We start from the raw sequence: 144,179 nt of genomic DNA, 5'->3' as shown, positions 1-144,179 counted from the left end.
AACTGAATATCTCGGTATAAAACCCGATTGTACATTTGTTCAATTCTGAGATGAGAGAAAAACTGCCCTATGGTAGGAGGCAAGACATGTTTGCAGCAATGCTGCCTTGTTATTCTTTACTCCACTGAGATGTTTGGGTGGAAAGAAACATAAATCTGGCTTACGAGCACGTCCAGTCATAGTACATTCGCTTGAACTTAAGTATGACGTAGATTCTATTGCTCACATGTTTGTTGCTGACCTTCTCCTTATTATCACCCTGCCCTCCTACTACATTCCTTTTTGCTGAAATAATGAAAATAATAATCAATAAAAACTGAGGGAACTTAGAGACCGGTCCCGGTGCAGGTCCTTGGTATGCTAAGCGCTGGTCCCCTGGGCCCACTGTTGTTTCTCTATACTTTGTCTCTGTGTCTTATTTCTTTTCTCAGTATCTCATCCCACCTGACTAGAAATACCCACAGGTGTGGAGGGGCAGGCCACCCCTTCACCTTCGTCCCTCTCTCCCTCCCTCCCTTTCTCTCTCTCTCTCTCACACAGACACACACACACACACACATGGTCTCACTCTGTTGCCCAGGCTGGAGTGATCATAGCTCACTTCAGCCTTGACCTCCTGGACCTAACAATCCACCTCAGCCTCCTGAGTAACTGGGACTAAGGCACATGCTGCTGAGCCAGGCTGAGTGTGTGTGTGTGTGTGTGTGTGTGCACATAGATGGGGTTTCTCCATGTTGCCCAGGCTGGTCTCAAACTCCTGGGCTCAAAAGATTCGCCCACCTGGGCCTCCCAGTGTTCTGGGATTACAGGTGTGAGTCACCACACCAAGCTATTTTGTGTGTGTGTGTGTGTGTGTGTGTGTGTGTGTGTGTGTGTGTGTAGATGGGGTTTCTCCATGTTGCCCAGGCTTCTTGTCTCAAACTCATAGGCTCAAAAGATTCACCCACCTGGGCCTCCCAGTGTTCTGGGATTACAGGTGTGAGTCACCACACCCAGCTATTTTGTGTGTGTGTGTGTGTGTGTCTGGTGTGTGTGTGTGTGTGTGTGTGTGTGTGTGTGTGTGTGTGTGTGTGTAGAGATGGGGTTTCTCCATGTTGCCCAGGCTGGTCTCAAACTCCTGGGCTCAAAAGATTCACCCACCTGGGCCTCCCAATATTCTGGGATTACAGGTGTGAGTCACCACACCAACCTATTTTGTGTGTGTGTGTGTTGTAAAGATGGGGTTTTGCCATGTTGCCCAGGCTGTCTGATACACATTCAACACTGTATGTTTACTTCTAGGTTTGTGTTTATCTGCTTAGTGTTCCTTTTTCAATCTGAGGATTCTCCCTTCTTTTTTTGTTCTGGAAAATTCTCTAACAAATAGCATTGAAAATCACCACTTTCCTATTCTATTTTGTCCCTCTGGGCTCCTGTTAGCTTTATGTTGAAGCTTCATTCTGTGTTACTTGTCTCTTACCTTCTTTCATATTTTTGATCTCTGCCTCCTTAGATGTGTTTGTCAAATTACTAATTTTTTTCACTTTCTCCATGGAGTTTTTATTATATTAATGTTTATATTTTTCATTTCAAAACTTTATTTATATCTTCTTCAAATCCATATGCTCTTTCTTTCTGTATGCCTTTTGTGGAGTACTACTTAGGGAAAAGTGGGAGCAGGGAAAAGCAAAAAGAGAAAGCAGTAAGCTACAAGTTTGTCTTTCTTCACGGTCCAAGACACATAATACTCCTGTGCAAATAACTCACAATCTTCCCGTGCCCAACTATCACCAGACATCTGCAAGTTAGCTCACTTCAATCACGGTGTTATCAGTACTGCACAAAGTCCCCTTTTGCAGACAGCATAGACACTATCTATAAAATCTCCAGCAAGCCTTTGTTTCTCTGCAGTCAGCTTCTCTTCTGCAGATCCTGCCCATTGCCTCCTCACAACATAGTTTCCTACTTTCTTGAACAAATCTGCCTTTCTTTACAACTATCTTGGTAAATTCTTTTACCCCCGTGCCACCAGCCCAGATGGTTGTTACTCACCTACAACACCTTTTTATCATCTCTTTGAACATTTGAAAACATTTTTAACCCTTTACAGAATCAACTCTTATTTTTGGCTCTGTGGTTCAAAATTCTCCTTTTTCATCAGTCTGTTACCTCTGTCTCATAGATGACTTTGGGTTTCCTTATATGCTGTGTAATTTTTAGCTGTGAGTTTGTCTTTAGCAGGAGTCCTATTTCATTTATTTGATATAGCCCATCAAGTGTTTATACTATAGAATTCACTGATTCTGGCGATTTTTCCCCATCCACACTAACATTTATTTTTATTCTTGCATATATTACGAGAAGACACATAGCACTTGAATTTACCTTTGTTCCTTATTTATCAAGTAAACCCATATTTAATGCATCTGGTGCATAAAGATGCACCTGAGAGATTTCTAAATATTCACTCTTCACTGGATAGTGAAAAATTAGCTTTCTATGTGGCTCTGGTTTGGACTTGTGGGATCACATTGGTCACTTGTTTCTACTGGTGGTATAGACAGCAGGTTTAAGCTAGTTGTAACTTTTGTGTCTCTCTACACTGGTGGATACAATTTTACTTAGCCACCTCCAGGTTTATAACAGGAGCCCAATACTAGCATTTCACCACCCAAAAGGACTCGATAATCACTGGCAAAACTTTCCCCCCAAAAATTGTGCCAGTTTACAGCATGTGTTAGAGTGTTGGTTTCATCCTATTCTTACCAGCACTGGAGATTTGTTGTTGTTGCTGTTGTTAGGATTCTTTATTAAATTTAATCAGTACAAAGGCTTCATGCTCTTGTTAAGTATTTAGCCATGCAAAATGGTTTTTACTCTCATTTGATATTCTTTATTATTTTTCTTTCTGTAGATTTTGAAAGACCATGGAGAGGATTTTCTTGTTGGCAACAAATTCAGCTGGGCAGACATACAGCGGTTAAAAGCTATTTTAATGGTGGAAGAACTCAATGCTTCTGTTCTTTCTGACTTCCCTCTGCTAAAGATGGTGTATTAACATCCACACAAAGCCCAGAAAAAAATGAACAAAGACTGAAGCAAAATGTGCCTTTAGGCCAATCTCAAAAGAAACTTAAGAACATTGGGGTGTGTGTGTGTGTGTGTGTGTGTGTGTGCATGTGGTGGGGTTTTGTTGTTGTTGTTTGGTTTTTTGAGACAAGGTTTCACTCTGTTGCCTAGGTTCGAGTGCAGTGGCATGATCATGGCTCACTGCAGACTTGACCTCTTGGCCTCAAGCGATCCTCCCACCTCATCCTCCAGAGTAGCTGGGACCACAGGTGAGTGCCACCACGCCTGGCTATTTTTTAAATCGCGGAACCTGCCCATGTCTGGCTATTTTTTTAATCGGGGAACCTGCCCCGATAGTCACTTAGGTTCTTTTCTATTTTCCTTAAGCATTGGCCAGCTTGAGAAATAAAGGGACAGAGTACAAAAGAGAGAAATTTTAAAGCTGGGCATCCGGGAGAGACATCACATGTCGGTATGTTCCGTGATGCCCCACAAACCACAAAAACCAGCAAGTTTTTATTAGGGATTTTCAAAAGGGGAAGGAGTGTGCGAATAGGTGTGGGTCACAGACATCAAGTACTTTACAAGGTAATAGAATATCACAAGGCAAGTGGAGGCAGGGAGAGATCACAGGACCACAGGACCGAGGCGAAATTAAAATTGCTAATGAAGTTTTGGGCACCATTGTCATTGATAACATCTTATCAGAAGACAGGGTTTCGAGATCAGCTGGTCTGACCAAAATTTATTAGGCGGGAATTTCCTCTTCGTAATAAGCCTGGGAGCGCTATGGGAGACTGGGGTCTATTTCACCCCTGCAGTCTCGACCATAAAAGACAGGCACACCTGGGGGGGCCATTTATAGGCCTATACCCACAGGCACGTATTCTCTTTCCCAGGGATGTTCCTTGCTGAGAAAAAGAATTCAGCGATATTTCTCCCATTTGCTTTTGAAAGAAGAGAAATATGGCTCTGTTCTGCCTGGCTCACCGGCGGTCAGAGTTTAAGGTTCTCTCTCTTATTCCCTGAACAATTGCTGTTATCTTGTTCTTTTTTCAAGGTGCCCTGATTTCATATTGCTCAAACACACATGCTGTACAATTTGTGCAGTTAAGGCAATTATCACATGGCCTGAGGCGACATACATCCTCCTCAGCTGACAGGATTAAGAGATTAAAGTAAAGACAGGCATAGGAAATCACAAGGGTATTGATTGGGGAAGTGATAAGTGTCCATGAAATCTTCACAATTTATGTTTAGAGATTGCAGTAAAGACAGGCATAAGAAATTATAAAAGTATTAATTTGGGGAACTAATAAATGTCCATGAAATCTTCACAATCCATGTTCTTCTGCCATGGCTTCAGCTGATCCCTCCATTTGGGGTCCCTGACTTCCGCAACTCTGCAAAAGGTAGTGTATTAACATCCACACGAAGCCCAGAAAAAAATGAACAAAGACTGAAGCAAAATGTGCCTTTAGGCCAATCTCAAAAGAAACTTAAGAACGTGTGTGTGTGTGTGTGTGTGTGTGTGTGTGTGTGTGTGTGCATGTGGTGGGGTTTTGTTGTTGTTGTTTGTTTTTTTGAGACAAGGTTTCACTCTGTTGCCTAGGTTGGAGTGCAGTGGCATGATCATGGCTCACTGCAGACTTGACCTCTTGGCCTCAAGCAATCCTCCCACCTCATCCTCCAGAGCAGCTGGGACCACAGGTGTGTGCCACCACACCTGGCTATTTTTTTTTTTTTTTTTTTTGTAGAGATGGGGGTTTCTCTATGTTACCCAGGAAGGCCTCAAATACCTGGCCTCAAGCAGTCCCCTGGCCTTGGCCCACCAAAGTGTTGGGATTACAGGCATAAGCCACCATGCCTGGCCCAAGAACACTGTTTTAAAAATCATTCTGGCTGGGCACGGTGGCTCACACCTGTAATCCCAGCACTTGGGGAGGCTGAGGTGGGTGGATCACGAGGTCAGGAGATCAAGACCATCCTGGCCAACATGGTGAAAACCCGTCTCTACTAACAATACAAAAATTAGCTGGGCATGGTGGCGCATGCCTGTAATTCCAGCTACTCGGGAGGCTGAGGTGGGAGAATCACTTGAACCCAGGAGGCGGAGGTTGCAGTGCGCCGGGATAGCACTACTGCACTCCAGCCTGGTGACATAATGACTCCGTCTCAAAAAACAAAAAAAAAATCATTCTTGGCCTGGTGCAGTGGCTCACACCTCACGCTGTAACCCTGTCTCTACTAAAAATACAAAAATTAGCTAAGCGTGGCAGCGTGCACCTGTAATCCCAGGTACTCGGGAAGCTGAGGCAGGAGAATCACTTGAACCTGGGAGGTGGAGGTTGCAGTGAGCTGAGATTCTGCCACTGCACTCCAGCCTGGCAACAGAGTGAGACTCTTCTCAAGAAAAAAAAACTAAATAAAAAATCATTCTTTTCTTCATTTTGGTTATTTTTCTCTTGCTTATCTACAGGATCTGTTAGGAAGTAAAACTTTATGAAGGGGGAAAGAATTGATTATTTTGATGTCTAGCATGAACATTTAGTACTTTCCTGTTTTTAGTGCTTTTAAAGCTTTTCTTCCTGACAAAACAAAGCTGACAAGTCTGTCTTCGTTGCTTCTCCCTCTAGGTCCTACCAGACAACCCTGCCTGCTTTTAGTCCCCCTGATTTTGGGGCCCCACATAGTTCCTGCATTGTTCAGAGCATCTGCTTAGGGGACACTGCCAGCATCCTGTTGCACTGCCCCAGCCCTCAGACAGAATTCCACTCCTGCCAGACCTTACCTGGCCTCTGTTCCAGTTCCTGAGAAACATTTTATCTAAGGTCTTGTGGTTTAAGAATTAGCAATTTTTCTTATTACAAAAGAAATGCAAGTTCATGTAGTTACATTAGACATTTGTGTAAACCAAAAGACGAAAAGAAAAAAGACTGGCTGGGTGCGGTGGCTCATGCCTGTAATCCCAGCATTTTAGGAGGGTGAGACAGGCAGATCACCTCAGGTCAGGAGTCCAAGACCAGTCTGGCCAACATAGTGAAACCCTATCTCTACTAAAAATACAAAAATTAGCTGGGCACGGTGGGGCATGCCTGTAATCCCAGCTACTTGGGAGGCTGAGGCAGGAGAATTGCTTGAACCCAGGAGGTGGAGGTTTCACTGAGCCAAGATCACACCACTGCACTCCAGCTTGGGCTACAGAGCAAGACTCTGTCTCAAAAAAGAAAAGAAAAAAGACCTATAATCTCACCAGCCAAATGTTATCTGCATGAGATTTTCTGACCTATTATTTTGCATTTTCCCTCCAAGTAGGGTCATACTAAAGACTGTTTTGTGGCCTGCATTTAACAGTCTTTTCAATTATCATGAGTATATTTACAGGTCAACACATATTCTTTTGAAATAGTATGCTATTTTATTTTCATTAATCAATAGAATCACATCTTCTTTAAAAAATCAGAGCTATGGCCCAGTGTGATGGTGCACGCCTATAATCCCAGCACTTTGGGAGGCTGAAGCAGGCAGATCACTAGAGGTCAGGAGTTTGAGACCAGCCTGGCCAACATACTGAGACCCTGTCTCTACTAAAAATATAAAAAATTAGCCAGGTGTAGTGGTGTTCACCTGTAATCCCAGCTACTCAGGAGGCTGAGGCAGGAGAATCACTTGCACCCGGGAGGTGGAGATTGTAGTGAGCCAAGATCACGCCATTGTACTCCAGCCTAGGCGACAGAGTGAGACTTCATCTAAAAAAAAAAATTCAGAGCTATATTAAAAGAGCATAAATTCAGAATTCTCATTCCCACCCCTTCCCCGCCACCTTCCTGCTCCCATAATCACTTTATTGGCATCCTATGTATACTTCCAGTGTTCCTATTTATGCTGATAAAAGCAAATCAGAATATATAGTTGTATTCTTTGCCACTCCCAAGTTTCTTGCACAAAATAGAAAATAGTGTATATTCTGTTCTGCCCCGGGCTTTTTATTATTATTATTATTAATGCATTTTAGAGATCTTTCCTTGTCAATACAAGGACCTTCCTCTTTCCTGTTACATAAGAGCATTTTAAATTACTAGTTTATACTCCTTGTAGAGAAGTACCATAATTTACATAACCAGTCTCCTTTTCCTAGAAACATAGGTTCTTTCCAATTTTTACCTTGTTAACATCCTTTTTTTTTATTTTTTGGTGGGGGACAGAGTCTTGCTCTGTCACCCAGGCTAGAGTGCAGTGGCTCAATCTCAGCTCACTGCAACCTCTGCGTCCTGGGTTCAAGTGATTCTCCTGCCTCAGCTTGCTGAGTAGCTGGGATTAGAGGCTCATGCCACGATGCCCGGCTAATTTTTGTATTTTTAGTAGAGACAGGGTTTCACCATATTGGCCAGGCTGGTCTCGAACTCATGACCTCATGATCCGTCTATCTTAGCCTCCCAAAGTGCTGGGATTACAGGTGAGAGCCACCGCGCCTGGCCCCTGTTAACATTCTTATAGCTATTTCTTTCTTAAAAAAAGTTTTGTAGAGATGGGGGTCTCACTCTGTTGTCTGGGCTGGTCTTGAACTACTGAGCTCAAACAATTCTCCCACCTCAGCCTCCCAAGGTACCAGGATTACAGGTGTGAGCCACCACACTTGGCCTCTTATAGCTATTTCTTTGCTCACACCCTTACTTATTCCTTTATAATAATTCCTAAAACAAGAATTGATAGGTCAAGAATATGAATGTGACCAGACGTGGCGGCTCATGCCTGTAATCCTAGCAATTTGGGATCCACATCACTAGAGGTCAGGAGTTCAAGACTAGCTTGGCTAACATGGTGAGACCCTGTCTCTATTAAAAATACAAAAATTAGCCAGGTGTGGTGATGCATGCCTGTAATCCCAGCTACTTGGGAGGCTGAGGTGGGAGAATTGCTTGAACTCAGGAGGTGGAAGTTGCAGTGGGCCGAGATTGTGCCACTGCATGCCAGCCTGGGCAACAGAGTGAGACTCCATCTCAAAAAAAAAAAATATGTGTATTTTAGGGGTATGCACTGCCTGATTGTGACTTTTTAATAGATAATATAACTCATGCTAAACATATCAGCAGTTGTATTATTATCCATCCCAGAAATACCCAGCAAACACTTGTTGAGGGATTAAGCAGATTCAGTACACTGGACTCCATAAACTGAGGTCTAAGCACCCTTCATTCATGACAAAGTTGAGATTTTTCTTAAAGGTTGTGACTGCTATTGAGGCCTTGATTTTACTGTTTCTTATTTCAGGCATTTAAAACAAGAATCAGCAACATCCCTACAATTAAGAAGTTCCTGCAGCCTGGGAGTCAGAGGAAGCCACCCCCGATACCCACTATGTTGACCTTGCCAGGAAGATAGTGCTGCTCTAATGGCAGCAGGTTGCGTGATGGCAAACATGATGATCCAGTCACAGCACCAGCATGTGCTGTCTGCAGAGGATAATAGAAGCAAACTGTAGATCCCAGGAGTAAAGTGTCTGAAAAGAACAAAACCATGACGCCATTAACAGCAAAGCTGATTAAATGTAGTATAAAATCATTCGGATGTGTGTGGCTTTTTAAAGTTTGCCAGTTGTGGATGATAGTCTACAACTTTTATGAAATAAATGTTCTGTATAAATAAATAGGAGCCAGATATATGTAGGGCAGGGGCCCACATATAACCCTGTTCTTCTGTCTGCATCAAGATTGGGACCATTGAGGGAACAGGGACCAGCAATTTGCAGGGAAGGATCTCTCCAACACCCACCCTAATTGCTGAGTACTTGTGGTAAGAAAAAAAGTGGCAAATGACAAATTAAGAATTAGACATTGGCTGATGCTAGTAAATCTTACAGGGATGTGTGGGGAACAGAGAATGTTCATTCTGAAACCCTGAAAAAAAGTTGGATATTTAGACAACACTCTTCCACCTAACAGAGCCACCCAAGACTGAGTTTTGCTATGATGAAACAATTCCAAGTAGCACTGAGATTAAGATATAATCATATAACTGACAAATACTACTTATACAAGCTGAACAAAAGACTCCCCAGCCTAGATACATTTTTTTTTTTTAAAGATACAGGGTCCTCTGTCACCCAGGCTGGAGTGCAGTGGTGCAATCATAGCTCTCTGCAACCTTGAACTCTGATACACTTTCTTTAAGGGTACCTATTATGTTCTAAACTGTAAAATTTGAAGCTCAGCCTCATGTTGGGGCTTGTTTGATGGGAGACGGAAGAGCTGACTTTGTCACGGAGCATCTATTCAGGATGATGTTGTAGGCATAATTGTAGTTCCTGGTGGTCTCTGGTCTGAAGGAAGGTCTCTGATCTGCCAATGGTTTGGGGCACACAACTCTACCAGCTTCCAACTCCTGCTGGGACATTCCATCCCGGGTTGCACACTTTATTAACAGCTGAGTGTGTATCCAGGTATATGTCCTTCCTTGTGAAATGACTTAATGACCACCAGACTTCATGCCATTTCCTCAGGGCCACTACACGGCATAACCATTCCCTACATTACCTTCTGCCCCATTCATTCTTCTTCTTCTCTTCAGATGATGGACTGAGCAACAGGGTTTTTTCTGATAACCCAGGCCATTCAGCATCCCCTCAACCCAGTCCATGTAGACCTGAGCTCCAGCTCCCAGAGTGGTCAAATCCCAACCTGGAGATTAGTATTCAACTTGTCGTCCCACCTCATTCCCCACCCTGAGCAAGCCATTGCCAGCCAGCTACCAGATGATGAAAAAGACAGAGTAACATGGATTGGGAGAAGAGGCTTTTCACTGGAAACCCTGTGCCTGCTTCCTGTGTGGGATGACATTTCCCCCTGACCTCCAGCAAAGCCAAGGATCTGAACTTGTAGGAATTGAGTGGAAAAGAAAAATTCATTTTTAATAATTCAAAACTGTAAACCAATTTCTTTTTGTTATAATTACTTGGCCTTGGTTAATAATTCAGACAGTATAAAAGGCTATACAGTGAAAAAGGAAATCCTCCTTTCTCTGAATTGCTTTCAAAACAACCACTTCTGGGCCTTTGCTCCTTACTCTAATGCCTCCCTTGGATCTCCAAGTGCTGTGTGATTGAGTTCCTAGTACTCCAAGCCACTTTTCCTTCGGTTCTACTTCATAGGTTTTGAAAACAAGCCCTTAGGCCTGACCTCTGCCTGGCATGCTGGCATGCTCTCACAGAATTCCCCAAAGTCACCACAGACACAGCCAGCCAGCCAGTCAATGCCAGAAGCATGTTTCATTGTCTAGTCATCTCGTAAGTACAAGTTGATGTCTTTCTTGTAATAGTCTTCATCTCTTCATTCTTCCCTGTGTGGTTTTATTTGGGCCTGTTCCCTAGCTTCTTGGTTGGGGTCTCACCCAAACTAGTAGAGGTAACCATGGGTGCCCAAGGAAAAGTGAGGCTCAGAGACCCCAATAGCACACAGCAAACATTCAAGGCCCCACTATGATGCCCCCCATCACCAGAGAGCCTTACTTTTGGACAGAGAGAGAAAGGCAAGTGAAAGCATCTAGCTCAACATACTCATCAAAATGGAGGGCTGGGGGCTTAAAAGGGCCTTGATCCTTTATTCCAGAAGATACTGGGATAGAAACACTACTACTAGTCTTAGTCCTCCATTTAGCACTCTGGCAAGTGAAAATTTATTTTCTTTTCTTGGTGGCTATAAATCTCTCCTGTTTCAATGAAAGCCTATTTTTGTCATTGTTTGGACATCAGTGTACAAATAATTCAAACCTAAGCAGTGGCCCCCATAATGACCCCTTGATGTTGGTAATTACTCCTCCTTTTAGACTCCTCTGTAAGCTTTAAATGTGTGATTGCTGCATGAGTTTCTTGGCACAGGGCTAGAGGGAGGGGTTAAGACCAAGCCAGAGACGGTTTGCTTCCATTGACTGCCGGCCCTGAGCAAAATTGAGAGAAAGAAGTTTGGCTTTGATTTTGGTCTTTGATTTTCTTTATCAGGAGTGCAGAGGTCAGATGGGAGTTGTAGTTATTACTTTCAAGCAAAGAAGGGGGTTTATTAATACACATATTTGAAAAGATGAGTGTGAATTCAGGGGCATTCAGACAGTCAGGATGGCCCATAACTCATTCTGACATCTGTGTTGGCCTCACATCCTTTTGTGGTTCGGTTGTTGGCTCACCTCTTCCTTGGTGCCCCTGCTGCTGCCATGGAGGTCCTGTGGCAGCCAAAAGTAACCATGTGGAGGAGGCAGGAGAAGTTCCTCAAAAGAGTGGGGCTGGTATTACCAGAGGAAGAAGAGGAGAGAGGAGGGGTCAACAGAACCACAAAGGTCTACTGTCTCCTCAGTTTCCAGTTAGGAAAGTGAGGCTCAGCGAGTGCCTTACCATATGAGCCATGATCCTACTGTATGGTGTCGTCAGCAGGGATCACATTCTTAGGGAAGGGAAAATTTAGACCAAAAGGAAGAAGGCAAATTTGCCTAAGATCATAAGTTAATGAGTGGCTGAGCCAGAGCCTGGATCTAGAAGTCAGGACTCAAGGTTTTAAAATATATATGGCAGCAACCTGTTGTTTAGCTTGGGAGACTTGAAATAGCTAGGAAATAGGTCTCTCCTGTTTCTAAGGGGTAGCAAATATGAAAATGGTGTTTCCACTCAGAGTCCTTGCAGCCATTTTTGTTTGTTTGTTTGTTTTGTTTTGTTTTGAGATGGAGTCTCTCTCTGTTGCCCAGGCTAGAGCACAGTGGCACAGTGGCACATTCTCAGCTCACTGCAACCTCCGCCTCCTGGGTTCAAGCAATTCTCCTGCCTCAGCTTCCTGAGTAGCTGGGATTACAGGCGCAAACCACCATGCCTGGCTAATTTTTGTATTTTTAGTAGAGACGGGGTTTCACTATGCTGCCCAGGCTGGTCACAAAGTCCTGACCTCAAGTGATCTGCCCGCCTCGGCCTCCCAAAGTGCTGGGATTACAGGGGTGAGCCACTGCACCTGGCTATTGCAGCCATTTTAATGCTGTGATTTATTATATATCTATTTTTCCCCTAAGCCCATTTCCTGTAATCCCAGCACTTTGGGAGGCCGAGGCAGGAGGATTGCTTGAGCTCAGGAGTCTGAGACCAGCCTGGGCAACCTGGTGAAACCCCATCTCTACCAAAAAATACAAAAATTAACCAGGCATGGTGACACGTGCCTGTAATCCCAGCTACTTGGGAGGCTAAGGTGGGGAGATTGCTTGAGCCTGGGGCATGGTGTGATTGCGCTACTGCTCTCCAGCCTGGACAACAGAGCAAGACCCTGTCTCAAAACAAAACAAAACAAAACAAAACAAAACAAAACAAAAAACCTTGCAAGGAATAGAATTTTTTTCTTTCAAATTATAACACCTTTGGAACTTATGCATTTTTTTGACAAATTTTTCGTCAAAGTAAAATAAACATACAGTAAAGGGGACACATCTTAAGTTTATAGCTCAATGTTGTTTTTGTTTTTACAAATGTCTTCTTTCTTTCTTTCTTTCTTTTTTTTTTCAGGATCTTGCTCTGTTGCCCAGGCTGTAGTACAATGTCTCGATCGTGGCTCACTGCAACCTTAACTTTCCCAGCTCATGTGCTCCTCCCACCTCAACCTCCCAAGTAGCTGGGACCACAAGCATGTGCCACCATGCCTGGCTAATTTTCTTTTTTATTTGTAGAGAGAGGGCCTCCCTAGGTTGCCCAGGCTGGTCTCAACCTCCTAGGCTCAAGGGATCCTTCCACCTTAGCCTCCCAAAGTGCTAGGACTACAGGCATGAGCCACCACACCCGAGCACATGTCTATTTTTTAAACAGCATTTTTGAGGTACAATTTATTTATTTATTATAGTGTTTCATGATTTTTAGTAAATGTATATATTTGTGCAACCGTCCCTTCACTCCAGTTTTGGAACAGTCTCCTCACCCCCACCAAAGTGTCCTTGTTCTTGCCAACTGCTGCTCCCACCCCTGGCCCCAGGCAGTCACTGATCTTCTGGTCCCGGTCTATTTTACTTCTGCACAGTAGCACTGGCTTGAGCCCACAATGCCAAGACAGTGCTCCTGGGCCTTCTTCTTGTGGCTCTTTCTTCCTGAATCAGGAAGGTCCAGCAGAATTTCCCCTCTAACCCTGTAGCTCCATCTCTCACCAGCAAATGAAATAAGGCATCACAGACATCACCAGCCAAACAGAGTTCACCAAGTGTATTAGTCCATTCTCACATCGCTATAAAGAAATACCTGATACTGGGTAATCTATAAAGAAAAAATGGTTTAATTGGCTCACATTCCTACCTGCAGGCTGTATGGGAAGCATGATGGCATCTGCTTGGCTTCTGGGGAGGCCTTAGGAAACTTACGATCATGGTAGAAGATGAAGGGGGTCCACCTCATATGGCCAAAGCAGGACCAAGAAAGGGAGCGGGGAGGTGCCACACACCGTTAAATGACCAGATCTCTTGAGAACTCCCTCACCATAGTGAGGACAGAACCAAGGGAATGGTGCTAATCCATTCATGAGGAATCCATCCCCATGATCCATTCACCTCCCACCAGACCCCACCTCCAATAATGGAGGTTATGATTCAACATGAGATTTGGTGGGGACACAGCTCTAAACCATATCACCAAGGTGCTGTGGAAAAGATTTCAGAGACTCCTAGATCAGTTAAGTACTCTGAAGTATGATCTCAAGAAAACAGGATTTAATGCAAAAGTAAGCTATACTTCAATTAACAGTTTTGTACAGCAGTGTGCCATGAAAAGGGAATAAAGGGCAGGAATTTGCAGACTGTTCTAGCACTTGCACTTAATGAATATTCTGGGCTCCTACCACAGAACTCGTGTGTCCTGGAAGGGTTGTAGAGGGCCAAGGTATCAATCATCTCAGCCCTTGGGGAAGCTGAAGCATCCTCCGGGTTTATACCCAGGACTTAACACATATTACCATTTCTTGTCTCTGCCAGTTTGTGAAAGACTGGGAATTTGCTCTTGCAGGGCTGATGGTGGGCCCCGAGTTTATCATTTCATGAGTCAAGCCAGCTCTCAACATCCTGCCACTTTCCTAGTTTGGATTCTGTACTTATCACAGCCTCACTTGTAGAGTTTTCTCCACGGTTGAGAGTGTGTTATCTGGTCCTCAGGTGCTTATTTTCTGGGCAATTATGCTCTTCTTGTTAAACAACTGATATTGCTATTTGTATATACCTAGTGTGTATGTATGTATGTGATTGTGAGAAAATGCACATACCATAAAATTTACCATTTTAACCATTTTCAAGTGTACAGTAAGTGGTATTAAGTACATTGACATTATTGTGCAATTATCACCACCATTCCCATCCATCTCCAGAACTATTTCATCACATCAGATTAAAACTCTATACCCATTAAACAACGGCTCCCCATTTTCTCCTCCCCACAGCCCCTGGTGGGGACCAGGGACTAGTTGTGATCTCTGTGAATTTGCCTATTGTAGGTAGCTCGTGTAAGTGGAATCATACAATATTTGTCCTTTTGTGTCTGGCTTATTTCACTCGGCATGTTTTCAAGGTTCATCCTTGTTGTGGCATGTAATAGAATTGTATTCCTCTTTAAGGCTGTTTTGGGTGTTTTTAATGGAGGTAAGTTTCCTCCTGTTGTGTTACCCCCAGAAGCACTTTGTCCCATTGTGTTTCAGGACCTGCAGAGCTGACACACAGTCCCTGAACTCGACGGCCCAAAGGATGTGGCCGTCTTTGCCTGAGATGCTATTTGGGAGTCTGTTCTTTCTGGCTTCTTTAACTGCAATGCTCTTCCCCTTCATGATTAGTTCTCAGATTTATGGAACCTCTCTGAACAATTTGTTCTTTGTACCTCATATTTACTTGTAAAAAAAAAAAAAACAAAAAAACAAAAAACAACTTTTTCTTTTCTAAAAGGAATTTCAGGTACCATGAAATAGGTATGGTTGTATCAGGAATAAAGGGTCCTTCATGCTTTAATTACACCACATACAGATTGCTTTAGACAAATGTCATGGAGAAAAGTAATATTTATTGGGCACTTTCTATAGTCCAGGCTCTCTTCTAGGTACTCTATATCCATTTTATAATTTAATCCTTTCAATAACCCTCCAAGAGACATGTGATCATTATAGTTTGTACAGGTGAGGAAATTGAGGCCCTGAGAAGCTGGGGACCTAGGTTCCCACAGACGTGACCACGACTAGGGTGAGAAGCCAGGCCTACTCATGCCAGGCCCCAGGCAGCTTTCTCTTCAAGGGGTGAGAGCAAATATTTGTAAAGCACAAGGCTTTGTCTACAGCCATACCACCCTGAACATGCCCAATCTCATCTGTAAAGCACAAGACTTTAGAAAGATCCAGATGCCAGCTGAGGAGACAGAGTATTTCACCTTGTTTCCCAGCATGGCCTCCAATAACATTCAAGAATCCAGTTCTGCAAAGACCTCCCTGCTTGGCTCAGCCCAGGTGAGAGCATTCTAACCAGCCAGAGCCACCAGGCCAGCAGCCCAGAAAGGGGCCAGAGGAGCAGTTTGCTTTCCAGGTAGTGGTGGTTGATAACTTCAAGAGTCCTCAGGTGGTAGATCTGCGTGTGTGGTCCCATTCTCCCTCACAGCATCCCCAGGACCTGCCAGGTGCACTCAGGCTGGCTTCCTGGCCAGACTTCTAAACTTCTGAGACAGTAGCCATTCCAGGGTCTGTGGAGGCAACCCACGCACCTCTCTCATCCATACTTTCTATTTTCTTTTTCTTTAAGTATAAAAATCTTTATTATATTTCATTTTTAAAACTTAGATTACCTTGTTTTTTAATTTATTTTAAAAATATTTATTAACCAAATTAATACATTAGTTGTCTCTTTCTTTTTTTCATTCCACAAAATTTATTCTAACTTCAGCAAATATAATTAATTACCTTATTTTCAAATAATTTGGGTCCTATTTATAGTGATCATCTAAAGGATTAAAAATCTAATTGAGGCCGGGCGTGGTGGCTCAAGCCTATAATGCCAGCACTTTGGGAGGCCGAGGCGGGTGGATCACCTGAGGTCAGGAGTTCGAGACCAGCGTGGCAAACATGGTGAAATCCCATCTTTACTAAAAATACAAAAATTAGCTGGGTGTGGTGGTGGGTGCCTGTAATCCCAGCTACTTGGGAGGCTGAGGCAGGAGAATCACTTGAACCCAGGAGGCGGAGGTTTCAGTGAGCCGAGATCGTGCCTTTGCACTCCAGCCTGGGTGACAAGAGCGAAACTCTGTCTCATTAAAAAAAAAAAATTAATTGTATTCCAAACACACAAAAGCTGAATGTATTTTCATGCAAAGAATTTAAATAAATAAATAAAAATTTAAAAATATAGTAAGGTTTAGTTAACTTTTCAAAAATTAAAATTTGAGATGTTAGCTATATTTAAGTGATCTCATTTAAATTTTTTGAAAATACATATAAAAAGAATTCTAATTTAAAATTTTTACTTTCATGTTTATCTTTTTCACACTTTCCATTTCCACTCTTCCACTCAGTGTGTACTCTTAAATTCTCTTTCCACAGCCTCTTCCATTGTTAATGAAACAATAAGCCTCATGGCTACGGTTTTTGAGGGCCTGATCTGTGCCTAGGTTTGCACTAAGCAGCTTTTACCTCTTACTTAATCTTCACAAGTACCTTATAAAGTAGGTCCCAAAGATGTTAAGTAACTTTCCACAATCATAGATCCAGTATGTGCTTGAAAGAAGGTTTGAGCACAGGTCGGCCTGACTCCAGGTGCCTTTTGTCAATTACTCTAGCAGAGGAAGGTCAGGGAAGGATCTGCATTGTTACTAGACTGTGCATAACAAAGATGCCAGTACAAATGGGAGAGGGGATGTGGAGAATTCTCAAGTGTTACTTAAGCCATGTTACCTGTTCATAGAGCTGTAATGTACACTTAAAAGTAGTTGCTATTTCCCAGAATTCTAAATGTCCCCATTTCCCTTTACTATTGCAAAAGAATCCAATAATCTAGTTAATTCCGTTTTCTTTTCAGGTCTTTGTGGGTGAATTTAAAACTATAATTTAGTTACATTTCTTCTTCTCAGAAGGCATCATAGAGAGTAGCTCTGTGTAGTGATAAAATGCCCTATGAAGTATCAAACATAGACAGGGGAGCCCCAGGACTGGAAGGGAAGTCAGAGCTCATCGAATCAGGTGATACCTTGGAGACACAGTGGAGATACCTCTGGTGAAGGGGGGTGCAGCCCTCAGCATCTTCTGGGAATGAAATTGCAAAGCCTCTTCAAGTAAATTTTCATGAGCAATTTCCAAAATCATCTCCAGTTCAATCAGGGCATCCACATCAAAAAAAACAAAAAGATGTCCTTGAAGGGTCTGGTTTATTTGTAGACTCTAAGGACAGATGTTGATGCCCACAAATGAAATGAGTTCAACCAAAATGAAAAACCAGAGGCTGCTTTCTGACTCTTTCTTCGACATGTGCATGTGTGCGTGTGTGTGTGTGTGTCTGTGTGTGTGTCTGTTAATCAAGTGATGGATTAGACACAATGCCTGGCACACAGCAGACCTTCAATAAATTGCAGTTCTTCCCCTTTCCTTCCAAACCTAGAAAGGAGGAGCAGAGACTTTCACTGGAACCACAGTTGAACTATATCAGCAATGAAAAATCACAGGCATTCTGCAGGCCTTTGTGTCTGAAGCACTGATGGCTGTGATTTCTCAGCTGCTGTCCATAAGCGCCTTCTGTCCCCCACCTGGTGTGGAGGGCTTCACCTGCAGAGAGCACTTGTGTCTGAACTGCCCATTTGGCTTACATTGTTTACACTCATTGCTCACAGTGTGGCCCTGGACCAGCAGCATGGGCAGCACCTGGGAACTTGTTAGAAATGCAGTTTCAGGTCCCACCCCAGCCCTACTGAATCAGCATCTGCATTTTGGCAAGATCCCCAGGTGACTTGTGTACCCATTAAAGTTTGCAACACTGCCTTGTGTTATCATTCATCTTTCCAAACACAGTCTTGGGTTCTCTCCAGGTGTGAGAATGTTCTATGATCTTGCATCCCGTTTGCTCTCTGTACCATAGGATCCTTACCCCCCATCTCTTTCTGCTTCATATTTGAGACCCTCTCTCACTTCCTCGAATGGTGTCTTTTGTTCATGTTCTCTTCAAGCCCCAGATCACAATTTGCTTCTTCCCTTTTACTCTGGGGGAGAGGCATATGATATAGCAAAAAAAGCATGGACTTTGACATTGGAAAGATGTGGGATCTGGCTCTGTCACTTATCAGATGGATGACTAAGCAAGTTTTTATCTGTGTGACCCTCATTTCTAAAATGAAGACATTAGTACTCTCCACATTATATAGATATTGCCTGGCACATGACTCATCTGCTTGCTCAGCCTTCCTGGCTACATGGCTGGCCCTTGGGCATCTCTTGATAATCAGATCTTGAGCAGCCCTGGCAGGGATGGCCTTGTTATCCTTGGGCCCATACCCCTCTCCATTAGTGGCTCCAGAGAGCTGGATGTGAACAGCACTTCTTCCTGGTCTGCCATGAATTCAGCTCTGATTTGGGCAGCTCCCAGTTTGCAAATTTAGGATGAGATCTTTTACTCAAGTTGTTTCCAAACAAAATGTGGTTATTATTTTTGCAATTATAGCAACCTTTTGTTTGAGAGGATATGGTACATTTTTATCACCATTCAAAAAGTTACAGTTTTGGTGGTATAAAAATTCATTTTTAATTAAAACATGTTTGGGGTACTATGAATTATATTCATTCTACAAAGAGTAGGTACTTTTGTTTTTTCCTTCTTGCATTTCACTTGTTTTATTTGCTTCTTTTAAAGACACTGTTCCTGGCTAGGCACGATGGCTCACACCTATAATCCCAGAATTTTGAGAGGCCGAGGTTGGAGGATCAATCAAGATCAGGAGTTTAGGACCAGCCTCGCCAACATAGTGAAATCTCAGCTCTACTAAAAATACAAAAATTAGCCAAGTGTGGTGGTGGGCATCTGTAATCCCAGCAACTTGGGAGGCTGAGGCAGGAGAATCGCTTGAACTCGGGAGGTAGAGGTTGCAGTGAGCCGAGATCACACCAACCTTGGTGACAGAGTGAGGCTCTATCTCAAAATAAATAAATTTTAAAAAATAATAAAAAAATTAAAAACACTGTTTCTGATGCCATTAGAGGTCAGCAGAAGCAAGAAGACACATTCTAATCAATTTTTCCCCCCTTTGGTAACTCAGTGGGAGGGAAAGTTGAATTTTTCTGGAGTATCTTATTTTTTCCAAATGGTGAAAAAAAAGCTGAAACTGATTTATACATCAAATCTTCATTCTAACTAGGTATATTATACAAGCTACATATTTGATAATAGTTGAATAGTAAAAAAGTTAAAGAAGTGAAGTGTCCATTTTGAGGTATGGTTTTTTAAAGGTTTCATTTGATTTTTTTTTTTTTTTTTGAGGTGAAGTTTTTGCTCTTGTCACCCAGGATGGAGTGCAGTGATGCAATCTCGGCTCACTGCAACCTCCGCTTCCTGGGTTCAAGTGATTCTCCTGCCTCAGCCTCCCAAGTAGCTGGGACTACATGTGCCCACCACCATGCCCAGATAATTTTTGTATTTTTAGTAGAGACAGGGGTTTCACCACGTTGGGTAGGATGGTCTTGATCTCCTGACCTCATGATCTGCACACCTTGGCCTCCCAAAGTGCTGGGATTACAGGCATAAGCCACTGCACCTGGCCTTCATCTGATTTTAAAATTGAATTATCAGCAAGTCCCAGTACCAACCGCTAATGCTGCACATACAGTTTAGGGGTCAAGTTTCCAGTTAAAGAAATAATATTTTAAAATAATAAGAATGAACAGCTTGGATTAAAAATTACATCTGCTTTTATTTTCTCAGCCAAGATGTTTTGCTTTTCAGCTTGCTTTTTTTGATTATCAACATAGATATTTTTTATCCAGGGGTGTGTATTCCTAATCTTCACTAATTCATTCCTTTAGGGTTGATAGGTCTCTTTCACCCTGTGTAATTCTAAACATTTTGTTCTAAGGAGAGAGAGTTTCTCTCTGATGTTTCAGATCTGGTGTGGGAGAGCTCAGACAGTTAGTCTCAACATAAAGCCATCTGGGAGTTGGCCTTAATAGAGATACTAACTTAATCATTAAAGACTTTAATATGGTGCATTTTCAAAGTAGAACTGTAGCAGGACGAGCTGCAGACAAAACTCCTCAGACACTGGATTAAAGAAGGAAGAGGTTTATTCAGCCGGGAGCATCAGCAGACTTGTGTCTTAAGAGCCGAGCTCTCTGAAAAAGAAATTCTTGGCCTTTTTAAAGGCTTGCAACTCTAAGGGGTCCATGTGAAAAGGTCGTGATAAATCGAGCAAGCGTGGGGAATGCGACTGGGGGCTACATGCATCAGCTAACAGAACAGAAAGTTTGCAATGCTTTTTCATACCATGTCTGGAATTTACAGGCAACACAAGTAGTTTAGGTGAGGGGTTGATGTTATTATTATTATTATTATTATTATTATTATTATTATTATTAGTTTTTTAACTCCTAGGGCCAGGTGGTGGTGCCAAGATTGTCTGGCTATTTATCTTACTTTTGTTTTTTTCCAACTTTTTGCTTTCTCTCTTTCCTCCTGTCTTGTGAACTAGGCAAGGTTGGGGGAGGAGGGCAGCAGGAGTAGTAGTGGTCTCCTTCCTTATCTCTGCCTTTGAGAATTTCACTAATTAGTGGGAGTTCTCACTTTTATTTTTACTTTCTGAGTCTCTTTTTGAGACAGAGTGATAGTGTTTTATGTAATACACTTATGCTGAAGTTTTCTGACAAATGATGGTAGCTACAAAACCTTTTATCATTTGAAGGAGCAAGCGTAATACACAGGGGAGCAGCAAGCAAGTGTCTATTACTAGTAATATACTTACAATGAGGGTTTTAAATTATCTTATAGATGGAAACTATTTTCTAAATAAAGACCTAGGATTAAACCTGTGCTAAACCTGTACAGGCACATGTGCCAACTTTGTCATGTCCTAAGCAGGTTAGTTCTTTTACTGGGTCTTAAAAGCTTTTTTCCTAGTGAGCAACACAGTATTTTTTAATAATAGAAGTTTGTAAGAGCCAGATGCTTGAACTTGTGGGTGTCTGTTTAGGGAAAGAGTCTGTTTAATCAAAGTTATCTTGAGGCATTAACCCTTTTGCTTCTCAAGACCATTGGTTTCTCATGTTAGCCTTTTAATAAACATAACATGAGGAAATGACTAGGCTGCCAGCAATGTTTTCAGCCAGATGAGCAAATAGGTTTTTTGTTTGTTTGTTTGTTTGTTTTTTGCTAAAGGAGGAGGCTCTGGTAACTTCTGGTTTATATGTTTAAAGAATGACTTAAAGACTCGAAATTGTTACTGGGCCGGACGGGTCTGGGTTTCCTGACTAAGTAGTATGTGTACGGTGGGGAAACTTTATATAGGTCTTTCTTCTAGCATGGTTATGGGGGGTAACAACAACAAAACAATATACAGTATATTCATATCCAGCAAGGAAAAAAGAGGTCCTTGCCCAGGAAAAAGGTTGAATACAGCAACAGGACAATAGGAAAACAGTCAGTATTACAGGAAAACTATTAATCTTAAGATTTTTAACTATATTTACTTGCTTGACGAGTCTTCAAGCTTTAGCCGTGCGTAGACTAGTCAGCTGCCGGTGTGTGACTAGAGCAGGGCTTGTTGTTTCTTCAAGTTTCAGCCGTGCATAGACTGGTCAGCCTCCAGAGTGACCAGAGCAGGGCTGTCGTCCTCAGCAGCAGCTTGGTCTCATCTCAGGATCAGCTGGGTTGGATGATCTGTGTCCTGCTGGCTGGTCTACTTGTCCTGAGCTGCCAGTGTTAGCTGACTGTGATGGATCTAAGACACAACACCTGCAACTTTAACAGCAGTGGGAGTGGACAAGATTACAGTAAATGGCCCATCCTATATGGGTCCTAGAAAAATTAGATTTTACTTTTTAACTTAAACAGAGTCACTAGATTTAAAGGGGTGTCAGGCTTATAGGCATTTTTATTTATTTAATTATGAACACTTTGTATGGCTATTTCTATAGCCTGCATTTGCTTTCTTAAGGTTAATTCCTTTAGTTCCTGGAGGTCACCTTTAATTTGACCTATGATTTGGGGGTGGCCGACTGAACAAAATCGTATAGGGCAAATACCTAATTTGTTTGGTGGAGGTGCACCTGACTCGGAGGAGGACCATAGGCTAAAACCTGATTTTATCTTAAGTGAATTTCCTGGCAATATTTCTTCAGTAGCTGCTTGAGTGTCTGGTTCATGCTTTCCACGTTTTCTTGAACTTTGTGGCCGATAGGCTGTGTGTAACTTCTATGTTATTTTTAACAGTCTTGTTAAATCTCGCACTGTTTTAGCTACAAATGCTGGCCTATTGTCTGACTTTAAAGTTAGAGGCAGTCTAAACCTGGGGATAATGTCTTTTGAAAGTACTTTAATTACTTCTTGTACTTTTTCTGTCCTGGTGGAGAAAGCTTTAACTGACCCTGAAAAGGTGCAAACAAGCACTAGCATGTACCAATAGCCTCCGGCATGGGGCAGTTTTGTAATATCTATAAGCAAGTTTTCACAAGGTATGGCTCTTTCTCCTGTTTAAGTTTCTTACAGGAGGGGTTCTTTTTCTTCCCCCGCTTTCCCGCTTTGTAACTCTATCTAGTGGCTTAGCCATCATTGAGAAATTGGAATCTAGATATGGTAGAATCTTGCTGCTTTTAACTTTTAACATGACCATGGACTCCTGGGAGCCTAATGAGAAGGTGTCTGGTCCGCCTGGTCTGATCTAGTCTTTTTTTTTTTTTTTTTTTTGAGACAGAGTCTCGCTCTGTCGCCCAGGCTGGAGTGCAGTGGCACGATCTTGGCTCACTTCAAGCTCTGCTTTCCCAGGTCCACACCATTCTCCTGCCTCAGCCTCCCGAGTAGCTGGGACTACAGGCGCCCGCCACCACGCCCGGCTAATTTTTTGTATTTTTGTAGAGATGGGGTTTCACCGTGTTAGCCAGGATGGTCTCGATCTCCTGACCTCGTGATCCGCCCACCTCGGCCTCCCAAAGTGCTGGGATTACAAGTGTGAGCCACCGTGCCTGGCCTGATCTAGTCTTTACATTCTTCAGCTCCTGCCAGCCTGATCAGATCAGTATTTGGTACCTCCAAGGTGCGGCAGTCCTTGGCCGATTGCCTCTTTGTCTTGCAGCCTTGGCCACTTTCCTCATTGTCTTCTGAACATTTATCTTTCTAGCGTCCTTTCTTTTTGCATCTCACACATTAATCTCTCTCTAGCCTTGTCTGGCTCTTGAATCCTTGCCTAACTTGACTTCTTCCACATCTACATCCGCGTCCACTTCCCTCACATTGCTAATCTCTCTTTTTGTAAGAGCTGTTGCCAACAGATTGGCTTTTTTTTTTCTTAAACTTTAATTAATTTTTTTTCCTTCCTGATCCTACAGCTAGCTGGCGGGGCCGGGCAATGGTACGGGCCCTGCCCCCGCGTACTGCTGTCTGTCTCTCCTGTTTTCTGCTGATTCTCTTTTTCACACTTACTCTTAGTCTTTCTTTTTCTTTTGCTGTTTTCCCGGCTCCAGTCCCTGGCTCCTTTTTTAGAGCCAGGCTGGGGAAAGGGACTTAATCCTTGGTGTGCCTAGCTGCCATGCTTGTTGCTTTTGCTCTTTCCAGTTTTGTTCCTTGGTCACAGTTAACATACACCTTGGTGGCCACTTTTAAAGACTAGGTGGTATTCATGCCTGCAGCTTCTGCTTGACGTTACCCTGGGCTTGCTTTACAAATGAAGTATTCACTGTATACTGATTTTCAGCAGCCTCAGGGTTAAATGGGGTGTAAAGTCAGAATGCTTTATAGAGTCTCTTATAAAACTGACTTAGGCTCTTGTCAGCTCCTTGAAGCACTTCTGAAATCTTTTTTATATTAATTGCTTTTTTTCTACTAACTCTTAGCCTCTGCAGAAGTGCCTCTTGGTACCTCTGAAAACGCTGAAGCTGAGTTGCATTCTCTGGGTCTTTTTCCTAAAGTTTAACAGGCCCTTTTCTTTATATAATTCTCCATGCACTTGGAGGGTTAAACAGGCCTACCGAGAGTCAGTGTAAATGTTTACAGTCTTACCTTCACTGAGTTCTAAGGCCTAAATTAAAGCAATGAGCTCAGCTTAACAACAGAGTCCAGGGTTATCACCGCATATCCTGCACATGTCTCTCCTTGTGGGTTGATGAAGCTGCTTCCGTTCAAGTATAGCTCCCAGTCTACTGATGCTCAAGGCTGGTCCCGGAGGTCAGGTCTGCTAGAGTAAACTGAGTCCAACACCTCTACACAGTTATGCTCAACAGGGCTCTAGCTGCCGGGAGCAAGGTGGCAGGTTCAGGGTGTTTCCAGTTTAGTAGATCGATGGTTGAAAAGGGCTGATAGATGAAAGTCTGTTGCCCCCACCCCGGATGTGGGCCTGGTCATTATAATAGACAGGTCCTCACATCTCCCTGAGAGGCATTTGCATAGCTCCAGCAAGACCAGATCTGAGAGGGCCCACTTGACTATATTGACTTCCTTCCTTGGCCTCTTGAGGCTCCGATCCTCCCCTTCGAGGTGAGACCTGGGGCGTATTAGCTCCTGAATCTGGTTTCTGAGGGGGCTGTTGGCCTCGGTAAAGCGGCGTAGGCTGGGACATAAAAGAATTTCTATTATTTCTGTTGGGTCCTGCAAAACTGGCTTCTCTTGCTGTTTCTTGGACCCCTTTTTAACTCTATGTCTGCTGGCGAAGCTGCTCGTACTTTTACTTCGGGCTTTTTTGCAATAAGCTGTTAAACAGGCCTAAATTTATGCTGGCTTTGTCTATATTATATTTAACCATGAGTCAATATAAAGGAATTTGATCCAGGTACACTGGCTGTCCTCCGACCCGTGTCACTGAGAGACAGGACTAGCTGGATTTCCTAGGCTGACTAAGAATCCCTAAGCCTAGCTGGAAAGGTGACTGCATCCACCTTTAAACATGGGGCTTGCAACTTAGCTCATGCTCTGTTATGCCCAGACCATTAGTTCCCCAAAGAAGACCACCAGAGTCCAGAGTCAAAGCCAATCGGCAAGAATCTTTACTACAAGTTCGAACCTGGTCCCTCCATTCCACAGCATACAAGAGGGCCCTGAACAATGCGAGTGTTTGCTTTTTATAGCCTGAGAGTTACAGGGGAACAAAGGAATTATTTTGGTTCCTGCTTTTTCAGTAAAACTTTGAACGGCTGTCTCCTTATCGGAGACTTTCCTGGTGGTGTTTGTACTGGGCTCAGGAAGTTTGAGAGATATATGGCGATATGTGGTGAGATGGGAGGATGGGATGTGTTTGTACTGGGCTCAGGAAGTTTGAGAGATATATGGCGATATGTGGTGAGATGGGAGGATGGGATGTGTTTGTACTGGGCTTGTTTGTTTTGAGCCCGGGGCTGAGGAATGTGCCCGGCTCCTTTCATTCCCCCCTTTTCTTTTCAGGTATTTTTAGAGCCAATCTTGGGTCTTATAAGTCTGATTCTGCTTCAGCATTTACAGGTTGTTATTGGGCTCTGAGGACCATGAGTTGTACAGTGTCAAACCTTTCTCTAACGAACCGCAAAATTCTGTTAACAACACAAGGTCCTATGGTAAGCAGAAATAGTAGACTCAACAGGGGTCCAAGGAAGGGGGCTAACAGAGAAAACATAGATGAGTTCCACCATTGGTCTGCAGCTGAAGCAAACTGCCGTGTTCTTACTTCTGTGCTTAACTTGCGTAACTGTTGGACCCGGTCTTCCACGAGCCCTGATTCATTTATGTAGAAACAACAGTCTTCCTTTAGAAACATACACGTTCCCCCTTTTTCAGCAGTGAGTAGGTCTAAGGCCCTCCGGTTCTGCAAGGTTACCTGTGCTAGGGACGTGAGCTGCCACTGGAGGGAGGCAAGGGACTCAGCTGACTCCTCCATAGCAACGGCAAATTGTTGGTACAGCTTGTTACTTTCTATGAGGGTGTGACCTAGGGCTCCCCCAGCCAGTCCGGCCACCATGAAGGATGCAGTGAGGGAGATTCCTGCAATGAGGGGGAGAAATATGGCTCGTGCAGGTCTCAGTCTAGGGTTTGGGTGAATAACAGCACTAGTCCAGTTACCGGTATACCCTAGGAACTCGCCGGCAGTAAGCAGAGTTAACCGGGGAACTAATGTGACAGGAAGACACAGTAGGTTGGTAACAGAGGGGCTTGATAGGTTTTTAGATAATGTTCCATTACACCAGAAGAATATGCCAGACGGAGCCCTTAAGGTGATGTTAGGGGGCGTTGCAGTGATGTTGCAGAGGCTGGAATTAGTTCTTGAGAAACAGTAGGGAAACTTTTCTTGACTGGGGTTTAGGTATAGTGGCACGTTAGGGATAGGGGCATATGAGAGGTTTCGGTGGTTGTTAGCTTGGGCTGAGGTGGAGGATCCCCATGGCAGGAGGACAGCGGTTAGCGGTGGATGCCCTAGAGTGGCACACAGAAAGCAGCCAGACAGGCTGTGAAGTCCTGTAAGGTTGGCAAGTTCTAATCCTTCTTGCAATAATTTTAACCAGGAAAAAGGACATAAGTCTTGTGTCAGGTGGTTTTCTTGTCGCTGGATATTTCCATGGACCAGGGGCCATACCTGCACTAGACCCCGCCACAGATAGAGGTGACTGCTAGGCCATGTGGAGGCGGAGGAGTAGTATACAGCCCCGTGTTGAGGCGTGGTCCAGCGGGAGTTCCAGGGGTCTCTAACTATCCATGTATATGAAAGGTCTCTATCTCGTCTGCGATGGAAGGGCCATCTGGGATCTATCTGTTCTTTTCCACCCCACCATTGGTATTTATGGATGTTACAATAGTTATAAGGGCAGCCGGCACTTTGGTACCACCAATAGTGCTTACAATTGTATTCAGTCTGATCATACTCGAAGCATATTATTGGTGCCACTGGTTTGGCTACTGGGAAATCGGTAAAATTTAGTAAAATTGGGCTATTGCACCTTGAGGAGGGGCAATCTGCACTGGCCACTAATTTCCCAGGCTTATGAGGTTGCCCAGGGTGGGTTTGGTTTTCATAAAGCCAGAATCTCCAGACAAAGGGATTAGGAGCTGGCTTTATGTTTTCCTCAGCAGCCACTAGGGCGACTAATGTTAGAGTTAGACTACCTAACTGCATGTTTGCAGTGAGCTATGCTGCCGGCGCAGGGTGAGTTTTAAGGGGTTGTTCTTAGCTCTGTCCACAGTCCACGTGTCCGGTGCTTCAGCCGCCGCCGTGATTGGCCCCAGAAGGTCGGAGGTTGGGTCCATTGGCTTGACGTGGGTGTAGTGGATCCACAACGCAATGCCTTTTACCTTTAGGGCGGTGGGTGTGGTCAGGAGTACTTGGAGTGGTCCTTTCCACCTGGGCTCTAGGGTCTCTTGTCGGTGTCACTTAACCAGGACCCAGTCTCCCGGCTGGTACGGATGGGGTGTCAGTGGGGGACTGGTCTCATATAGCTCTTTCAGCTTGGGCCAGATTTCTTGGTGAATTTTCTGTAAGGCTTGTAAGGAAAATAAGAATTCAGAGACATTTTCTGTTTCAGACTTAAGCAGGTCATCTTTTAAGCTAGGAACTAGGGGTGGAGGTCTGCCATACATGATTTCATAAGGGGTAAGGCCCAGTTTGTAAGGGGTATTACGGGCCCGGAACAGAGCATAGGGGAGAAGGACTACCTAATTAGCACCAGTCTCTATAGTCAATTTAGTTAAGGTCTCTTTTAAGGTCCGATTTATCCTTTCTACCTGTCCTGAACTCTGGGGCCTGTAAGCGCAATGTAGTTTCTAATTTGCCCCAAGGATGGAAACCAAGTCCTGACTTACCTTAGCGACGAAAGCGGGCCCATTATCTGACCCTATCTGGATGGGGAAGCCATACCTGGGAAGGATATCTTCCAGAATTTTCTTTGCTACGACCTGAGCAGTTTCTCTTTTGGTTGGGAATGCTTCAGTCCACCCTGAAAAAGTATCTACAAAGACAAGTAAGTACCGGTACCTGTACTTTCTTGGCTTTATTTCGGTAAAATCTACTTCCCAGTAGATACCGGGCCTGGTTCCCCTGAGCCTTGTTCCTGCTGCAGCTTGAGATTGCGGGTATGCGTTGTGAAGCTGGCAGACTTTGCAACTTGTCACGATACTGCTGGCCGTCTTAGCTATATGTCTGATTTTGAGCTTGGAGCGTCTGATCAGGTCTATCATCCGCCGGGCCCCCAGGTGGGTGGTTCGGTGGATGTGTTCTAATACCTGTTGTCCTAATTTTTCTGGTAGGATGGTTTGGTCATTAGTATCAGTCCACCACCCATTCTGGATTTGTTTCAGGGGAAGTTTGTCAATCCACTGGAGATCTTGTTCTGAATATTCAGGGAAATATGGCAAGTTCTGGGGGCCCGGGTCAGGGAGCTGGAGTGCAAGGAGTTGGCTGGGAGCCTTCGCCACATTCCTTGCAGTTTGGTCTGCCAGAAAGTTGCCTTGAGCAGTTGGAGTAGTTAGTTTCTGATGCCCTGGGCAATGTACAATGGCTAACTTTTCTGGCCTCCATAGGGCTGTTAGCAGGGCTAGGATCTCTTGCTTGTTTTTTATCTCTTTTCCTTCAGCCGTCAGTAACCCTCGCTCCCTGTAAATGGCCCCATGTATATGCACTGTTGCAAAAGCATATCGGCTGTCTGTATATACTGTCAGCTTTTTCCCCGCCCCTAAGGTAACAGCTTGGGTGAGCGCTATCAGTTCGGCCTTCTGGGCCGATGTCCCCGGGGGCAGGGGTTCCGCCCAGATTACCTCAGTCTCTGAAGTTACTGCCGCTCCAGCGTACCTCTGGCCTTGATGCATGAAGCTGCTCCCATCAGTGAACCAGACGAGGTCGGCGTCAGGAAGTGAGCGGTCCTGCAGGTCTTCTCGAACTCTGTGCACCTGAGCTAGTATCTTGGTGCAGTCATGGAGTGGGGCATCCAGGTCCGGGTTGGGCAGCAGTGAGGCAGGGTTTAAGGTCATTGGGGGCAGGAAAATTATCCTGAGAGGATTTAGTAGTAGTCCTTGGTAGTGGGTGAGCCGGGCGTTACTCATCCATCGATTAGGTGGCTGTTTGAGTACACCTTCGATGACATGTGGAGTAACAACCCACAATTCTTGCCCCATGACAAGTTTATCAGCATCTTGCACCATCAGAGCCGTGGCCGCAATCATTCGGAGACAAGGGGGCCATCCGGCAGCTACTGGGTCTAACTTCTTTCACAGGTAGGCAACTGGCCTCCGCCAGGGGCCTAAGTTCTGAGTTATTACCACCTTGGCGACACCCTTATTCTCATCCACGTATAAGTGGAAGGGCTTGGTAACATCAGGTAGTCCTAGTGCAGGCGTGGAGAGTAGGGCGGTTTTAATCTGTTGGAAGGCCAACTCGGCTTTGTCTGTCCAATTAAATGGCTGTTGCCCCCGTGTTGCCTGATACAAGGGTTTAGACAGTTCTGCGAACCCAGGTATCCATAGTCTGCAAAATCCTGCTGACCCCAGGAATTCTCTCACTTGTCGGGTGGATTATGGCCTGGGGATCTGCAGAACAGTTTGTTTCCGGGTGTCTGTTAGCCAGCGCAGCCCTCCCTTAAGCAGGTACCCTAGATATGTTACCTCTGGCTTACAGATTTGAGCTTTCTTTGCCGAGGCTTGGTAGCCTAGATTCCCCAGAGCTTGTAAGAGACCCTTGGTCCCTTGGATGCAAGCTTCTTGGGTCTCAGCAGCAATTAGGAGGTCATCAACATACTGTAGTAAAATTATTTCAGGGTGTTTACGTCGGTACTCACCCAGGTCTTCATGGAGGGCCTCATCGAACAGGGTAGGAGAGTTTTTGAATCCCTGCGGCAGCCTGGTCCATGTCAGTTGGCCACTTATGCCCCTATCAGGGTCATTCCACTCGAAGGCGAAGAGCTCTTGGCTCTGATGGGCTAAAGGCAAACTGAAGAAAGCATCTTTCAAGTCTAAAACAGTGTACCATTGATGTTTAGGGTTTAAGGTACTTAGGAGTGTATACGGGTTAGGTACAGTTGGATGTATGTCCACAACCCTCTTGTTGATTTCTCTTAAGTCTTGTACAGGTCTGTATTCTCCACTATTAGGTTTTCGTACCAGCAACAATGGAGTATTCCAGGATGAGTGACATGGGCGAAGGACCCCTTGGTCAAGGAGCCGGCGGATATGTGGGGCAATCCTTTTCTTGGCCTCTAGGGGCATCGGGCATTGGCGTACCCACACGGGGTCTGTCCCAGGCTTTAGTTCAATAAATAAGGCAGGACGGTGTTTTGCTAGACCTAAGCCCCCCCGTCTCCGCCCACGCTTCTGGATATTGCTGGAGCCAGGTTGCTATGTCCTGGTCAGGGGCCGCTTTCTCCTGGTGGAGCCGGTACTCATCTTCTAGGTTTATAGTCAGGACGGACACGGGTCGATTGTGGGAGTTGGTCACGACGGGCCCCTCAGGGAGGAAATGGATCTGTGCTCCTATTTTAGTTAGCAGGTCTCTCCCCAATAGGGGACAGGGGCTCTCAGGGATGACCAGGAAAGAATGGGTTACATTCTTGGCTCCGAGGTTTACTGTTCTTTGTGTTGTCCATGGGTATTTCTTAACTCCTGTGGCCTCTTGTACCTACGAGGATTTGGAGGATAATTTCCTATTAGTTTTAACTAAGACCGAGTGCTGTGCTCCTGTATCGACTAAGAACTGGACTGGGGACCCTTCCACTTGCAAAGTTACCTTAGGTTCGGGGAGGGGGTCCGAACCCCGTCTTCCTTAGTCTTCGTCTTGAGTGACTAGTATGGGTGTAGACCTAGGGGGTCCGGGTCCTTGTCCTCGTGGTTTCTTTTTGGGGCAGTCTCTTACCTAGTGGCCAGCCTCTTTACAATAGGCACATTGGTCTTTGCTCAGATTATCATGCCGGGGGGGGGCCGCCTAGGTTGGGTGTACTCTGGCTGTAGATGCTCTTTCTGTACCACTGCTGCCAGAACCTTGGTCATTTTTTCAGTGGCCTTAAATTGCATTTCCTCTGGAGTATCTCTGTTATTGTAAACCCACTGGGCTATCTGAAGGAGGTCCTGAATCCGCTTCCCCTCCAAGTCTTCTAATTTCTGGAGTTTTCTCTTAATATCTGGGGCTGCCTGATTTACGAAAGACATTACAACAGCTGCCTGACTTCCTGGAGCCTCTGGATCTATGGGGGTGTACTGTCTAAAAGCTCCCATTAATCTTTCTAAGTAGGTAGCTGGGCTCTCTGTCTTCCCCTGCAGAATAGAATATACTTTAGCCAAATTAGTGGGCTTGCGAGCAGCTGCCCAGAGACCTGCCATTAGAGTCTGGCGATAAAGGTGTAGCCGTCCCCTACCTTCTGCTGTATTGTAGTCCCACGCCGGCCTGGTCAGAGGAAAGGTTGTGTTTATGAGGTCGGGGTTGGCAGTCGGTTGACTGTCGTCCCCCGGGACCAGCTTTCTAGCTTCTATCTGTATTCTCTCTCGCTCCTCCGTGGTGAACAAGATTCGGAGGAGCTGCTGACAATCATCCCAAGTGGGCTGGTGGGTGAACATGACACTATCCAGTAAAGCCAGTAAATCTTTGGGGTTGTCTGAAAACCGAGCACTCTGAGTCTTCTAGTTACACAGATCACTGGTAGAGAATGGCCAGTACTGGAGCCTGGGGATTCCTGTGTCATCTGGGGGTCCTATTTCCCAAAGGGGTAAAGCCACCGTGGAGTCAGGCGGCTGAGGGGGGCTAGTCCGTGAAGTGCACCCTCGCGTCCGCCCCGCCGGCCCTTCAAAGTTACTTTCCCTTTCAGCGGGCCCGTGTGTGCCGGCCGTCTCCCATCCGCCTGCTCCCTCCCGCAGCTCAGCCAGGGGGGCTGGGGCCTGGGGCCCGGAGGGGTACTGTTCTGTGAACAGTGGGTCCCCACTGTCAGGTAGAACAGGATGGGGGGGGCAGTTGGCTGCTTGGATTTTAGTGGTCGAGCAACCAGTGCCTTACAGAGTTCAGAGGCTAATTGGAAAGGGGACAGCCAAGGAGGCGGGTTCTCAACAAGGTCTTGCCATATGAGGATATATGGAATTTGATCTAAGTGGCCCGCACCCCCAGGTAGGAAAATCTTGGACTTTACTCTAGTGATGACGGCAAGTCGGAAGGTCCCTTCGGGTGGCGACCCCACATCAAAGGCAGGCCATTCAGAGCGACACAGAGTAATTAGCTTTCCTTTCCTGATTTCTATACCAAGATCATGGCCCCTTGCTCTAACTTCTTTGAAATTACTCGTAAGGAGAGATAGGGGAGTGTTCTGGGTATTACCCATCCTGTAATAATTTGTAGTCTCTTCCTATAAAGGAATGTGGGTTTGAATGCCTGTAAAGGAAATCTGATTTGACTTATTAATGATATCTAATCGTGGGCACACTTTGGCAGCCTTGGTCAGAGTTAGCTGCCTAGATCGTAGTCACGCTGGGGCAGCCCAGATCAGCGACAGCCGCTGCCCGCCAAACCGGGGCAGTTCAGATCGCAAGCGCGCACCAGAAGCTTGGGTCAGAGTTAGCTACCTGGGTCGCAGTCGTGCTGAGGCAGCCCAGATCAGAGACAGCTGCTGCCCGCCAAACCGGGGCAGTTCAGATCACAAGCGCGCACCGGAAGCCTGGGTCAGAGTTAGCTGCCTGGGTTGCAGTCGCGCTGAGGCAGCCCAGATCGGAGACAGCTGCTGCCCGCCAAACCGGGGCCGTTCAGATCGCAAGTGTGCACCGGAAGCCCGGGTCAGAGTTAGCTGCCTGGGCCGCGGTCGCGCTGAGGCAGCCCAGATCAGAGACAGCTGCTGCCCGCCAAACCAGGGCAGCTCAGATCACAAGCACGCACCGGAAGCCCGGGTCAGTTAGCTGCCTGGGTCGTGGTCGCGCTGAGGCAGCCTAGATCAGAGGCAGCTGCTGCCCGCCAAACCGGGGTAGTTCAGATCGCAAGCGCGCACCGGAAGCCCGGGTCAAAGTTAGCTGCCTGGGTCGCGGTCACGCTGAGGCAGCCTAGATCAGAGGCAGCTGCTGCCCACCAAACCGGGGCAGTTCAGATCGCAAGCGTGCACCGGAAGCCCGGATCAGAGTTAGCTGCCTGGGTCGCGGTCACGCTGAGGCAGCCTAGATGAGAGGCAGCTGCTGCCCGCCAAACCGGGGCAGTTCAGATCGCAAGCGCGCACCGGAAGCCCGGGTCAGAGTTAGCTGCCTGGGTCGCGGTCGCGCTGAGGCAGCCTAGATCAGAGGCAGCTGCTGCCCGCCAAACCGGGGCAGCTCAGATCAGAGACAGCTGCTGCCCGCCAAACCCGGGCAGCTCAGATCAGAGACAGCTGCTGCCCGCCAAGCCGGGGCAGCTCAGATCAGAGACAGCTGCTGCCTGCCAAGCCGGGGCAGCTCAGACCGCAATATAGATCAGATGAGAGCCAGGGGACATCTCCCACCGGTCTCCGCTGGCCGTCCTATAGCGCGTCCGCCAGGACTGTGCCAGCTCCAGTTTCAGACCTCGCGAGTCACAGATTCGGATTCAGAACAGACACAGACAGACAAACGGAGATGAGCCAGCTCACCTATCAGTAGATCGATCCTAGCAGATCCGTTGACCAGGGGTCTGGTGGGCTTGGGGAATCCCGGACGAGCCCCCAGATGTTATGCCCAGACCATTAGTTCCCCAAAGAAGACCACCAGAGTCCAGAGTCAAAGCCAAGCGGCAAGAATCTTTACTACAAGTTCGAACCTGGTCCCTCCATTCCACAGCATACAAGAGGGCCCTGAACAATGCGAGTGTTTGCTTTTTATAGCCTGAGAGTTACAGGGGAACAAAGGAATTCTTTTGGTTCCCGCTTTTTCAGTAAAACTTTGAACGGCTGTCCTTTTATCGGAGACTTTCTTGGTGGTGTTTGTACTGGGCTCAGGAAGTTTGAGAGATATATGGCAATATGTGGTGAGATGGGAAGATGGGATGTGTTTGTACTGGGCTGAGGAAGTTTGAGAGATATATGGCGATATGTGGTGAGATGGGAAGATGGGATGTGTTTGTACTGGGCTTGTTTGTTTTGAGCCTGGGGCTGAGGAATGTGCCTGGCTCCTTTCACATAGATGTCTTCCTTTATTTGCTACAGCTGCAAAATACTCCACCGTATGAATGCATCATAGTTTATGCAAGCACTCTTTATTTATTTATTCATTTTTTTGAGACAGAGTCTCACTCTGTCACCCAGGCTGGAGTCCAGTGGCATGATCTCGGCTGTCGGCAACCTCTGCCTCCCAGATTCAAGCGATTCTTCTGCCTCAGCCTCCCAAGTAGCTGGGACTATGGACTACAGGTGCGCAGCACCACGTCTGGCTAATTTTTGTATTTTTATTAGAGACAGGGTTTCACCATATTTGGCCAGGCTGGCCTTGAACTCCTGACCTCATGATCGGCCCACCTCGGCCCCCCAAAGTGCTGGGATTACAGATGTGAGCCACCATGCCTGGCCTGCAAGCCCTCTTATATGTGTGGACATTTAGGTTGTTTCTAATGTTTTGGAATTACAAACAATGCTGCAATGAATAACACTGCATATGCATTTTAGTATTGCTGGAGGTATACTTTAGTATGTTTCTTTAAAATGTAAGTGCTTTTTTTCTGGACATCACCATTCTATTCTAACACGAAAAATTTATGTTTCTTAATTTTGTCAAATAACTGCATGCACACTTCCTCAACTGTCTCATAAACATTTCTTTGCCATTGGTTTATTTTTGTCAGGACCCACGAAGTCCATACATAGAATTTGAGGGACATTTGTCAGTATGTTTTGCAGAAATGGATGAGATGCAGAGTAGGGCAGAGGGTGTGGGGATTTGTGAGATCTCAAAGCCCAGCCTCATATCCTCAGTTCCTCAAAATATGCATGCAGCTGTGTAGGTGTTGTTGTTCATTGGTGGTGCAGGAATGGGGACCCAGCAGGCCATGCCCCACACCAGGAGGTCACAGGACTATTGTGCAGACACAGTGTCCCTCACCCAGAAAGCAATGAGATAGGAGTTAGATGTGGCCAGTGGGAAGGAGCTTGCCAGGTAGGGCTAGCAAATGCACCCAGGCAGGGAGAAAGGAGGCCTTGCTGTTCCCAAGGGGCTTACTGAGCTGGAGATGAGAGAGTGAGGACTGTGGTGAGGATGCATCCTGCATGACATGGAGACTCACTGAAGAATTTAAAGAAAGATAGTGATATTCAGATTTGTGTTAGAGCAAACCTACTCTGGTTGTAAGTGAAGAAGAGACTAGAGTGAAGTGAAGCTGCCTGCAGGGAGACCCACTGGGAGGACCCTGGGTTGGTGGAGATGAGAAACCATGAGGATCTGACCCACACAGTGGAAGGAGATGGGACAAGGAAAGAGATATGTGAGGTAGTTAGGAGGTAGAGTTGACACGGCTTGTGTCCCATTCTGTGGGGGGTGCGAGGAGAGAGAGTGGAGAGTGTGTCCTGGTCACTGGTTAGGACTCCTATAACACAGGCACATCCCACTCATGGAGTGAGACAGGTTGGTGTCAACTTCCATACCTGGAGCCAGCCCTGGGAAAAGCCACTCTGATCCATTTTCCCCTGGGACAGCAATCCTTCCCACGTCTCTCTGAGATAGAGAAAGGTCTGGGCAACTCTAGTTGGGCACATTAACTCCGTTAGGTGTGGCCAGAAGAGTTTAGTGAAATCAGCAACTGAACTGCAGGGCAGGTTTCTGGGAAGATACTCTGCACAGACCTATTTCCTGGGCATCAGACCCCCAATCCTGTACATCTGCCTTCTGGCATGTTCACCTACCCACCCCTCAGGCAACTCTAACTGACCCTGTCCCAAACTGAAATCAGGTTTCAAATCTCAGAGATTAAAGCTCCACACTGTTGGTCCACACAGTTGCCCAGGCTGGAAATCTGCCATCAACCCTTACTCCCCCATCTCCCTGTGTATCCTGCCATTTCCTTCTCAATCTCTGTCCAGTCAGCAGGTTGCCCTCTCTTCTGGCCCCAGTGCTGCAGTGTCCTGCACACTGGACTTGGTGTTCTTGGGCCTTCTGCATGATTTTCTGGCTCAAAACCTTCAGTGAGCCATTAATGCCCTCAGGGTGAAATCCAAACTCAACAGAGTTTACAAAGCCCTGCATAACCCACCTTCTTTATTTGTCCAGCCTCATGTTGGCCACTCTTCCTCCCTCACCTAGCCATGCTCACTTTTAGACTTTCTAGCCCTCTTGCCCTCACTGCCTTTACTTTACTACCTGATTGGTTGGGTGTGAGCTAAGTTGCAAGCCCCGTGTTTAAAGGTGCATACACTCAACTTCCCAGCTAGGCTTAGGGATTCTTAGTCGGCCTAGGAAATCCAGCCAGTCCTGTCTCTCAGTACCCCCTCTCAACAGGAAAACCCAAGTGCTGTTGGGGAGGTTGGCTGATGACCGCTCTAACTGCTTCCTGCTGAATTGGGGCATACTAGGGGTTGTGCAGTTGAGATTTCTTCAAGAGGGGTGCCTTCGATGTCATTAACATCGAAACATGGGCTAGCAGGCCAGTCCAGAGGTCTGCGGTAGATCTTAGCCATGGATTGCATCTGGGGCTCCATTTGAAGAACAATTTGTAGTTTTACAGCTTCGATTCTGGAAGAGACAAACTTAAAAAGGTGGTTAAAGATATAGGGATTGAAATGTATGGCCTGCAGTGCAGGGGATTATTTCTTTGGCACACTTCACAGGCCCTGACTATCTGCTTGATAGTTTTGAAAAGTCCTGGTCCAGTAAATAATAATTTGGCCATCTGATGGGTGCTATCAATGCCTAAGTGAAAGGTTTGGTGAAGGGTTTTAAGTAATTTCCGTTGGTTAGCTGCAGGCAAAAGTATTTTTCCTTCTTCGGTGGCTAGCCATCCTGAGGGGAGGAAACTATGTCCTTGTGAGGTTCCCTATTCTATTTCTTCTTCTGAGTACTGGGGCTTGGTTTCCCAGAAGGGATTACCCCATACTAGCAGTCTTTCTATAAGCATTTCTAACGGAGGGTCCTGCCTTGCAGCTCTTTTGGCTTCAATATCTGCTTGGCGGTTCCCTTCTATTTCGCTTTCCTTTCCTTTCTGATGACCCTAGCAGTGTAAGACTGCCACCTGTTTAGGTTTCTGTACAGCCAATAATAATCTCCTAATGGCTTCCTGATGTTTGATAGGTGTTCCCTCGGAAGTTAGGAATTCCCTTTCTCTCCATATTGCTGCGTGGGCATGGAGGACTAGGTAAGCATACTTAGATCCTGTATATATGTTTACCCTTTCTCCTTCTTCTAATGCTAGTGCCCAAGTGAGGGCTATTAGTTCTGCCAGCTGAGCACTAGTTCCTGGAGTGAGGGGATTACTTTCAAGTATTCCATTATCACTGACCACTGCATACCCTGCTTTTCGAAGTCCTTTTTTCTACAAAGGAACTTCCATCAGTATACAAGTTGAGGTCAGGATCAGTCAAGGGAACCTCTAAAAGGTCTCCTCAAGTGGCGTATATTTGAGCAATTACTTGTTGACAGTTATGTTCTATCTTTTCTTCATTGTCTGGAAGAAATGTGGCTGGGTTAAGAGTTGCACAAGTGCACAGTCACAGCACTGGCCCTACAAGTAATAGAGCCTGATATTTAAGTAAATGGTTGTCTGACAGCCACAAGTCTCCTTTAGCAGTGAGTATGCCATTCACATCATGAGATGTCCACACAGTAAGATCTCTTCCCTGTATTATTTTAACTTCTTCAGGTACTAAGACTGCTACTGCTGCCACTACCCATAAACAGTGAGGCCAACCCTTTGCCACTACATCAATTTCCTTACTCAGGTATGCCACAGGTTGCAAGCTCATCCCTCAGACCGATGTAAGGCCTCCTAGAGCTATTCCTGTTTTTTCTGTGACATATAAAGAAAAGTCTTGCCCCGTTGGCAAGCTTAACTGGGGCTTGGTTTAGGGCCTTCTTTAGGGCCTGGAAAGCCACTTCTGCTTCAGGTGTCCATCTTACTAAATGGTTATTGGCTGTCTGAGTTTTCCTAATTAGTGTATATAATGACCTGGCTATTTCACTGTACCTGGGAATCCCTATTCGGCAGAAGCCTGTTATGCCAAGGAACCCTCTTAGTTGCTTTAGTGTTTTGGGATAAGGATAAGCCAGTATAGGCTGGATACATTTCTCAATGAGGGCCCTGGTGCCTTTGGACAATTTTAGCCCTAAGTATTTAACCTGCTGTGAGCAGAGCTGAGCCTTTGGTTTGGAAACCTTATAGCCACAGGTGGCAAGGAAATTTAAGAGCACTTGGGTGGGGCTGGGCATGGTGGCTCATGCCTGTAATCCCAGCACTTTGGGAGGCCAAGGCAGGCAGATCACAAGGTCAGGAGATCAAGACCCTCCTGGCTAACATGGTTAAAACCCGTCTCTACTAAAAATACAAAAAATTAGCCAGATGTGGTGGTGGATGCCTGCAGTCCCAGCTAATTGGGAGGCTGAGGCAGGACAATGGCATGAACCCAGGAGGTGGAGGTTGCAGTGAGACGAGATCACACCACTGCACTCCAGCCTGGGTGACAGAGCGAGACTCTGTCTCAAAAAAAAAAAAAAAAGAGCACTTGGGTGGCTTGATGGCACAAGGTTTCTGAATGGGCGGCTAAAAGTAAATCATTCATGTACTGAAGGGAAAGAGTGTCCAGGTATGAGAACTGGCTCAAGTCTTGGGCTAATGCCTGGCCAAATAGATGGGGGCTACCCCTGAACCCTTGGGGTAAAACAGTCCAGGTGAGTTGAGATGTTGGGTTCAAAGGATCTTCAAAGGCAAACAAGAATTGAGAGTCAGGATGTACAGGGATGCAGAAAAAGTCATCCTTAAGGTCCAGGACTGTAAACCACTCTGCTTCCTCTGGTATTTGGGAAAGCAGAGAGTATAAGGGTTAGGTACAGCTGGTTATAGAGGGACAACAGCCTCATTGATAATCCTGAGATCTTGCACTAACCTTCACCGTCCATTGGGTTTCGGTACTCCTAAAATTGGAGTACTGCAGGGGATATTGCATGGTTTTACTAGGCCTTGGGCTTTTACGTCCTTAACAATCTTTCGGAGTCCTTGTTGGGCCTTGGGTCTAAGGGGGTACTGCCTTTGGTAGGGAAAGGAGGCGGAATCCTTCAGTTTAACTTGAACAGGACGGGCATTCTTTGCTCATCCATAGTGTCCTTCTGTTGCCCAGACTTCAGGATTAATTCCTTCCTCAAGCAGGGGACAACAAACAGGTGTTCCTTCTCCTATGTTCAGGTGTATAATGGCCCCTGCTTTTGCTAGAATGTCTCTCCCTAACAAGGGAGTGGGGCTTTCAGGCATAATTAGAAAAGCATGTGAAAAGAGTGAAGTTCCCCAATCACAACTTAGTGGCTGGGAGAAGTATCTAGTGACTGCCTGTCCTAGGACCCCTCGGATAGTGACAGATCTGGAGGACAGTTGTCCGGAACAGGAAAGTAAGACTGAGAAGGCCGCACCAGTGTCCAAAAGACAGTTAACCTCCTGGCCCTCAATGGTCATGCATACCCGGGGCTCTGTGAGGGTGATGGCATGGGCTGGCACTTGCCCCAGGCACCCTCAGTCTTGCTGCTGGATCTTCTGGTTAGTGACTTCTGACTCAGACTTCTGACCTTCATCCCCTGGGGCAGTAGGCCTTCCAGTGATTCCCTTGACATAAGGGGCATGGACAAGGGGGCAGCTTATTTCTACTTGGACAGTCTTCTTTAAAGTGCCCTTGTAGATCACACTGGAAGCAAGCCCTATTAGGCATTTGATTTGCCCTTTCCAGAGCCTCCAAAGTCCACTTGCCTGAGGGCTATGACTAAAGAAGTGGCCTTTTGTTTATCCCGTTTGTCCCAATCCGCCTGCTCCTCCTGATCTCTATTATAAACAACTGAGGTTGCCAAGTTCAATAGTGTTTCTAAATTTTGCTCCAGGCCTAAGGCGGACTTTTGAAGTTTTTTTTCTAATGTCTGCAGCTGACTTAAAGGATAAACTTATCCTTTAAGATTAGTTGGCCTTCAATAGAGTCAGGTGACAGAGGTATGCTTCCTCAATGTCTCCCTTAGTCTCTCCAGAAAGGCAGTAGGATTTTCTTCGTTTCCCTGTGTTATAGTGGACATCATTGAATAATTCATAGGCTTCTTCCTAGTTTTCCTTAGTCCTTCTAGCACGCAAGGTAGCAAATGTCTGCGGCACCAATCTCCATGTTCTGATTCTGTGTCCCAGTGTGGGTCTACACTGGGAACTGCCTGCTGGCCTGTGGGGAATTGTTCTCTTTCCTCTGTTGTCATCCTGTCATTGACCTGACTGAGATACCAGAGATCACCACACTCTTGGGCTGCAGTTTTGGTGGCACTTCTCTCATTTGGGGTTAGTGTTTGATCTAGCAGTAACATTATATGTCTCCATGTCAGATCAAAGGATTGTCCTAACCCTTGTAAAATATTAATATAGCCATCAGGGTTATCTGAGAATTTGCCTAGGTCTATTTTAATTTGTTTCAAGTGTGAGAGGGAAAAAGGTGCATACACTCTGACTGGGCTGAATTCTCCACAATACATCTTAGGGGTGTTTTTGCCTTGGGGGAAATGTTTCCCATTTGAAAAAAGAACATAGGGATGCCAGCACCCCAGTAATTTTCCAATGAGCATTAGTCATAGAGCATCCTCTATGGTCCTAATGCTTATTACTTTCCAGGGTGAGTAACCACCCATGGACCTCTGCTTATTGGATTTGTTAAGCTCACTGATGTGGCAGTCCTGCCCCTGTTTTCCCACCTTTCTTGACCACAAAGAAAGGGGTCTGGGCTGCTGGATTCTAGTGGTCCTTTACCAGTGTGCCCAACATTGCCCTTGTGCTAACTTTTTGAGTCAGGATTGAGTAAGTACTTGATTCTGTAAGTACTTTAAGGCTTGGCTGAGTGCAAACAGCTTGCATGTTTGAGCAGAGCATTTATTAGGCAATTTTTCTAACTCTGCTTCCACAAGAGTCTCCCTGTCAGTTACTGAATACCCATTGTATCCTCAATCACCTGGGAGGAACCATCTATCTTCCTGTCCTGAAGGGAGTTCCTCCTAAGTCTGGTTGGACCTTTGTATGGTAATTAAGATTTAAATCCCCTGTTAGGAAATCTGCTGGGTTAAGGGAATTATCAGTGGTTGGAGTTACATTACCTTTTTCTAACAGAATAGCCCCATACTTTAAGATTTTTGAGTTAGTAACCTTTTTGCTTTTTTGACTTAGAATAATTCTGAACTGGTGAGGTGTGCTCACAATGAGGTTTCCTCTAAAGGTTACTTTTCTACTTTCTTCTGTTAGCAAAGCAGTTGCCGCTACAGATTGAATGCATCCACGGGTTACTGGGTTAAGGATTTTTGATAGGAAAGCTACTGGTTTTCTGTGGTCTCAGTGTTTTCAGGCTATGCCCTTGTTTACACTGACAACAAGGTAGTATTGGAGTGTTATAGGGTCATGGAGAGGACCTTCAATTATCAATTATAGGTTTTAAACTTACGCTGGCTTTTAAAGGAGTACAGCGTACTTTTTTTTTTTTTACTATTTCTTTATTTTGACTCCGTCTCTCTCTCTCTCCTCTGTGTCTCTCTCTCTCCTCCATCTCTCTGTCTCTCCCCTCCATCTCTATCTCCTCCATCTCTCTCTCTCTCTCCTTCTCTTAGCCATTACAAACTTGGGGACCTGGCAAGAGTGGGGGGAACAGGTCCCTCATAACTGCCCATGTTGAAAGCTGTATACCTAAATCGGGAGGGACACCAGGGATAAGACTCCCTGGGTTTATAGCCTAGATGCCTAAGGATGCAGCATAGAGCTTTCTTAGACCCCTTTGGAGATACAACTTGCTAGAGGAAATGAAAGTCTGAGCCTTTGTACCTAGGAGGCAGGGATCAGAGGAAGTAGATTCAGAGGTAAGGAGAATTTTGGGGCTACTCTTTCAAGAAAGTCTTGGTCAGGACCCAGGAGGTATGGGTCAGAAGGAAAGGTAGGGGTGCACACATGGGTGACTGTTGAATAGAGACTTCTGGCTGCACCATGATCTCAACCAGCTAAAGCCAGGAGTTCAGGACGTCAGCTTTCTGCCTCTAGTCAGCCCTTGGCTTCCCCAAGAAAATTGAAAGCGGAAGCTGGTTCTAGGCAAGTGAATGTTCCCAACCCAGAAGGGTTGGGGTTTGTTAGAAAGACCTTCCTTCCCGAGACGGCCTCACACCTGAGTCTTAAATCTGGTGGCCACACTAATCATTTTTAACTGGCCGACAGGTGCCCGGTATTTTCCTCCAACTCTAAGGAAGGATAGGACAGAATAGCAAGGGAAAGTGTTCCAATATTGCCACTTTGGAGATCCCATCTGGGTCACCAAATGTTACCGGGGGGTCCTTGCTCCCAGAGCTCCCAAGATGGTGGCAGGCTGCTTCCAAGATGGTGGCAAGCCTTGTGTTCTCTGACCTGGGGTTCTTGGCCTCATGGAATCCAAGGAATGGAATCTTGGGCCATGCGGTGAGTGTTATAGCTCTATTAGAAGCCGTGGGTCATGGAAGAGAACCGTGGAACCCAGTGACTAGTGTTCAGCTCGATTAGGACGAAGCCAGGCACTTGGCTGTGCAGGAACAATGGCAAGCCTTTAGCCAAATTGAGAGCGGCAATGGACCCCTCACTGGATCAGGAGCACAGCGGACACCCTGCTGGATCCAGAGGGATGGAAATCTGTGGCGGGTCTGCGACAGCAGCAAACAGCAGTGGTGGATGGTGAGCGAAAGCTCAGTTCGAGCCGTAACAAACACGGAACGGAAGAGTGTGCAGGTGCAAGATTTAATAGAGTGAAAACAGAGCTCCCGTAAAATGGGAGGGAAACTAAAGGGGGTTACCGGTTGGGGCTCGAATGCCTGGGTTTATATGCCGATCATTGTCCCTCCCACTGCGCTTTCAGGCAATAGATGATTGGCTATTTCTTTACCTCCCATTTTTGCCTAATTAGCATTTTAGTGAGCTCTCTTTACTACCTGATTGGTAGAGCTGAAAGGAGCCGGGCACATTCCTCAGCCCCGGGCTCAAAACAAACAAGCCCAGTACAAACACATCCCATCCTCCTATCTCACCACATATCGCCATATATCTCTCAAACTTCCTGAGCCCAGTACAAACACCACCAGGAAAGTCTCCAATAAGGAGACAGCCATTCAAAGTTTTACTGAAAAAGCGGGAACCAAAAGAATTCCTTTGTTCCCCTGTAACTCTCAGGCTATAAAAAGCAAACACTCGCATTGTTCAGGGCCCTCTTGTATGCTGTGGAATGGAGGGACCAGGTTCGAACTTGTAGTAAAGATCCTTCCCACTTGGCTTTGACTCTGGACTCTGGTGGTCTTCTTTGGGGAACTAATGGTCTGGGCATAACATCTGGGGGCTCGTCCGGGATTCCCCAAGCCCACCAGACCCCTGGTCAACGGATCTGCTAGGATCGATCTACTGATAGGTGAGCTGGCTCATCTCCGTTTGTCTGTCTGTGTCTGTTCTGAATCCGAATCTGTGACTCGCGAGGTCTGAAACTGGAGCTGGCACAGTCCTGGCGGATGCGCTATAGGACGGCCAGCGGAGACCGGTGGGAGATGTCCCCTGGCTCTCATCTGATCTATATTGCGGTCTGAGCTGCCCCGGCTTGGCAGGCAGCAGCTGTCTCTGATCTGAGCTGCCCCGGCTTGGCGGGCAGCAGCTGTCTCTGATCTGAGCTGCCCGGGTTTGGCGGGCAGCAGCTGTCTCTGATCTGAGCTGCCCCGGTTTGGCGGGCAGCAGCTGCCTCTGATCTAGGCTGCCTCAGCGCGACCGCGACCCAGGCAGCTAACTCTGACCCGGGCTTCCGGTGCGCGCTTGCGATCTGAACTGCCCCGGTTTGGCGGGCAGCAGCTGCCTCTCATCTAGGCTGCCTCAGCGTGACCGCGACCCAGGCAGCTAACTCTGATCCGGGCTTCCGGTGCACGCTTGCGATCTGAACTGCCCCGGTTTGGTGGGCAGCAGCTGCCTCTGATCTAGGCTGCCTCAGCGTGACCGCGACCCAGGCAGCTAACTTTGACCCGGGCTTCCGGTGCGCGCTTGCGATCTGAACTACCCCGGTTTGGCGGGCAGCAGCTGCCTCTGATCTAGGCTGCCTCAGCGCGACCACGACCCAGGCAGCTAACTGACCCGGGCTTCCGGTGCGTGCTTGTGATCTGAGCTGCCCTGGTTTGGCGGGCAGCAGCTGTCTCTGATCTGGGCTGCCTCAGCGCGACCGCGGCCCAGGCAGCTAACTCTGACCCGGGCTTCCGGTGCACACTTGCGATCTGAACGGCCCCGGTTTGGCGGGCAGCAGCTGTCTCCGATCTGGGCTGCCTCAGCGCGACTGCAACCCAGGCAGCTAACTCTGACCCAGGCTTCCGGTGCGCGCTTGTGATCTGAACTGCCCCGGTTTGGCGGGCAGCAGCTGTCTCTGATCTGGGCTGCCTCAGCACGACTGCGACCCAGGTAGCTAACTCTGACCCAAGCTTCTGGTGCGCGCTTGCGATCTGAACTGCCCCGGTTTGGCGGGCAGCGGCTGTCGCTGATCTGGGCTGCCCCAGCGTGACTACGATCTAGGCAGCTAACTCTGACCAAGGCTGCCAAAGTGTGCCCACGATTAGATATCATTAATAAGTCAAATCAGATTTCCTTTACAGGCATTCAAACCCACATTCCTTTATAGGAAGAGACTACAAATTATTACAGGATGGGTAATACCCAGAACACTCCCCTATCTCTCCTTACGAGTAATTTCAAAGAAGTTAGAGCAAGGGGCCATGATCTTGGTATAGAAATCAGGAAAGGAAAGCTAATTACTCTGTGTCGCTCTGAATGGCCTGCCTTTGATGTGGGGTCGCCACCCGAAGGGACCTTCCGACTTGCCGTCATCACTAGAGTAAAGTCCAAGATTTTCCTACCTGGGGGTGCGGGCCACTTAGATCAAATTCCATATATCCTCATATGGCAAGACCTTGTTGAGAACCCGCCTCCTTGGCTGTCCCCTTTCCAATTAGCCTCTGAACTCTGTAAGGCACTGGTTGCTCGACCACTAAAATCCAAGCAGCCAACTGCCCCCCCCATCCTGTTCTACCTGACAGTGGGGACCCACTGTTCACAGAACAGTACCCCTCCGGGCCCCAGGCCCCAGCCCCCCTGGCTGAGCTGCGGGAGGGAGCAGGCGGATGGGAGACGGCCGGCACACACGGGCCCGCTGAAAGGGAAAGTAACTTTGAAGGGCCGGCGGGGCGGACGCGAGGGTGCACTTCACGGACTAGCCCCCCTCAGCCGCCTGACTCCACGGTGGCTTTACCCCTTTGGGAAATAGGACCCCCAGATGACACAGGAATCCCCAGGCTCCAGTACTGGCCATTCTCTACCAGTGATCTGTGTAACTAGAAGACTCAGAGTGCTCGGTTTTCAGACAACCCCAAAGATTTACTGGCTTTACTGGATAGTGTCATGTTCACCCACCAGCCCACTTGGGATGATTGTCAGCAGCTCCTCCGAATCTTGTTCACCACGGAGGAGCGAGAGAGAATACAGATAGAAGCTAGAAAGCTGGTCCCGGGGGACGACAGTCAACCGACTGCCAACCCCGACCTCATAAACACAACCTTTCCTCTGACCAGGCCGGCGTGGGACTACAATACAGCAGAAGGTAGGGGACGGCTACACCTTTATCGCCAGACTCTAATGGCAGGTCTCTGGGCAGCTGCTCGCAAGCCCACTAATTTGGCTAAAGTATATTCTATTCTGCAGGGGAAGACAGAGAGCCCAGCTACCTACTTAGAAAGATTAATGGGAGCTTTTAGACAGTACACCCCCATAGATCCAGAGGCTCCAGGAAGTCAGGCAGCTGTTGTAATGTCTTTCGTAAATCAGGCAGCCCCAGATATTAAGAGAAAACTCCAGAAATTAGAAGACTTGGAGGGGAAGCGGATTCAGGACCTCCTTCAGATAGCCCAGTGGGTTTACAATAACAGAGATACTCCAGAGGAAATGCAATTTAAGGCCACTGAAAAAATGACCAAGGTTCTGGCAGCAGTGGTACAGAAAGAGCATCTACAGCCAGAGTACACCCAACCTAGGCGGCCCCCCCCCGGCATGATAATCTGAGCAAAGACCAATGTGCCTATTGTAAAGAGGCTGGCCACTAGGTAAGAGACTGCCCCAAAAAGAAACCACGAGGACAAGGACCCGGACCCCCTAGGTCTACACCCATACTAGTCACTCAAGACGAAGACTAAGGAAGACGGGGTTCGGACCCCCTCCCCGAACCTAAGGTAACTTTGCAAGTGGAAGGGTCCCCAGTCCAGTTCTTAGTCGATACAGGAGCACAGCACTCGGTCTTAGTTAAAACTAATAGGAAATTATCCTCCAAATCCTCGTAGGTACAAGAGGCCACAGGAGTTAAGAAATACCCATGGACAACACAAAGAACAGTAAACCTCGGAGCCAAGAATGTAACCCATTCTTTCCTGGTCATCCCTGAGAGCCCCTGTCCCCTATTGGGGAGAGACCTGCTAACTAAAATAGGAGCACAGATCCATTTCCTCCCTGAGGGGCCCGTCGTGACCAACTCCCACAATCGACCCGTGTCCGTCCTGACTATAAACCTAGAAGATGAGTACCGGCTCCACCAGGAGAAAGCGGCCCCTGACCAGGACATAGCAACCTGGCTCCAGCAATATCCAGAAGCGTGGGCGGAGACGGGGGGGCTTAGGTCTAGCAAAACACCGTCCTGCCTTATTTATTGAACTAAAGCCTGGGACAGACCCCGTGTGGGTACGCCAATGCCCGATGCCCCTAGAGGCCAAGAAAAGGATTGCCCCACATATCCGCCGGCTCCTTGACCAAGGGGTCCTTCGCCCATGTCACTCATCCTGGAATACTCCATTGTTGCTGGTACGAAAACCTAATAGTGGAGAATACAGACCTGTACAAGACTTAAGAGAAATCAACAAGAGGGTTGTGGACATACATCCAACTGTACCTAACCCGTATACACTCCTAAGTACCTTAAACCCTAAACATCAATGGTACACTGTTTTAGACTTGAAAGATGCTTTCTTCAGTTTGCCTTTAGCCCATCAGAGCCAAGAGCTCTTCGCCTTCGAGTGGAATGACCCTGATAGGGGCATAAGTGGCCAACTGACATGGACCAGGCTGCCGCAGGGATTCAAAAACTCTCCTACCCTGTTCGATGAGGCCCTCCATGAAGACCTGGGTGAGTACCGACGTAAACACCCTGAAATAATTTTACTACAGTATGTTGATGACCTCCTAATTGCTGCTGAGACCCAAGAAGCTTGCATCCAAGGGACCAAGGGTCTCTTACAAGCTCTGGGGAATCTAGGCTACCAAGCCTCGGCAAAGAAAGCTCAAATCTGTAAGCCAGAGGTAACATATCTAAGGTACCTGCTTAAAGGAGGGCAGCGCTGGCTAACAGACGCCCGGAAACAAACTGTTCTGCAGATCCCCAGGCCACAATCCACCCGACAAGTGAGAGAATTCCTGGGGTCGGCAGGATTTTGCAGACTATGGATACCTAGGTTCGCAGAACTGGCTAAACCCTTGTATCAGGCAACACGGGGGCAACAGCCTTTTAATTGGACAGACGAAGCCGAGTTGGCCTTCCAACAGATTAAAACCGCCCTACTCTCCACACCTGCACTAGGACTACCTGATGTTACCAAGCCCTTCCACTTATACGTGGATGAGAATAAAGGTGTTGCCAAGGCGGTAATAACTCAGAACTTAGGCCCCTGGCAGAGGCCAGTTGCCTACCTGTCAAAGAAGTTAGACCCAGTAGCTGCCAGGTGGCCCCCTTGTCTCTGAATGATTGCCGCCACAGCTCTGATAGTGCAAGATGCTGATAAACTTGTCATAGGGCAAGAATTGTGGGTCGTTACTCCACATGCCATCGAAGGTGTACTCAAACAGCCACCTAATCGATGGATGAGTAACGCCCGGCTCACCCACTACCAAGGACTACTACTAAATCCTCTCAGGATAATTTTCCTGCCCCCAACGACCTTAAACCCTGCCTCACTGCTGCCCAACCCGGACCTGGATGCCCCACTCCATGACTGCACCAAGATACTAGCTCAGGTGCACGGAGTTCAAGAAGACCTGCAGGACCGCCAACTTCCTGACGCCGACCTCGTCTGGTTCACTGATAAGAGCAGCTTCATGCATCAAGGCCAGAGGTATGCTAGAGTGGCAGTAACTTCAGAGACTGAGGTAATCTGGGCAGAACCCCTGCCCCCGAGGACATCGGCCCAGAAGGCCGAACTGATAGCGCTCACCCAAGCTGTTACCTTAGGGGCGGGGAAAAAGCTGACAGTATATACAGACAGCCGATATGCTTTTGCAACGGTGCATATACATGAGGCCATTTACAAGGAGCGAGGGTTACTGACGGCTGAAGGAAAAGAGATAAAAAACAAGCAAGAGATCCTAGCCCTGCTAACAGCCCTATGGAGGCCAGAAAAGTTAGCCATTGTACATTGCCCAGGGCATCAGAAACTAACTACTCCAACTGCTCAAGGCAACTTTCTGGCAGACCAAACTGCAAGGAATGTGGCGAAGGCTCCCAGCCAACTCCTTGCACTCCAGCTCCCTGACCCGGGCCCCCAGGACTTGCCATATTTCCCTGAATATTCAGAACAAGATCTCCAGTGGATTGACAAACTTCCCCTGAAACAAATCCAGAATAGGTGGTAGACTGATACTAATGACCAAACCATCCTACCAGAAAAACTAGGACAACAGGTGTTAGAACACATCCACCGAACCACCCACCTGGGGGCCCGGCGGATGATAGACCTGATCAGACGCTCCAAGCTCAAAATCAGACATATAGCTAAGACGGCCAGCAGTATCGTGACAAGTTGCAAAGTCTGCCAGCTTCACAACGCATACCCCCAATCTCAAGCTGCAGCAAGAACAAGGCTCAGGAGAACCAGGCCCGGTATCTACCAGGAAGTAGATTTTACCGAAATAAAGCCAAGAAAGTACAGGTACCGGTACTTACTTGTCTTTGTAGATACTTTTTCAAGGTGGACTGAAGCATTCCCAACCAAAAGAGAAACTGTTCAAGTCGTAGCAAAGAAAATTCTGGAAGATATCCTTCCCAGGTATAGCTTCCCCATCCAGATAAGGTCAGATAATAGGCCCGCTTTCATCGCTAAGGTAAGTCAGGACTTGGCTTCCATCCTTAGGGCAAATTAGAAACTACATTGCGCTTACAGGCCCCAGAGTTCAGAACAAGTAGAAAGGATGAATCGGACCTTAAAAGAGACCTTAACTAAATTGACTATAAAGACTGGTGTTAATTAGGTAGTCCTTCTCCCCTATGCTCTGTTCCAGGCCCGTAATACCCCTTACAAACTAGGCCTTACCCCTTACGAAATCATGTATGGCAGACCTCCACCCCTGGTTCCTAGCTTAAAAGATGACCTGCTTAAGTCTGAAACAGAAAATGTCTCTGAATTCTTATTTTCCTTACAAGCCTTACAGAAAATTCACCAAGAAATCTGGCCCAAGCTGAAAGAGCTATATGAGACCAGTCCCCCACCGACACCCCATCCATACCAGCCGGGAGACTGGGTCCTGGTTAAGCGACACCGACAAGAGACCCTAAAGCCCAGGTGGAAAAGACCACTCCAAGTACTCCTGACCACACCCACCGCCCTAAAGGTAGAAGGCATTGCATCGTGGATCCACTACACCCACGTCAAGCCAGTGGACCCAACCTCCGACCTTCTAAGGCCAATCACGGCGGCGGCTGAAGCACCGGACACATGGACTGTAGACAGAGCTAAGAACAACCCCTTAAAACTCACCCTGCGCTGGCAGCATAGCTCACTGCAAACATGCAGTTAGGTAGTCTAACTCTAACATTAGTCACCCTAGTGGCCGCTGAGGAAAACATAAAGCCAGCTCCTAATCCCTTTGTCTGGAGATTCTGGCTTTATGAAAACCAAACCCACCCTAGGCAACCTCATAAGCCCGGGAAATTAGTGGCCAGTGCAGATTGCCCCTCCTCAAGGTGCAATAGCCCAATTTTACTAAATTTTACCGATTTCCCAGTAGCCAAACCAGTGGCACCAATAATATGCTTCGAGTATGATCAGACTGAATACAATTGTAAGCACTATTGGTGGTACCAAAGTGCCGGCTGCCCTTATAACTATTGTAACATCCATAAATACCAATAGTGAGGTGGAAAAGAACAGATAGATCCCAGATGGCCCTTCCATCGCAGACGAGATAGAGACCTTTCATATACATGGATAGTTAGAGACCCCTGGAACTCCCGCTGGACCACGCCTCAACACGGGGCTGTATACTACTCCTCCACCTCCACATGGCCTAGCAGTCACCTCTATCTGTGGCGAGGTCTAGTGCAGGTAAGGTCCCTGGTCCATAGATATATCCAGCGACAAGAAAACCGCCTGACACAAGACTTACATCCTTTTTCCTGGTTAAAATTATTGCAAGAAGGATTAGAAGTTGCCAACCTTACAGGACTTCACAGCCTGTCTGGCTGCTTTCTGTGTGCCACTCTAAGGCGTCCACTGCTAACCGCTGTCCCCCTGCCATAAGGATCCTCCACCTCAGCCCAAGCTAACAACCACCGAAACCTCTCATATGCCCCTATCCCTAACGTGCCACTATACCTTAACCCCAGTCAAGAAAAGTTTCCCTACTGTTTCTCAAGAACTAATTCCAGCCTCTGCAACATCACTGCAACGCCCCCTAACATCACCTTAAAGGCTCCATCAGGCATATTCTTCTGGTGTAATGGAACATTATCTAAAAACCTATCAAGCCCCTCTGTTACCAACCTACTGTGTCTTCCTGTCACATTAGTTCCCCGGTTAACTCTGCTTACTGCCAGCGAGTTCCTAAAGTATACCGGTAACTGGACTAGTGCTGCTATTCACCCAGACCCTAGACCGAGACCTGCACGAGCCATATTTCTCCCCCTCATTGCAGGAATCTCCCTCACTGCATCCTTCATGGTGGCCGGACTGGCTGGGGGAGCCCTAGGTCACACCCTCATAGAAAGTAACAAGCTGTACCAACAATTTGCCGTTGCTATAGAAGAGTCAGCTGAGTCCCTTGCCTCCCTCCAGCGGCAGCTCACGTCCCTAGCACAGGTAACCTTGCAGAACCGGAGGGCCTTAGACCTACTCACTGCTGAAAAAAGAGGAACATGTATGTTTCTAAAGGAAGACTGTTGTTTCTACATAAATGAATCAAGGCTCGTGGAAGACCAAGTCCAACAGTTACGCAAGTTAAGCACAGAAGTAAGAATGCGGCAGTTTGCTTCAGCTGCAGACCAATGGTAGAACTCATCTATGTTTTCTCTGTTAGCCCCCTTCCTTGGACCCCTACTGAGTCTACTATTTCTGCTTACCATAGGACCTTGTGTTGTTAACAGAATTTTGCGGTTCGTTAGAGAAAGGTTTGACACTGTACAACTCATGGTCCTCAGAGCCCAATAACAACCTGTAAACGCTGAAGCAGAATCAGACTTATAAGACCCAAGATTGGCTCTAAAAATACCTGAAAAGAAAAGGGGGGAATGAAAGGAGCCGGGCACATTCCTCAGCCCCAGGCTCAAAACAAACAAGCCCAGTACAAACACATCCCATCTTCCCATCTCACCACATATCGCCATATATCTCTCAAACTTCCTGAGCCCAGTACAAACACCACCAAGAAAGTCTCCGATAAAAGGACAGCCGTTCAAAGTTTTACTGAAAAAGCAGGAACCAAAATAATTCCTTTGTTCCCCTGTAACTCTCAGGCTATAAAAAGCAAACACTCGCATTGTTCAGGGCCCTCTTGTATGCTGTGGAGTGGAAGAACCAGGTTCGAACTTGTAGTAAAGATCCTTGCCACTTGGCTTTGACTCTGGACTCTGGTAGTCTTCTTTGAGGAACTAATGGTCTAGGCATAACATATGAACTTAGATGTAGGTGATTTCTAGGACCTATCATTAAGTGAAGGGTGGGGGAACCAACAACCACACAAAACAAAGAGCAAAAAAGTATTATGGTATGCTGCCCTTTATGTAAGAAAGAAGGGGTTGTAAGAAAATATGTACTTGAGCAAAAGAAAAACAAAAGGGGAAAGTTAGAAATTAGTGAGATTTGTTGTCTACAGGGGGATGAGTGAGAAATGGGTGGGAAAAAGAGGGACTAGGAATGGGGAATTAGGGACAGAGAGAGACAGTGTCTCCAAAGACACTTTTTCATATAACTCTGGCTCTTAGAATCATGGTAAAGTTTTGCATACCAGAAAACTAAGTAATTAATTAAAACCAACCAGGATGTAAGGAAACCGCAAAGTGGAATATACAAACACTAACAACCTAACAGCATTTCAAATAAATAGATTACGAAACTGAAGGAGGTGGGGGGGAAAAGAACTGACCTAAATAACCATAGAAAACCACATTTTGACTGGATATTGTAAGGCTTAAGACCAAAAAAAAAAAAAAGAAGGAAAGAAAAATACTGTACTCTTGTTAGTAGATTTGTTTTTCACAGAGGTATGCAGTGGCAATTCTGCAACTATTTTACATGTACTAGGATTAAACAAATATGCAAATATTGTATATTTTAGATAATCATAGCCAGGTTTCTCACTTGTCAGAGAGGTTAGAAATGAAAGGACATGGCTAAATGAATCTATTGAATTGAAATAGTAGGTATCTGTATGAACTCATGGTTTTTTATCATATTTATACAGATAGCTACATAAATACATACAGAAGTGTATGTATGTGTGGGTTAATATACATACATATATTTCCCACTGGGGAGAGCCTAGAAGCATTGAAAACCCAGAAGCAATGAGTACACATAGTTCCGAGATCCTAGTTTTCAAATACCTTCCCCAATAAAAGGAAACAAGGATCTTTGGAGAAATGGTTGACTTCAAGTCTGGGGCACAGACAAGACAAGATAAGCCTGGAACATCTTTGGCAAAGAAAGTATCTGGAAATGCTCACAATAAGAGAGGAGGTTTGCCATAAAAGACACAGAAGCCATCTGAAGGAGCTCCCACAGGCTAAAGGTGGATCAATTTGAGCAATAAAATAGATATCGATGGTATTAGATTATAACTTTTAGAATAAAATATCTATAAATCTGTACTAAGAAAATAATTGAATGAATGGAAGGATAAATAAAGGAGAAGAGACAGCTTTTCTTTACAGAAGAATTCGAATTATTAAATGTAGATGGAATGAGGGAAATAGAAAGTCACTATTAGACAAACACTATAGTAATATTTGCTGCAGGCAAGATCCATAATGGGTGCTAAAGTTAGTGAGCAGAAGCTTATTTTGAAACTGAATATTTTTATAGTCACAAAGTATCTTCCACAAGATATTTATGAATTCCAAAGGGATAAATAGTAATATTACAGTTGATGAACCTGGCAGACGCTACTTTAAGCAAGGGATTAAGGTTAAGATCAAAATTAATAAGACATACCATGTCTCGGATATGAAATTATGGGTGGAAATAATAAGCTGAGACTGGAACAACTGCTGTGACATTTTGCAAAAAATGTATGTTGTCAATCGAGTCATGAGAAAACATCAGATAGACCCAAATTGAGGTACATTCCACAAAATAATTGGCCATTACTCTTCAAAAATGCCACCATCATGAAAGACAAGAAAAGACTGAGGAACTGCCATAGTCTGGAGGTAACTAAGGAGATTTGACAACGAAATGCAGTGCTGGGGTCCTGGATGGGATCCTGGGTTAGAAAAAAGATACTGATTGAAAAACTGGTGAAATTCAAGTAAGGCCTGGAGTTTAGTCAATAGTGTATCAACGTTAAATTCCTGGATTCGATCATTGTACTACGGTTACATAAGATGTTAATATTAGAGGATGCTAGGTGAGGGGTATTTGGGAAACTTGTACTAGTTTTGCAATTTTTCTGTTACATAAATAACTGCCCCCCCCCCCCACAAGTCTAAAAGATACACATTAGATTATAGAGGAAAAAAACTAAGTCTGAGATTTGCTTCAAATATTGTCAATAATTTTTGAAGCAAGGTGATGGGTACATCAAGGCTTTGTAGTGTTCTTTCTGGATTTATGTATATCAGACAATTTCCTTTAGAAAAGTAGAAATTACATATACATGTATTAAGCCCTTTCTATGTGCCAGGCACTGTGGTTAGCCGTGGGGACTTGGTTAACCACCAGGACTTGAGGCCCTGCCTCAAGGAGCTCACACTCAACAGGGGGAAAGCAGACATGATGCACGGAATGTAGAAAGAGTGATGTGATAGAGGAAGCACAGGATGCCTGGGAGCAGGGGAGAAAAGAGTGCTCCAAATAGAAGAAACAGCATGCAGAGCCTTGGGCTAGGGAGAAAGGCTAACTGGTAAGTCACAGAGAAAAATCTGCAAATGACCTCAGGGAATGCAGCTGAGGTCCTTTGTCTGCCCAGGGCAAGGACAACTCAGCCAGATTCTTTGGGTCTATAAAACTTTGTGACATTATTTGTAATTTAGTCTTTTTAAACAAATTTAGAAGGCAATCTCCCTATGCTCTTTATCAAGTCCCCTTTCCTGACATCTCCTATGACTCTCCTATGACACTTTCCTCCTCTCCCCACAATGTTTTCTCATCTGTCATAAATCTGCAGCCTATTTAACAAGATCCTCCTTAAGCAGTGTTCACAGGATACTGGTCCCCAGTGACCTTCTGAGGCAGCCAAATAGATATGAAATCTTTTTGTGCATTTATGGATAGCCTTGAAATTAATTGCCGTCATTTTCTTCCTAGCAGATCATGGAACTCTGGAGACTAAAGTGGTGTGGGAGTGGCCGCTCCCAACTAGACTCCACCCCCTTCAGAAGGCAGGAGTTGTCATAGTATTAAAACAGCTAACATACACATCAGGAGGTGGCCTTGAGAAGCTGAGCGGAGACCAGCTAGACTTTAATCAGGTTAGTATTGACCTTAAACATCTTCATAAATGTTCTCATGTCTACTTCACTAAGAAAAACAAATTTAAATGTGTTAGTTTGTGTGAGTACTTTATGTTCTTGCTGTTTTTCTGTGTGCTTAGGAGACAATTTAAGTATTGTTTGTTAGTTCCTGAAGGACAGGTCGGTAAAGAAAAATAATATTCAACAATTTAGAAAACAAGGGCAAAGAATTTGATGATATGAGAAAAGTAAGAGTGGTATCATTGTGGGCAATCTGAAAATACAACCACATCGGTGCCAGGCCACATGCCGAAGCTTGCTTATGGTAAAGCTGTTTATTAAAAACGTATTCGTGTGATTCATTCCTGTGATTCACAGGAGTCAACACACAATTATACTAGATTTAAAGTTGGCAGGGTCACACATTTGGGAGCACCACTTGATCAATGAAAAGAAAATACATCTGGATGGTTGTATTCCTCTAGAGCTGGCACTTCCAAATGGGAAACCAATCATCAATGCTTGACAATCAGGATCTAAATTTACACTTCCATCATTGATTTTACACAGATTAGTTTATTGCTCATATAAGTGACTTTCTGATTGAGCACCAAGCAGCATGCTATTTTTCCTTCTTCTTCTCCTCCTTCTTCCCTCCTTCTCTTTGTTCTCTTTGCCCTCTTTCTTCTTCCTCCTCCTCTTTTTCCTCTTCCGCCTCTTCTTCCTCCTCCTCCTTCTTGTTCAAAGTATCTGAGACCAAAGGGTGAGCAGGGTTTAAAGCCTCAAAATTGCAAGTGAATCTAAATATATAGGACTTTTAGGGTAGTAGGCAAGTAGATCTAAGAATAATAATAACCCCCTCTTAAGCTGTTATATTCCCTGTCCAACAGAACATGCACATTCCTTCTATATGCAAGTTCTTTCTATTTGCCAAATGAAATATTACCCTGGGCTACCCTGCCAAAGCACTTATCCAATTAAAAAAAATATTTTGTTTGTAGTCATGATGTTTCTACTATGTGGGAGAGTTTGGTTGCTTTGATAATTCTTTTTAAAGAGCAGACTGGTGGGTTTCATAATTAGGATTGGTTATTTTATTGCCATAATCCTAGCTTGGTTTTTTTCATGCTTTTTGTTTGTTTTGAGACAGTCTCATTCTGTCACCCAGGCTGGAATGCAGTGATGTGGCCATGTTTCACTGCAGCCTTAACATCTTGGGCTCAAGTGATTTTCCTGCCTCAGCCTCCCGGGTATCTGGGACTACAGGTGTGGAACACCAATCCTGGCTAAATTTTTTTTTAATAGAGACTTTATTTAATTGCCCAGGCCAGTCCCGAACTCCTGAGCTCAAGCAATCTTCCCTCCTCAGCCTTCCGAAGTGCTGGGATTATAAGTATGAGCCACCATGCCCAGCCCTAGTTTGTTTTTTAATTATTCTGTACTACTGTAGTCTAAAACAGTAAGCACTATGAGGCAAATGGCAAAAAAAAAAAAAAAAGAAGATTGCTCTTGAGATATCTAGCCATGTTATATCCTATGAAGCATGGACTGAACTTTGAGCAATGCACTACACTGTGCTTAAAGACTATGATAACTTCTCTGCTTCCCGGGAGCTCACAGTTTGAGGGGTGGGGGACATAAAAATGGTAACTTCATTTTTTTAAATTAATTTATTTATTATTATTATACTTTAAGTTGTAGGGTACATGTGCACAATGTGCAGGTTAGTTACATATGTATACATGTGCCATGCTGGTGTGCTGCACCCACCAACTCGTCATCCAGCACTAGGTATATCTCCCAATGCTATCCCTCCCCTCTCCCCCCACCCCACAATAGTCCCCAGAGTGTGATGTTCCCCTTCCTGTGTCCAAGTGTTCTCATTTTTCAACTCCCACCTATGAGCGAGAATATGTGGTGCTTGGTTTTTTTGTTCTTGCGATAGTCTGCTGAGAATGATGGTTTCCAGCTTCATCCATGTCCCTACAAAGGACATGAACTCATCATTTTTTATGTCTGCATAGTATTCCATGGTGTATATGTGCCACATTTTCTTAATCCAGTCTATCATTGTTGGACATTTGGGTTGGTTCCAAGTCTTTGCTATTGTGAATAGTGCCGCAATAAACATACATGTGCATGTGTCTTTATAGCAGCACGATTTATAGTCCTTTGGGTATATACCCAGTAATGGGATGGCTGGGTCAAATGGTATTTCTAGTTCTAGATCCCTGAGGAATCGCCACACTGACTTCCACAATGGATGAACTAGTTTACAGTCCCACCAACAGTGTAAAAGTCTTCCTATTTCTCCACATCCTCTCCAGCACCTGTTGTTTCCTGACTTTTTAATGATTGCCATTCTAACTGGTGTGAGATGGTATCTCATTGTGGTTTTGATTTGCATTTCTCTGATGGCCAGTGATGTTGAGCATTTTTTCATGTGTTTTTTGGCTGCATAAATGTCTTCTTTTGAGAAGTGTCGGTTCATGTCCTTCACCCACTTTTTGATGGGGTTGTTTGTTTTTTTCTTGTAAATTTGTTTGAGTTCATTGTAGATTCTGGATATTAGCCTTTTGTCAGATGAGTAGGTTGTGAAAATTTTCTCCCATTTTGTAGGTTGCCTGTTGACTCTGATGGTAGTTTCTTTTGCTGTGCAGAAGCTCTTTAGTTTAATTAGATCCCATTTGTCAATTTTGGCTTTTGTTGCCATTGCTTTTGGTGTTTTAGACATGAAGTCCTTGCCCATGCCTATGTCCTGAATCGTATTGCCTAGGTTTTCTTCTAGGGTTTTTATGGTTTTCGGTCTAACGTTTAAGTCTTTAATCCATCTTGAATTGATTTTTGTATAAGGTGTAAGGAAGGGATCCAGTTTCAGCTTTCTACATATGGCTAGCCAGTTTTCCCAGCACCATTTATTAAATAGAGAATCCTTTCCCCATTGCTTGTTTTTCTCAGGTTTGTCAAAGATCAGATAGTTGGAGATATGCGGCATTATTTCTGAGGGTTCTGTTCTGTTCCATTGATCTATATCTCTGTTTTGGTACCAGTACCATGCTGTTTTGGTTACTGTAGCCTTGTAGTATAGTTTGAAGTCAGGTAGTGTGATGCCTCCAGCTTTGTTCTTTTGGCTTAGGATTGAGTTGGTGATGTGGGCTCTTTTTTGGTTCCATATGAACTTTAAAGTAGTTTTTTCCAATTCTGTGAAGGAAGTCATTGGTAGCTAAAAATGGTAACTTCTGCAGGCTGTAAATAGTCAATAATGAGGCATAACAGGAAGAAACTAGTCTGAATGTCAGAAGACCTAGGTTCTAATCCAGACTTTGACACTAACTAGCTAGTTGGCAAATTGCACATACTTTCTTTGGAGTTCAACATATTCATTACAAACCTGGAGGAAGGGCTAGCTAGATCCCTTCTAGCTCAATAATTTGGGAACTCTTGAGGGGAGAACTAGATATATCAATAGAACATATAGTTTTTATAAGGCACATGAAGTCACCAAATAGGTTGGAACATAATGCAAGTCAGTAGCGCCTGGAATAATTACCAACATAAAAATAAATAAATGAAAACAAAGGTCTTACACAGGAAAGCCTCAGAATCTCAGAGGGACCCTGTGAAGTCACATTGGTGTTGGACCTGTCTAGTGCAAACAGAATTCACAGGTGGAAACAATCCTGCTATGAAGAAGGAAGACACTCCTGTTGTTCAACCATTCATATACTAGCGTGCATTTTGCTTCTCTAGACTCATTCATTCATCCGTTCATGCATTCATTCATTCATTTTAGAGAAACCAAGAGACTGTTACCATGGCAGGGAAGCCCAAGCTTCACTACTTCAATGGACGGGGCAGAATGGAGCCCATCCGGTGGCTCTTGGCTGCAGCTGGAGTGGAGGTATGTTCTAAGTTAGGTCATCTTAAGTTGGACCTAATTGATTGTATCAAAATATTTTAGTAAGCCAAGAGACTACCATACTAGATGATGACCTGTGAATATTTTGGCCTCAAATAAAAACATCCCCAGTTATTTTTTTAAAAATAGACAAATTTTACCAAATAAAAATTTAAAAATCTGTCCATTAAAGAGCACATGAAAAAGAACACATGAACAATTAAAACATATTTTGAAAAGAATTAACTAATCACAATGAGTGGACCTTATTTGCATTAGGATTTAAACAAACTATAAAATATAACTTATGACACATAACAATTAGGAAACTGAATATTGATTGAATGTTAGATAATATTAAAGAATTACTGTTAAATTTTTTAGTGTCATTTTGTGATGTTAGGTGTGATGTTTCTGTTATGTTTCAGAAATACACACTGAAGTATTTAGGATGAGATAATATGATACCTCAGATTTGTTTCATATTATGACAGAGGAGGAGAGAAGCTGGGCATACAAATGAAAGACTGGCTTGGGTTGGTGATTATTGCAGCTAGATGATTGAAACAAAGAGGACCATTGTATTTTATGTGTATTTTTTATATATATGAGGAATTTATACAATAAAATGCTAAGTACATGGAAACTAAATGTCATTAAACATAAACTATAAACCACAATGAGGTCAGGGAGGGAGTGGATTGTAACAAACTGCCTGTTAAAGACTGAGTATATTCAGTCAGTGGTTATTTTGTTGTGCACCTATTAAGTGCCGGGTTCTGTCCTGAGGATTGTTAGTGAACAAGGTAGACACAATTCCTGCCCTAAGGCAGACTACATACATGTCTACGAGGACTCAGATAAGAAAACACGTGGTTAAAATCAGGGGTGGGGGCTTCTAGAACACCCAGGCATTCCCCAGTGTTACCAGGCCATCCTCCCAGTGTTTGAGCAGGAGATGCTGGGAGGTGTCTGTGGGACTCCGCTAAGTGCTGCCGTCTAGAGGTGTCACTGAGAAAAACACTTCCCAGTCCAGACCAGAGTCCCTCAGTAACTGCCTGAGGGTTTTCCTCCAGAGTAAGTAATGGAAAAACTCAGAAGATCTTGTCCCTCGGTGTCAGCAGAAAAGGAGAGTTTCAGGTGAGGTGGCGTCCTGTGAAAGGAACTTCTAGCGCGCCCCTTCAGCCTCACAGCGGCTGTGTGGACCTGAACCTCGGGGAGGCACTTTCTCCAGTGCTTCACGAGGGCTTGGGACTCACTTTTCTCAAACCTATGAGGAAATAAGCACACAAGAAATCCACACACTGCCATTCCAGGTTGTTTTCTGTGTACAAATGAATACCCTGTTTCATTGTCACCCAGACATCAGCTCTGCAGCTCAGTGCCTTTTCTCCAGTGACGTTCCCTCCCTAATCATGGACATTTGTGAGATCGTGGGGAGGTGAAGTAAAAGACGGAGCAGGCCAGGAGCAGTGGGTCACACCTTTAATCCCAGCACTTTGGGAGGCCGATAGGGGAGGATTGCTTGAGCCCAGGAGTTCAACATGAGTCTAGGCAACACAGCGAGACCCCAGCACTACAAAATAGAAATAAAAAATTAGCTGGATGTGATGGTGCATGCCTATAGTCCCAGCTACTCAGGTGGCTGAGGTGGGAGGGTCACTTGGGCCTGGTAGATCAAGGCTGCAATGAGCCATGATCACACCACTGTACTTAAGCCTGGGCGACAAAGTGAGACTCTGTCTCAAAAAATAAATAAATAAATAAAATAAAAAAGAAGATTGAGCAGTTCTGACCCATGGTCAGACCCATGAGCATGAGCATGAGCATGGTCTGACCCATGCCTGTTTCTTGAAGGATAAAATCTAAATTTCCAAGCGGCCATGACCAGCTCCTTCTGTGTCCCCTGCCAAACTCAGAAATCTTATGTTCTCCAAATTATGTACCAGATGGAGGCCATTCAAGGTCACAAGTCTATAATGCTATGGAATGAACTAACAAGAACCCATTTACTGTTTCTGCTTCCAGTTTGAAGAGAAATTTATAGGATCTGCAGAAGATTTGGAAAAGTTAAGAAATGGTAAGATCAAGTCTCTAAGTGCCTCTGATGAGGGTATCTAGTAGAGAAGGTACCATTGAAGATTGATTTTTTTTTTTTTTTTTTTTGAGACGGAGTCTTGCTGTGTCGCCCAGACTGGAGTGCAGTGGCATGATCTCGGCTTACTGCAAGCTCCGCCTCCCGGGTTCATGCCATTCTCCTGCCTCAGCCTCCCGAGTAGCTGGGACTACAGGCGCCAGACACCACACCAGGCTAGTTGTTTTTTTTTTTTTTTCTGTATTTTTAGTAGAGACGGGGTTTCATCGTGTTAGCCAGGATGGTCTCGATCTCCTGACCTCGTGATCCGCCCTCCTCGGCCTCCCAAAGTGCTGGGATTACAGGTGTGAGCCACCGCGCCCGGCCACAGTTGAAGATTTTAACACCAGGCGATGCCTGTGTGTGTGTGGGGTGGTAGCTGTGGTGGTGGAGAGGGAGAAGGTGGTTAAAGTGGAAGGGATGTGGCTCCCTGAATGGGTCTGGCAACTATCTCCAGGCTAAAAGGCCAGACCTCTCAGAGTATTTGCTAGAGGAACCATTCCCCAGTGCCCTGAGAATGCCCTTTCCTTGTTTTCGTGCTTGGGGCACCGTGAATGAGCTGTGGTCATCAGCTCAGCATCCCACACAGCCTTCCCCATCCAAGGACACACAAGAACATGAATAAGACGAAAAGAATAGAAATAGATGTGGCAAACCTTGAGTTGTTTTCTTTCATGGGTCATGTGATAAGGTCATATTGTAGTAATACTGTAGGCTTGGAAGAACACAGAAAGGGACCTCTACATAAAATTGTGTCTCAGAACCTACTTTAAAAGCCATGAACACCATGAGACTTACCCTGGGAAGTTCTCATTTTAAATGACATCTCTCTGTCACTCCCGTTGTAAACTGTCTCAGCTTTTTCCTAAAATATCATGATGATAAATCAATGCAAGAAAAATACAAGGGACCTACTATGTACCTGGATGGGGAATAAAAACATAAATGAAATAACAGGCTAAAAGGTAAAAGGAATCAGGTCAGAAAAAGAACTACAGGCAGCTAAAATCAAAATACCATTTTGTTTTTGAGGTTAGCAGGCAATAATTTTTCATTTTATAACCTCAGTCATTTCAACCATCATTTTTCTTCCTGAAATAGTGGGATTCATAGAAATTTCATGTTCCTTTTTTTTTCCTTCTTTCTAAAGATGGGAGTTTGATGTTCCAGCAAGTACCAATGGTTGAGATTGATGGGATGAAGTTGGTACAGACCAGAGCCATTCTCAACTACATTGCCAGCAAATACAACCTCTACGGGAAAGACATAAAGGAGAGAGCCCTGTACGGTATATTTTCTGTTCTTCCATCCACAGAGAACACAGAGTGATTTAGGTCCTTCCTTGAGTGGGTGAGACCATGGCAGGGTATCATGACCAGCAGCAGGCTGGGCCTTGGGCATGTACGCTGAGGTCCAGTATTGCAGAGTCCCATGGAGATGAGGGAACAGTGAACATGGGGAGGGTTCAGGCGAGGGTGATTCTAGAAGAGGATGCATTCCATGGATCCAGCACCCTGACAGAGGTTTCCAAACACTGATGAACCATTAACTCAGGAGGATGGGGAATCATGATTCCAGGTGCTCAGGCCTTCAGAGGCTGGACTCCAGCCAACAGCTTAGGACAGGCATAGAATGTTTGAGAGTCTGTAGATGAAGGCCTGGGGAGGGAAGACTGCAAAGAAGCTGAATCTCAGGTCCCAATAATTCCAAGAATGATGACTAGGAACCCAAGTTACCAGCCAATTATATGGACTGGTCAACTTGAGCAGGGCTAGTAGAGGCTGGCACCCAGAACTCTGGGGTTACCTTGAAACATTGATGCAAGGCTGAAGCAGCTAGATTTATCGAATACCAGCAAAGCCATGGGGTCTCCTCACTGTTGCAATAGGGCTGCCTGATTCTAAGTAACATCCTATATGAAACTGTTGGCAGTTCTTCAAAAAGTTTAGTGTAGAGTTACCAATGACCCAGCAATTCCTCTACTAGGTATATACCAAAAGAATCAAAATACTTCCACACCAAATCTCATACATTAATGTACAGTGCAAATAACAGCAATTTTCATGGTATTCAAAACGTAGAAATAACCCAAATATCCATCAACCAATAAATGGAGGAACAAAGTGTGCCTTAGCCATGCAATGGAACAATATTTACTCATGAAAAGAAATGAAGTACTGATGCATGCTACAAGAAAGTTGAACCTTAAAGACATGTTACAAAAAAGAAATTAGACACAGAAGTCCACATATTGTAGGATTGTGTGTATGAAATGTCTAGAATATTCAAACCCATAGAGGCAGCAAGTAGACTAGTGGTTGCCTGAAGCTAAAGGGTTTGGGGTTTGGGGAAAATGAATACTCAATGGGTACAGATGTCTTTATCAGGGTGATAAAAATATTCTAGAATTAGAGTGTGATGATATTTGCAGAATTCTGTAAATGTACTAGAAGTGACTGAATACTATAATTTAATGGGTGACAACGATAATATGTGACTATACATCAATGAAACTTGTTTTAAAAAGTACTGTGGAAAACCTAGTTAAACACAAAAGAAAAAAAGGTCTCCTAAAATATGTCCTGGTTGTAACTGTGTATAGAATTTCACCAAGGAAGGGGATCTTTTAGGTGGGGTCTCAAGTAAGGCACACATGGCTAGAGTCATGCAATAGCACATGGATAGGGCTGTAGAATTATGTTTCATGGGAGTAATTGGAAAAACTGCTAATATTGGGCATGAAAGTGGGCCTGGGAGATGTAAAATGATGAGACAGGACAAGGAACATGACTGAGATGGCTGTGCCAGGGACTCTCTTGGGATTACTTAGGAGGCAAGTCTTTGGCCATTTGACTCACACGAAGTTTATGCACAGAACAAACCACAATGGAGATAATAAATCCTGGCACAGCATCAGTGGGTACTGGCAGTGATTCCACCAATTTCTCTCATGACTGTGACTGTAGACAGGTCACCGATGCTCTTTGTACCTGCATTTGGTCATGTGCATAACAAAGAGTTTAGAGATATATCTACCTCGATAAGTTGTTTTAAGAAATAAAAGGCAGCCAGGCATGGTGGCTCACCCCTATATCCTAGCATTTTGGGAGGCCAAGGCAGGTGGATCACATGAGGTCAGGGGTTTGAGACCAGCCTGGCCAACATGGAGAAACCCTATCTCTACTAAAAATACAAAAATTATCTGGGCATATTGGCAGGCGTCTGTAATCCCAGCTACTCTGGAGGCTGAGGCAGGAGAATCACTTGAACCCTGGAGGCGAAGGTTGCAGTGAGCCAAGATTGTGTAACTTCACTCTGGCTTGGGAGAATGAGGGAAACTCCATCTCAAAAAAAAAAAAAAAGAAAAGAAAAAGAAAGAAAGAAGGAAACGTCAACATACATGCAAAAATCAGAGCATAATGACTAGAATATAAAAGGCACCCACTGGAGATGAATTACCTTGCCACCATCTGACCCTCTATTCTCTTAGGTTTTTATAAACCTACAAAATCTAAGGCAAGAGGCATTTGATGCTTTGGCTGTTTTTGTCTTTCAGAATTGATATGTATACAGAAGGTATGGCAGATTTGAATGAAATGATCCTTCTTCTGCCCTTATGTCGACCTGAGGAAAAAGATGCCAAGATTGCCTTGATCAAAGAGAAAACAAAAAGTCGCTATTTCCCTGCCTTCGAAAAAGTAGGTGAAGCTGTTCAGCATTTTGGGGCACTGAGTTTAGAGGCCAGTAGAAAAATAGTGGCTGGGCATTCCTGGGGCACTGACCTTCACTTTCAGTGAGACTTCCTGAACACCAATTCAGCTCTCTGACTCTCAAGGCATTTTATGAAAATTGACTTAGAGGAACAGTGATACCACTTATCCCCAAGTTATAGTTTTCCAGCAAAATTTCAATTTACTAGACCCCAGTATAGAATTCTCTATTCAACAATTTTATGTTCATAAGTAGAACATGGGCTGTGGAAGGCTCTGAACCACACTAGAGGTTGCTGTTGAGTCTGTGGAACACAGGCTTTGTCTGAAGATGAACATGATGAAAGCGATCCATTAGAAACTATTCTGGCACCATGTGTAGGAAGACAGGAAACCGATTTCCCAACCAGAGAATATTGTAGTGTTTCAGAGATGGATATTTCTTAAAAGGATAGTGAGAGTGGGGTGGAGAGGAAGATTTTTTAAAACTCATTTTAAAGTAAGTTGCAGACGTCAGTGCAGTTCACTCCTAGACACTTCAGCTTGCAGATTATAACAGCGCAGGTTAGGAGTCAGAGCCGATATTGCAAGAAAGATGATGAATTCAAGTTCACCCTGTTAGATAGGAGTTCTAAATTTCTTTTCAAAGAATTAACATGTCAGTATATCCAATTTTTTGCCTTCTACTTTTAAACTTAACTACCTCGTAAAGCAATCTTTTTCGATTACCTACTCCACCCTGACTCATTCCGATCACCTGCTCCACCCTAACTCATTCCGATCACCTGCTCCACCCTGACCCATTCCGATTACCTGCTCTACCCTAACTCATTCCGATTACCTGCTCTACCCAGACTCATTCCGATTACCTTCTCCTCCTAACTCATTCCGATTGCCGGCTACCTGCTCTGCCCTGACTCCCGCCAAAGCACTCACCCCGTCATTCTCTTTAAATTAGCCAATCAGAATTAGTTTAGCCAGTGCGGTCTAACCCTAGCCAATAGGGGAACGACACAGCAGCAGGGAGAAAGACACAGCAGCAGGGGCCACGTGCGTCAGGGATAAGAAACCCTTCCCCTCCTTTGTCCAAGTGTGTGCTCACCATTGTTCCATCTGTGAGAGCGCACCCTTCTATATAGAAGTACCTTGCCTTGCTGAGAATTAAAAAGAAAATTTTATATTCAAGTGCTATTCTTTTTGCGTCACTGAAACTTTATATATAACAACCCAGGTTTACTTCAGATCCCAGGGAGATAGAGCAGGAAATGAGGAAAGCAGACAAGGCATTTTATGAAGATCGACTTGGAGGAACAATGATACCACTTATACCCAAGTTATAATTTTCCAGCAAAATTTCAATTTACTAGACCCCAATATAGAATTCTCTATTCAACAAAATTTTATGTTTTTAAGTAGAACGTGGGCTGTGGAAGGCTCTGAATCACACTAGAGGTTGCTGTTGAGTCTATGGAACATATGGAGAAATGAAGACTCTGAAATAGTCTACTCCTTGAGGAAGAGTGCTGTCATGAAGGTGGAGTCACTGCCCAGGGGAGATTGGAGAGGGAGAAACCAGATTGTAGAGCCACATCCTGAATGTCAAGGCTACATGCTGTAGGGCCTGGGGCAGACAGAACATGCAGTAGCAGGTGCTAAACCCCTGGCCCATCTGGAAAATGCAAGCAGGTGGATGGTGTGGATGCCACAGTGATGTGGAATGAGAAGAGAAAATGGGAGCCTGAGCTCCAACTGAGGAGTGAGCAGAGCCACATTCTTGCTCCCTCACTCAATCAGGGAACATAAACAAAGTCCTGGACCTTCACACCATCCAGTTAGGCAACACAGGTGAGAATGTCAGGCTGGAAAGACTCAGGGAGAAGCAGGGGTCCCAGCCTGGGTGCGCATGTGTTCCTGATCTGATTCCTCAAATTCTCCAGGTGTTACAGAGCCATGGACAAGACTACCTTGTTGGCAACAAGCTGAGCCGGGCTGACATTAGCCTGGTGGAACTTCTCTACTATGTGGAAGAGCTTGACTCCAGCCTTATCTCCAGCTTCTCTCTGCTGAAGGTGACCCATTTCACAGCCCTCAGACAGACAGCCCCACATGTCCCATCTTGGGATCTAGTATCTGGGCCCTTGGACTGGCCATGTTCTGACCCCAGCCTTTTTCAGGCCTTCACTACCCCCAGGTCTCCAAAATGAGCTTCCAGACCCCAAGTTTGAGGCATGAAAAGACTGTTGTTCTGGAAAGGAAATTTGTGGTGCATGCTACCCCATGAAAAGTATTTTGTCTTTTATCATGGAAAGGACCCAGGGCCCAGCATCTTCCTTCCTCCCCCATTCCTCTGTGGTCTGTTCCTGAGTTCTGTGATTCCCTTTATCCCAAGACTGTCCTTGTGTTCCCACACTGAATTGGTCTGAGCAGGGCCCTTTCCAACTGGTTCCTTCCTTAGGCTCTGGCCAGGGTGGGCAGCAGGAGCTGTCAGATAGTTGTGTTCCTCTGTGCACAGCACACCCAACACACTGCCCCCAACCCTGTATCTCTCACTGAGAAAAGGTGGTCCCATGGTTTGACTTTAATATTTTCTATAACATTTTCCTTTCCAACTCATTTCCCCATATTTTCACTTCTGCTTAGAGACTGACCTGTGTTGATATCTCGCAGGCACATTATTTTTTCTTGTCTTATACAAGAGTCACTAATCTATAGGATTGATATGTAAGGAGAAAGATAGGGATGACTGAACTGATTAAAACTTTAAGACATCTTTGCGGAAAATAAAGTGAGCTACATGTTCTTCCTCTTATCTTCATTTCTCACTGGGTGTCTGTTTCTGCCTCCATGCTGGTGCTGATGGAGGGGACTCACTTGGTCTTTGGCAGGAGGGGTCAGATTCCCTGGGTGGTATTAATGGTGGTGGCAGACCTTGGCTTCACTCTGAGGCTGTGCTTTGTGAATTACAGGCCCTGAAAACCAGAATCAGCAACCTGCCCACGGTGAAGAAGTTTCTACAGCCTGGTAGCCCAAGGAAGCCTCCCACAGATGCAAAAGCTTTAGAAGAAGCCAGAAAGATTTTCAGGTTTTAATAAAGCAGCCATGGAGGCTAAGAACATGCAAGACCAATATTCTAAAGTTTTGCAACAATGAAGTGCTTTACTTAAGTGTTGATTGTGCCTGTTGTAAAGCTAATGAACCCTTTCCAATTATATGCTAATTAATAAAAACTCCTATTTGCCAACTTAGTTAAAATTTAAGCCTTTTCATTAGGATCTGATATGAATTCAGATTTCTAATCTCCTCCTAACCTGTCTCTTTCTTGAAGTTAAAAATTTAGTAAAAATGGGAAATGTAGGTTATATGGTTTGACTTTTACCAAGAATTATCCTGTAACATTTGTCATACAATCTATTAAAATGTCAGTGTAGAAATGCGCTCCTGACATTTTCAGGTATGCACAGGAGAAGAGTTACCATCCTGGGTAATGGCATAAAGACATTTTCTTCTTTTCCTGGACAGTCATTTTGTTTCAGATAAAAGCGTTCTTTCTCCTGCATTTTCAAAACAACGATTCTGTGTGCTGTGGATTCCTCAGTTTTCTAGGAGGTGAGGAAATATTGAAGAGCAAACAGACCCACCCTCTGCTCTCAGGCCACCCTATTGTCCCTTACAGTGCGTGTGCTCCTGGCTCATCCTCACTCTGCTCCTTAAGGCTCTGTGGGGACCACCGTCATGAACATTCCCTCAGTTCCCTCAGTGCCACTGAGGCCTGGGCTGCCAAGATACAGATGGTATATTTGAATTACATATAAGTAACTACTATATGCAAAATCATTTTTCCGTGGTGTGTCATTGTGCCAGAGTGCTTAGATGAGGAGTGCTTTCTAGCTCCACCCACATACTGGGCCTATAATGTTAATCTCCCCTGGGACACCTGGGCTTCTGCAATTTGAGCTCTCCTGTTAGAATGAGCTTCCCCACAGTTGGCAGAGGTGGTTGAGGGAGCAGACAGACACAGGCTTCCTACCTGCAGCTTCACTTTGCTCTAGTCTCTTCTCCACTTACAACCAGCATAGCTTTTCTAAAATACAAATTGGAAAAAAAAATCACAGAATTCTGCAGTGAGTCCTGACTGCATATAGAAGGTATCCTCACACCCGTCCTCACTCCTTGATCTCCAGCCCAATCCACCCTCTGAGCATGGTGGAGCCTCTTGCCTTCCTGCCTGGGTGCATTTGCTAGCCCTCCCTGGCAAGCTCCTTCCCAGTGGTCACAATTAAGTCTACCCTACTGCTTCTCAGGAGCGCCGGGCTGTCCTCTGCCCTCCTCAGAGCCCCACTGAACCTCTAATAACACCTGAGGGCCACTGTGTCTGCTCCCCTGTGCTGTGATTATGGGTATGGGACACTTACATGAACTAGAATGCTGAAGCTTTGATGAAACTAAGGAATTATAGAATTTTAATATGATAAGAGAATAGTGTGATTATGTTTCAACAGGTAGTTCTTCCTTTCTAGAGATAAACAGTAGTATGTACAGAAGAAATGATATGCTGTCTGGAATTTGTTTCAAAAAAATCCCTTGGTAGTGGGGGGAGTAGAAGTTTGTACTGTTTTCTTGTAGCTTCTGTCACAGACTCCTACAAACATGGTGGCTTGAAACAATAGAAATTCTGAAGGCCAGAAGTCTGAAGTCAAGTTGTGAGGCCCACATTCCCCTGGAAGCTCTAGGGAACAATCCTTCCCTGCATCCTACAGCTTCTGGGGGCTCTTGGCATTTCTGGACTTCCTTGGATCTTGGCCACATCACTCTACTTTCTGCATGGGGCTTCCAGCACCTCACCCTCTTTGTGTCTGTGTCTTCTCTGTTGTGGGTACACTTCTCATTGGATTTAGGGCCTATTTAAATATACCAGGATGGTCTCATCTCAAGTTCCTTAACTTCATCTGCAAAGAGCTTTTTTCCAAATAAGGTCACATTTACAGGATATAGGGGTTTGGATATGGACCTATCTTCTATGGGGGCCAACATAACCCACTGCATGGTGTAGATGAAGAAAGGCTTTTGTCAATCGGTGAATCCAGGTCATGGGTACTTTCAACTTTGTTATATTATTCTGTCTACTTTTGTATTTGCTAGAATTCTTCCATGTAAATTTAAAAACTATCTTATTTTAGGAGCTCCTACAATGACCAGGTTTTGTGCCAGACAACGAGGACTGGAATCAAACAAGAAGAAGGCTTTCCCCTCAGGAGCTCAGGGTCTAGTGGGGAAGCTGATATTGAATACATCATGTCAAAACAGTGTAGGGAAAGCAGACACAGTAGAGAAAATACCATAGTAGGTGAAAGTAGTGCATTCCAGTCAGGACAATTACCATGTGCAAAGGCCCAGAGGTCAGGAAGGGTAACCTGAGTGAGGCAGAGAGGAAAAAGTATGCAAATACAGTGGCTAGATTTGGCAGATAAAATACAAGACACCCAAGTAAATACGAAATTCAGATGAACAATCAACACTTTTTTTGTATAATCATGTTACCTACAGTGCTTGGGACATACTTATACTAAAAAGATATTGATTCTTTGCCTGAATTGCACATTTTCCTGGGTTCCCTGCATTTTATGTGGCAACCCAGTAAGAGAAGCCTTCCATAGTGCCATCAGCCTGCTCTTCACAGACATCGCCTCCCAGCTATGCTCCCAGCAGAGATTTCTCATCTGCTTTAGTCCTTACATCCAAGTCATGAAAAGTGAGCGTCTTCAAAAAGCCAGTTTCTACTGACTTGTAAAGAGAGCAAAATCTGCTGAAATATTTTGTTAAACTTTTATTGCCAACCTTGAAAAGGAACATATTAACCAGTTACCCTGTGATAAGAGGATGACTTGCCATTTTTCTTAGAATCTAGTAGGCAGTCTTGTGGCCCTGAAACACATGGGGGTGGCTTTTTGCTAAATTGACCGTACCTCTTTCAATGGGAAGGAGCTATGGAAAGGACCATGTAGCTTATAAACACATTAGGACCTTAAATTAAGTTGTTGAACCACAAGCATGACAGTCTTTAACAAACTAAGCACTGATCTTGTAAATCTTCTCATACTGTCTCATACCCTCTCATCTAGGTCACTAGAAAAATACTTTTAAATGTATCCTTAACACAATAAAAACAAATCTGTTTAATACTCACATCAATGCCTTCTTTGTGTGCTTGGATGACAGTTTGAGTTGTGTATTCAGCTGCTTTTGGATACATTGTGTCAACTCAATAAACAGAAAGAGACTCTAAAATAAAAGATATTTATTTGGGAATAAAGTTTTGTAATGGGTATGCGTGTACCATAGTAAACCACGTATGTGCTTAGGGAGATAAAGGAAGACAAAGGTTTTTTAAGAAAAAAATGAAAAGCATTAAATAAATTTTTAAAATACTTATAATTCACTACAAACATCAATAACAAGGGTGACGTCAGGCCAAGTATGAACTGGCAGTTGCTGGTCAGATGTCCTTGCAGAAGTTTTTTGTATAATGTTGTGATAGCCTTTGTGCAAGGTTATGTTTTTTGTAACTTTTTTTCTTATCCGACATAAAAGAATGAAAACCTTCTCTTTATGGTTTTCCAGCTCTGTTTGTCAAGGTTTTCTTAACATTAGTAACTTCATTTTTTTTCTGATAACATTCACAATCATTACAGAAATGTAAAAAGGAAGAATTTATAAAACTAGGGCATGATATATAATAATAGGAAAAAAGTTAATGATCTAAGGTAAAAAAAAAAAGTGATGGTGCCATTTTAGATAATCTGAGAATACGAGCAGTGCCAGAGGAAACATAGGTGTTTGTGCCAAAGTTGCTTTCTCTAGACAAGTAGTCAATATACAATTGTTGTGAATGAAAATTTGGCAAGATCACAGACTTGGGATTCCCGATGACCAATGAAAGGGATGTATATCTCCACAGTTCCATGTCTGCAGTTGTTTCCCCAAACCTCCATCTCCTGCTGAGGAAAGAGCCACCAATACCTAGCAAACACAATTCTAATTTACAGCTTGATGGTAGATATCACACACATTCGTGCTTCCTTCAGGAAGTGCTTTGTGATTTGTTGCCAAGTGTTGATGCCACTGACTTTTCAATATTACTTTAAGGTTGTTATGCTCCAAAGGGCAGGCAAAATCTTTTGTGAGCCACTGTGTAGAACTTGCAGGTTAATCTAAGTCTGCAGAACTTTTAGTTTTATAAAGCAAGATGACCTAGATTTATGATGAAAAGATTAAGAACAAGAATGCCCTTCTTGTAAATTTTTACATTCCTGATTCAATGATTATTTGTTAATCCTTGTCCTTTGCCCAATTGAACATTTGTCTGAAAACCCTGCTCTTTCCAAATTCCTCCTTCCTTACTCCTTCTTTTCTACTTAGTGGAACAGTCTCATTTCTTTATTAATTCTGCTTAAACTGCAGAAAATTGAGTCTGATAATCAGGATTGGTTGACCCATTGCTGTGATTCTATTATTTAATTTTTCTATTTAATTTTTTTCTATATTATTTAATTTTCACATCAAGCAAGCTCAAAAGTGGAAATTGGAGAAATCTCTGTGACCACTAAAACGTATAGCAGCACTATTCCTATTAGAATAAATTAGTCTCTGAGTGTCAGGAAAACTAGAATCTAATTTAGTCTTTGCTACTAATTAGCTGGATGACAAGTCACATTCTCTCTCTGGGATTCAACCAACTCATGACAAACCTAGAAAATAGCTAAGAAAAAATGTCTCCCCCTTAGCACCCCTTGGGTTGGGGAATTATTTGTGTGCAGGGGCTGCCTTGTTCATGAGAGGGCATTTCAAGGCATCACTGGCCTCTACCTACCTGATCTTGTGGCACTACGTACCCCTAAGCTGTGAAAACCAAAAATGTCTGCAGACATTGCTGAATGGGTTAGGGGAGTAAAATCTCTCCTGGTTGAGAATCACTTGACTACATGACTTCTCAAAGTGTTAAAAGTCAAAAGTCTTGATAGGAGAACTACACAGTCATTCGAGCATACAACTAGTTTTTAAGAAGCATCTGACTAGAATGTATGATGTCATTAGAGTACAAGAGTCGACGATGGCCTGGAATAAATGTTTAATACTGAGGGGCGGGAGATGTTATAAAAGGAAGACCAGGAGTTTCAGTGAGATCCTCTTTTTGGATCCAGATCTGAGAGCTATGCAAGCTATAAAAGAATTCACAGGAAAGAAATATAGCAGCCATGTGAGAAGATACTGAAATGAGAGTTGCAAGGGATTACAGAGAGCAATGTTTAAATACAGATGAGCGATCCTACTTTGAAGGGTAGGAAAGCACACATTTGGGAGTACAAAATCCACTGAACCTGCAGATTGAGATGCTACTGTGGAAAAAAGGAGCCCACCTGGGCAGAAGAGACAGGGTCCTCAGCTTTTTCTGAGTCTGGCAGCCTTCTCCCCTTGCTCTGATTTGCTTGGCTAAGAGAATTATGATTCTTGGGTTGGAATTTCCAAGAACCCATTAAAGTGAAGTCACTGCTGAGCACATTCTGCTCTGTTAGTTGTCCACAAGCCTGTTTTTCTTTTTTCTTTTCTCTTTTTTTCTTTTCTTTTCTTTCTTTTTTTTTTTTTTTTTTTGGTGACAGAGTCTTGCTCTGTCACCCAGGGTGGGGTACAGTGGCATGATCTAGGCTCACTTTAATCTCCACCTCCTGGATTCAAGTGATTCTCCCACTTCACCCTCCCTAGTAGATGGGACTACAGGCACATGCCACCATGCCAGGTAATTTTTTTTTTTTTGGCATTTTTGGTAGAGATGAGGTTTCACCATGTTGCCCAGGCTGGTCTCGAACTCCTGGGCTCAAGTGATCACCTGTCTCGGCCTCTGAAAGTGCTGGGATTAGAGGCATGAGCCACCACACCCGGCCCCACAAGGCTATTTTTCTGACTAGATTTAAACCCTTTAGAGCAAGGACCAAATCATACCAAATATTTTTTGCTACAAGCCATCATCATTGCTTGAGACACCGAAACTGTTTTTAAGGGGCGAACACTCCAGAAACAAGGAATTGAGGAAGGATCAGCAAAATGTCTGCATTTTCAGGTAAGTAACAGGATGGTGTAGAGAAGTGACTGTTTTCATCAAGTGTTAAGAGTGAGACCATGCCCAAGAGCTATGAATGGCTGGAGAGAGGCAGTGGGGCTCCCACATGCATGGCTGGAGTTCATGCAAAGGGGGCCTGGCGATAGGAAAGGCTCAGACTGCCCTGAGCAGGGGGTGAGTGGTAGCTGGGTCTGGTCTGAGGAGAAAGGCCCACAAGATGCAGGGTATGGGAGCCTTTTTCTGGGATATAAATCATCTCTTTTTCGAGGTTATAAAACAACCGGGGAACCAGGGATCTGCTGCAGTCTAGGAGTTAAGCAAGACTGTGTTAACGATGGTTCAGGCCTCCCTGAACCTTCACTGAAAACTTCCTGTTAATCCAGTGTATTAGTCTGTTCTCATGCTGCTAATAAAGACATACCTGAGACTGAGTAACTTATATGTAAAAAAGGTTTAATGGACTCATAGTTTCACGTGGCTGGGGAGGCCTCACAATCATGGCAGAAGATGACAGAAGAGCAAACGGACCTCTTACATGGCGGCAGGCAAGAGAGTGTGTACAGGGGAACTCCCCTTTATAAAACCTGCAGATCTCGTGAGGCTTACTCACTATCAGAAGAACAGCATGGAAAGACCCACCCTCATGATTCAATTACCTCTCTCTGGGTCCCTCCCGTGACACGTGGGAATTATAAGAGCTACAATTCAAGATGAAATTTGGATGGAGATACAGCCAAACCATATCACCCAGGTTGACTGGATTAGTGACTATCATTAACCTCTGCACAGGAACTTTATAGAAAAGACCCACTGTATGCCTTCTTTGAAAAAAAAATCTGGATATATATAAAATCTTATTTTTACCAGAGCTTGATGGGTTAAGAGAGAGAGAGAGAGAGAGAGAGAGAGAGAGAGAGACAGGAGACCCATGTACTACCCAATGTGTTCAGAGAGACTCATCCACATTCCAAGAAGTGGGGGTCAAAGGACACTCTCATTACTCAGTTCCTATTATGAATTTTATGTACATTATTTTATTAGTCTGTTTTCACACTGCCATAAAAAAATACCTGAGACTGGGTAATTTATAAAGAAAGGTGGTTTAATTCTCCACCACTTTTCTGCATGGCTGGGGAGGCCTAAGGAAACTTAACAATCATGGTAGAAAGTGAAGGAGAAGGAAGTACCTTCTTCACAACGCAGCAGGAAAAGGAGAGAGCAGGAGAAACTACCGCTTATGAAACCACCAGATCTCATGAGAACTCACTCACTATCATGAGATCAGCTTGCGGGAAACTGCCCCCATGATCCAACCACCTCCACCAGGTCTCTTTCTCAACATGAGGGGATTATAGAGATTATAATTTGAGATGAGATTTGGGTGGGGACACAGAGCCTAACCAGATCAATTATTTCATTTAACTTTCTCAACAGCCCTCAAAAGTAGGTATGGAAATCCCTATTTTTGGTTTGTTTATTTTAGACAGAATCTGTCTGTGTCATCCAGGCTGGAGTGCAGTGGTGTGATCTCAGCTCACTGTAACCTCCATCTCCTGGGTTCAAGAAATTCACCTGCCTCAGCCTCCCTAGTAGCTGGGACTACAGGCGCCCACCACCACATCTGGCTGATTTTTTTATTTTTAGTAGAGACGTGGTTTCACCATGTTGGCTGGGCTGGTCTCGAACTCCTGATCTCAAATGATCTGCCCATCTCGGCCTCCCAAAGTGCTGGGATTACAGGCATGAGCCACCACACCTGGCCAACAATCCCTATTTTGAAAAGAGAAAATTGAGCTCAGAATTTAGAGAGCCTGAGTTTATGAACCTCATAATGGAAGGAGTTGTGATTTATCTCAGTCTCCCTTCTCTCTGATAAGAAACAGTGTAATTAGGACCACTCAGAGACCTAACTCTTTTAATTTACTACTGGGATTATCATAGGTTATATTCCTTTCAATACAAGCTCATTTTCTAATTGAGGTAAATATACTAGTCCTCAACTCACTCAGGTTTTTAGGTTATCAAATAAGAGAAAGGCAAACTTTTATTAATTTTTTCTTCTAATCAAGCTCCTGAAAAGCTGCTAACAGAAAGGAACTCAAGATTCAGATGTTCGCCTCTTGCCCTCATCTTTAAACCTTTAGCTGGCTAATGGAGTCTGAATGGGAAAATATGAAACGATTTCTCAGACAGAAGCAGAGGCATCTTATAGGGTGGAGTGGAAAAGCTCTGGACCTGCAATCAGAAGGAGTTCAGGCTGACCCAACATTCACCAAGTGTGCAGCGTGGGCCAGTCGCTTTAGCTCTCTGAACCTCGGTGTGCCCATCTTTAATTAGGCTATTAGGAGCCATTTCCCAGTGTTGTTGCAGAAGGTAGACACACTCCCTAGATATTGACCATGAATGACGAGCATGTGTGTGTGACTCATGGCAAATCTTTGAGCTCTCTGGTTCTCAAATTCTCTTAACCCAGCAAAGCTCTGTGGTAAACTTTGTCCCAGTCTTGGTCTGGCCTTTGGAAACCTCATATTGTGAAGGTGATATGTTACTTATAAGCGAGAGCATTATGATAAAATGCTATGTAAGATAACAATTCATTTCCCTTTGAAACATGATCCTCAGTAATGGCTAAGGGTGCAAATGTGTGATTTGAATCACTCTGTGAACTCTAGTTGATAACAATTAAACAAGCACACCCACTCTCTGTGAGGTTCACTCTCCCTTTCCTTCTGAATCATGCTATTTCCATTTCCAATGAGAGGAAAGTGCAATGTGCAAAGTCTCTAATTACAAGACAGATGAGTTGATTAGGTATGTTCAAAGAATTCTTTACTTTCTAAAAGTTAGACTATTGAGTTCCACATTTTAAAATGTAGATATTTAAGAGATTTTGATTTCTAAATTCAAGTCATACATACTTTTCTAGAAATACATCTGTTGGTAAAGACAAGTATATTTTTGTACCAATATACCAACCTCGATGACTACAAAATTTTGCAGGAAGAATCTTAATATTTTATAACAGAGCTGGGGGTTTGTAGAGAAAATGCCACTGTTCCTAGATCCTGGCACTGGAATGCCTGCTTTCAATGAGTCTTGTGTGTTTCCATTCAAACTCATGATACAATTATTTATGGTTTGTCCTGGTAGACTTGGTTTTCATTCTCTGATACTCTGCTGTGTTCCACCTCCCAAGCAGGCTGGGATAGAGCAAAGGCTATCTTATTTCCTTGAAGAGCCCCAATCAATTTATCTCTAACAATTTGCAATGGCCAAATGAGAGTGTACGCATGCAAACATCCATACACATAACATACATATAACTGAAACTAAAAACTCATGAAACATTACTTACTCTCCAGCATGTCATGCTCTCTGGTATTTTTTATTCTTTTATATCTTATTTTTAAAGTATTGTGTTTCACAATCTGCTGAAAGATTACCATGCGTATTTGAGAAACATTAACATAAAACATAAGGCCCAGTCTTTGTTTTTTGTTTTTGTTTTTGTTTTTGAGACAGAGTCTCGCTCTGTTGCCCAGGCTGGACTACAGCAGTGCGATCTGGGCTCACTGCAACCACTACCTCCTGGGTTCAAGCAGTTCTTCTGCCTCAGCCTCCCTAGTAGCTGGGATTACAGGCATGCACCACCAAGCCTGGATAATTTTTTGGTATTTTTAGTAGAGATGAGGTTTCACCAATGTGGCTAGGCTGGTCTTGAACTCCTGACTTCAGGTGATCCACCCGCCTTGGCCTCCCAAAGTGTTGGGATTACAGGTGTGAGCCACTGCGCCCGGCCAGTCTTTGTTTTGAATAGCAGTGGGTTTGAATCCCAGATCCACCACTTACTTTGTGCAAGTTACTAAAAAAATCTCAGTATTCTCAACTGTAAAATGAGATTAACAACAGCACTCACTTAGGTGATTTTTGTAGAATAAAATGAAGATAAATTTGGAGGAATGATCAGTGTGTGACTGACATTGAACAAATGATAGCTCTTTCCATTCCCTGCAAAATTAATGCAGCATCTCTTTTTCCAGGTTATAAAACAAAATGCACCCTATAGAGGTAGAAAATAGAATTCCAAGAGAATCAAGAAATTATGATTCTCTATCTGTTTAAAGAATTTGGATCTCGTAGCTACAGTTAAACAAGTCTGAGGCCCTATTTCTCCCTTTGATCAAATGTAGTTGTATTAGTTCATTTTCACACTGCTATAAAGAACTTCCCTGAGCCTGAGTGATTTATAAAGGAAAGAATTTTAACTGACTCACAGTTCCATATGGCTGGGGAGGTTTCAGGAAACTTACAGTCATGGTGGAAGGTGAAGGGGAAGCAGGCATCTTCTTCACAAGGCAGCAGCAGAGGGAGAGAGAGAGAAGGGGGAACTGCCCTTTATAAAACCATCAGATCTCATGAGAACTCACTGTCAGGAGAACAGCATGGGGGAAACCACCTCCATGATCCAATCATCTCCCACCAGGTCCATCCCTCAACATGTGGGGATTATGGGGATTACAATTGGAGATGAGATTTAGGTGGGGACAAAGAGCCAAACCATATCAGTAGCCTAATAGCCAAAGAGCTGAAGAGTGGCTTTGCTCCTTCCTGGTCCTCCCTGTCATGACATCCTCTGGTTTCTTGGTCACTTACTGGATTCCCAGGGCCTTCACCTAGGTGGGTTCCAGGCCTGCCTTCATTTTAGTCTTGGGTGTGGATTTTCATGTTCATCACCACCTAGAGTGTGATTGTGGACATTGTATTTCACTTCTCTGATGTTCCATTTCATTAACCAAAAAATGGAGATAATAATAGGCATTTCGGCCGAGCACAGTGGCTCATGCCTGTAATCCCAGCACTTTGGGAGGCCGAGGCGGGTGGATCAGTAGGTCATGAGATCGAGACCATCCTGGCTAACATGGTGAAACCCCATCTCTACTAAAAATACAAAAAATTAGCTGGGCGTGGTGGCGGGCGCCTATAGTCCCAGCTACTTGGGAGGGTGAGGCAGGAGAACGGCTTGAACCCAGGAGGCGGAGCTTGCAGTGAGCTGAGATTGTGCCACCACAGCCTGGGTGACAGGGCGAGACTCCATCTCAAAAAAATAAATAAAAATAAAATAATAATAATAATAGGCATTTCATGGGACTTTGGAGGATTAAAGATATAACATATTAAAAGGGACTAGCATTGGGGAAGTATCACCAGGATGTTTTTAATAAATATTAGTTCTTGAATTCTTCCTCTTCCCACTACCTTCCATATGTACATTATTACCACAAACTCTCACTTCTTAACATGGCGAGAATGGTTACATTTAACCAATGGGCATGTGAGACTGGTTTGCTAGAATCTGAGGGTGGCCACCGATGGATAACAATTTGGGCCAAGAAAACATTCCAGGAACTCCTCCAACCCAGTCATGAAGAAGGCAGATTCTTCTTCAGTATTGTTGGTGGTTTTCAACAATACATCCTAATGAACATTTTTGATTCTATGGCTTCAATTATTCGTTCGTTCATTCTTTCATTCTTTCATTCATGCTTAGAGAAAACTCCAGGAGTCTGCTATCATGGTGGGAAACCCAAGCTCTACTACCACAATGGACAGGGCAGAATGGAGTCCATCCAGTGGCTCCTAGCTGCATCTGGAGTACGGGTAGGTCCTGAGAGGTCATCTTAAGTTGGATCTAAAATTGACCTTACCAGATACTTTTCCCCCAGAAACTATGAGATGTTTCTTACTAAATGACTTGTCAAGTGTCGTACCTTAAAGAAAATTGGCAGTTATTAAGAAAGAGATGATGAATTTGATCTAATAAATTGTTAAAATATCTTCTCATCTAAGGGCATAAACATTAAGATACATTTAAGAAACTAATCAGAATGTGTGGACTTTAACTGAACTTGGATTTAAACAAACTCCAAAAAATAATTTATGGCATTTGTATAACAGTTAGAAGCATACATATTGATTGAATATTTGATGTCATGAAAAAATTATTGTTAATGTTTCATGTGTGATAATGTACTATGGCTATATTTAAAATCGTTCTTCTGTTTTAGGGAAACACATTGAGGTATCTAAGAATAAAATATATGATATCTGGGATTTCCTCACATTATTACAAGAAGAAAGTGGGTGGGCATGTAGATGAAAACACATTGGCTTTAGCTGGTATAAACCAAATATAAAATTCTAAGCCTCATCCCCAGCCCCAACCATCTGAATGGACCCTCTTCTCAGCAAGGGCATTACTAAGCTAACCTGAAAAACCAATTTAGGCCATGATGGGAAGTGGGAAGTTGGACATGCCCTCCTCTCTTTTGGAATTACTGATAGAACAGACTCTAAGTCTGATAAGAAACATTACTTTCAATGGCAAAAACCACAATTACTTTTGTACCAACCTAATACAATTTATTTTCTCTGAAGCCTGCTACCTGGATGCTTCATCTGCATGATAAAACTTTGGTCTCCACACCCCCTTATTACCCTAACCCAGATATTCCTTTCTATTGATCCCAGGTGAAGGGGTGGCCTGCTCCTCCACACCTGTGGGTATTTCTAGTCAGGTGGGACGAGAGACTGAGAAAAGAAATAAGACACAGAGACAAAGTATAGAGAAACAACAGTGGGCCCAGGGGACCGGCACTCAGCATACCAAGGACCTGCACCAGCACCGGCCTCTGAGTTCCCTCAGTTTTTATTGATTATTATTTTCATTATTTCAGCAAAAAGGAATGTAGTAGGAGAGCAGGGTGATAATAAGGAGAAGGTCAGCAACAAACATGTGAGCAAAAGAATCTATGTCATAATTAAGTTCAAGGGAAGGTGCTATGACTGGACGTGCATGTAAGCCAGATTTATGTTTCTCTCCACCCAAACATCTCAGTGGAGTAAAGAATAACAAAGCAGCATTACTGCAAACATGTCTCGCCTCCCACTGTAGGGCGGTTTTTCTCCTATCTCAGAATTGAACAAATGTACAATCGGGTTTTATACGGAGACATTCAGTTCCCAGGGGCAGGCAGGAGACAGTGGCCTTCCTCTATCTCAACTGCAAGAGGCTTTCCTCTTTTACTAATCCACCTCAGCACAGACCCTTTACGGGTGTCGGGCTGGGAGACGGTCAGGTCTTTCTCATCCCACAAGGCCATATTTCAGACTATCACATGGGGAGAAACCTTGGACAATACCCCGCTTTCAAGGGCAGAGGTCCCTGCGGCTTTCCACAGAGCACTGAGCCCCTGTTTTATTGAGACTAGAGAATGGCGATGACTTTTACCAAGTATACTGCTTGTAAACATTTTGTTAACAAGGCATGTCCTGCACAGCCCTGGATCCCTTAAACCTTGATTTCATACAACACATGTTTTTGTGAGCTCCAGGTTGGGTCAAAGTGGCTGGGGCAAAGTGGCTGGAGCAAAGCTACAAATTAGCAACATCTCAGCAAGCAATTGTTTAAAGTACAGGTCTTTTTCAAAATGGAGTCTCTTATGTCTTCCCTTTCTACATAGACACAGTGACAGTCTGATCTCTCTTTCTTTTCCCTACACCCAGGTCTTTAGATCATAACTCTTTCAATCAACTGCCAATTGCAAAATTGTATAATCTACACAAAATCTGGAAGTCCACACTTCCAGTTGTCCTGCCTTTCTGGACTGAACAAATGTACATCTCTATATATTTGATTGATGTCTCATGTCTCCCTAAAATTAAACTATATCCCAACCACCTTAAGCACAGGTTCCCAGAATCTCCTGAGGGCTGTATCACGGGCCATTGGTCACTCACATTTGGCTCAGAATAAATCTCTTCAAATATTTTACAGCGTTTCACTCTTTTCCCTAATATTGGTAACTATTGATTCTATATGAGAAATACAAGAAAGGTCATTATACTTTTGTGTTATTTTTATACATGTTAGAAATTTATACAATAAGAGGATAAAAAGGCATAATATTAGAAAGTGAATGTAAAGAGAAACTGCGTACTCACCTGTTAAAGACTCAGTGTACTAATTCAATGATTGTTTTGTTGTGCACCTACTAAGTGCCAGATTCTGTGTGAGGTTCTGGAGGTAGACAGTGAACAAGACAGACTCAGTCTCTGCCCTCGGGTAGCCTACATATCTATAAGAATGGAGACAAGTAAACAGGTGATTAAAATAAGGAGCTTCCAGGAGAACACCCAAGCATTCCTTAGTGTTACCATATCATCCACCCAGTGTCTGAGTAGGAAATGCAGGGAGGTGTCTGTGGGACTCCATTGAGTGCTGCCCTCTAGAGGTGTCACTGAGAAAAACACGTCCTAGTCCAGACCACAGTCCCTCAGTAACTGCCTGAGAGGGTTTTCTTCCGGAGTGAGTCTTGGACAAACTCAGGAGATCTTGTCCCTTGGATGGTAGCAGAAAAAGAGGGTTTCAGGTGAGGTGGCGTCCTGTGAGGGGAACTTCCACTGAGCCCCTTCAGCCTCACAGCGCCATGTGGAACTGAGCCTTGGGACGGCACTTTCTCCATTGCTTCACGAAGGCTTGGGTCCTTAGCCTCACCCTTTCTCAATCCTACGAATAAGCACACACGAAATCCACACACCGTCATTCCAGGTTTTGTTTGTTTGTTTGTTTTGGTACAAATGAATACCCCGTTTCACTGTCACCCAGACGTCAGCTCTGCAGCTCAGGGATGTGTTCAGAGCCTGGGTAGGAAGAGTTCCGCAGGAGGGAGGGAGGGGCAAGGCTAGGAGGAACCCAGGCTCCCTGGCCTCCATCCAGCCTGACTGAAGGCGGGGGCAGGGCTGACTGCAGACCTTACTCAGGCTTCTGGGGTCTCAGTGCCCTAAGGCTGATGATCACAACCCAGTCCTCAGCCTCACAAGCACATCCCACTTGCCAGTCCCACCACCTCGTTCACCCTCCTGCCAGGACCACACACCGTTCCTTAGGTTTGTCCTGAACTGGACACAGTATTAATTGCTGGCACACCCTTCCTGCCCCCGCCTCCCCCACCCTCCAACCATGATCTCTAGATCCTGGTCCTGTGTGATCATAGATCCACAACAAACTCTGTTCCATGGAGCAAGCTAGAAACCCCCAAATTCCTGACATTTCACCATAAAGAGCTCTATTAAAGTATACTTAGCCACTGCAAACACCGCTACTATTTATTACTTGATGTATGTGGGTCAGGCCCTGTATGATGCATTTTGAAAACATTAAAACATTCTGTTAAGAAAATGTTCTATGCCCATTTTGCAGATGAGGGAACTAATGCTTAAAGATGTTAAGTGATGATTCCCAGATCACACAGCTATTACGAGGCAGAGCCAAGATTGGAACCAGATCATATTAACAGTGAAATCCTGAAAATCTTTGTAAGAGTCTGCTTTAACTTTTATTTTTATAGATTCTGCCTATTAAGTCAACTGAATCATTATGTAATAACTGATTTTCATATTTATATTAAATACCTGCATCTACTCAGAGTTTCTGATCAGATTTAGACAACCTTGCTGGCTGCCATTCCAACTACTCTCAGGACAAGGTGTAATTTATTTCAAAGTTTAAATTACTGGATATAGATCAACAAGAGAGTATACATTCAGTGATTTTAGATTGATTTAAGTTTTTTGAAAAGGATGCTATGAAATAGCAGCCATCTCTCAGAGTCCCAAAACATATATTTAACGAGCATTTATTATATACCTGCTACTTTTCCAAGTGCTTTGCATGACTTTGAAATTTAATTTTCATACCAATCTTTTTTTTTTTTTTTTTTGGTTGAGACAGAGTCTCACCCTGTCTCCCAGGCTGGAGTGTAGTGGTGCAATCTTGGCTCACCGCAACCTCCACCTCCCAGGTTCAAGCCATTCTCCTGTCTCAGCTTCCTGAGTAGCTGGGATTACAGGCATGCGACACCACACCTGGCTAATTTTTGTATTTTTAGTAGAGGTGGGGTTTCTCCATGTTGGACAGGCTGGTCTTGAACTCCCAACCTTAGGGGATCCGCCCGCCTCAGCCTACCAAAGTGCTGGGATTACAGGCGTGAGCCACTGTGCCCGACCTTTCATACCAATCTTTAAAAAAAGCTTCATAAGTATATCCATTTCACAGGTTAGGATACTGAGACACAGAGAGATTCAACAATGTGTCCAAAATCAAGAAGCCAGGACATGAAAATAGCGATATTAAACCCACACAGCCATATCATAAACCGCAGATTTTCATTAAAAATAACATTAGTCTGGGGACCCTAATTCCTTCCTCAAATTGAGAATTCTACTCTGTCATGTTCCATTTACTCCAGGAGGGGAAATTATCATTGCAAGAGTTAAAGCTGTGCAATAGCAGGACCTACCTCATGCACAGTAGGGCTCCTAACAAGTGGGGTGATATAAATTACAGCAGAGGTTCCTTGGTGGAAGAATCTTTTTTGGTCATTAGCCCATTGCATACCCTACACTAGGGACACAAAAGCTGTGGTCTGATCTCACCTAGAGACACATGCTTTCCTATGATACGACAACACCATAACTAGAAGAACTGCTTGATACCTTAACGCCAGTGACATCCCCTCCCAAATCATGACCTAATCATGGACATGGGAGAGATCAGGGTGTGGATGAAGTGAACTAAAAGATTGAGTGCTATGTGCTGTGATCCATGCTTTTTTCTTGATGAATCTAGTCTAAATTTCCAAATGGTCATGACCAGACCCCTCTGTGTGCACTGCCAAACTCAGAAATCTTCTATTCTCCAAATTATGTATCACACAGTAGCCATTCAAGGTTAAAAGTCTATAATGCTATGGAATGACCTATCAGGAGCCCATTTACTGATTCTGCTTTCGGTTTGAAGAGAAATTTCTAGAATCTGCAGAAGATTTGGAAAAGTTAAGAAATGGTAAGATCAAGTCTCTACGTGTCTCTGATGAAGGTATCTAGTAGAAGGTACACTTGCAGGTTTTAACACCAGGCCGTGTCTATGTGTGTGAAGGGTGGTAGTTGGGGTGGTGGAGAGGGAAAAAAGTGATTAAAGTAGAAAGGGTGGGGCTCCTTGAGCAGTTCTGTCAACTCTCTCCAGGCTAAAAGGGCCAGACCTCTTAGAGTATTTGCTAGAGGAGCCATCCCCAGCACCCTGAGAATGGCCTTTCCTTGCTTTCATTCTTTCAACACTGTGAATAAGCTGTGGTTGGTTCAGGATCCCATACAGCCCTCCCCATCCAAGGACACGCGCGGACATTCATCAGAGGGAAGGAGTCGAAATAGGTCCATCTTGAATTCATTTCTCTTATGAATTTGACAAGGTGAAATTCTTGCAACATTGTAGGCTTAGATAATGAGATAGTGTTGAATTGGTTGGAAGTCCAGGTCAGAGGGTGAGGAGGGACATGAGCCAGGGTAGCAGCAGTAGAGTGAGCAACACAGCACCCACCCTGCACACACTGTCCAGTGGGGTTATTGAAGAGTATACAAAGGACCTACATAGAAACTTCTCTCAGAACTGTCTTTAATGTCTTCACATCATGAGATTTACTTTGAGATATTCCCATGTTAAATGGCATGTGGCTAGTGGGCCTGCAGCAGCCTCTTCCAACTTCTTCCTAAAATATCCATGAAGATATATCAACACAAAAAATACAAGGGACCTATTATGTATCTGGATGAGGAACAAAAACATAAATGAAATAAGAGGCTACAAGGTAAGAGGAAGCTTGATAAGAAAAAGAAGGACTAAGGAAGCTAAAAACAAATTTCTATTTCCTTTGAGAGGTTATACCAGGCAATAATTTCTTTTCTATTTTATAAATTTAGTCATTTCAGCAAACATTTTTTCATGCTGAAAGACTGGGATTCATAGACATCTCACTCTCCTTTTTTTCCTTCTTTCTAAAGATGGGAGTTTGATGTTCCAGCAAGTGCCAATAGTTGAGATTGACGGCATGAAGCTGGTGCAGACCAGAGCCATTCTCAACTACATTGCCAGCAAATACAGTCTCCATGAGAAAGACATAAAGGAGAGAGTCCTGTATGGTATATTTTCTGTTCTTCCATTAACAGAGAATGCAGAGTGATTTAGGTCCTTCCTTGAGTGGGTGGGACCGTGGCAGGGGCATTATTGTCAGCATCAGGCTGGGCCTTGGGTGTGTACGCTGAGTTGCAGTATTGCAGAGTCCCATGGAGATGAGGAAACAGTGAACATGGGGTGGGTTCAGGTGAGGGTGATTCTAGAAAAGAGTGCAGTCCATGGATCGAGCACCCTGACAGAGGTTTCCAAACACGGATGAACCATGAACTCGGGAGGATGGGGAATCATGATTCCAGGTGTTCAGGTCTTCAGAGACTGGGCGCCAACAACAGCTTAGGACAAGTCATAGAATGTTTGAGAGTCGGTAGATGAAGGCCTGGGGAGAGAAGGCTCTAAAGAAGCTGAATCTCAGGTTCCAATAATTCCAAGAATGATGACCAGGAACCTATGTTACAAACTAATTATATGAACTGGTCAACTTGACTCAGGTTAGCAGAGGCTGGTGCCCAAGATACCAGGATTAACTAAAGTGAAGCATTTGATACAGGCCTAAGCAGCCACACTGATTTTGCACCAGCAAAGCTGGGAGGAGGGGTCTCCTCCCCTGTTGGCAGTTCCTTGAAAAGTCCAATATAGAGTTACCAATGACCTAACAATTCCACTACCAGGTCTACAACCAGGAGAAAGGAAAACACAGCCTCACTAATCCATGCACAGAAATGTTCATAGGAGAACTATTCATGATATGCAAAAGGTGGAAACTACCCAAATGTCCACCCATGGATGAATGGAGGAACAAGACGTGCTGTAGCAGACAATGGAATATTCTTGGACTATGAAAAGGGAGAAAGTACTGATGCATGCTACAACATGGGTGAGCCTTAAGAACATGTTCCATAAAAGAAACCAGACACCAAAGGCCACATGTTACATGATTTCTTTTGTATGAACTATCCAGACCATTTGAATCTAGAAAGTAAATCAGTTGTTGCAAGGGGCTGGATGGAGGGGGCTAAGGGGAGTGGCTGCCAAAGTGCTACTGCTTTCCCAGGTGATTAGAAAATAATTGGGAGAGCTTCTTTTTTTGTTGTTGTTGAAAATTACTAGCTTGCTTGAAAGTATATATCTTTAGAGATAGCTTTTAGAGATATGCTTTATTTCCTATTTATTTATTGTTATTTTTAATTTTTTTAGAACTTCGAATATTGAGCATAAAAATGAGCCTGAGATATGTAGTATGGTGAGAAAAGGAGACGGAAATGTTCGAGATGGCTGTTCCAGGGACTCTGCCTTCCGATTACTTAAATGGTAGGTCTTTGGCTATATGAATCATGCTAAACTCATGCATAAAGCAAACCACAGCAGAGATAGCAAACCCTATTTGTAGCATCAGTGGTTACTTGCAGTGATTCCACTAATTCCTCCCATGACTGTGACTCTGATGTTGATATTCTCTGTACCTGTATTTGGTCACGTGTAGGACAAACATTTTGGACATATATCTACCCCTGCAGCATGTTCTGAGAAATAAATGTAATATATATGTATAACTAACAGCATGACTGGCATATAAAAGGCACCCACTGGAGCTGAATTACTTTGTCACCATCTGAGGCTCTACTGTCTCAGGTGTTTAAACCATAAAATCTAAGGCAGAAGGCATTTTGACAGTTTGGTTCTTTTTGTCTTTCAGGATGAATGTAGAAGGATATATGTAGAAGGTAGGGCAGTTTTGAGTGAAAAGATTCTTCATTATGCATTACCTCCACCTAAGGAAAAAGATGCAAAGCTTGCCCTGATCAAAGGGGGAACAAGAAGCCATTATTTTCCTGTCTTTGAAACTGTACCTGGGAGCTTCTGTATACCTGAACACATGCATGGAGCTTCTTGGAGGGTGGCATGTCCAGGGAAGGCATGGAAACGCCATGCCCCTTCCCCATATCTTGCCCTAGGCATGTCTTTATCTTTTCAGTGGCTATATGATTTGAGCCTCCAAACTACAAAAGAGATTTTTTTCACCCAACTATATGGATTACCACCTAATGGGATAAAGAAAACCTAAAGTCATAGTCACTGCTGTGCCCCAGGTGGAAGCTGTAATCTGCCTGGATCACTGCCAAGTTTAAAGAACAACAAGAACAAAAACCAAGAGTGAAGGATTTCATTTAGTTTCAGGGATGACCCACAGCAAAGTTTGTACACATGGACAGAGATCCCATGATAACCTCAAACTCAGTGTACTGTGAGGCTGTCTTGAAAAACAGGCTTTTGGGCCAATGCCTATATGCTGCCCCTTTTTTTTTTTTTTTTTTTTTAATGACAACACTTCTCGATAGCATGACACAAAGCAGTACCACAAAAGACTGAAAAGAAACAAACAGGTAAGAAAGGCCTGGTTCTATTAAGGATGGTAAGCAGATGGGAACCAATACAAAACCAAGGTCCAAACTGAGAATAAAAAGTGAAAGAGCTCAAAGCAAAGAGAAAAGAGTTCAGCCCAGGTGCGGACTTGCCACAAGGCACAAGGAACCTTTGTGGATACTGCACCTGGCTGACGGCTGGGGTCCATGGCAATGGGCAACATAGACCATATCTTGTTGCAACCCCCGGAAAAACTGTGAAAGTGAATGAAGACAACCCAAATGAGAATAAGCAAAAGGTGTTTATTTCGAGCTTGCTATAGTAAGGAAGTCAGGCACCATCACTTGCGTTTGCCAGAGATTCAGAGGCAGGCGGGAAAGTCTGAGAGATTTATGGTGGAAAAACTTATGCCCTGATTGCATGTTGTTGGCATGAAGATGCTGTAAGCTGGCTAGCTGGAAGTGTGAATTTCTATGTGATTGTTCAGAGATCGATATTTTACTTTCTGTGTTTGGTCATAAACTGAAAGTGGAGGCAAAAATTAGGAAAGCTGGCAGTTATTGACCAAATGCTGGTATATTTCACTGTTGTAAAGGTCATGATAGAAGCTGTTTAGTCTATAAGGGCACTAAGAGTTTAGAGGGTTTCTTTGTAGTTTGGCTGCTATAACAAAAATACCATAGACTGGGTAGCTTAAAGAACAGATGTTTCTATCTCACAACTCTGTAGGCTAGGAAGTACAAGATCAATGTGCCAGCAGATTTCATATCTGGGGAGCTCCTGTTCCTTGATTCATAGACAGCAAATCTCTGGCTGTGTCCTCAGATGGCAAACATGCCAAGAGAGTTCTCTAAGGTCCCTTTTATAAGGGGACTAATGTCATTCATGAGATCTCCACCCCCATGACTTGATCGTCTCCTGGAAGCCCCACCTACTAACAGCATCACATGGGGGTCAGGATCCCAACATATGAATTTTGGGGAAACTTAAACATTCAATCCATAACATAAGGCAACAGAAAAATAGTGCCTGTGCATTTTTGGGGCATTGACCTTCAGGTCCAAAAATCCTTCCTTGATGTTAATTGAGCTCTTGACTCTCAAGGCATGGTATAAAAATAGACTGTGAGGAAGAATTTCACCAGTTCTACCAAAGAGTCCCATGATACATGAATTTGAACTATGTATGCTACAATATAGCATTTAATGTTGCATTTTCTTTATGTACCAAGTAATTATTTACACTTACATATGTATACACAGTCTGAAAGGGTATTTGCCAAAATATTACCTTAAATCAGTGATGCTGTATGTTTTCTCATTTTATTATTTATGGTGTGAATGTGCTAAAATATTTTAATAAATACCACGTATCACTAAAAATTTTGTTATGAAACATTTTATACATTCACAATAGTTGAAAGAAATATTTTATGAACATATATACACCAACCACCTAGACAGCAAAATTAACATCTCCTCATCTGGGCTTTACCACACGTGTCAATCACTCCACTCCTGTCTCCCTCAGTCAAACGCATTTTTTTTTTTTTTTATTTCAAAGTAAGTTGCAGACATCAGTGCAGCTCACCCTGGATACTGTGGCATGCAGATTATAACACAGTGAAATCAGTAAGCGCCAATGTTGCAAGAAAGGGGATGAATTCAAGTTCACCCAGGTTTACTTCAGATCCTAGAGCAGGAAATAAGGAGTGCATACAAGGAGAAATGAGGACTCTGATATAGTCTCCTCCTGGGGGAAGAGTGCTGTCATGAAGGTGGAGTCACTTCCCAAGAGAGATTGGAGAGAGATAGCAGAGTGTAGAATCATGCCCTGAACATCAGGGCTGCACGCTGTAGGGTCTGGGGAAGCCAGAACATGTTGTAGCAGGTGCTAAGCCCCTGGCCCATGTGGAAGATGCAAGCCGAGTGGGCGGTGTGGACACCGCAGTGAGGTGGAATGAGAAGAGAAAATGAGAGCCTGGGCTCCAACCAAGGAATTAGAAGAGCCACACTTCTTACTCTCTCAATGAGTCAGGGAACATGGAGAAAGATCCGGGTCTCTGCACCCATGCAGTGAGGCAGCAGAGGTGGGAATGTCAGTCTGGAGAAACTCAGGAAGAAGCAGGGGCCCCAGCCTGATTGCGCATGTGTTCCTGGTCTGATTCCTCCAATTATCCAGGTGTGAAAGAGCCGCGGACAAGATTATCTTGTTGGCAACAAGCTGAGCCGGGCTGACATTCACCTGGTGGAAATTCTCTACTATGTGTAAGAGCTTGACTCCAGCCTTATCTCCAGCTTCCCTCTGCTGAAGGTGACCCATTTCGTAGCCCGGAGAGGCAGCCCCACATCTCCCATCCTGGGATCTCGTATCTGGGTCCTGGGACTAGCCATGTTTTGACACCAGCCTTCTCCAGGCCTTCAGTGCCCTCAGGTCTCCAAAGTGGGCTTCCAGGCCCTGATTCCTCACAATCAGGGAAAGATTCTTGTTACGTCAGTGAAATGTGTGGCTACCTCATGAAGAGCATTTGCCTTTTATCATGGAAAGGACCCAGGGCCCAGCATCTCTCCCCATCCCTCTATTTCAACGTGGTTTCTGTTCCTGAATTCTTTGTGATGTCCTTTATCCCATATGTGCCCTTGTCTTCCCACACCAAGTCTGTCTGAGCAGGGCCCTTACTGCCTGGTTTCCTTCCCTGGGCTCTGGCTCCTGCTGTCAGACATTGATTGCGTTTCTCTCTGCACAGCTCTCCGAGTACACTGCCCCCCGCCCTGTATACCTCAGTGGGAGTGGCCCCATGGTTTGTCTTTAACATTTTCTATTTTCATTTCTAACTCAATTTTCCCATATTTTCACTTCTGCCTAGAGGCTGATCTGTGTTGATATCTCACAGGCACATTATTTTTTCTTGACTTACACAAAAGCCACGAATCCTCAGGATTGATATATAAAGAAGAGAGTAGCGAGACTGAACTAAATAAAATCTAAAATACATCTTTGGGAAAATGCTAGTGAGCTTCTTGTTCTCCCTCTTATATTCTTTCTCTTATCTTTTTTCTCTTCTTTCTCTCATATTCCTCTTATCTCTTATTTCTCGCTCAGAGTCTGTTTCCCAGCCTTCATACTGGTGCTGATGGAGGGGCCTCATTTGGTCTTTGTGTAGGAGAGGCTCAGATTCCCTGGGTGGTATTAATGGTGGTGTCAGTCCTTGGCTTCACTCTGAGGCTGTGCTTTGTGCGTTGCAGGTCCTGAAAACCAGAATCAGCAAACCGCCCACAGTGAAGAAGTTTCTGCAGCCTGGCAGCCAGAGGAAGCCTCCCACAAAGGCAAAACTTTTAGAAGAAGCAAGAGAGATTTTGAAGATTTGATAAAGCAGCCATGGAGGCCAAGAACATGCAAGACCAATATTCTAACGTTTTACACAATGAAGTGCTTTACCTAAATGTTAATTGTGGCTTTTGTGATGTTAAGACCATTTTTTTAATTGATATAAATACAGTTATACTAGTCCTCAACTCACTCTGGTTTTTAGTTTGTCAAAGTAGAGAAAGGCACACTTTCTGAAAGTCCCCTAAAAAGTTGCTAACAGAAAGAACTCAAGGATTAGATGCTCCCCTCTTGCCCTTGCCTTCCACCATTTAGTTGGCTAATGGACTCTGAATAGGAAAATATAAAACAACTTCTCAGACAGGAGCTGAGAGCCAGGTTACAGGGTGGAGTGGAAAAGCTCTGGACAGCTCTGGACCTGCAGTCGGAAGGAGTTCAGGCTGACCCAACACTCACCAAGTGTGCAGCGTGGGCCAGTCACTTTAGCTCTCTGAACCTCAGTGTGCCCATCTATAATTAGGATATTAGGAGCCATTTCCCACGGTTGTTGCAGAAGGTGGACACACTCCCTAGATATTGATCATGAATGAGGAGCATATGTGTGCGACCCATGGCAAATCGTCGTGCTCTCTGGTTCTCATTTTCTGTTGACCCAACAAAGCTCAACGGTAACCTTCGTCCCAGTCTTAGCTGGACCTTAGGAAACCTCACATTGAGAAGGTGACATGTTAGTTACCAGCAGTAGTGTTGTGATAAAACGTTATGTAAGATAAACATTTCTTTCCTGTTGAAACATGATCCTCAATCAATGCCTAAGGGAGCTTAGTGTGGGGATTAGAATTACGACACTGTGAACTCTAATCCACAGCAATTAAACAACCACACCCCACACTTTCGTGTGAACTTCACTCTCCCTTTCTTTCTGCTGAATAATGCTATTTCCATTTCCCAAGACAGAAAAGTGCAGTGTCAAAATTTCTAATTACGAAACAGGTGAGTTGATTCAGTGTGGTTTCTAAAAATTCTTTACTTTCCAAAGGTTAAACTCTTGACTCCCACATTTTAAAACGTAGACATTTAAAAGATTTTGATGTCTAAATTCAAGCATACAAACTTTTTAAGAAATACATTAGTTGGCAAAGACAAGTACATTTTTGTTCCAAACTCAACAACCACAAAACTTTGCAAGAAGAATCTTAACGTTTAATGACAGAGCTGAGCGTTTGGAGAGAAAATGCAACCGTTCCTAAGTCCTGGCACTGGAACTCCTGCTTTCAATGAGTCCTGTGTCCTTCCATTCACATTCATGATACGATTAGTTGCATCTGTCCCTGCAGCCATTGGTTTTCATTCTCTGATACTCTGCTATGTTCCATCTCCCAAACAGCCTGGGATAGAGCAAGGGCTATCAAACTTCACTGATGAGCCCAGTCAATTTATCTCTAACCATTTACAATGAGAAAGTGAGCGTGCACACATGCAAACTCCATACACACAATATACAAATAACTGAAACTAACAACTCATGAAACATTACTTACCCTTCAACATGTCATGCTCGCTGATATTTTCTCTTCTTTTCTATTTTATTTTAAAAAGTAGTGAGGTTTCACAATCTCGCTGATATTTTCTATTCTTTTCTATTTTATTTTAAAAAGTAGTGAGGTTTCACAATCTGCTGAACTCTTACCATGCATATTTGAGAAACACTAACATAGAAAATAAGACTCGGTCTAGTTTTTAATAGCAGTGAGTCTGAATCCCAGATCCACCACTTAATCTGGGCAAGTTACTTTAAAAAACCTCGTATCCCCAACTGTAAAAAATAAGAATAACAACCTCATTCACCTTAGGTGATTTTTGTAGGATAAAATGAAGAGAAGTTTAGAAAAATAACGAGTTATGTGACTGACGTTGAACAAATGCTAGCTCCTTCCATATCTTGCAAAGTTAATGCAACAACATCTTTTTTTCCAGGTTATGAAACAAAATGCACCCCACAGAGTTAGAATATAGAATGCCGAAAGAAGCAAGGGATTAGCATTCTCTGTCTTTGAAAGAATTTGGTCTTCCAACTACAGTTATACAACTCTGAGGCCTAATTTTTGCTTTTTGTTTTGAAGAGTGACTTAGCTCCCTGCCGGTCCTCCCTGTCAGTGACATCCTCTGGTTTCATGGCCAGTTCATGGGTTCCCAGGGCCTTCACTGGGTGGCTTCCAGGCATGACTTCATTTTAGTCCTTGGTGTAGATATTCATGTCTGTCACCAACCAGGGTGTGACTGTGAACATTGCATTTTTCTGATGTTCCATTTCATTAACTAAAAAATGGAGAAAAAAACCATTTCATGGGACTATAAGGAGGGTTAAAGATATAAAATATTGAAAGGGACTAGACTGAAGAAGGATCATTAGGAAGTTTTCAATAAATATTAGTTCTTGAATTCTTCCTCTTCCCATTAACTCCTATACATGTATTATTACCACATACTCTCACTTCTTAGGCTGCCAAGAAAAGTCACAGTTAGCCAATGAAGACTTGAGACTGGTTTGCTGGAATCTGAGGGTGCCCGCTGATGGGTAACAATTTGGGCCAAGAAAACATTCTGGGAACTCCTCCAACACCATCATGAAGAATGCAGGTTCTTCTTCAGCATTGTTTGTGGTTTTCAACCATACATCCTAAAGTACATTTTTGATTCTATGGCTTAAATTATTCATTCATTCATTCATTCATTCTTTCATTCATTCATTCAGGCTTAAAGAAACCTCCAGGAGACTGCTACCATGGCAGAGAACCCCAAGCTCCACTACTCCAATGCAGAGGGCAGAATGGAGTCCACCCGGTGGCTCCTGGCTGCAGCTGGAGTAGAGGTAGGTTGTGAGTTAGGTCATCTTAAGTTGGATTTAAAATTGTGTTATCACATACTTTTCCCACAGAAACTATGAGATGATTACTAACTGAAGCATTGTGCGTTAAATAAAAATGGACTATAATTAAGAAAAAGATGAACAGATTTGACCTAATAATTGTTAAAATTTCTTATCATCTAGGAGCCTCAATATTAAAATATATTTAAAAAACTAATCACAAAGTGTAGAACTTAAGTGGATTAGAATTTAAACAAACTGTAAACAATAATTATGGCATTGACCAGGTGCAGTGGCTCACGCCTGTAATCCCAGCACTTTGGGGGGTCGAGGCGGGCGGATCACCTGAGAACAGGAGTTCGACACCAGCCTAACCAACATGGGGAAACCCCGTCTCTATTAGAAATACAAAATTAGCCAGGTGTGGTGGTGCATGCCTGTGATGCCACCTACTCAGGAGGCTGAGGCAGGAGAATCGCTCAAACCTGGGAGGCGGAGGTTGCAGTGAGCCGAGATCATGCCATTGCACTCCAGCCTGGGCAACAAGAGTGAAACTCTGTCTCAAAAAATAAAAACAAAATGATAATAATAATTATTATGGTATTTATACAATTAGAAACATGAATATTGACTGAATATTTGATGACATGAAAGAATTATTGTTAATATTTCATGTGTGATAATGTACTAGGTCTATCTTTAGAATAGTATGTTTTAGGAAAACACATTGAAGTATTTAAGGATTAATCATATGGATCTGGGATTTCCTTGGAATTATTACAAGTAGGTGGACATATCGATGAAACCACACTGGTTTTGATTGATAATTATTGATTCTAGGTGAGAAGTATAAGCAGAATCATTATGCCTTTTCATTTATTTCCATACAAGTTAGTAATTTCCATGATAAAGCAATAAAAATGCATAATATTAGAAAATGTATATAATACGAGGTACAATGCAAACTATAAATGAGAGGCGGAAGGGAGTGGATTGTAACAAACTACCTATTAAAGATTGACTACATTCACAGCAATTATTTGGTTGGACACTTACTAACTCCGGGTTCTGTGCTAGGTCGTGGAGATAGACAATGAACAAGACAAGAGTCCCTGCCCTGGGGCAGCCTACATGTCTATGAGGATGCAGACAAGTAAACACGTGGTTAAAATGAGGCGTGGAGGCTTCTAGAACACCCAAGAATTCCCCAATGTTACCGGGCCATCGTCCTGGTGTTTGAGTAGGAAATGCTGGGAGGTGCCTGTGGGACTCCGCTGAGTGCTGCCCTCTAGAGGTGTCACTGAGAAAAACACTTCCCAGTCCAGACCAGAGTCCTTCAGCAACTGCCTGAGGGTTTTCCTGGGAGGTGAGTCATGGACAGACTCAGGAGATCTTGTCCCTCGGGTGGCAGCCGAAAAGGAGGGTTTCAGGTGAGGTGGCATCCTGTGAAAGGAAGTTCTAGCGTGCCCCATCAGCCTCACAGCGCCGTGTGGACCTGAACCTTGGGACGGCACTTTCTTCATTGCTTCACGAGGGCCTGGGACTTTAGCCTCACCCTTTCTCAATCCTATGAAGAAATAAGCACAAAAGAAATCCAAACACTGCCATTCCAGGTTGTTTTCTTTGTACGAATGAATACCCTGTCACCCAGACATCAGCTCTACAGCTCAGGGATGTGTTCAGAGCCCGGGTAGGAAGAGTTCAGCAGGAGGGAGGGAGGGGCAAGGCTAGGAGGAACCCAGGCTCCCTGGTCTCCATCCAGCCTGACTGAAGGCGGGGGCAGGGCTGACTGCAGACCTTGCTCAGGCTTCTGGGGTCTCAGTGCCCTAAGGCTGATGATCACAACCCAGTCCTCAGCCTCACAAGCACATCCCACTTGCCAATCCCACCCCATCTCGGTCACCCTCCTGCCAGGACCACACATCGTTCCTTAGGTTTGTCCTGAACTGGATGCTATATTAATTGCTGGCACACACCCCCCCGTGACCTCTAGATCCTGGTCCTGTGTGATCATAGATCCACAACAAATTCTGTTCCACGGAGCAAGCTAGAAACCCCCAAATTCCTGAATTTTCACCATAAAGAACTCCATTAAAGTGTAATTAGCCACTGGAAACCGAACTACCATTTATTACTTGATGTATGTGGGTCGGGCCCTGTATCATGCATTTTGAAACATTACAAAATTCTGATTAAGGAAATATTCTTTCCCCATTTTGCAGATGAGGAAACTAAGGCTTGAAGATGTTAAGTGATGATTCCCAGATCACACAGCTATTATGAGGCTGAGTCAAGATTGGAACCAGATCATATCAACAGTGAAATCCAGAGAATCTTGATAACTTTTGCTTAGACTTTTGGTTTGACAGATTCTGCCTACGTAAGTCAACTTCATCATTACGTAATAACTGAATTTCATATCTGTATTAAATACCTGCAACCACTCATAGCTTCTGATCAGACTGAGACAGCCTTGTTGCTGGCTGCCATTTCCACCAAAGTGACTTGTCTCAGGACAAGGTGTAATTTACTCCAAGATTTAAATTACTGGATGTAGATCAAGATCAAAGTATAGTTTCATCAATTTTAGATTGATTTAAATTTTTTAAAGGATGATATGATGAAATAGCCAGCTATAACTCAAAATTCTAAAGATAATTTATATTTATTTATTTATTTATTTTGAGTTTTAATGCATATTTAATAAAAATCATTTGGTTGGATATCTTTTTTTTAATGGAAACCAGAATGGTATTTATTATTTTACATTTGGGAGAGGAGATATCTTAAAGGGTCCAGAATACGTAAGTCTCTTATGTATGATACTCCTTTTTTTGTTACTGAGGTATACTTATAAGCTTAGATAAGTAATCAGAAGGTTCCTTGGTAAGCACTGAATTAGAACAAAGGCAGTTAGGTAATTTGGAGTTTAATAGCCTAGGGTACCTGATAGAGATGTGCTGGGGGCCACAACCCTGTATGTAATTTTAAAGTTTCTAAGTAGCCACATTTTAAAAAGTAAAAAGAAACAGATGAAATTAACTTTAATAATATATTTAACCCAGTATATCTAAAATGTTATTTTAACATGTAGTCAATATATTAAAATTATTCTGTTTTTCATACTAAGTATTCCAAATCTGGTGTGTATTTTTTTTCTATATATTTGATTTTTTAAAATTATACTTTAAGTTTTAGGGTACATGTGCACAACATGCAGGTTTGTTACATATGTATACATGTGCCATGCTGGTGTGCTGCACCCATTAACTCGTCATTTAGCATTGGGTATAACTCCTAATGCTATCCCTCCCCACTCCCCCCACCCCACAACAGTCCCCGGTGTGTGATGTTCTCCTTCCTGTGTTCATGTGATCTCATTGTTCAATTCCCACCTATGAGTGAGAACATGCAGTGTTTGGTTTTTTGTCCTTGTGATAGTTTGCTGAGAATGATGGTTTCCAGCTTCATTCATGTCCCTACAAAGGACATGAACTCATCATTTTTTATGGTGGCATAGCATTCCATGGTGTATATGTGCCACATTTTCTTTTTTTTCTTTTTTTTTATTATTATTATACTTTAAGTTTTAGGGTACATGTGCACAATGTGCAGGTTAGTTACATATGTATACATGTGCCATGCTGGTGTGCTGCACCCATTAACTCATCATTTAGCATTAGGTATATCTCCTAATGCTATCCTTCCCCCCTCCCCCCACCCCACAACAGTCCCCAGAGTGTGATGTTCCCCTTCCTGTGTCCATGTGTTCTCATTGTTCAATTCCCATCTATGAGTGAGAACATATGGTGTTTGGTTTTTTGTCCTTGCGATAGTTTACTGAGAATGATGATTTCCAATTTCATCCATGTCACTACAAAGGACATGAACTCATCATTTTTTATGGCTGCATAGTATTCCATGGTGTACATGTGCCACATTTTCTTAATCCAGTCTATCACTGTTGGATATTTGGGTTGGTTCCAAGTCTTTGCTATTGTGAATAGTGCCACAATAAACATATGTGTGCATGTGTCTTTATAGCAGCATGATTTATAATCGTTTGGGTATATACCCAGTAATGGGGTGGCTGGGTCAAATGGTATTTCTAGTTCTAGATCCCTGAGGAATCGCCACACTGACTTCCACAATGGATGAACTAGTTTACAGTCCCACCAACAGTGTAAAAGTCTTCCTATTTCTCCACATCCTCTCCAGCACCTGTTGTTTCCTGACTTTTTAATGATTGCCATTCTAACTGGTGTGAGATGGTATCTCATTGTGGTTTTGATTTGCATTTCTCCGATGGCCAGTGATGATGAGCATTTTTTCATGTGTCTTTTGGTTGCATAAATGTCTTCTTTTGAGAAGTGTCTGTTCATATCCTTTGCCCACTTTTTGATGGGGTTGTTTGTTTTTTTCTTGTAAATTTGTTTGAGTTCATTGTAGATTCTGGATATTAGCCCTTTGTCAGATGAGTAGGTTGCGAAAATTTTCTCCCATTTTGTAGGTTGCCTGTTCACTCTGATGGTAGTTTCTTTTGCTCTGCAGAAGCTCTTTAGTTTAATTAGATCCCATTTGTCAATTTTGGCTTCTGTTGCCATTGCTTTTGGTGTTTTAAACATGAAGTCCTTGCCCATGCCTATGTCCTGAATGGTAATGCCTAGGTTTTCTTCTAGGGTTTTTATGGTTTTAGGTCTAACGTTTAAGTCTTTAATCCATCTTGAATTAATTTTTGTAGAAAGTGTAAGGAAGGGATCCAGTTTCAGCTTTCTACATATGGCTAGCCAGTTTTCCCAGCACCATTTATTAAATAGGGAATCCTTTCCCCATTACTTATTTTTTTCAGGTTTGTCAAAGATCAGATAATTGTAGATATGCAGCATTATTTCTGAGGGCTCTGTTCTGTTCCATTGGTCTATATCTCTGTTTTGGTACCAGTACCATACTATTTTGGTTACTGTAGCCTTGTAGTATAGTTTGAAGTCAGGTAGCGTGATGCCTCCAGCTCTGTTCTTTTGGCCTAGGATTGACTTGGCAATGTGGGCTCTTTTTTGGTTCCATAGGAACTTTAAGGTACTTTTTTCCAATTCTGTGAAGAAAGTCATTGGTAGCTTGATGGAGATGGCATTGAATCTATAAATTACCTTGGGCAGTATGGCTATTTTCACGATATTGATTCTTCCTAACCATGAGCATGGAATGTTCTTCCATTTGTTTGTATCCTCTTTTATTTCATTGAGTAGCGATTTGTAGTTCTCCTTGAAGAGGTCCTTCACATCCCTTGTAAGTTGGATTCGTAGGTCTTTTATTCTCTTTGAAGCAATTGTGAATGGGAATTCACTCATGATTTGGCTCTCTGTTTGTCTGTTATTGGTGTATAAGAATGCTTGTGATTTTTGCACATTCATTTTGTATCCTGAGACTTTGCTGAAGTTGCTTATCAGCTTAAGGAGATTTGGGGCTGAGACAACGGGGTTTTCTGGATATACAATCATGTCATCTGCAAACAGGGACAATTTGACTTCCTCTTCTCCTAATTGAAGACCCTTTATTTCCTTCTCCTGCTTGATTGCCCTGGCCAGAACTTCCAATATTTGCCCATTCTGTATGATATTGGCTGTGGGTTTGTCATAGATAGCTCTTATTATTTTGAGATATGTCCCATCAATACCTAATTTATTGAGAGTTTTCAGCATGAAGTGTTGTTGAATTTCGTCAAAGGCCTTTTCTGCATCTATTGAGAAAATCATGTGGTTTTTGTCGTTGGTCCTGTTTATATGCTGGATTACGTTTATTGATTTGCATATGTTGAACCAGCCTTGCATGGGATGAAGCCCACTTGATCATGCTGGATAAGTTTTTTGATGTGCTGTTGGATTTGGTTTGCCAGTATTTTATTGAGGATTTTTGCATTGATGTTCATCAAGGATATTGGTCTAAAATTCTCTTTTTTGGTTGTGTCTCTGCCCGGCTTTGGTATCAGGATGATGCTGGCCTCATAAAATGAGTTGAGGAGGATTCCCTCTTTTTCTATTGATTGGAATAGTTTCAGAAGGAATGGTACCAGCTCCTCCTTGTACCTCTGGTAGAGTTAGGCTGTGAATTCATCTGGTCCTGGACTTTTTTTGGTTGGTAAGCTATTAATTATTGCCTCAATTTCAGAGCCTGTTATTGGACTATTCAGAGATTCAACTTCTTCCTGGTTTAGTCTTGGGAGAGTGTATGTGTCAAGGAATATATCCATTTCTTCTAGATTTTCTAGTTTATTTGCATAGAGGTGTTTATAGTATTCTCTGATGGTAGTTTGTATTTCTGTGGGATCGGTGGTGATATCCCCTTTATCATTTTTTATTGTATCTATTTGATTCTTCTCTCTTTTCTTCCTTATTAGTCTTGCTAGCGGTCTATCAGTTTTGTTGATCTTTCAAAAAACCAGCTCCTGGATTCATTGATTTTTTGAAAGGATTTTTGTGTCTCTATTTCCTTCAGTTCTGCTCTGATCTTAGTTATTTCTTGCCTTCTGCTAGCTTTTGAATGTGTTTGCTCTTGCTTCTCTAGTTCTTTTAATTGTGATAATAGGGTGTCAATTTTAGATCTTTCCTGCTTTCTCTTGTGGGCATTTAGTGCTATAAATTTCCCTCTACACACTGCTTTGAATGTGTCCCAGAGATTTTGGTATTTTGTGTCTTTGTTCTCATTGGTTTCAAAGAACATCTTTATTTCTGCCTTCATTTCATTATGTACCCAGTAGTCATTCAGGAGCAGGTTGTTCAGTTTCCATGTAGTTAAGCGGTTTTGAGTGAGTTTCTTAATCCTGAGTTCTAGTTTGATTGCACTGTGGTCTGAGAGACAGTTTGTTATAATTTCTGTTCTTTTACATTTGCTGAGTAGTGCTTTACTTCCAAGTATGTGGTCAATTTTGGAATAGATGTGGTGTGCTGAAAAGAATGTGTATTCTGTTGATTTGGGGTGGAGAGTTCTGTAAATTTCTATTAGGTCTGCTTGGTGCAGAGCTGAGTTAAATTCCTGGGTATCCTTGTTAACTTTGTGTCTCGTTGATCTGTCTAATGTTGACAGTGGGGTGTTAAAGTCTCCCATTATTATTGTATGGGAGTCTAAGTCTCTTTGTAGGTCTCTAAGGACTTGCTTTATGAATCTGGGTGCTCCTGAATTGGGTGCATATATATTTAGGATAGTTAACTCTTCTTGTTGAATTGATTCCTTTACCACTATTTAATGGCCTTCTTTGTCTCTTTTGATCTTTGTTGGTTTAAAGTCTGTTTTATCAGAGACTAGGATTGCAACTCCTGCCTTTTTTGTTTTCTATTTGCTTGGTAGATCTTCCTCCATTCCTTTATTTTGAGCCTATGTGTGTCTCTGCACGTGAGATGGGTTTCCTGAATACAGCACACTGATGGGTCTTGACTCTATCCAATTTGCCAGTCTGTGTCTTTTAATTGGAGCATTTAGCCCATTTACATTTAAGGTTCATATTATTATGTGTGAATTTGATCCTGTCATTATGTTAGCTGGTTATTTTGTTCATTAGTTGATGCATTTTCTTCTTAGCCTCGATGATCTTTACAATTTGGCATGATTTTGCAGTGGCTGGTACCGGTTGTTCCTTTCCATGTTTAGTGCTTCCTTCAGGAGCTCTTTTAGGGCAGGCCTGGTGGTGACAAAATCTCTCAGGATATGCTTGTCTGTGAAGGATTTTATTTCTCCTTCACTTATGAAGCTTAGTTTGGCTGGATAGGGAATTCTGGGTTGAAAATTCTTTTCTTTAAGAATGTTGAATATTGGCCCCCACTCTCTTCTGGCTTGCAGAGTTTCTGCGGAGAGATCAGCTGTTAGTCTGATGGGCTTCCCTTTGTGGATAACCCAACCTTTCTCTCTGGCTGCCCTTAACATTTTTTCCTTCATTTCAACTTTGGTGAATCTGACAATTATGTGTCTTGGAATTGCTCTTCTCAAGGAGTAACTTTGTGGTGTTCTCTGTATTTCCTGAATTTGAATGTTGGCCTGCCTTGCTAGATTGGGGAAGTTCTCCTGGATAATATCCTGCAGAGTGTTTTCCAACTTGGTTCCATTCTCCCCGTCATTTTCAGGCACACCAATCAGATGTAGATTTGGTCTTTTCACATAGTCCCATATTTCTTGGAGGCTTTGTTCATTTCTTTTTATTCTTTTTTCTCTAAGCTTCTCTTCTCACTTCATTTCATTCATTTCATCTTCCATCACTGATACCCTTTCTTCCAGTTGATCCAATCAACTACTGAGGCTTGTGCATTTGTCATGTAGTTCTTGTGCCGTGGTTTTCGGCTCCATCAGGTCCTTTAAGGACTTCTGTGCATGGTTATTCTAGTTAGACATTCGTCTAACATTTTTTCAAGGTTTTTAACTTCTTTGCCATGGGTTCGAACTTCCTCCTCTAGCTCAGAGTAGTTTGATCGTCTGAAGCCTTCTTCTCTCAACTCGTCAAAGTCGTTCTTTGTCCAGCTTTGTTGCTGGTGCGGAGCTGCGTTCCTTTGGAGGAGGAGAGGCACTCTGATTTTTAGAGTTTCTAGTTTTTCTGCTCTGTTTTTTCCCCATCTTTGTGGTTTTGTCTACCTTTGGTCTTTGATGATGGTGACGTACAGATGGGGTTTTGGTGTGGATGTCCTTTCTGTTTGTTAGTTTACCTTCTAACAGTCAGGACCCTCAGCTGCAGGTCTGTTGGAGTTTGCTAGAGGTCTACTCCAGACCCTGTTTACCTGAGTATCAGCAGCGGAGGCTGCAGAACAGTGGATATTGGTGAACAGCAAATGTTGCTGTCTGATTGTTCCTCTGGAAGTTTTGTCTCAGAGTAGTACCCAGCCGTGTGAGGTGTCAGACTGCCCCTATGGTGGGCTGCCTCCCAGTTAGGCTACTCAGGGGTCAGGGACCCACTTGAGGAGGCAGTCTGTCTGTTCTCAGATTTCAAGCTGCATACTGGGAGAACCACTACTCTCTTTAAAGCTGTCAGGCAGGGACATTTAAGTCTGCAGAGGTTTCTGCTGCCTTTTGTTCCGTTATGCCCTGCCCCCAGAGGTGGAGTCTACAGAGGCAGGCAGGCCTCCTTGAGCTGCGGTGGGCTCCACCCTGTTTGAGCTTCCTGGCCACTTTGTTTACCTACTCAAGCCTTGGCAATGGTGGGCGCCCCTCCCCCAGCCTCGCTGCCGCCTTGCAGTTTGATCTCAGACTGCTGTGCTAGCAATCAGCGAGAGGCTCTGTGGGCGTAGGACCCTCTGAGCCAGGCCCGGGTTATAATCTCCTCGTGTGCTGTTTGCTAAGACTGTTGGAAAAGCACAGTATTAGGGTGGGAGTGACCCGATTTTCCAGGTGCCGTCTGTCACCCCCTTCTTTGACTAGGAAAGGGAATTACCTGACCCCTTGTGCTTCCCAGGTGAGGCGATGCCTCGCCCTGATTTGGCTCACACTCGGTGTGCTGCACCCACTGTCCTGCATCCAGTATCTGACACTCCCCAGTGAGATGAACCCGGTACCTCAGCTGGAAATGCAGAAATCACCTGTCTTCTGCGTCGCTCACGCTGGGAGCTCTAGACTGGAGTTGTTCCTATTCGGCCATCTTGGCTCCACCCCCAAAATTTATATTTAATGAGCAGTTACTATCACTTGCTACTTTTCTAAGTGCTTTGTGTGACCTTGTAATTAAATCTTGATATCAACCTATACCGTAAGTTCCATAAGTTTACCCATTTCATAGATTAGCATACTCAGACACAGAGAGTTTTGGTAACATGTCCAAAGTCAAGAAGCCAGTACATGAAAATGGTGATAATGAACCCACAAAACCACATCAGAAACCAGAAGTTTTCATGAAAAATAATGTTAGCGTGGGACTCTAATTCCTTTATTAAATTGAGAATTTTACCCTATTGGGTCCCATGTACTTCAGAAGAGAAAATTACAGTTGCAAGTGTTAAAGCTGTGCACCAGCTGCAACCTATTTCACCCTTAGCAGAGTTCCTGAGAAGTGGGGTGATATAAATTATAGCAGAGACTCCTTGGTGGCAGAATATTTAATGGCCATTAGCCCATGGCATACCCCACACTGGGGACACACAAGGTTGTGGTCTGATCTCACCTGGAGACACAGGCTTTCCTAAGATATGGCAACACCATAACTAGGAGAACTGCTCAGTGCCTTTTCTCCAGTGACGTCTGCTCTCAAAATATGACCTAATCATAGACATTCATGAGATCAGGCTGGAGGTGAAGTGAACTAAAAGATTGAGCAGCTATGTGCTGTGACCCATGCACTTTTCTCAATGAATTAGGTCTAAATTTCCAAATGGCCATGACCAGCCCCCTCTGTGTACCCTGCCAAACTCAGAAATCTTATATTCTCCAAATCATGCACCAGATAGGGGCCATTCAACATCACAAGTCTATAATAGAATGAACTAACAGGAACCCATATACTGTTTCTGCTTGCATTTTGAAGAGAAATTTCTAGAATCTGCAGAAGATTTGGAAAAGTTAAGAAATGGTAAGATCGGCCAGGTGCAGTGGCTCCTGCCTGTAATCCCAGCACTTTGGGAGGCCAAGGCGGGCTGATCATGAGGTCAGGAGTTCGAGACCAGCCTGACCAATGTGGTGAAACCCCGTCTCTACTAAAAATAAAAAAATTAGCCAGGCATGATGGTGTGTGCCTGTAATCCCAGCTACTCAGTAGGCTGAGGCGGTAGAATCACTTGAGCCCTAGAGGCGGATGTTGCAGTGAGCCGATATCGCACCACTGCACTCCAGCCTGGGTGACAGAGCAAGACTCCGTCTCAAAAAAAAAAAAAAAAGGTAAGATCAATCTCTAAGTGCCTCTGATGATAGTATCGAGTAGAAGGTACACAGGGAGGTTTGAACAGCCGACAATGCCTATGTGTGTGGGGCGTGGTATTTGTACATGGTGCAGAGGGAGAAAGTGGTTAAAATGGAAGGGATGTGGCTCCGTGATCAAGTCTGGCAACTCTCTCCAGACTAAAAGGACCAGACCTCTCAGAGTATTTGCTAGAGGAATCATCTCCCATGCCCTGAGAAAGCCCTTTCTTTGTTTTCATGATTGGGGCACTGTGAATGAGCTGCGGTCATCAGCTCGGGATCCCACACAGCTCTCCCCATCCAAGGACATGCAAGAACATGCATTAGACTAAAGGAGGAGAAATCGATGTGGCCACAGTCTTGAGTTTTTTTCTTTCATGGAGGGGCATGACAAGGTAACACTGCAGCACTATTGCAGGCTTTGAAGAGCAGAGAAAGGGACCCTTACATAAAAACCTCTCAGAAATTGCCTTAAATGTCACAAACATCATGAGACTTACTTTGGGAACCTCCCATTTTAAATGGCATCTTGTTGCCAGTCCTATTGTAACTTGTCCCAACCTCTTCCTAAAATATCCATGAAGATAAATCAACACAAAAATACAAGAGTCCTACTATGTATCTGGAGGGGAAATAAAAACATGAATGAAATAAATCGATAAAAAGTAAAAGGAAGCTTCTTAAGAAAAAGAAGAACTACGGGAAGCTTTTTAAAAATGTTGTTTGGGCCAGGTGCAGTTGCTTACGCCTATAATCCCAGCACTTTGGGAGGCTGAGGTGGGTGGATCATTTGAGATCAGGAGTATGAGACCAGTTAGGGCAACATGGTGAGACCCCATCTCTACTAAAAATATAAAAATTAGCCAGGCATGTTGGTGCACACCTGTAATCCCAGCTACTCAGGAGGTTGAAGTAGAAGAATCGCTTCAACCCAGGAGGCGGAGGTTACAGTGAGCCAAAATCACGCCACTGAACTCCAGCCTGGGTGACAAAGTGCAACTCTGTCTCAAAAACAAAACAAAACAAAACAAAAAGTTGTTTCAAGTGAAATCTTACCAGGCCATAATTTCTTTTTCATTTCAGAAATTTAGTAATTTCCATACCATTTTTTCATATGGAAAGAGTGGGTTCCATAGACATTTCACTCTCCTTTTTTCCTTCTTTCTAAAGATGGGAGTTTTATGTTCCAACAAATGCCAATGGTTAGGATTGATGGGATGAAGCTGGTTCAGACCAGAGCCATTCTCAACTACATTGCCAGCAAATACAATCTCTATCGGAAAGACATAAAGGAGAGAGCCCTGTACAGTATATTTTCTGTTCTTCCATCAACAGATAACACAGAGTGATTTAGGTCCTTCCTTGAGTGGGTGGGACCATGGCAGGAGCATCATGACCAGCAGCAGGCTGGGCCTTGGGCATGTACGCTGAGGTCCAGTATTGCAGAATTCCACGGAGATGAAGGAACAGTGACCATGGGGAGGGTTCAGGCGAGGGTGATTCTAGAAGACGATGCAGTCCATGGATCCAGCACCCTGACAGAGGTTTCCAAACACTGATGAACCATGAACTCAGGATGATGGCGAATCATGATTCCAGGTGCTAAGGATTTCAGATACTGGATTCCAGCCTATAGCTTAGGACAGGCATAGAATGTTTGAGAGTCTGCAGATGAAGGACTGGGGAGGGAAGGTGTCAAAGAAGCTGAATCTCAGGTCCCAGTAATTCCAAGAATGATGACCAGAAACCTAAATTACCAACCAATTATATGGACTGGAACACCTGAGCAGTGCCTGTAGAGGCTGGCGCCAAGGATGCTGGGGTTACCTTGACACATGGATACAAGGCTGAAGCAGCCAGATTTATTCAATACCAGCAAAGCCAAGGGGTCTCCTTGCTGTTGTGATGAGACTGCATGATTCCAAATAAATCCTGAATGGAACTGTTGGCAGCTCCTCAAAAAGTTTAATATAGTGTTACCAATGACCCCACAGTTCCTCTAATAGCTGTATCCCCAAATTATCAAAAATATATCCACACTAAATCTTTTACATAAATGAACCATGCAAATAACAATATTCATAGTATTCAAAAAGTGGAAGCAACCCAAATATCCATCAGTCAATAAATGGAGGAGAAAAATGCACCTTAGCCATGCAATGGAATGATATTTGGTCATGAAAAGGAATGAAGTACTGATGCATGCTACAAGATGGTTAAACCATAAAGACATGTTACATAAAAGAAACAAGACACAGAAAGCCACGTATTATAGGATCCTTTTCATATGAAATGTCCAGAACATGCAAATCTATAGAGGCAGAGAGTAGATTAGAGGTTGCCTGGAGGTAAAGGAGTGGGGCTTGGGGAAAAATGAGGAATACCACTAATGGTACAGATGTCCTTATCAGAGTGATAAAAAATATTCTGCAATTAGACTGCCATGATTTTTGCAGAAATCTTTGAATGCACTAAAAACCACTCAATAGTATAATTTAACAAGTCACAATTATAGTATGTGACTATATGTCAATAAAGCTGTTGTTTTAAAAAGTATTGTGGGGAGACTTGCAAGATGGCCAAATAGGAACAGCTCCAGTCTGCAGCTCTCAGCGAGGTTGATGCAGAATGTGGGTGATTTCTGCATTTCCAACAGAGGTACCCAGTTCATCTCATTGGGACTGGTTGGACATTGGGTGCAGCCCTTGGAGGGTGAGCCGAAGCAGGGTGAGATGTCACCTCACTCGGGAAGCACAAGGGGTCAGGGAATTATCTCCCCTAGCCAAGGGAAGCCATGACAGACTGTATTGGGAGGAACGGTGCACACTGGCCCAGATACTGCACTTTTCCCATGGTCTTCGCAACCGGCAGACCAGGAGATTCCCTCTGGTGCCTACCCCACCAGGGCCCTGGGTTTCAAGCACAAACCTTGGCACCCATTTGGGCAGACACTGAACTAGCTGCAGGAGTTTTTTTTTTTTTTTTTCATACCCTAGTGGCACCTGGAATGCCAGCGAGACAGAATTGTTCACTCCCCTGGAAAGGGGCCTGAAGCCAGGAAGCCAAGTGGTCTGGCTTGGCGGGTCCCACCCCCATGGAGCCCAGCAAGCTAAGATCCACTGGCTTGAAATTCTTGCTGCCAGCACAGCAGTCTGAGCTCGACCTGGGATGCTTGGGTTTGGTGGGGGGAAGGGCATCTGCCATTGCTGAGGCTTGAGTAGGCGGTTTTCCCCTCACAGTGTAAACAAAGCCACCAGGAAGTTCGAACTGGGCAGAGCCCACTGCAGCTCAGCAAGGCCTCTGTGGCCAGACTGCCTTTCTAGACTCCTCCTCTCTGGGCAGGGCATCTCTGAAAAAAAGGCAGCAGCCTCAGTCAGGGACTTATAGATAAAACCCCCATCTTCCTGAGACAGAGCACCTGGGGGAAGGAGTGGCTATGGGCACAGCTTCAGCAGACTTAAATGTCCCAGCTTGACAGCTCTGAAGAGAGCAGTGGTTCTCCCAGCACAGCGTTCAAGCTCTGATAATGGACAGACTGCCTCCTCAAGTGGGTCCATGATCCCCATGTATCCTGACTGGGAGACACCTCCCAGTAGGGGCCGACAGACACCTTATACAGGAGAGCTCTGGCTGGCATCCATTGGGTGTCCCTCTGGGACGAAGCTGCCAGAGGAAGGAACAGGCAGCAATCTTTGCTGTTCTGCAGCCTCCACTGGTGATACCCAGGCAAAGAGGTTCTGGAGTGGACCTCCAGCAAACTCCAGCAGACCTGCAGCAGAGGGGCCTGATTGATAGAAGGAAAACTAACAAACAGAAAGGAGTAGTATCAGCATCAACGAAAAGGATGTCCACTCAGAGACCCTATCTGAAGGTCACCAACATCAAAGACGAAAGATAGATAAATCCACGAAGATGGAAAGAACACAGTGAAAAAGGCTGAAAATTCCAAAAACCAGAGCACCTCCTCTCCTCCAAAGGATCACAACTCCTCACCAGCAAGCAAACAAAACCGGACAGAGAATGAGTTTGACAAATTGACAGAAGTAGGGTTCAGAAGGTGGGTAATAACAAACTCCTCTGAGCTAAAGGAGCATGTTCTAACCCAATGCAAGGAAGCTAAGAATCTTGAAAAAAGGTTAGACGAATTGCTAACTAGAATAACCAGTTTAAAGAAGAACATAAATGACCTGACAGAGCGGAAAAACAGAATGAGAACTTCACGAAGCATATACAAGTAACAATAGCCGAATCAATCAAGCAGAATAAAGGATATCAGAGATTGAAGATCAACTCAATGAAATAAAGTGAGAAGACAAGATTAGGGAAATAAGAGTGAAAAGAAATGAACAAAGCCTCCAAGACATATGGGACTATGTGAAAAGACCAAATCTGCATTTAATTGGTGTATTTGAAAGTGACTGCTACCAGCCACTGCAAAAACATACCAAATTGCAAAGACCATCGATGCTATGAAGAAACTGCCTCAACTAATGGGCAAAATAACCAGCTAGCATCATAATGACGGGATCAAATTCACACATAACAATATTAACCTTAAATGTAAATGAGCTAAATGCCCCAATTAAAAGACACAGACTGGCAAATTGGATAAAGAGACAAGACCCATTGCTGTGCTGTATTCAGAAGTCCCATCTCACATGCAAAGACACACATAGGCTCAAAATAAAGGCATGGAGGAATATTTACCAAGCAAAATGGAAAGCAAAAAAAAGCAGGGGTTGCAATCCCAGTTTCTGATAAAACAGACTTTAAACCAACAAAGATCAAAAGAGACAAAGAAGGGCATTACATAATGGTAAAGGGATCAATGCAATAAGACCTAACTATCCTAAATATATATGCACCCAACACAGGAGCACCCAGATTCATAAAGCAAGTTCTTAGAGACCTACAAAGAGACTTAGACTCCCATACAATAATAGTGGGAGACTTTAAAACCCCATTGTCAATATTAGACAGATCAACAAGACAGAAAATTAACAAGGATATCCAGGACTTGAACTCAGCTCTGTACCAAGTGGACCTAATAGACATTTACAGAACTCTCCACCCCAAATCAACAGAATATACATTCTTCTCAGCACCACATCACACTCATTCTAAAATTGACCACATAATTGGAAGTAAAACACTCCTCAGCAAATGCAAAAAAACAGAAATCATAAGAAACAGTCTGTTAGACCACAGTGCAATCAAATTAGAACTCAGGATTAAGAAACTCACTCAAAAACTTCACAACTACATGGAAACTGGACAACCTGCTCCTGAATGACTACTGGGTAAGTAATGAAATGAAGGCAGAAATAAAGATGCTGTTTGAAATCAATAAAAACAAAGACACAATGTACCAGAATCTCTACAACACATTTAAAGCAGTGTGTAGAGGGAAATTTATAGCACTAAATGCCCACAAGAGAAAGCAGGAAAGATCTAAAATCGACACCTTGATATCACAATTCAAAGAACTAGAGAAGCAAGAGGAAACAAACTCAAAAGTGAGCTGAAGACTAGAAATAACTAAGATCAGAGCAGATCTGAAGGAGATAGAGACACGAAAAACCCTTCAAAAAATCAATGAATCCAGGAGCTGGTTTTTTTTGGAAAGATCAACAAAATGGATAGACCACTAGCCAGATGAATAAAGAAGAAAAGAGAGAAGAATAAAAAAGATGCAATAAAAAATGATAAAGGGGATATCACTACCAATCCCACAGAAATACCATCTACCATCAGAGAATACTATAAACATCTCTATGCAAATAAACTAGAAAATCTGGAAGAAATGGATAAATTCCTGGACACATACACTCTTCCAAAACTAAACCAGGAAAAAGTTGAATCCCCGAATGGACTAAGAACAAGTTCTGAAATTGAGGCAATAATTAATAGCCTACCAACCAAAAAAAGTCCAGGACCAGATGGATTCACAGCCAAATTCTACCAGAGGTACAAAGAGGAGCTGGTACCATTCCTTCTGAAACTATTCCAATCAATAGAAAAAGAGGGAATACTCCCTAACTCATTTTATGAGGCCAATATCATCCTGATACTAAAGTCTGGCAGAGACACAACAAAAAAAGAAAATTTCAAACCAATATCCCTGATGAACATCGATGCAAAAATACTCAATAAAATACTAGCAAACCGAATCCAGCAGCACATCAAAAAGCTTATCCACCACAATCAAGTGGGTTTCATCCCTGAGATGCAAGGCTGGTTCAACCCATGCAAATCAATAAATGTAATACATCACATAAACAGAACCAATGAAAAAACCACGTGATTATCTCAATAGAGGCAGAAAAGGCCTTTGACTAAATTCAACACCCGTTCATGATAAAAACTCTTAATAAAATAAACTAGGTATTGATGAGACCTATCTCAAAATAATAAGAGCAATTTATGACATACTCACAGCCAATATCATATTGAATGGGCAAAACTGGAAGCATTCCCTTGGAAAATCGGCACAAGACATGGATGCCCTCGCTCACCACTCCCATAGTATTGGGGGTTCTGGCCAGGGCAATAAGGCGAGAGAAAGAAATAAAGAATGTTCAATTAGGAAAAGAGGAAGTCAAATTGTCTCTGTTTGCAGATGACATGGTTGTATATTTAGAAAACCCCATCATTTCAGCCCCAAATCTCCTTAAGCTGATAAGCAGCTTCAGCAGCCTCAGGATACAAAATTGATGTGCAGAAATCACAAGCATTCCTATATACCAGTAACAGACAAACAGAGAGCCAAATCATGAGTGAGCTACCATTCACAATTGCTACAAAGAGCATAAAATAAATAGGAATACAACTTACAAGGGATGTGAAAGACCTCTTCAAGGAGAACTACAAACCACTGCTCAAGGAAATAAGAGAAGACACAAACAAATGGAAAAACATTCCACACTCACGGATAGGAAGAATCAATATCATAAAATGGCCAAAAGTAATTTATAGATTCAATGCTATCCCCATCAAGCTACCAGTGACTTTCTTCACAGAATTGGAGAAAACTACTTTACATTTTATATGGAACCAATAAAGAGCCTGCATAGCCAAGACAATCCTAAGCAAAAAGAACAAAACTGGAGGCATCACGCTACCTGACTTCAAAATATACTACAAGTCTACAGTAACCAAAACAGCATGTTACTGGTACCAAAACAGATATAAAGACCAATGGAACAGAACAGAGGCCTCAGAAATAACACCACACATCTACACCATCTGATCTTTGATAAACCCAACAAAAACAAGCAATGGGGAAACGATTCCCTATTTAATAAATGGTGTTGGGAAAACTGGCTAGCCATATGCAGAAAGCTGAAACTGGATCCCTTCCTTACACTTTCTACAAAAATTAACTCAAGATGGATTAAAGACTTAAATGTAAGACCTAAAGCCATAAAAACCCTAGAAGGAAACCTTGGCAATACCATTCAGGACATAGGTATGGGCAAAGACTTCATGACTAAAACACCAAAAGCAATGGCAACAGAAGTTAAAATTGACAAATGGGATCTAATTAAAATAAAGAGCTTCTGAACAGCAAAAGAAACTGTCATCAGAGTGAACAGGCAACCTACAGAATGGGAGAAAATTTTTGCAATCTATCCAGCTGACAAAGGGCTAATATCCAGAATCTACAAAGAACTTAAACAAATTTACAAGAAAAAAAAACCATCAAAAAGTGGGTGAAGGATATGAACAGACACTTTTCAAAAGAAGACATTTATACAGCCAAAAAACATATGAAAAAAAGCTTATCATCACTGGCCATTAGAGAAATGCAAATCAAAACCACATTGAGATACTATCTCAAGCCAGTTAGAATGGTGATCATTAAAAAGTCACAAAACAATAGATGCTGGAGAGGATGTGGAGAAATAGGAATGCTTACACACTGTTGGTGGGAGTGTAAATTAGTTTAACCATTGTGGAAGACAGTGTGGTGATTCCTCAAGGATCTAGAACTAGAAATATCATTTGACCCAGCAATCCCATTACTGGGTATATACCCAAAGGATTATAAATTATTCTACTATAAAGACTCATGCACATGTATGTTTATTGCGGCACTGTTCACAATAGCAAAGACTTGGAACCAACCCAAATGCCGATCAATGATTGACTGGATAAAGAAAATGTGGCACATATACACCATGAAATACTATGCAGCCATAAAAAGGATGAGTTCATGTCCTTTGCAGGGACATGGATGAAGCCGGAAACCATCATTCTCAGCAAACTAATGCAAGAACAGAAAACCAAACACCACGTGTTCTCACTCATAACTGGGAGTTGAACAAGGAGAACACATGGACACAGGGAGGGGAACATCGCACACCAGGGCCTGTCAGGTGGTGGGGGGCTAGGGGAGGGATAGCATTAGGAGAAATACCTAATGTAGATGACAGGTTGATGGGTGCAGCAAACCACCATGGCATGTGTATACCTATGTAACAAAACTGCACTTTCTGCACATGTACCCTAGGACTTAAAGTACAATAAAAAGTAAAGGATTGTGAAACCCCAGTTTGACACAAAAGAGGAAAAGTTTGCGTTGGTTGTAACTATATAGAGAATTTCACCAAGGAAGACAATCTTTTAGGTGGGGTCTCAAGAAAGGCACACATGGCTAGAGTTGGGTAACAGCACATGGAGAGGGCTGTGGAAACGTGTTTCATTGATGTAACTGGAGGAACTGCTAATATGAGGCATAGAAGCAGCCCTGGGAGCTGTAAAATGATGAGAGAGGATGAGGAACATGGCTGAGATGGCTATAGCAGCGACTCTTTTAAAATTGTAGGAGGTAGGTCTTTGGCCATTTGACTCACACTAAGTTCATGCACAGAGCAAACCACAATAGAGATGATCAGTCCTGGCACAGCACCATTGGGTATTGGCAGTGATTCCACCAATTTCTCTCATGACTGTGACCGCCGATGCTCTTGGTACCTGTATTGGTCATGTGTGTAACAAAATTTTGAGATCTATCTACCTTGATAGGTTGTTTTAAGAAATAAATGTTAATATACCTGTAAAAATCAGAGCATAATGACTAGAATATAAAAGGCACCCACTGGAGGTGAATTACTTTGCCACCACCTGACACTCTATTCTCTTAGGTTTTTATAAACCTATAAAATATAAGGCAAAAGACGTTTGACGTTTTGGTTGTTTTTGTCTTTCAGGATTGATATGTATACAGAAGGTATAGCAGATTTGGGTGAAATGATCCTTCCTCTGCCCATATGACAACCTGAGGAAAAAGACACCAAGTTTGCCTTGATCCAACAGAGAACAAAAAATCGCTATTTCCCTGCCTTTGAAAAAATAAGTGAAGCTGTTCAGCGTTTTGCATCACTCAGTTTAGAGACCAGTAGAAAAATAGTGGCTGGGCATTCCTGGGGCACTGACCTTCACTTTCAGTGAGACTTCCTGAACACCAATGCAGCTCTCTGACTCTCAAGACATTTTATGCAAATAGACTTGGAGGAACAATTGTAACACTTATACACAAGCTATAATTTTCCAATAAAATTTTAATTTACTAGACCCCAACATGAAATTCTCTGTTGAACAAAATTTCATGTTCATAAGTAGAACGTGGGCTGTGGAAGGCTCTGGACCACACTAGAGGTTGCTGTTGAGTCTACAGAACCCCATGGACTTTTATTGAAGACGAACATGATGAAAGTGATCCATCAGAAAATATTCTGGCACCCTGTGTAGGAAGACACAAGACCAATTGCCCAACCAGAGAATATTGTAGTGTTTCAGGGATGGGTATTTATTAAAAGGAGAGTGACTGTGGGATGCAGAGGAAGATTTTGTATTTTATAATAAGTTGCAGACATCAGTGCAGTTCACCCCTAAATGCTTCAGCTTGCAAATTATAACATAGTGCTGGTTAGGAGTCAGAGTCAATGCTGTAAGAAAGATGATGAATTCAGGTTCACCCAGGTTTACTTCAGATCCGAGGGACATAGAGCAGGGAACGAGGAGAGCAGAGAAGGAGAAATGAGGGCTCTGAAATAGTCTCCTCCTGGGGGAAGAGTGTTGTCATGAAGGTGGAGTCGCTGCCCAAGGGAGATTGGAGACGGAGAGAGCAGAATGTAGAGCCATGTCCTAAATGTGAAGGCTCCATGCTGTAGGGCCTGGGGCAGACAGAACATGTGGCAGCAGGTGCTAAGCCCCTGGCCCATGTGGAAGAAGCAAGCTGGGCGGGTGGTGTAGATGCCACAGTGATGTGGATGAGAAGAGAAAATGAGAGCTTGAGCTCCAACCAAGGAGTGAGCAGGGCTACACTTCTTACTCCCTCAGTGAAACAGGGAATGTGGAGAAAGGTCTGGATCTCTGCACCTATGCAGTGAGGCAGCAGAAATGGGAGAGTCAGACTGGAGAGACTCAGGGAGAAGCAGGGGTCCCAGCCTTACTGCACATGTGATGGAGAAGCACGGGTCCTAGCCTTACTGCCCCTGTGATCCTGATTTGATTCCTCCAATTCTCCACGTCTTAAAGAGCAATGGACAAGACTACCTTGTTGGCAACAAGCTGAGCTGGGCTGACATTCACTTGGTGGAACTTCTCTACTACATGGACGAGCTTGACTCTAGCCTTATCTTCAGCTTCCCTCTGCTGAAGGTGACCCATTTCACAGTCCTCAGAGAGGCAGACCCATATCTCCCATCTTGGGATCTTGTATCTGGGACCTGGGACTGAGCATGTTTTGACCCCAACCTTCACCAGGCCTTCAGTGCCCTAAAGTCTCCAAAATGAGCTTCCAGGCTCCAATTTTGAGGAATGAAAACACTTTTGTTATGGAAAGGAAATTTGTGGTGCATGCTACCCCATGAAGAGTATTTTGCCTTTTATCATGGAAAGGACCCAGGGCCCAGCATGTCTCCCCATCCCTCTATTCCCCTGTGGTTTCTGTTCCTGAGTTCTCTGTGATGTCCTTTATCCCATATGTGCCCTTGTCTTCCCGCATTGAGTCGGTCTAAGCAGAGCTCTCTTCATCTGGTTTCCTCCCTAGGCTCTGGCTCCTGCTGTCTGACATTGTGGTCCTCTCTGCACAGCTCTCCAGCACACTGGCCCCCCACACTGTATCTCTCACTGACAAAAGTGGTCCCATGATTTGTGTTTAATATTTTCTATAACATTTTCCTTTCCAACTCATTTCCCCATATTTTCACTTCTGCTTAGAGACTGATCTGTGTTGATATCTCACAGGCACATTGTTTTTTCTTGTCTTTTACAAGAGTCACTAATCTATAGGATTAATATGTAAGAAGAAAGGGATGGCTGAACTGATTAAAATCTGAAAGACATCTTTGGGGAAAATATAAGTGAGCTACATGTTATTCCTCTCATCTTCATTTCTCGCTCAGTGTCTGTTTCTGCCTCCATGCTGGTGCTGATGGCGCAGACTTGCTTGGTCTTTGTGTAGAAGGGTCTCAGATTTTCTGGGTGGTGTAAACGGTGGTGGCAGGCCTTGGCTTCACTCTGAGGCTGTGCATTGTGAATTACAGGCCCTGAAAACCAGAATCAGCAACCTGCCCACAGTGAAGAAGTTTCTACAGCCTGGCAGCCCAAGGAAGTCTCTCATGGATGAGAAATCTTTAGAAGAAGCAAGGAAGATTTTCAGGTTTTAATAAAGCAGCCATGGAGGCCAAGAACATGCAAGACGAATATTCTAAAGTTTTGCAACAATAAAGTACTTTACCTAAGTGTTGATTGTGCCTGTTGTGAAGCTAATGAACTCTTTCCAATTACATACTAATTAAATAATAAATCTCCTATTTGTCGACTTGGTTAAAATTAATTTCTTTTCCTTAGGATCTGATATGAATTCAGATTTCCAATCTCCTCCTAACCTACCACTTTCTTGGAATTAAAAGTTTAGTAAAAAAATAATGTAGATTATGTGGTTTGTTTGACTTTTCCAAGGATTGCCCTGCAACATTCAATTTGTCATACAATCTATTAAAATGTCAATGTAGAAATATACTTCTGACATTTTCAGGTGTGCACAGGAGAAGAGTTACCATTCTGGGTGATGACATAAAGACATATTCTTCTTTTCTTGGACTGTCATTTTATTTCTGATGAAAGCATTCTTCCTTATCCATTTACAAGACAACCATTCTTTCTGCTGTGGATTCCTCAGTTTTCTAGGTGAGGAAATATTGAAGAGCAAACAGACCCATCCTCTGCTCTCAGGCCACCCTGTTTTCCCTTACAGTGTGTGTGCTCCTGGCTCATCCTCATTCTGCTCCTTAAGGCTCTGTGAGGCCCCAGGCATGAGCCTTCCCTCAGTTCTTTCAGTGCCACTCAGGCCTGGGCTGCCAAGATACAGATGGTATATGCGAATTACATATAAGTAAGTATATGCAAAATTATTTTTCCCTGGTGTGTCATTGTGCCAGCGTGCTTGGATTAGGAGTGATTTCCAGGAATCCTTCCCTGCGTCTTCTAGCTTCTGGGGGCTCTTGGCCTTTCTGGACTTTCATGGATCATGACCACATCACTCTAACTTCTGCCTCTGCCTTCCTGCACCTCACCCTCTGTATGTTGTGTCTTCTCTTCTCTCTGCAGTGAGGACAATTGTCATTGGATTCAGGGCCTTTCCAGATATACCAAGATGATCTCATCTCAAATTCTTTTACTTCATTACATCTGCAAAGAGCCTTTTTCCAAATAAGATCACATTCACAGGATCTAGGGATTTCTATATGGACCTATCTTTCTAGGGGGCCAACATAACCCCCTATATGGTATAGATGAAGAAAGATTATTTGCAATTGATGAATCCAGGTGATGGATGCTTTCAGATTTGTTATATTATGGGCAATTTGAGTGATGCAAAGAGGAAAGCATATGCAGATAGGGTTCCCGGATTTGTCAGATAAAATACAGGACGACCACCTAAATGTGAATTTCAGATAAACAGTAAATAATATTCCAGTATAATCTGGTTTCATACCGTGTTTGGAACATAGCTATAACTAAAAAATTATTGATTGTTTGCCTGAAATTCACATTTACATGGATGTCCTATATTTTATTTGGCAACCCAGTAAGAAAAGGGTGGCATCAACTTGCCCTTCACAGACATCCCTTCCCAGCTATGCTCACAATAGAGATTTTTCAGTTGCCCTAGTCCTTGCATCCAACTCACAAAAAAAAAGCATCTTTAAAAAGCCAGTTTCTGCTGACTTGAAAAGAGAGCAAAATCTAGGTGAAATGTATTGTTTAAACTAATTGCCAACCTTGAAAAGGAACATATTAACCAGTGTCTTCTGATAAGCAGATCACTTGCCTCATGTCTTAGAATCCAGTAGGTGGCCCCTTGGCCATGAAATGTGTGGGAGTGGGTTTTCCCTAACTTGACCTTTCTCCTTTCAGTGGGAGGGAACTATTGAAAGGAACAAAGAGCTTATAAATACATTAAGACCTGGAATTCAGTTGCCCAGCCACGACAGTGACAGCGTTTAACAAAGTAAGTACTGATCTTATAAATCTCTCTACATTGCCTCACATGCTCCTCTCTAGCTTCCCAGAAAAATATGCTAATATGTGTCCTTAGCACAAGGAAAAGTCTGTTTTTACTCATATCGTGCCATCTTGGTGTGTTTGGGTGACAGTTCAAGAACTGTTTATTTCTTTTCTGTTGGATACATCTTTACAGAAATGTAAAAATGAAGAATTTAGAAAACCAGGGCCTCCTCATTTAAAGGTATGGGAAACAATGACATGAGGAGAAAAAAGAAATGGTAGCATTTTAAACAATCTGAGAATAATCAGTGCTGGAAGAAGTGGCAATGTATGCAAAAATTTATTTCTCTATATAAGTAGTCAAAACATAATTGTTGTAAGTTGTGATTCTGTAATACTATATTGGCTGTGAAAATTCAAAACTCAGGCTTATTATAATTAGAATAAATTAGTTTGAATGTCAGGAGGACTAGATTCTAGTTGAGCCTCTGCCACTAATTAGCTTGACGACAAGTCATATTCTGTCTCTGGAGTACTACCAACTCACAGCCAATCTAGAGGATAGCTAAGAAAGAGGCTCTGACTGTTAATGCCCTTTGAACTGTGTAATTCTTTGAATGGAGATCTGTCCTGCCCACTCTAGGAGGTTTCTAAGTGTCCCTGCCCTCTACCTATCTGATTTGTAGACCCCTCTCCCTCCCCGCAGATATAACAACCCAAAATGTCTCTAGACCTTGCTCAATGTCCTCTGGAGCAGAGGAGCAAAATCTCCCTGGTTGAGAACCATGGGACTACATGACTTCATGGGGCTAAGCAAGGCTATGTTACCGATGTGCCCCACTGCTTGGACATTCACTGAAAACTTCCTGTTAATCCAGGTGGACTGATTAGTGAATATCATTAACCTCTGTACAGGAGCTAAAAAGGAAAGAGAGAGAGAAACAGAGAGCCACCATATGACAGATTTGATATAAGTCTGGATTCACATAAAAATTTATTCCTACTAGAGTTCCATGGACAAAATATAGAGATCTAGAGATATGGATAGATAGATAATAGATGATGAAGAGACAGACAGATTACAGACAGATGCATAGAACGATTGATAGATAAAATAATACATACATGGATGGGTAGACAGATAAGGATTATAAATAGATACATATACATAGATTGTTGGTAGGTAAAATAATTAACGGATAGATAGATCAAAGAAAGAAGATCCATGGGCTACTCAATGTGTCCAGAGACTCACCCATCTTCCAAGCACTGGGACAAGAGCAAACACCCATTGCTGAGTTCCTACTATGAATTTTTTGTACGTTATCTCATTTAACTTTCTCAACAACCCTCAAAAGTAGAAATAACTACCTCTACTCTAAGAAGAGAAAATTGAGGCTCAGAGACTAAACAAGCTACAGCTTTTATGAACCTTGTGATGGGAGGAGTCATGGTTTATCTCATTCTCCCTTCTCTCTGATAAGAAACAGTGTCATTGGGACCACCTCAGAGATGTAACTCTTTTAATTTACTCCTGGAATTACCATAGCTTATATTCCTTTCAAATTAAGCCCATTTTTAATTGATGTAAATACAGTTATACTAGTCTTCAACTCACTCTGGATCTTAGGTTGTCAAAGTAGAGAAAGACACACTTTCATTACTTTTTTCTTCCAAGCAAGCCCCTGAAAAGTTGCTAAGAGTAAGAACTCATGAATTAGATGTTCCCCTCTCACCCTCTCCTTCCAACATTTAGTTGGCTAATATACTCTGAATAGAAAAATATAAAACAACATAATCAGACAGGAGCAGAGAGCCAGATTATGAGGTGGAGTGGAAAAGCTCTGGACCTGCAATCAGAAGGAGTTCAGGCTGACCCAACGCTCACCAAGTGTGCAGCATGAGATAGGTGCTTTAGCTTTCTGAAACTCAATGTGCCCATTGAATAGCTATTAGGAGCCATTTCCCAGGGTTGTTGCAGAAGGTAGACACACTCCCTAGATGTTGACCATGAATGAGGAGCATGTGTGTGTGACCCATGGCAAATCCTTGAGCTCTCAGGTTCTCATTCTGTGTTGAGCGAACAAAGCTCAATGGTAACCTCTGCCCCAGTCTTAGCCTGACCCTTGGAAACCTCATATTGAGAGGCGATATGTTAGTTATCAGCAGGAGTGATGTGATAAAATGTTATGTAAGATAAAAATTCATTTCCTTTTGAAACATGATTCTCAATCAATAGCTAAGGGAGCTTAGTGTGGGGAGTGGAATCATGACTCTGTGAACTCTAGTCCATAACAATTAAACAACCGCACCCCACACTTTTGTGTGAACTTCACTCTCCCTTTCTTTCTGCTGAATAATGCTATTTGCATTTCCCAAGTTAGGAAAGTGCAACATCAAAATATCTAATCACAGAACAGGTGAGTTGATTCAGTATGATTTCAAAGAATTCTTTACTTTCCAAAGGCTAAACTATTGACTCCCACATTTTAAAATGTAGACATTTAAAAGATTTTGATGTCTATTTATGCAGCCAACAAACATAAAAAAAGCTCATCATCACTGGTCATTAGAGAAATGCAAATCAAAATCACAATGAGATACCATCTCATGCCAGTTAGAATGGCGATCATTAAAAAGTCAGGAAACAACAGATGCTGGAGAGGATGTGGAGAAATAGCAACACTTTTACACTGTTGGTGGGAGTGTAAATTAGTTCAACTATTGTGGAAGACAGTGTGGCAATTCCTCAAGGATCTAGAACTAGAAATACTATTTGACCCAGCAATCCCATTTGGGTATATACTGGGTATATACCCAAAGGATTATAAATCATTCTACCACAAAGACACATGCACATGTATGTTTACTGCGGCCCTGTTCACAATAGTAAAGACTTGGAACCAACCCAAATGCCCATCAGTGATAGACTGGATAAAGAAAATGTGGCACATATACACCATGGAATACTATGCAGCCATAAAAAAGGATGAGTTCATGTCCTTTGCAGGGACATGGATGATGCTGGAAACCATCATTCTCAGTAAGCTATCACAAGAACAGAAAACAAAACACCACATGTTCTCACTCATAAGTGGGAGTTGACCAAGGAGAACACATGGTCACAGGGAGGGTAACATCACACACCAGGACCTATAGTGGGGTGGGGGCCTAGGGAAGGGATAGCATTAGGAGAAATACCTAATGTAGATGACGGGTTGAAGGGTGCAGCAAAGCAGCATGGCCTGTGCATACCTATGTAACAAACCTGCATGTTTTGCACATGTACCCCAGAAATTAAAGTATAAAAAAAAGATTTTGCTGTCTAAATTTAAGTCATACATACTTTTGTAGAAGTACATTAGTTGACGGCGGGTGCAGTGGCTCACACCTGTAATTCCAGCACTTTGGAATGCTGAGGCAAGTGGATCTCCTGAGGTCAGGTGTTTGAGACCAGCCTGGCCAACATGCTGAAGCCCGGTCTCTACAAAAAATACAAAATTAGCCGGGTGTGGTGGCATGTGCTGGTAATCCAAGCTACTTGGGAGGCTGAGGCAGGAGAATCACTTGAAACTGGGAGTCTGAGGTTGCATGAGCTGAGATTGCGCCATAGCACTCCAGCCTGGGAAAAAAACAGTAAAACTCCATGTAAAAAAAAAAAAAAATACATTAGTTGTTAAAGGCAAGTATATTTTTCTTCCAAACTCAACAACCACAAAACTTTGCAAGAAGAATCTTAATGTTTAATAACAGAGCTGGGGGTTTGGAGAGAAAATGCAACTGTTCCTAAGTCCTGGCACTGGAACTCCTGCTTTCAATGAGTCCTGTGTCCTTTCATTCACATTCATGATACAATTAGTTGCATCTGTCCCTGCAGCCACTGGTTTTCATTCTCTGATACCCTGCTATGTTCCACCTCCCAAACAGCCTGGGATAGAGCAAGGGCTATCAAACTTCACTGATGAGCCCAGTCAATTTATCTCTAATCATCTACAATGAGCAAGTGAGCATGCACACATGCAAACATCCATACACACAATATACAAATAACTGAAACTAACAACTCATGAAACATTACTTACCCTTCAACATGTCATACTCGCTGATATTTTCTATTCTTTTCTACTTCATTTTAAAAAGTAGTGGGATTTCACAATCTACTGAAAGATTACCATGCATATTTGAGAAACACTAACATAGAAAATAAGACTCAGTCTTTAGCTTTTAATAGCAGTGAGCCTGCATCCCAGATCCACCACTTAATCTGGGTAAGTTACTTTAAAAACCTCAGTATCCTCGACTATAAAATGAGAATAGCAACAGCCTTTCACCTTAGGTGATTTTTGTAGGACAAAATGAGAGAAGTTTAGAAGAATGGCCAGTGTATGACTGACGTTGAACAAATGCTAGCTCCTTCCATATCCTGCAAAGTTAATGCAGCAACATCTCTTTTCCCAGGTTATAAAACAAAATGCCCCCCCACAGAGTTAAAATATAGAATGCCAAAAGAAGCAAGGGATTAGCATTCTCTGTTGAAAGACTTTGGATCTTCTAGCTACAGTAAAACAAGTCTGAAGCCTAATTTCTGGTTTTGATCAAATGCAGTCTCACAGCCAGAGAGCTGAAGAGTGACTTAGCTCCCTGCCGGTCCTCCCTGTCAGTGACATCCTCTGGTTTCACAACCAGTTCATGGGTTCCCAGGGCCTTCACCCAGCTGGCTTCCAGGAGTGACTTCATTTTAGTCCTTGGTGTAGATATTCATGTCCATCACCAACCAGAGTGTGACTGTGAACATTGTATTTCTCTGATGTTCGATTTCATTAACTAAAAAATGGAGAAAACAACCATTTCATGGGACTATAAGGAGGGTTAAAGATATAAAATAATGAAAGGGACTAGCATTGAGGAAGGATCACTAGGAAGTTTTCAATAAATATTAGTTCTTGAATTCTTCCTCTTCCCATTAACTCCTATACATGTATTTTTACCACATACTCTCACCTCTTAGGCTGCCAAGAAAAGTCACAGGTAAACAATGAAGACTTGAGACTGGTTTGAGGTTGGCCACTGCTGGGTAACAATTTGAGCCAAGAAAACATTCCGGGAACTGCTTCAACCCAGTCATGAAGAAGGCAGGTTCTTCTTAAGCATTGTTTGTGGTTTTCAACCACACATCCTAAAGTACATTTTTGATTCTATCGTTTCAATTATTCATTCATTCATTCAGGCTTAGAGAAACCTCCAGGAGACTGCTATCATGGCAGAGAAGCCCAAGCTCCACTACTCCAATGCACGGGGCAGAATGGAGTCCATACGGTGGCTCCTGGCTGCAGCTGGAATAGAGGTAGGTTCTGAGTTAGGTCATCTTAAGTTGGATTTAAAATTGCGTTAGCACATACTTTTCCCACAGAAACTATGCAATGATTACTTACTGAAGCATTGTGCCTTAAATAAAAATGGACTGTAATTTAGAAAAAGATGAATAGATTTGACCTAAAAATTGTTAAAATTTCTTCTCATCTAAGAGCATACATGTTAAAATACAATTAAGAAACTAATCAAAAAGTGTAGAACTTAAGTGGATTAGAATTTAAAGAAACTGTAAAAAATAATTTATGGCATTAGAAACATGAATATTGACTGAATATTTGATGACATGAAATAATTATTGTTAATATTTCATGTGTGATAATGTACTATGGTGATCTTTAGAATAGTTTATGTGTTTTAGGAAAACACATTGAAGTATTTAAGGATTAATCATATGGATCTGGGATTTCTTTGGAATTATTACAAAAGGAGAAGTAGGTGGGCATAAATATAACTTCACATTGGTTTTGGTTGATAATTATTGATTCTAGGTGAGAAATATAAGGAGAATTTTTATGCTTTTCTGTTTATTTTTATTCATGTTCATAATTTCCACAACAAAAAAATAAAAATACGTAATATTAAAAAATGGCAGTAGTTAGAGATAAAATGCAAACTATAAATGAGAGGTGTAAGGGAGTGGATTGTAACAAACTACCTATTAAAGACTGACCACATTCACAGCAATTATTTGTTGAGCACTTATTAATTCCAGGTTCTGTACTAGGTCATGGAGATAGACAGTGAACAAGACAGACACAGTCCCTGCCCTGGGGCAGCCTACATGTCTATGAGGATGCAGACAAGTAAACACGTGGTTAAAATGAGGGGTGGAGGCTTCTAGAACACCCAAGCATTCCCCAGTGTTACCAGGTCATCCTCCCAGTGTTTGAGTAGGAAATGCTTGGAGGTGTCTGTGGGACTCCGCTGAGTGCTGCCCTCTAGAGGTGTCACTGAGAAAAACACTTCCCAGTCCAGAACAGAGTCCTTCAGCGACTGCCTGAGGGTTTTCCTGGGAAGTGAGTCATGGACGAACTCAGGAGATCTTGTCCCTCGGGTGGCAGCAGAAAAGGGGGGTTTCAGGTGAGGTGGCGTCCTGTGAAGGGAACTTCTAGCGCGCCCCTTCAGCCTCACAGCGCCGTGTGGACCTGAGCCTCGGAACGGTACTTTGTGCGTTGCTTCACGAAGGCTTGGGACTTTAGCCCAACCCTTTCTCAGTTCTATGAAGAAATAAGCACGTAAGAAATCCAAACACTATCATTCTAGGTTGTTTCCTTTGTACAAATGAATACCCTGTTTCACTGTCACCCAGACATCAGCTCTGCAGCTCAGGGATGTGTTCAGAGCCCGGGTAGGAAGAGTTCAGCAGGAGGGAGGGAGGGGCAAGGCTGGGAGGAACCCAGGTTCCCAGGTCTCCATCCAGCCTGACTGAAGGCGGGGGCAGGGTTGACTGCAGACCTTGCTCAGGCTTCTGGGGTCTCAGTGCCCTAAGGCTGATGATCACAACCCAGTCCTCACATCCCACTTGCCAACCCCACCCCACCTTGGCTACCCTCCTTCCTGGACCACCCACCGTTCCTTAGGTTTGTCCTGAACTGGATGCCTTATTAATTGCTGGCACACACCCCCATGATCTCTAGATCCCGGTCCTGTGTAATCATAGATCCACGACAAATTCTGTTCCATGGAGCAAGCCAGAAACCCCCAAATTCCTGATCTTTCACCATAAAGAACTCCATTAAAGTATAATTAACCACTGGAAACACCGCTACTATTTATTACTTGATGTATGTGGGTCAGGCCTTGTATCATGCATTTTGAAACATTACAAAATTCCATTTAAGAAAATATTATATTCCCATTTTGCAGATTAAGAATCTAAGGCTTGAAGATTTTAAGCAATAATTCCTAGATCACACAGCTATTTTGAGGCAGAGTCAAGATTGGAACCAGATCATAACAACATTGAAATCCAGAAAACCTTGATAACTTTTGCTTAGACTTTTGGTTTGATAGATTCTGCCTATTTAAGTCAACTGAATCATTATGTAATAACTGAATTTCATATCTGTATTAAATACCTGCAACCACTCATAGCTTCTGGTCAGATTGAGACAGCCTTGTTGCTGGCTGCCATTTCCACCAAAGTGACTTGTCTCAGAACGAGGTGGAATTTACTCCAACGTTTAAGTTACTGGATGTAGATCAAGAACTAAGTATAGTTTCAAAATTCTAAGCATAACTTATATTTAATGAGCAGTTACTATACACCTGCTACTTTTCTAAGTGCTTTGCGTGACCTTGTAATTTAATCTTGATATCAGCCTATACCATAGGTGCCGTTAAGTATACCCATTTCATAGATTAGCATACTCAGACACAGAGAGTTTCAGTAACATGTCCAAAGTCAAGAAGCCAGTACATGAAAATGGTGATATTGAACCCATAAAACCACATCAGAAACCAGAGGTTTTCATGAAAAATAATGTTAGCGTGGGACTCTAATTCCTTTATTAAATTGAGAATTTTACCCTGTTGGGTCCCATGTACTTCAGAAGAGAAAATTATATGTGCAAGTGTTAAAGCTGTGCAACAGCTGCAACCTATTTCACCCTTAGCAGAGTTCCTGAAAAGTGGGGTGATATAAATTATAGCAGAGGCTCCTTGGTGGCAGAATATTTGATGGCCATTAGCCCAAGGCATACCCCACACTGGGGACACACAAGGTTGTGGTCTGATCTCACCTGGAGACACAGGCTTTCCTAAGATATGGCAACACCATAACTAGGAGAACTGCTCAGTGCCTTCTTTCCAGTGATGTCCCCTCTCAAAACATGACCTAATCATAGACATTCATGAGAACAGGGTGGCAGTGAACTAAAAGATTGAGCAGCTATGTGCTGTGACCCATGCACTTTTCTCAATGAATTAGGTCTAAACTTCCAAATGGCCATTACCAGCCCCTTCTGTGTATCCTGCTAAACTCAGAAATCTTATATTCTCCAAATCATGCACCAGATAGGGGCCATTCAACATCACAAGTCTATAACAGAATTAACTAAGAAGAACCCATTTACTGTTTCTGCTTCCAGTTTGAAGAGAAATTTCTAGAATCTGCAGAAGATTTGGACAAGTTAAGAAATGGTAAGATCAATCTCTAAGTAACTCTGATGAGGGTTTCTAGTAGAAGGTACAGAGGAACGTTGAGCAGCCGGGAATGCCTATGTGTGTGGGGGGTGATATTTAGTCACGGTGGAGAGGGAGAAAGTGGTTAAAATGGAAGGGATGTGGCTCCTTGATCAGGTCTGGCAACTCTCTCCAAGCTAAAAGGACCAGACCTCTCAGAGTATTTGTTAGAGGAATGATATCCCACCCCCGGGGAAAGCCCTTTTTCTGTTTTCATGCTTGGGGGACCGTCAGTGAGCTGTGGTTATCAGCACAGGATCCCACAGAGCCCTCCCCATCCAAGCACACGCAAGAACATGCGCTAGATGAAAGGAGGAGAAATCGACGTGGCCATTGCCTTGAGGTTTTTCTTTCATGGGGGGGCGTGACAAAGTAACACTGTGGCACTATTGCAGGCTTTGAAGAGCAGAAAAGGGGACCCTTACATTAAAAACCTCTCAGAACCTGCCTTAAATGTCACAAACACCATGAGACTTACCCTGCGAACTTCCCATTTTAAATGGCACCCTGTTGCCAGTCCTACTGTAATTTGTCCCAACCTCTTCCTAAAATATCCATGAAGATAAATCAACACAAAAAATACAAGAGTCCTACTATGTATCTGGAGGGGAAATAAAAACAAAAATGAAGTAACAGGATAAAAAGTAAAATGAAGCTTCTTAAGAAAAAGAAGAACTACAGGAAACTTTTTAAAAATGTTGTTTGGGCCGGGTATGGTGGCTCACGCCTGTAATCCCAGCTCTTTAAGAGGCTGAGGCGGGTGGATCATTTGAGGTCAGGAGTTCGAGACCAGTTTGGCCAACATGATGAGATCACATCTCTACTAAAAATACAAAAATTAGCTGGGTATGTTGGCGCATGCCTGTAATCCCAGCTACTCAGGAGGCTGAGGTAGGAGAATTGCTTGAACCCAGGAGGCAGAGGTTACAGTGAGCTGAGATCGTCCCACTGCACTCCAGCCTGGGCGACAGAGTGAGACTCTGTCTCAAAAAACAAAACAAGGAAAAAAGTTGTTTCAAGTGAAATCTTACCAGGCAATAATTTCTTTTTCATTTCACAAATTTAATCATTTCCATAACCATTTTTTTCATCCCAAAAGGGTGGGTTTCATAGACACTTCATACTCCTTTTTTTTTCTTCTTTCTAAGATGGGAGTTTGCTGTTCCAGCAAGTACCAATGGTTGAGATTGACGGGATGAAGCTGGTGCAGACCAGAGCCATTCTTAACTACATTGCCAGCAAATACAACCTTTATGGGAAAGACATGAAGGAGAGAGCCCTGTATGGTATATTTTCTGTTCTTCCATCCACAGAGAACACAGAGTGATTTAAGTCCTTCTTTGAGTGGGTGGGACCATGGCAGGGCATCATGACCAGCAGCAGGCTGGGTCTTGGTGATGCACACTGAGGTCCAGTATTGCAGAGTCCCATGGAGATGAGGGAACAGTGAACATGGAGAGGGTTCAGGCGAGGGTGATTTTAGAAGAGGATGCAGTCCATGGATCCTGCAACCTGACGGAGGTTTCCAAACACTCATAAACCCAATGAACTGAGGAGGATGGGGAATCATGATTCAGGTACTCAGAACTTCAGAGGCTAGACTCCAGCCAACAGCATAGGGCAAGGCATAGAATGTCTGAGAGTCTGTAGATGAAGGCCTGAGGAGGGAAGGCTGCAAATAAGCTGAATCTCAGGTCCCCGTAATTCCAAGAATCATGACCAGGAACCTAAATTACCAACCAATTATATGGACTAGAACACTTGAGCAGGGCTAGTAGAGGCTGGCACCAAGGATGCTGGGGTTACATTGACACGTGGATAGAAGGCTGAAACAGCCAGATTGATTCAATACCAACAAAGCCAAGGGGTCTCCTCTCTGTTGTGATGAGACTGCATAATTACAAATAAATCCTGAATGGAACTGTTGGCAGCTCCACAAAAACTTTAACATAGTATTACCAACGACCCAGCAGTTGCTCTAGTAGGCATATCCCCAAACAATCAAAAATACATCCACACTAAATTTTTTACATAAATGAACAATGCAAATAACAATATTCATAGTATTCAAAAAGTGGAAACAACCCAAATATCCATCAATCAATCAATGGAGGAGAAAAAATGCCTTAGCCATGCAATGGAAAGATATTTGGTCATAAAAGGAATGAAGTACCAATGCATGCTACAAGATGGTTAAACAATAAAGACATGTTACATAAAATACACAAGACACAGAAGGCCAAGTATTATAGGATTCTTTTTGTATGAAATGTCCAGATATTCAAATCCATAGAGGTAGCAAGTAGATTAGTGGTTGCCTGGAGGTAAAGGAGTGGGGCTTGGAGATAAATGAAGAATACCACTAATGGTACAGATGTCCTTATCAGGGTGATAAGAATAATTCTGGAATTAGACTGTGATGATTTTTACAGAATTCTGTGAATCCACCAAAAACCACTCAATAGTGTAATTTAACAGGTTGCTATTACAGTATGTGAACATACGTCAATAAAGGTCTTGTTTTAAAAAGTATTGTGAAACTCTAGTTTGACACAAAAGAAGAAAAGTTTGCACTGGTTGTAATTGTATAGAGAATTTCACCGGGGAAGGGGATTCTTAGGTGGGGTCTCAGGAAAGGCACACATGGCTAGAGTTAGGCAACAGCACATGGAGAGGGCTGTGGAAATGTGTTTCATGGGTGTAATTGGAAGAACTGCTAATATGGGGCACAGGAGCCCTGGGAGCTGTAAAATGATGAGAGAGGACAAGAAATATGGCTGAGATGGCTGTGCCAGGGATTCTTTTAGGATTACTTAGAGGGCAGGTCTTTGGCCATTTGACTCACACTAAGTTCATGCACAGAACAAGCCACAATTGAGATGATAAATCCTGGCACAGCATCAGTGGGTACTGGCAGTGATTCCACCAATTTCTCTCATGACTGTGACCACCGATGCTCTTTTTCCTGTATTAGGTCATGTGTGTAACAAAATTTTGAGATCTATCTACCTTGATAGGTTGTTTTAGGAAATAAATGTTAATATACCTGTAAAAATCAGAACCTAATGACTATATACCTGTAAAACTCAGAGCATAATGACTAGAGTATAAAAGGCACTAACTGGAGGTGAATTACTTTGCCACCATCTGACCCTCTATTCTCTTAGGTTTTTATAAACCTATAAAATCTAAGGCAAAAGGCATTTGATGGTTTGGTTGTTTTTGTCTTTCAGGATTGATATGTACACAGAAGGTATAGTAGATTTGACTGAAATGATCATTCTTCTGCTCGTATGTCAACCAGAGGAAAGAGATGCCAAGACTGCCTTGGTCAAAGAGAAAATAAAAAATCGCTACTTCCCTGCCTTTGAAAAAGTAAGGGAAGCTGTTCAATGTTTAGGGGAACTGAGTTTAGACACCAGTAGAAAAATAGTGGCTGGGCATTCCTGGGGCCACTGACCTTCACTTTCAGTGAGACTTCATGAACACCAAGGCAGCACTCCGACTCTCAAGGCATCTTATGCAAATAGACTTGGAGGAACAATTGTACCACTGATACCCAAGCTATGATTTTCCAGTAAAATTTTAATTTACAGACCCCAACATTAAATTCTCTGTTCAACAAAATTTCATATTCATAAGCAGAACGTGGGCTGTGGAAGGCTCTGGATCACACTGGAGGTTGCTGTTGAGTCTATGGAACCCCATAGACTTTGATGGAAGAAGAACATGATGAAAGTGATCCATCAGAAAATATTCTGGCACCCTGTGTAGGAAGACAGGAAACCAATTGCCCAACCAGAGAATATTGCAGTGTTTCAGGGATCAGTATTTTTTAAAAGGAGAGTGACTGTGGGATGCAGAGGAAGATTCCGTAAAATGCATTTTATAGTAAGTTGCAGACATCAGTGCAGTCCACCCCTAAACGCTTCAGCTTGCAGATTATAACATAGTGCCGTTTAGGAACCAGAGTCGATGCTGTAAAAAAGATGATGAATTCAGGTTCACCCAGGTTTCCTACAGATCCCAGGGAGATAGAGCAGGGAATGAGGAGAGCAGACAAGGAGAAATGAGGACTCTGAAATAGTCTCCTTCTGGGGGAAGAGTGTTGTCATGAAGGTGGAGTCACTGCCCAAGGGAGATTGGAGAGGGAGGGAGCAGAATGTAGAGCCATGTCCTGAATGTGAGGGCTCCACGCTGTAGGGCCTGGGGCAGACAGAACATGTGGCAGCAGGTGCTAAGTCCTTGGCGCATGTGGAAGAAGCAAGCTGGGTGGGTCCTGTAGACACCACAGTGATGTGGATGAGAAGAGAAAATGGTAGTCTGGCTTCCAACCAAGCAGTGAGCAGAGTTACAGTTCTTACTCTCTCATTCATTCAGATAATGTGGAGAAAGCTTGGGATTTCTGCACCCATGCAATAAGGCAACAGAGGTGGGAAAAGTCAGGGTGGAGAGGCTCTGAAAGAAGCAGGGGTCCCAGCCTGGGTGGGCATGTGTTCCTGATCTGATTCCTCCCATTCTCCAGGTCTTAAAGAGCCATGGACAAGACTACCTTGTTGGCAACAAGCTGAGCCGGGCTGACATTCACCTGGTGGAACTTCTCTACTACGTGGAAGAGCTTGACTCTAGTCTTATCTCCAGCTTCCCTCTGCTGAAGGTGACCCATTTCACAGCCCAGAGAGACAGCCCCACATCTCTTATATTGGGATCTCATATCTGGGCCCTGGGACTGACCATGTTTTGACCCCACCCTTCTCCAGTCCTTCAGTGCCCCCAAGGTCTCCAAAATGAGCTTCCAGGCTCCAATTTTGAGGAATGAAAACACTTTTGTTCTGGAAAGGAAATTTGTGGTTCATGCTACCCCATGAAGAGTATGTTGCCTTTTATCATGGAAAGGACCCAGGGCCCAGCAGCTCTTCCCATCCCTCTATTTCAATGTGGTTTCTGTTCCTGAGTTCTCTGTGATGTCCTTTATCCCACATGTGCCCTTGTCTTCCCACATTGAGTTGGACTGAGCAGAGCCCTTTCCATCTGGTTTCCTCCCTGGGCTCCGGCTCCTTTTGTCAAACATTGTGGTCCTCTCTGCACAGCTCTCCCAGCACTCTGCCCCCCACACTGTATCTCTCACTGAGAAAAGGTGGTCCCATGGTTTGTGTTTAATGTTTTCTATAACATTTTCCTTTCCAACTCATTTCCCCATAGTTTTACTTCTGCTTAGAGACTGACCTGTGTTGATATCTCACAGGCACATTGATTTTTCTTGTCTTATACAAGAGCCACAAATCGACAGGATTAATATGTAAGGAGAAAGATAGGGATGACTGAACTGATTAAAACTTCAAGACATCTTTGGGGAAAATAAAGTGAGCTACATGTTATTCCTCTTATCTTCATTTCTCACTGGGTGTCTGTTTCTGCCTCCATGCTGGTACTCATGGAGGGGACTCGCTTGGTCTTTGGCATGAGGGGCTCAGATTCCCTGGGTCATCTTAAAGATGATGGCAGGCCTTGGCTTCACTCTGAGGCTGTGCTTTGTGGATTACAGGCCCTGAAAACCAGAATCAGCAACCTGCCCACGGTGAAGAAATTTCTGCAGCCTGGCAGCCAGAGAAAGCCTCCCATGGATGAGAAATCTTTAGAAGAAGCAAGGAAGATTTTCAGGTTTTAATAAAGCAGCCATGGAGGCCAAGAACATGCCAGACCAGTATTCTACAGTTTGCAACAATGAAGTGCTTTACCTAAGTGTGGATTGTGCCTCTTGCCAAGCTAATAAACTCTTTCCAATTACATGCTAATTAAATAATAAATAACTCTTATTTGTCAACGTAGCTAAAATTGATTTGTTTTCATTAGGATCTGATATGAATTCAGATTTCTAATCTCCTCCTAACCTACCACTTTCTTGGAATTAAAAATTTGGTAAAAAAGAAGAAACTATAGATTTTGTGGTTTGTTTGACTTTTCCAAGAATTGTCATGTAACATTTGTCATACAATCTATTAAAATGCCAATGTAGAAATGCACTTCTGACATTCTCAGGTATGCACAGGAGAAGAGTTACCATCCTGGGTAATGGCATAAAGACATTTTCTTCTTTTCCTGGACAGTCATTTTATTTCTGATAAAAGCGTTTTTTCTTATGCATTTGCAAAACAACCATTCTGTGTGCTGTGGATTCCTCAGTTTTCTAGGAGGTGAGGAAATATTGAAGAGCAAACAGACCCACCCTCTGCTCTCAGGCCACCCTGTTGTCCCTTACAGTGCGTGTGCTCCTGGCTCATCCTCACTCTGCTCCGTAAGGCTCTGTGGGGACCACCGTCATGAACATTCCCTCAGTTCCCTCAGTGCCACTGAGGCCTGGGCTGCCAAGATACAGATGGTATATTTGAATTACATATAAGTAACTACTATATGCAAAATCACTTTTCGGTGGTGTGTCATTGTGCCAGAGTGCTTAGATGAGGAGTGCTTTCTAGCTCCACCCACATACTGGGCCTATAATGTTAATCTCCCCTAGGACACCTGGGCTTCTGCAATTTGAGCTCTCCTGTTAGAATGAGCTTCCCCACAGTTGGCAGAGGTGGTTGAGGGAGCAGACAGACACAGGCTTCCTACCTGCAGCTTCACTTTGCTCTAGTCTCTTCTCCACTTACAACCAGCATAGCTTTTCTAAAATACAAATTGGAAAAAAAATCACAGAATTCTGCAGTGAGTCCTGACTGCATATAGAAGGTGTCCTCACACCCGTCCTCACTCCTTGATCTCCAGCCCAATCCACCCTCTGAGCATGGTGGGGCCTCTTGCCTTCCTGCCTGGGTGCATTTGCTAGCCCTCCCTGGCAAGCTCCTCCCCAGTGGACACACTTAACACTACCTCATTGCTTCCCAGGAGCGCCGGGCTGTCCTCTGCCCTCCACCGGGCCCCAGTGAGCCTCTAATAACACCTGAGGGCTACTATGTCTGCTCCCCTGTACTGTGAGCTTGTGGTGTGGGGCTTGGCTTGCTGGGTCCCCAGTGCTTCATCACCAATGGACAATGACATCTGCACAGACCCATACACAGCTCTATGCAACTCCAGAACCTGGGTATATGAGACTGGGCTTTGAGAACTCACAAACCCCCACACACTCTACCTGACTGTCTCTATTCTTTCATTAATTTCTAAAAAACTGGACTCATATCCCTCAAATGCTTTGTAAGGACCTTGCTTGGATGCTGACCAAAATAAACTGCTAAGAAATTTTTATGGGACACGTGAACTAGAATGCTGAAACTTTGATGAAATTAAGAAATTATAGAATTTTAATATGATAGAAGATTATCATAATAAACATAATCATAGTGTGATTGTGTTTAGAAAGGAAATTCTTCCTTGCTAGAGAAGAATACTAGTATTTACAGATGAAATGATATGCTATCTGGGATTTGCTTGAAAAGAATCCCCTGGTAGTGGAGGGAGTACATGGGAGTTTGTATCATTTTCTTGTGGCTCTTCTCGCAGATTCCTACAAACTACAAACTGGGTGGCTTGAAACAACAGAAATGCATTTTCTTACAATTCTGAAGGCCAGAAGTCTGAAGTCAGGGTGCGAGTAGGGCCACATTGCCTTGAAAGTTCTAGGGAACAATCCTTCCCTGCCTCCTATAACTTCTGGGGGCTCTTGGCATTTCTGGACTTTCATGGATCGTGGCCACATCACTCTACTTTCTGCCTAGGGCTTCCAGCACCTCACCCTCTACGTGTCTGTGTCTTCTGTTCTCTATGTTGCAGGTGAGAGGTGACAACGTGCTAGCAGCCCTTGCTTGCTCTCGGCGCCTCTTCGGCCTCGGTGTCCACTCTGGCCACCCTTGAGGAGCTCTTCAGCCTACCGCTGTACTGTAGGAGCCCCTCCCTGGGCTGGCCAAGGCCGGAGCCGGCTCCCTCTGCTTGAGGGGAGGTGTGGAGGGGGAGGCGCAGGTGGAAACCAGGGCTGCACGCAATGCTCACGGGCCAACCCGAGTTCTGGGTGGGGGCAGGCTCGGCAGGCCCCACACTCAGAGTGGGCCGCCTGGCCCTGAGCAGTGAGGGGCATAGCACCTGGGCCAGCAGCTGCAGAGGGTGCGCCAGGTCCCCCAACAGTGCCGGCCCGCCCGTGCCGCGCTCGATTTCTGGCCGGGCCTCAGCCACCTCCCTGCAGGGCAGGGCTCGGACGTGCAGCCCGCCATTTCTGAACCCCCCTCCCCCCGCCCCCTGCCCCCACGGGCTCCCACCCACTGGAGCCTCCCTGATGGGCACCGCCCCCTGCTCCGTGGCTCCCAGTCACATCGACTGCCCAAGGGCTGAGGAGTGCGGGCACGGGACTGGCGGGCAGCTCTGCCCATGGCCCCAGCGCAGGATTCACTAGGGGAAGCCAGCTGGGCTCCTGAGTCGTGTGGGGACTTGGAGAACTTTTATGTCTAGCTAGGAGACTTGGAGAACTTTTATGTCTAGCTGGAGGATTGTATATGCACCAATCAGCACTCTGTCTAGCTCAAGGTTTGTGGATGCACCCACCAGCACTCTGTATTTAGCTAATCTGGTGGGGACTTGGAGAACTTTTGTGTCTAGCTAGGGGATTGTAAACGCACCAATCAGCACTCTGTATCTAGCTAATCTGGTGGGGACTTGGAGAAGTTTTATGTCTAGCTAAAGGATTGTAAATGCACCAATCAGCATTCTGTGTCTAACTCAAGATTTGTAAATGCACCAATCAGCACCCTGTCAAAATGGACCAATCAGCTCTCTGTAAAATGGACCAATCAGCAGGATGTGGGTGGGGTCAGACAAGGGAATAAAAGAAGGCTGCCCAGCCGGGAGCTGCAAGCCAGCTGGGGTTTCTTTCCATGGTTTGGAAGCTTGGTTTTTTTTTGCTGCTTGCAGTAAGTGTTGCTGCTGCTTATTTGGGTCTGCACTGCCTTCATAAGCTGTAACACTCACCATGAAGATCTGCAGCTTCACTCCTGAAGCTAGTGAGACCTTGAACCCACTGGGAGGAAGGAACAACTCCAGACACGCTGTCTTGTGACACTCAACGAGAAGGTATGCAGCTTCACTCCTGAAGCCAGTGAGACCACGAACCCACCAGAAGGAAGAAACTCCGGACACATCTGAACATCTGAAGGAATAAATTCTGGACACACCATCTTTAAGAGCTGTAACACTCTCCCACGATGGTCTGCGGCTTCATTATTGAAGTCAGCGACACCATGAACCCACCAATTCCGGACACACAGGGACACTTGTCATTGGATGTAGGGCATATCTGGATATATCGGGATGATCTCATCTCAAGTTCCTTAACTTCATCTGTAATGAGCCTTTAAGCAAATAAGGTCGCATTTAAAGGACTCAAGGATTTGGACATGAACATACCTTTCTTGGGAGCCAACATAATTTATCCACTACCTTGTATAGATGAAGAAATGTTGCTGGCAATTGATGAATCCAGGTCATGGGTACCTTCAGGCTTGTTATATTACTTTCTCTACTTTAGTATTTGCTAGAATTTTTCCATGTAAATTTTAAAACTATTTTATTTTAGGAGTTCTTAAAATGTCCAGGTTTTGTCCCAGAGAATAAGGACTGGACTCAAATAAGAAGGCGGCTCTGCTCTCAGGAGCTCAAGGTTTAGGGAGAAATGTGATATTGAATACTTCATGTCAAGTTAACGTAGGGAAAGACACAATAGAGAAAATATAGTAGGAGCTGAAAGTAGAATATTCCAGTCAGGACAAATACCATGTGCAAAGGCCCAGAGGCCAGGAAGGGTGATTTGAGCAATGCAGGGAGGAAACACTATAAAAACAGGGTGGCCAGATTTGGCAGATAAGATACAGGACACCCAAATAAATGTAAATTTTTAGATAGATAATCAATACTGTATTAGTATAAACATGTTTCCTACAGTGTTTGGGACATAGTTATACTAACAAATGACTGATCCTTTGCCTGGAATTCATATTTACCTGGGTGCCCTGTATTTTGTGTGGCGACCCAGTAAGAGAAGTCTTCCAGAGTGCCATCAGCCTGCCCTTCACAGACATCCCCTCCCAGCTATGTTCCCAGCAGAGATTTCTCATCTGCCTTCGTCCTTACATCCAAGTCATTAAAAATGAGCGTCTTCAAAAAGCCAGTTTCTACTGACTTGCTGTAAAGAGAGCAAAATCTGTTGAAATTTTTGGTTAGACTTTTATTGCCAACCTTGAAAAGGAACATATTAACCAGTTACCTTGTGATAAGATGATGACTTGCCATTTTTCTTATAATCTATTAGGCAGTCCTGTGGCCCTGAAACATGTGGGAGTGGCTGTTTTTAACTTGAATCTATTCCTTTCAATGGGAGGGAGCTATTGAAATGAACATGTAGTTTATAAACCACATTAGGACCTTAAGTTGTTGAGCACCAAGGGTGACAGCCTTTAACAAAGTAAATACCGATCTTAGAAATCTCCCTATATTACCTCATGACCTCCCATCTAGGTCACTAGAAAAATACTTTAAAATGTGTCCTTGGCACAAGAGAAATCTGTTTTATACTCATATTAATGCCTTCTCTGTGTGCTTGGATGACAGTTTAAAAGTTCTGCATTCACCTGCTTTTGGATACATTGTTTCAACTTAAATAATAAACAGAGACCCTTTCAAATAAAAGATATTTGAGAATTAAGTGTTGTAATGGGTATATGTTTATCATAGTAAATTATGTATGTATTCAGGGAAGTTAAGGAAGACAAAGGTTTTTATAGGAAAAAAATAAGGATTAAATAAACGTTTTGAAATACTTAACTTTCACTACAAATATTAATAACAAGGGTAATGCCAGGCCAAGTTTAAACAGGCTGTTGATGGGCAAATGCCCTAACAGAAGTATTCTAAGATTGCGATGGCCTTTGTTCAAGGCTGTGTTTTTCCTAGTTTGTTTTGTTATCAGACAAAGAGTAAGAACATTCTCTTTTTTTTTTTTTTTTTTTTTTTTTTTTTTTTTGAGACAGAGTCTTGCTCTGTCGCCCAGATTGGAAGGCACTGGTGCCACCTCTGCTCACTGCAAGCGCCACCTCCCAGGTTCATGCTATTCTCCTGCCTCAGCCTCCCGAGTAGCTGGGACTACAGGCGCCTGCCACCACATCCAGCTAATTTTTTGTATTTTTAGTAGAGGTGGGGTTTCATCATGTTAGCCAGGATGGTCTCAATCTCCTGACCTCGTGATCCACCTGCCTCAGCCTCCCAAAGTGCTGGGATTATAGGCGTGAGCCACCACGTGCGGCCAGAACATTTTCTTTATGGCGTTTTTCAGCTGTGTTTGTCAGAGTTTTGCAAACATTGTGACTCCTTTTGACTTTGACAACTCTCACAATCATTAAAGAAATGGAAAAATGAAGAATTTAGAAAACTAGACAATGAGAATTTAATGATAGCAGAAAAATTAATGTCATGAGGGGAAATAATAGTCATGATGTCATTTTACTTAATCTAAGAATATGATCATTGCCAGAGGGAAGGTAGGTGTTTATGCTAAGGTTACATTCTCTAGACAAGTAATCAACACACAATTCTTGTGAATTTACATTTGGCAAGATCACAGACTTGAATTCCCAATGACTGGTAAAAGGGACATACAACTGGACAGTTCCATGTCTGCAGTTGCTTCTCCAAACCTCCATCTCCTGCTGAGCAAAGAGATACCAACACCTGCCAAACACAATTCTAATTTACAACTTGATGGTAGATATCACACATTAATGCTTCCTTCAGGAAGTGCTTTGTGATTTGTTGTCAAGTGTTGATGCCATTGGCTTTTCAATATTTCTTTAAGGTTGTTATGCTCCAAAGCTAGGCAGAATGTTTTGAGAGCAATTTCCTAGAACTTACAGGTGAATCTAAGTCTTTAGAACTTTTAGTTCTTTTTTTTTTTTTTTTTAGTATTTATTGATCATTCTTGGGTGTTTCTCAGAGAGGGGGATGTGGCAGGGTCATAGGATAATAGTGGAGAGAAGGTCAGCAGATAAACAGGAGAACAAAGGTCTCTGGTTTTCTTAGGCAGAGGTCCCTGTGGCCTTCCGCAGTGTTTGTGTCCCTGGGTACTTGAGATTAGGGAGTGGTGATGACTCTTAATGAGCATGCTGCCTTCAAGCATCTGTTTAACAAAGCACATCTTGCACCACCCTTAATTCATTTAACCCTGAGTTGACACAGAACATGTTTCAGAGAGCACGGGGTTGGGGGTAAGGTTATAGATTAACAGCATCCCAAGGCAGAAGAATTTTTCTTAGTACAGAACAAAATGGAGTCTCCTATGTCTACTTCTTTCTACACAGACACAGTAACAATCTGATCTCTTTTTCTTTTCCCCACATTTCCCCCTTTTCTTTTTGACAAAACCGCCATCGTCATCATCGCCTGTTCTCGATGGTCGCTGTCTCTTTGGAGCGCTGTTGGGTACACCTCCCAGACGGGGCGGCCGGGCAAAGGCACTCCTCACATCCCAGACGATGGGAGGCCGGGCAGAGGTGCTCCACACCTCCCAGATGGGGCGGCCGGGCAGAGGCGCTCCTCACTTCCCAGATGGGGCAGCCGGGCAGAGGTGCTGCCCACTTCCCAGATGGGGCTGCTGCAGGGCAGAGGCGCTCCTCACTTCCCAGATGGGGCTGCTGCAGGGCAGAGGCGCTCCTCACTTCCCAGATGGGGCGGCCGGGCAGAGATGCTCCTCACTTCCCAGACGGGGCGGCTGCCGGGCAGAGGCACTTCTCACTTCTCAGATGGGGCGGCCGGGCAGAGGCGCTCCTCAGTTCCCAGACGGGGTGGCTGGGCAGAGGCGCTCCTCACCTCCCAGATGGGGTGGCGGCGGGGCAGAGGCACTCCTCACATCCCAGATGTGGCAGCTGGGCAGAGGTGCTCCCCACTTCCCAGATGGGGTGGTGGCCGGGCAGAGGCGCTCCTCACTTCCCAGACAGGGCGGCCAGGTAGAGGCGCTCCTCACTTCCCAGACAGGGCAGCCGGGCAGAGGCACTCCTCACTTCCCAGACGATGGGCGGCTGGGCAGAGGCGCTCCTCATCTCCCAGACGGGGCAGCCGGGCAGAAGCACTCCTCACTCCCCAGATTGGGGGCGGCCGGGCAGAGGCGCTCCTCACTTCCCAGACGGGGTGGCGGCTGGGCAGAGGCACTCCTCACTTCTTCCCAGACGGGGCAGCCAGGCATAGGCGCTCCTCACATCCCAGACGATGAGCGGCCAGGCAGAGACACTCCTCACTTCCTAGACGCGGTGGCAGCCGGGCAGAGGCTGTAATCTTAGCACTTTTGGAGGCCAAGGCAGGCAGGTGGGAGGTGGAGGTTGTAGCGAGCCGAGATCACGCCACTGCACTCCAGCCTGGGCAACATTGAGCATTGAGTGAGCGAGACTCTGTCTGCAATCTCAGCACCTTGGGAGGCCGAGGCGGGCAGATCACTCAAGGTCAAGAGCTGGAGACCAGCCCAGTCAACACGGAAAAACCCCATGTCCACCAAAAATACAAAAACCAGTCAGGCGTGGCGGTGCGCGCCTGCAATCCCAGGCACTCGGCAGGCCAAGGCAGGAGAATCACCAGACCCCGAGGCAGGGAGGTTGCATGCAGCAAGCTGAGATCACAGCAGTATCGGCAACAGAGGGAGACCGAAGAGAGGGAGAGGGAGAGGAACTTTTAGTTCTATAAAGCAAGATGACCTAGATTAATGACTAACAAAATTAAAAACAATAATGGCCCTTATTGTGAATTTTCAGTTTCCTGATTCAACAAATATCTGTTCATCCTTGTCCTTTGCCCAGTTAAACACTTGCCTGATAACCTTGCTCTTTCCAAATTCCTCCTTCCTTAGTCCTTCTGGGTGTACTCGGTGAGCCACACCCGTATCTTTATTTATTCTGTGAAATTGTAGAAAATTGAGTCTGATAATCAGGATTGGCAGATCCATTATCTTGAATCTATTATTTAATTTTTCTATTTAATTTTTTCTATATCATTTGATTTTCTCAAGTAAGTTCAAAAGATGAAATTATAGAAATCTCTGTGACTGCTAAAATGTCTAGCATTGCTGTGTGATCTATCCAAGTATCAGTGATATTGTAATACTACCATGTGCAATACACTGTGCTAAAACATACCGTGAGACCTCTCTGCTCTTTCGGAACCTCACAATTTAGTAGGAACACAATGTGTATATAAGTAACTGCAATAGTTTATAGCTGTGAAAATTCAAAATTAAGGTTGATTTATAATAGGAATAGATTAGTTTCTGAATGTCAGGAAAACTAGAATCCGATTCAGTCTTTCCCACTAATTAGCTAGATGACAAGTCACATTCTCTATCTAGGGTTCAACCAACTCACAGCAAACCTTGAAAATGGCTAAGGAAAAGGCTCTCATCTTACCCTTGGCACCCCTTGGGATGGGTAATTCTTTGGGTGCAGGGGCTGTCCTGTTCACGATAGGATGTTCCAAGGCATCACTGGCCTCCACCTACCTATGTTGAAGCACTACCCACCACCTTCTGCCTTGATGTGACAACCAAGAATGACTCCAGATAGTCTGAATGTCCTCTGGGGTATGGGAGCAAAATATTTTCTGGTTTGGAATCTTCAGACTACATGACTTCTCAATTATTAAAATTCAGAAGCTGATAGAATAACTAAATAATTACTGCAGCATATAACTAGCTTTGTTTGGCTTTGATTTAGAGACAGAGTCTTTCTCCATGGCCCAGGCTGGAGGGCAGTGGCACAATCATGGCTCACTGCAATCACCACCTCCTGGGCTCAATCAATCCCCCCAGCTCAGTCTACTGAGTAGCTGGGACCACAGGTGCATGCTATTGCACATGATGTAATTTGGTTTTTTTTTGTAGAGACAAGGTCTGCTAGGTTGCTCATGCTGCACTTAAGCTCCTGGCTCAAGTGATCCTCCCACCGCTGTCTCCCAAAGTGCTGGGATTACAGGTGTGAGTGACCATACCCAGCCCTTATAACTAGTTTTTAAAATGCACCTAAAGGAACCCAGCTAATATATATGGTGCCATTAGAATATAAGTCAACAATGTCCTGGAATAAATGTTTAATAGTGGGGGAAAATGTAAAGGAAAGATTAGGAGCTTCAGTGATGTCCTCCTTTTGGATCCAGATGTGAGACCTGTCCAGGCTATAAAATAATTCACAGGAAAAAAATATGACACCTGATATAGTTTGGCTCTGTGTCCCCACCCAGATCTTATGCTGAATTGTCATCCCCAGTGTTGGAGGTGGGGCCTGGTGGGAGGTGATTGGACCATGGGGTGTTTTCTAATGGTTTCTCATCATCACCCTAGTGCTGTCTTCTCATAGAGTTTTCATGCGATATAGTTGTTTGAAAGTGTGTAGCACCTTCCTGTTCACTCTCTCTCTCCCCTGCCAGCCATGTAAATATGTGCTTGCTTCCCCTTCGCCTTCCATCATAAATGTAAGTTTCCTAAGGCCTCCACAGAAGCAGACGCCTGTACAGCCTGCAGAACTGTGAGATGATTAAACCTCTTTTCTTTTTCAATTACCCAGTTTCAGGAATGTCTTTATAGCAGTGTGAAAATGCATTACTACAAGAAACTGGTACCAGAAAAGTGGGACATTCCTATGAAGATACCTGAAAATGTGGAAGCAGCTTTAAAATTGGGTAAGGAGCAGAGACTGGAACAGTTTGGAGGGCTCAGAAGAAGGCAGGAAAATGAGGGTAAGTTTGGAACTTCCTAGAAACTAGTTGAATGGTTGTGATCAAAATGCTGATAGTGATTTGGACAGTGAAGTCCAGCGGAGGTCTCAGATGGAGATGAGAAACTTTTTGGGAATGGGAGTGAAAGTCACTCTTGCTATGTCTTAGCAAAGAGACTGGTGGCATTGTGCCTCTGCTCTAGAGATCTGTGAGACTTTTAACTTGAGAAATGATTTAGGGTATCTGGTAGAAGAAATTTCTAAGCTGCAAAGCATTCAAGATTTAGTCTGGCTGTTTCTAACAGCACATGTTCATATGTGTTCACAAAGACATGATCTGAAATCTGTCATTGAATCTGAATGAATCAATCTGCAATTGAAACTTATATTTAAAAGGGAAGCAGAGCATAAAAGTTTGGAAAATTTGCAGTCTCATCACGTGATAGAAAAGAAAATCCCACTTTCAGGGGATGAAATCAAGCCAGTGGCAGAAATTTGCAAAAGTCTTAGTTATTAACATACTGTTCCTTTTGCAAAAGTTTGGAAATTTGCAAAAGTAGCTAAATGTTAACAGCAAAGACAATGGGGAAAATGTCTCCAGGGCATGTCCAGGGCTTTGTGACAGCCCCTCCCATCACAGGCCTAGAGGCCTAGGAGAGAAAACTGGTTTTGTGAGCCAAACAGAGGGCCCTGCTGCCCTGTGCAGCCTTGAGACATGGCATCCTGTGTCCCAGCTGCTTCAGCTCCAACCGTGGCTATAAAGGGCCCCAGATACATCTCAGGCCACTGCTCCAGAGGGTGCAAGCTGTAAGAAGCCTTGGCAGCCTCCATGTGTGTTAAGCCTGCATG

General features: G+C 43.8%; 3 protein-coding genes and 1 pseudogene across 5 annotated transcripts; all 4 read left to right on the top strand.

Moving 5' to 3' along the window:
• The first annotated feature begins 55,104 nt into the window (after nt 1–55,104).
• On the top strand, nt 55,105–68,218 carry LOC101152035 (glutathione S-transferase A3). 3 transcript variants are annotated; one of them, XM_019029724.3, is made up of 7 exons: nt 55,105–55,253; nt 59,029–59,136; nt 61,162–61,213; nt 62,418–62,550; nt 64,824–64,965; nt 66,915–67,046; nt 67,944–68,218. In XM_019029724.3, the coding sequence occupies exons 2-7, from the start codon at nt 59,050–59,052 to the stop codon at nt 68,064–68,066; spliced, it is 669 nt and encodes a 222-aa protein (XP_018885269.2). In that variant the 5' UTR covers nt 55,105–55,253; nt 59,029–59,049; the 3' UTR covers nt 68,067–68,218. The 3 variants fall into 3 exon arrangements, with proteins under 3 accessions (XP_018885269.2, XP_063563732.1, XP_018885271.2); XM_063707662.1 differs by lacking the exons at nt 59,029–59,136; nt 61,162–61,213 and having other exon boundaries at nt 55,172–55,253; XM_019029726.2 differs by lacking the exons at nt 55,105–55,253; nt 61,162–61,213 and having other exon boundaries at nt 59,032–59,136.
• A 4,866-nt stretch (nt 68,219–73,084) lies between these two features.
• LOC101153003 (glutathione S-transferase A3-like) lies at nt 73,085–91,872 on the top strand (annotated as a pseudogene).
• A 2,709-nt stretch (nt 91,873–94,581) lies between these two features.
• Nucleotides 94,582–117,323, top strand: LOC101152643 (glutathione S-transferase A2). The gene is given in 6 exon segments (XM_004044205.5): nt 94,582–94,677; nt 105,130–105,208; nt 106,705–106,837; nt 114,747–114,888; nt 116,068–116,199; nt 117,087–117,323. Coding segments are annotated over 6 exon segments (696 nt in total). The 5' UTR covers nt 94,582–94,590; the 3' UTR covers nt 117,210–117,323.
• A 1,643-nt stretch (nt 117,324–118,966) lies between these two features.
• On the top strand, nt 118,967–133,545 carry LOC101153366 (glutathione S-transferase A5). Its single transcript, XM_019029723.3, has 7 exons — nt 118,967–119,056; nt 124,280–124,396; nt 127,515–127,566; nt 128,757–128,889; nt 130,842–130,983; nt 132,134–132,265; nt 133,154–133,545. The coding sequence occupies exons 2-7, from the start codon at nt 124,310–124,312 to the stop codon at nt 133,274–133,276; spliced, it is 669 nt and encodes a 222-aa protein (XP_018885268.2). The 5' UTR covers nt 118,967–119,056; nt 124,280–124,309; the 3' UTR covers nt 133,277–133,545.
• The last annotated feature ends 10,634 nt before the right edge of the window (nt 133,546–144,179 follow it).

The sequence above is a fragment of the Gorilla gorilla genome, chromosome 5 (genome assembly GCF_029281585.2).
Source record: "Gorilla gorilla gorilla isolate KB3781 chromosome 5, NHGRI_mGorGor1-v2.1_pri, whole genome shotgun sequence".
Taxonomy (NCBI): Eukaryota; Metazoa; Chordata; class Mammalia; order Primates; family Hominidae; genus Gorilla; species Gorilla gorilla.
Note: the sequence above shows the minus strand (reverse complement) of the source record. Positions and strands in the feature narration are given on the sequence as shown.

Bases quoted from the DNA above. Each gene is read 5' to 3' on its own strand.
- LOC101152035 (XM_019029724.3), top strand. From the start codon at position 59,050: ATGGCAGGGAAGCCCAAGCTTCACTACTTCAATGGACGGGGCAGAATG. The intron at 59,137-61,161 runs GTATGTTCTAAG...TTCTGCTTCCAG, and splicing joins TGGCTGCAGCTGGAGTGGAG to TTTGAAGAGAAATTTATAGG. The intron at 64,966-66,914 runs GTAGGTGAAGCT...CAAATTCTCCAG, and splicing joins ATTTCCCTGCCTTCGAAAAA to GTGTTACAGAGCCATGGACA.
- LOC101153366 (XM_019029723.3), top strand. From the start codon at position 124,310: ATGGCAGAGAAGCCCAAGCTCCACTACTCCAATGCACGGGGCAGAATG. The intron at 127,567-128,756 runs GTAAGATCAATC...CTTCTTTCTAAG, and splicing joins TTTGGACAAGTTAAGAAATG to ATGGGAGTTTGCTGTTCCAG. The intron at 132,266-133,153 runs GTGACCCATTTC...TGTGGATTACAG, and splicing joins CCAGCTTCCCTCTGCTGAAG to GCCCTGAAAACCAGAATCAG.